The 144,179-nt window shown below is 38.7% G+C and overlaps 1 protein-coding gene across 1 annotated transcript; it reads right to left on the bottom strand.

The window, feature by feature from the left end:
- Positions 1-61,113: 61,113 nt before the first annotated feature.
- Positions 61,114-140,677, bottom strand: LOC127411418 (serine/threonine-protein kinase D1-like). Its single transcript, XM_051646962.1, has 19 exons — positions 140,139-140,677; positions 111,599-111,737; positions 86,702-86,833; positions 86,443-86,603; positions 85,810-85,833; positions 83,136-83,337; positions 75,518-75,595; positions 74,806-75,004; positions 74,001-74,124; positions 73,507-73,584; positions 72,969-73,254; positions 71,589-71,641; positions 71,087-71,159; positions 70,726-70,832; positions 70,403-70,564; positions 69,913-70,011; positions 68,972-69,239; positions 63,707-63,792; positions 61,114-63,139 (listed from the first exon to the last, which is right to left on the bottom strand). Exons 1-19 carry the CDS (start codon positions 140,301-140,303, stop codon positions 62,921-62,923), a joined length of 2,655 nt encoding a protein of 884 aa, XP_051502922.1. The 5' UTR covers positions 140,304-140,677; the 3' UTR covers positions 61,114-62,920.
- Between the last annotated feature and the right edge of the window lie 3,502 nt (positions 140,678-144,179).

Raw genomic sequence — 144,179 nt, 5'->3', positions numbered from 1 at the left:
TTGTATGTATATATTTTCAGGGAAATTTGATTGTCGGTATGGATTTTTCAATCGGTCAGCAGATCGGGTTTAGAAATATGTAAACTGTTGTGTTATTTCATCAGGCCAGGCAGAGGAACACACACCTAAGATACCGAACATCCAATATGGTGGAGGGATCTTTAAGCAAGACAAGTCGGACATAAGTAGATTAAAAAAGCCATAATGGGGAAACAAGTGCCCATTTCAAGTGCAGCTGAAGGAAATTTAAGACCTGGAAAGTTGCATTATAAATTTTTGATCAAATTGACGATATTTTCACACTGGCTGAAGCCTGAAACCTGAACTGATATTTTCTGTCTTTGGTTTCCTTTCTTGAAGAACCCTTAATGTGCCAAAGATGTACTACTTAAGCTCGGGTTACTGTTGTCGGTTTGTACGTTAATGTCTAAAAAGTTCAGATTGGATTTAAATCGACCAATATGCATTAAAACCACTGTTCTTTAATCAAAATCTTATATGATCTGAAAGGGAATGTAACAAAAGCTTCCCATTCTTTCAACATCCTGCTCTTTTTGGCCTGTCTAATCCAGTTGAGGTCTGAATGTGGTCTTTCTTCTCTTACAGCAGTGGAGGGTTACTGCAGGAGATGGACAAATTAGCCCACACCTCCATTCCTGAGCGGGGCTATTGTATATCGCTGCAGTCTGTTCATGTGGAGTGGACGAATATGCACAATGAGCCAAACTTTGTCGAGTCTCTTTCGCACCATTTTTAAAACAGCATTTTTATGTAATCAGCAGGTTTCAGGGTTTTAGATCAGCTATACACAGTATATAGATATATATAGATATATATAGATATATATCTATATATATATATATATATATATATATATATATATATATATATATATATATATATATATATAGTTATTTACTAAATTCCAGTCCTTTGTGTGCCACCCAAATACGATGCAACATGATCAAGGAAGGATATGTCTGGAATTTTTTCCACTGTCAGTGCATTAAAATTTGTAGCAATTAGTTAAAGGTCAAATACATGTTCCTAAAAATAACAAAATAGCCAAGTTCAAAGCATGACAATTGCATTATTATTTGTCCTGAACATTAACAGCTTATCTGTAAATTGGATTAAACAAATACAATTTTAGAAGCAACATTTAAAACAAAAAAGAATGTTGAGTGGCAAAAAACAGAACAGATTTACTAAAAATTGTAAACATCTATATCAGTACATTTTTCATGATCATTTAAAGTGAATTTGTGTAAATAACTACTGTAGTGATGGATCAATATTTTAAAATGTTCTACCTTGGATAACCTAAATAAAAAATAGATATACTGAGTAAATCCTCAGAACACATTTTTCATGATCTGGTAAAATGAATTCATGCAAATACCTCAATATAATATAGGGTTCTTTTAACAAATTGGTGGATCAATATTTTAAAATGTTCTCTCTCTCGGAATGATCAATTAAGATGCCTCTGAACAGCATTTAATTTTCATAATTTAGCTGCCCTGACTTGAACTGTAGTCAATGTTTTCATTGGTCCTCCAATGGAATAAATGTCTTGTCCTCCAACATATGCGACTGAAATCGTATTGGGAACACTTTGTACGTTAAGCCCTGAATTCTAAATGAACTTGGGCTTCAGGGATCCAACCCAAGCAGACACTTAAAAACTGACACACAGGAACCCAGAGAAATTACTTAAAGGATTGGTTACATCTAAAATGATGGAATCAATAACAATATTTTCCCTTGGACCCCATCGCACTGATAAGCAAAGTCCTTGCTTAAAAGCCACATTAAATTTTAATCGGTTGCAGTTTGCTCCGGCGACTGGTAATATCTGGACAGCTGTCTTCTGCCATGTTTAAAGCTTGTTTCCTTCGCCATTTCAGTGTCATCTACTAATTGCCTTTTCTTTGGGATACATGATCCTACTGAATTCAATCATAGAAGTATGAAACAGGGAAAGGCTTTTTAGGGGGTCGGGTCAGAAGAAAACAACGGAGTCGGAGACGCTCTCTGAGCCTTGGCTACATTTGTCGGTACCATCCCAAGTGACTTCATTTAGCATCTGATTTCAGGCCATCAAGGGATGGCTATTTGTTTATTGGCTTTTTCGGCATGTGTGAAATCTTAACACAACCCATCTTGGAGCAGGTCCTTGCTTTTCTTCTTGTCTACTTGCCAATTTTGCACCTACGCACGGAACATGCTTTATATGTTTTTTCCCCGTTTTTTCCCAATTTTTGCACGTGTAACTGATGGTGTAAAATACAGGAATTTATTTTTAATTAATACTCCACAATACTATATCGCATAAGGCATTCATTTTATTTTCAGTTCAGAAAGGCTTCATGTGTTTGTATTTTCATCACATGGTTGAGCTATGGAAAGCAACATAATCAGTCACCATACATTTGTATTTGAAGTACAATAAATTATTCCTATTGTTGTTTATGACAGATTTTATGTGAGAATCCCCCAGATGTCAGAAGAGAAGAAGGTGGTAGCTGGTTTATGGAGGCACCAATCAGTATTTACTTGAAAAGTGAAACTTAGAAGAGGTCGATTTTAGCATCTCCTTCAGGTCTGGGACCGATGCAGGCTTTGATTTCACAAGTGCAACCCAAGCAATCACTGCTATCCCCTGATTGCTTGGCCTGCGTCTCTGAGGATGCTAGCAGCGAAAGATTATCTTTCCCCCAAACTTACTCTGATTACCGACTTTGAGAGGCATACCTTCATCAGCCAACACACCGACAGAACCTCACCATCATAATGTAGTTTTTATTAAAGACAGGGCTGTTAAAGCCGATCAATATCTCTGTCTGTGCCTTTTTCTGTTGAAGGGTAGAATGGCTAACACCAAAGATTCTATTCTCGTTTATTTGTTTATGGTTAGTGGACACATTACGTGTCCATTCATTTTTATTTTTTTTGAATCAACATCAAGATTTCAGGTTAAAATTTATAAGAATGTACTATATAAGGGAAAGTGAATACAGTATCTTAGGTCCTCCTCTAAGTTCTTCAAGGGATAGCTCACCCAAAAATACAAATTCTGTAAATTTATTCACCCTAATGTTATTACAAACCCATGTGACTTTCTTTTTTCCATGGAATACAAAAGAAGATGTCAGACAAATGTTAGCCTCAGTCACCATTCATTTTCATTGTATGGGGGAAAAAAATATGCAATGAAAGTGAATGGTGACTGAGACCTAAATACTGCCATAAGGCAATAGCAAAAAGGGTTTGGATCAAAATGAGGGTCAGCAAATGTTGAAAGAACTATCCTTTAAGTTAATTTTTTTAATCACATTTTTGCCTTCACTAGTTCATTTTAAATTGTCCTGCGATGTGAAAAATGTATTAATTAAGGACAAATATTCCAGATAATCTCTCAATTAATATAAGGTCCTTACAGCTATTTTCATAATAATTATAACATAATTAGCTAAATGCAGTTTAAAATAGTTTTAGACGGGGTATATAACATTATACCGATGTACTTTCAAAACTATGTAAAATACTATTATTAACATTTATGAGAGAAAGCTTTTACTAAAATGTTAAATTAAAAGTATTTTTTTGTGTGAATTTCATTGTGTAAATCTGGATTATTAAAAATATACATACATTGCATAATACTGGGCTAGTCTTCAAATGTCACTGGAGCTCAAAATTTGGTTGACAGGAAAACATATTTTTAAGGCATGTGGGATGAGTATAGGACATCAAACAAAATAGACACCAGAAGAAGAAAAAGAAAAAAAGAAGAAGAAAAAACACACACCAGTAAATAGGTGCAAGTCTGTCTAATTGGGCTTCAAGAGGCACCCTGAGTACCTGTCTATTTATGCTTTTTTCTCAATGTGGAGCGAGGTTTGATGTATTGCATTCCCTGTCTATCTCTTCACTGCCTCTCCAGCTCTAGCCAAGTATGAAGATCTTATCAGCTCCTGGTTCCATTGCCCCTGCTTTTCAGACCAGCACGTCTAAGTTTACGGAAATCTCTTTTGATACACACCACTGTATCAGTGTACGATAGGAAAATGTTGTTCCGACAACCAGGTAAAGACATACATTTGAGACATCCAAATAATGCATGGTACTAGCAACAATTGTTAAACAGAATAAAAAGACTCTAATCGATGACACATAATCATTCTTTGTACATTACCAGCATTTTATTTTGACTTTGAAAATTAATTTCATTGAGCTAGGATATGTATGATTCAGTTTTGCCTATTGATGACCAGCAAGACATCTTTAACTGTTGTTAGATGACATACTTGCAAGTTAAAGACTACAAATAGCTCCACTATTGTGAAACAACTTTCTCTTTGACCATCATAGACCTGCTTACAAAAAGCATCTGCGTAGCTGCTCCCACCTGGTTTAACAGGAACTTATCAATTCATCTCTCTCAGAACAGCTCAAGTGGGGGTAATCCTCCCATTGAACTTTTTCAACTTCTCTGCCCATAGACAAAGGATGGGAAAGGGGCTTGTTGGAATTGTCTTGTTTGGGTAGAGGATCTTCAAGAGGCTTAGTGCCAGACTCTTTGTAGATATCATTTGTCTCTCTGCACATCCAATAATCCTGACTTTTGTCAGGTCATTAGAGCTCATGAGGACCAAACTCAAGCTTCTTGAGTGCTGGCCTCTCCTTACCTTCTTAATCACACTTACGGTGTGTCTTAACACAAGTGTTTGGAGGATGTTTCACTTTCTCCAGCTATCCACTAAGTGTAAGGGAGTAGTGGTATGACAACGCTAAGCAACATCAAATATCATCTGAGGTGATGCAATGATAGCTATGACCGAGATAACAAATTTATGTTCTTACAACATTTTTCCATATGTTACATTGTGGTTGTGGTAATGTGAAAATTGACGATTTCCTTAGTGCGGAAGAACTTTATTTATAGGTTAGCATATAATTCCTGAAAATGTGAAAAAATCCTTAAAACATAACGTGCCAACTCCTTTCTCATTCTCAGAAAAATACTGAATAAATCTAGTTAAAGGACATACGAACAATGTTGTGCTTGGAATATTAAAAACATCATAAGGATGTAACCATTAATGTCACATTTAACTTTTATTCCTAACCTTTACTTTACCTTAACCAAAATTGTTACAGCGTTCCCTGTGGGGAGTACCTCTTCTTACGTCACTGGTTGTAAATATTTGAAAATAACGCAAATAACATCAGTAGTGTAACAACAGTATGATTTAGATGTTCTCTTTAATTTCACAGCAAATTTAAAACAGCTTTTGGGCTGCTTGCAAATTAGCATTCATAGTGGTATTAATTTTCAACATTCTCAGATTGTATCACCCTTATAGCAAATGCACTATAGAAATCAGAAGCTCTCTGCATGCCAGCTGTGAGTTTTTTTTTTTTTTAGGATATATTCCAGTGTGTCATCCAGCCAAAGCATTTCAGAGTTAGAGCTGAGAGGCAATAAAGTAATTAAAGCACCAGGGGTTCCAACATTCAATATTATTTTCCAAAATGTGTTTAATTAAAATTAATCATTGGCTGCATTATATCGCAACCTGTGGTGAAAAGTGGTACAGTGGTTCTCACTATAGTCAAGCATTTCTTTGAAGGTTGGGATTGGAGCTTGCAACAATTTAAGACATTTGCCAAAGAGTCTGAATTACAGCAATCTAATGCAATCTCCTTCATTACACATTTTCCCTTAAGATGTGTCTTTTTGGAATCAAATAATTCCTCCCAGTGGGACAACATTAAATTCCCAGCCCTCTTAAAAAAATCATCAAATGTTTCCACAGTGCAAACTGAAGTAAAAAAAAAATATAAAAACTTAAAGCATAATGGTTTCTCCTGGAAAATTGTACAAAAAAATCTTTGAATAATTAATTGAACTAGACCTTGAATAAGAATTTCAAAACCTCTTCAGCTGATGCCCATAAGAATTTAGAACAGCAAGACAAGTTTACTGTATAGTTGCATACATACTGCTTTTATTACAGCAAACAATTGTATGGTAACAATGGTAAACAATATTTATGAAATCGGTGCATTTGGGAACTAAGTGCTAGACCCCATGACAGACAATACTGTAGTATGAGTTTCGTCAACTGAATCGTATTGAATGTGAATAAGCTTTGAGGAAAACAGTCCAAAGATTCCAGACAGAACTTGCTCGATTAAATAATTAAATCCCCCAAAGGCTTCATTTGAATTACACAAAATACCATAATTAAAATCCATATACAAGTCAGTTAATATTGGCCAAAAGCTGAAAACACTATACTTGCAACAAAAAAACAAAAACAAAAAATACAATAATAATAATAAAAAAAAATTTAAAATTCATGGTAGCCTCTTTCTACAGTAAAAGATTGATATGATTTTACAACGCACAGCACCAACCATTTCACTGCACTGTTATAAATAGTCTGTTTGACCTTCTAATTAGTAACAAAAGTAATGTACCACCATGGCGAAGCAAATTACTGAACACATAGTCATGATCTGTGACATATATAGAGCATTTATGCCTCTACAGTGCCAAAGACAAAGAAGCAAATGATGCATTCGATTTCATACACCCTCATCCATTTAGATATCCCGGTGTTATTGTTATAGCTTTCAATTCACATTTGTTTCAGAAAAGATAAAAAACGTGCAACAATGTCATTTTTTTCAGCTACACTTTTTGTGTCAGAATTCCAAAACACTTTCACTGTATAAAAAAAGCGTGCATTTATTTCCATGGTAGCAGGTTTAAGTGCAACCTCCTGACCTGTTCCCCCCTGCTTCCTGGCTAAGCACTGGCTGGAAATCCAGCAGACTGACACAGGAACTCAAGGACTGGAGGGGGCAGGATGGGTTCAGACTGGGCACAAATAGGCTGGACAAACTGACACCTGACCTATTAACAGTTCATTAAGGAGATTTAAATGATTTTGCCACTTTGCTACTGACCTCCTGGGAATGGGCTCAAAGTTGTTTCCTGCTTGTGGAGGTTGTAAGCATTGTGTGCTTCTGAGGAGCCCTGCCCATCCTAATGAGCAGCATTGTTTCCCTCCTGAGGAGGCCAGTGCTATGAGGCAGCTTAGGGCCTTAGATTAGAGACTGGATTCACAGGCTGGGTCCTCATGTGAGGTGCCAAGGTATATCATCTTTCTATAAAAAAGGAATAGTTCACCCAAAAATGAAAATTCTATCATTATTTACTTACCATTATGTCACTTTAAAGCTGTATAAAGGTGAATTTGTAAAAGTTTTCACAGGGTTTATTTACAAAGAGAGAAAATACTTGCACACAATGTCTATAGAAACATTATTCCGGGATAGGGGCCAAAAAAGTGCTAAAGTGCTCAGTACAAGAATAAAGCGTTTTTGATTAACATCGTCATCGGTGTCCTATGGACATTGTGTGTGAGCTTTCTTTTTCATTGTATTCAATTTTTTAAGCCTATGCACCAAAGCAATGTGGATATATATGCTTTTCAGTGTTTGGTGCAGACTTTTCAACAAATGTTTTGCCCACAGGGTTTATTTTCCATATAATACAAGAGAATAGTGACTCCAGTGTCTAGTCTGTCAAGCTCGAAAAAAGACCATAAACCACAGGATAAGTATTCGATACGACTAATATCCTCTATTCCAAGTCTTCTGTAGCCATACAATCCTTTTGTGCTCTGAACAGAACAACTCCTTTTGTGCTATGAATAAAACAGACTTTAAGTCGTTATTCGCTCTAAACAAATCATTAATAAACTTTGTAAATCAAACATGGCAGCTACATCAATAACATTAAACCTTATTGGTCATCATGTCTTGTGACCAAATGTCACAACGTCATGTCGTAACAACCAGTGAGGTTTGATTCACAGAGTTTATTAATTATTTAATTAGAGTTTATACTGTGGTTTTATGGTTATACATTTTATAGCTCTATACTTTCACTATACTGTATATCATCAATTTTCATATTTCCATTTCTCCTATGGCATTTTAGGTAAAACAACTGAGACAAAGTTAGATGAAAAACAACTCCAATCAGTCTTCTGTGCTATGAAAGAAATCAGCACGAAAAATATCTTATATCCCATATAAGTTTTATGATATGTAGTATGTACTAGAAGGATTAATTTAATCCATTGTGAAATACGTTTTATTTCTGTTAGGTCCTGTTGTAACAATATACTGTATTTCCATTCCATTAGCATGAACTTTTCGTTATCAAGTAAATCCAAGTTACAGTTTGTATTCCTCACCCTTGTCCTCTATGTCCACTCACTCTCAATTAAGTGTATTTAGTTGCTTCACATTCGAGAGGAAAGCCTGTCTTGTTGCCAAATGAGACTGTACACGTGTCCTGTTCTCTCTCATCTCTGCAGTTAGTCATGGTTTGCTCTACAGTCTAGCACTTAAGAGATTATTAGCATGTGTAACTTCCACCGATGAGGACACCAGCAAACACGCCTGGGTACATGATGCAGCCGAGTGCCTCATGAATAAAACTGAAACAGGCAATGAGCATCCATTCACCAAAACCACAAGGTCCTATAAGGTGTCGTGGAAAGGCAACGTCTGTGCAGATTTACTCTGAGTGCATATATGCAACATAAAACTCTTGATTCTCAATAAATTCAAATAATATATATACAAGGAATGCCCGGTAAAGGTAATATAACACTTGGACTTCTTTGTGCCAAGCTCTAAAGTGCCCAACCACAATAGATAAGCAAGAGAAATCAAAGCATATAAAAGTCTGATAATTCAAGCCTTCCTAAATGTATAAAGACATGAGTTGAATTTGTGTCTGGGGGCCTCAATCAAAGCAGAGACATACCACTGAGCATTCACTTGCCTAGCTGAATTCAGGTTGTTTCAGTCCTACAGAGTGCTGTTTTAAGCAATAAGGTTGTTGTCATTGTCATACTGAGCTTCGACACACAAAGATCATCCGGTAGAGGGACAAAATCAATGATTTCCCCAATCTAAGAACTGAATGCAAGAGAGTAGAAAATGATTGCTGGCCATTTGACCCTCTCTGTGTATTAAACAAACACCAGATGGTGGACATTCAGCGAGTCCATTATCTGAGGGCCTGGTGTGTTGTTCCTGCTGCTAAGTCCCACAGAGTCCCACTCCATGCCTGCGATTGAACTGCATGCATGGCAGCAACTCTATCCTAGACCACGAATACCTGAAGCTCCATTCAAATGCATCTCCCGAAGAAACATTCCCACAGGCGGATGACAGGCTACGCTAACTCTAAATTTCCAAAAAAAAAAAAAGAAAAGATGTCTATCAGTAATAGTATCCAAAGAGAGAACCTTTGATGTGTGCTCACATGGAGCTACAAGAGATCATTCAGGTAATTCAGCCAACATATGACAGTTCCTGATAGACCTCCATCAGATCCCTGAATATATGATTTCTTAAAAACTTGTAAATAACTAAAGATGATATGCAATGTCAAAGAAAATATGTAGGGACAGGAATGGGAGAGTCTGAAGAGGCTGAGATGAATTGAAACGAAAACATGCTGGGCCACCATTGTAATGGCCCCAATGTAGATGGAATGCCCAGTGTGGAAATAAGAATGCAGGCCACAATGGTACAGCAGGGTGCTGATGTGTGTGCTGAAGCAGACGCTTGACGAGGAAGTCATAGCTGGAATCAGACCCCGGAGCTCATTCAGCAAGCACTTGTGAAAAGGGTGCAGACGAAATGGCGAGCTATGCAGTCATACGAATGACTGAGGCTCAGCTTGCTTTTGGTGTCACAAAGCTTATGCCCACAGTGGTACAAAAAAATCTTTATGTTCTCACATAATATGAATCTAGTTTATAAAATTGAATATGTATTTCTGTTGCAAAAATACAATGGTTTCTACAGTGTAATAAAAAGTAGTTTCAACTTTAAAATGTGTCTGTACAACTTGAGAGGAAAGTTGTTTAAACTGAGCACACGTATGACTTAAATTAATTTAACTTGTTTAATGAGGGCTGAAATGATTAGCCAACGTTATCGACAATGTGGACAATAAAAAAATTATAGACAAAAATTTTCATTGTTGAATAGTCACTCTAACGATGACGCGCGAGAGCAGCACTGCAGTTCACGTCTGACTGAGGAGAGGAAGAAAACACAGCTCACAGTCCAGACACACTCTAAACCTTCCAAACAGCTGAAGGTGATGTAGATCGCTAAGTATGAGGGAATTATAATGCAAAAATACAAAATAAGTAAATACAGAAGCACTCTCGTTGTGGAGCTGGAGCTGCCATTCCACTGAAGCAAAACTTGCGTGTTGAGCATCTTTAAAAGGAAACACTCTGGCGTTACATCTTTAATGCAGTTATATTTAATGCGTTATAGTCCTATTAAAGTTCAAATAATACAGAAGCAGATCATGTAAATAACTACAAACTCAGAAACTGCCATTTCTCTGTGCGATCAGCGCCTCCTCTAAGAGTTGCGCGAAGTGTCCCGATCTAAAGGGGAGAAATTGAAACTGCACCCGGCTGTTGCACACTGTCGCGGGGACGCTCGTCCCTTTAGCGCGCACACTTAATGCAGCTAGATTATAACGTGATGGCTCGTGACTTATTGAATCGTAATATATGTGTCATTGTGCATTTTCTATTGTGAAGAAAATTGGCAATGCACAGCTTTATTAATAATAGAGAGATTGTTTTTTTGTGAGTTAAAGATGGATTGAAGTAAACAAAAACGTGAGAGAGGGTAGTCATCGCCCCATTATACACTGCAACTAAAAACGTTTTTGATTTATTTTTGTTTTGGCTTGTTTTCCAATATAAATATTAAAAATCCTTTAAAACAACACACATGGTCCCTGTACTTTTCCGTCCATTCTTTTTAAACCCAAAAATGAAAAACAAAAAATGTGGTTTCTTCTTTATAGGTTTTAACACTGATGAACAGAATAAGCAGATACAAACTAATTTTCAGCTCGATTTTCATATTCTTTCATTGTTTAAAAAATAAATATACAGCTTCAATATTTGATATGCACATGTGAGCGGCACTGAAACGGCCCTTTTATCTGATTGGTGAACCCGCCCCGTCTTCTGTACTGCCTTAATCCTATCAGCCAGAATTAGAAGTGGGGATTGCTCTGCAAATTTGTCTCAATTTCTGTTAAATATTGTCCCGAAACCACCACTAACTGTAAACTATGCATGCCATATGTATTAGAATATTGCTGCTTGTTGCATCATGGTGTGGTTGCAAGGTGTTGCTTCTAATGGACGATGCGTGAGAGATCGCAAGCCATATCACTTAGCCATATGCTGACTGGGATTTGGGTTATTATATATTATTTGTAATTTTAATGACATTGTATGATTTTGTAGTACTATGTATCCATGTCCCATTGATAAATGTAATAAAAAAAAAAGAGTTCTGTTGCTTTGGATAAAAGTGAATGATAAATTAATGTTTAGGCATCATGAACATGGATTGGAATGGACATAAAATTCTAATTTTATGACAAACAGTTGACGAGTGCCAGCCCGTCTGGCACCAACAATCATCCATGCAATTATCTAATCAGCCAATCGTCTGGCAGCAGTGCATACAATCATGCAGATATGGGTCAGGAGCTTCAGTTAATGTTCACATCAACCATCAGAATGGGGGAAAAAATGTGATCTCAGTGATTTGGACTGTGGCATGATTGTAGATGCCAGATGGGCTGGTTTGAGTATTTCTGTAACTGCTGATCTCCTGGGATTTTCACATATAACAGTATCTAGAATTTACTCCGAATGGTGCCAAAAACAAAAAACATCCAGTGAGCGGCAGTTCTGTGGACGGAAACGCCTTGTTGATGAGAGAGTTCAACAGAGAATGGCCAGACTGGTTCGAACTGACAAAGTCTATGGTAACTCAGATAACCACTCTGTACAACTATTGTGAGAATAATAGCATCTCAGAGATGTATTCTGAGATGTGGGTTGGCGCTGTTTTGGCAGCACAAGGGGGACCTACAAAATATTAGTTTAATGTTGTGGTTGATCGGTGTATATTTGTCTCTTAAAGCAAGTCTAAATATCTTATATGTTGCTTCTCATGTAAATGTATCTTGTTTTAAGGATTTTTAGACAATTTTAAATGGAAAACAAGACAAAAACACTTGATAACAATAGGATTTTTTTCAGTGAATTTCTTTACTGAATTAAACTTAATGAAAAATATATGTTTCCCCTTTAATTCAGTATATGTAATTTAGAGATATTTTTAAAAGATGATTTTGTTCTCTTTATTGTTAGTAAGCACGTTTAATACAACATTTTAAGTCAGGGCACAAGCTGTTTAATCGGTTAAGAGCTAATGATTAATCGTTACAATAATCGCCGAATAGTCGAATAATCGTTCTAATAATCGTTAGATTAATCGAATATCAAAATAATAGTTAGTTGCAGCCCTATTAATAAGCATAGTCCATTTTTAATTAAACTTGATTTTCTTTGTTCAATCAACTTGATCTTAATCTAGTTCAAACTGAATACCAGGGTCAAAAATTAAGGGGGTATGGGGCAAAAATGCCACCGAAATTCAAAACAGGCAAAAATCCCCCTGTATGGAATTCTTTTGTTTTTTATTCGTAACATCTGATATAAATCTTAATATTCTATTCTAGTCCTAGTTATACATTATCACATTAAAAATGAGTTGAATTTGTATTTAAGGGTAAGAGGTAATAAATTCTCAATCTTGATAAATTAAAGTGAAGTAATTGACATAAACGGATGAGACACATTTATATTTTATATGGTTTGAAAAAAATTGCCCTCATAAAGGTAGATTGCCCCTGACAAAATCATATCAAGGTGGCAAATTTAGCAGATTACTGGGAAAGTTAATTTCTGACACTGCTGAATACTGAAGTTTTAATTTTATCATTAATTATTCTCAATAAATATCATAGCTGTAGTCTGGCTCACCCAGTCCAAATGAAATAAGCTGCAGCCTATGAATAAATAGCCTGTGATTTAAAGAGGCCATCATTTGTTGCCTCTGTCATAAACAGACTAACGATTATCAAACAAACATGCATGGGCCTCAACACTATACAAAAAGCAGAAGAATGACAGCTATAAACAAACACATTCAACATAGTCTCTTGACAACTCCTAATACTTTGTATTAGATGGCAATATCATAAGATATTTTATTACGGTACCTGGCTCTTAGGAACAGGTACGACTTTTAGACCAAACTAATCGACAGACAGGATTTCAAATCGATATGATACAGGCATCAAATGTTATCAATGCTTCTTTCTAACACTTTAAGATAGGAAACGTCAGTGAACAAATTCTGTTACTCATTCCATTTATACAATACAAATGTTTGATGTCTGTCAATAACCTTGAATATGCTTCCCTCAACTCATTCCAAACCCTGATGTTTTCTTTCTTCCGTGGTACACAAAAGTTATTTTCCTATTAAAATCATGGCTAGGTTTAGGGTTTAGGTCAGGGGTTAGACTTTGGTTATGGTAAGGTTAATGTTTGGCTTAGGGGTTAAACTTAGGAAAAATCATCTTTAAATCATTCGTTGGTTCATTTATTTTTCTCTACGAGAGTAAAAATTCATTTTTGGTTTAGAACATCATTAAGTTCAAAGATTAGCTCTGAATAATCACTACATGATTAATAACTGAAAGAGACAACAAATATAACAATAACATAAAAACAGTAAATGGTAAATGGTAAAACAAAAAAGACAGTAATTTTCCAAATGTATTCATGCTGCATTGCATGCTAGAAATCAAATTACGTGAGCATGTGAGTAGTTCTACATTTATGCATTTGGCAGACGCTTTACATTTATGCAGTTCTCTTGATTTATAGTTTTGATTTCAGCTGAATCGTTTGATAACTTATCACAAGTTTAGCCAACAAAAAATTAGATAAGTGAGTTATCTCAATAAGTTTAATACTGGGCAGTTCTTCTAATGCTATAGTTATGGTAACAAAAAGGCAAAATAATTTTTTTACAGTGTTATAATGAAAATTATTAGAGAAAACAGATGCAATTAACTTTGAAGTTGTTGGTAATACTTACTGATGATCTTCTTGTAACCCACAATGCTAATTGGTTGGTTCTCCTCATTTATGTGTTCTAAGTTTTTTTAGTGGACGTGAAAAAAAAAAGACCATATGTCATGGAAATACTGCAGGTAAAAAGTGAAAATCAACTCAACTCATATTATAAGAGCATGTTGCAGTTATAATCTTGAGAGATTCTGACTAAAATGATAACACACTCTGGCCTTTTAGCTCTTTATGTCAGAATATAAGAGAATATAACATTATCTACTGCTCATTAATTTAGATCGTTCCACAGTTTCATTACAGGGATAGTTCCCCAAAATTAAAAATTTGGTCATCATTTACTCACAATCATGTTGTTCCAAACCCATATGACTTTCTTTCTTTCTTGCATGGAACACAAAAGGTGATGCTAAACAGAATGACCGCCTCAGTTAACATTCACTTCCATTTTAAGGAAAAAAGATGCAATGAAAGTGAATGGTGACTGAGGCTAACATTCTACCAGACATCATCTTTTGTGTTCCACGGAGGAGAAAAAGTCATTTGGTTGTGGAATAACATGAGGGTTAGCAAATCATGACAGAATTTTAAATTTTGGGAGACCTATGCCTTTAAAGTGTTTCAGGGAGGATTCATAACTGAGGCATACAGGATCACACTCATAGACTGATTTAGAGGTTGTTTAGCATCAAGTTGATCAGCTAAACTCAGGTTGGCTGGCCAAAATGTCTGACATACAGTAAAAGTCATAAAATTCTGTTCCCTCGCCATCATGCTGAGCAATAACAAGTATAACTAGTCAAAGCCTGGAAAACATTTCATTTGTCATTAGAAGTTCTTCCCTTTCTAGTAACTGTGCACTGACCTCTCCAGGTGGCTTTGGGTGTTTGTTGCAGTTTGATTATAATGCAGGAACGCTGGACATTTGAAATGGCATAGCAGTAATTACAGCAATCTAATTACACAGTGGCTGGTGCCTGCCTTCAAGAGGTTAGCGCAGAGTCCACTGACACGTCAACTGTTTGCAATTGCAGCTAGAACCAAAGCTACTTTTGAAATTTACTTAACTCCAGTGTTTGAAGGGGAATACAATTATTGTATAATTTTATAAGTTTCTGACAACTGTGTAGACCATATTTATTCCTAAAATTTCATATATGATGGAATTCTTTTTTGTCATTATGCAGAATGCAGCTATAGCTTTAGCAGCAAATTGTATGTGCCATTTGTGAGAAGCTATCTGATAATCTGTTTAACCAAAAATACAATAAGTTATTTTTGACAGGTTTTTACTGTAAAATTTCAAGTCTTGGAGAAAACAAGCCTCGACAAGTCTACACAAATGTAACAATAAGTAGCAAATCTAACACTTATTTGTCTCGCATAGGCTGTCGGTTTTGGAGAATTATGCCTGTATTTTTAACACGCCATGGTTTCATTACTAAGCTCATTTGAACAGTACAACTGCTTACTATGTTTAAGGGAGTGCACACAATATATCATTTAATTATGTGTTTAAAAAGCTGTCACTGCGGCCTCATTATGTTCTTATCAAAATAAAACGAAATGACATATGGATTTTGAACACAACTACAAATATATATATATATATATATATATATATTAAAACTTTATAAGTATTATCTATCATTCGGATGAAGAAACTTATCTCGACAATTAGACAAACATTTACAGTGTCTGAACACGAGGGGGGAGAAAATCCTCCACATGTCTCTCAGGTTTCTTCGTTTGGGGTTTGTCCATCAACAGTGGCCAATTAGACGGAGCCTGTCCAGTCTCTATTAAAACAGAAAGTGTTTACATCAGTTTGGCCAGTGTTTACACTTGAAGATGCTGAGAACCAAACATAACAGAAACATAGATACCCTTCTATTATGTCCACAAGGCAAGAGCGAGTCTGTCCAAAACATAAAGGCTGTGAAGTACCACACAGAGCATTCTGGAATTTTTTGTGTTGAGAAGCTAACAGAATATTAGCTTAATTAGGTTGGGAATTTCACCTTTATTTTTTTTATTTTTATTTTTTAGAACTTATAGCTTTTTGAGTCATTTCAGAGCACACTACAAGGCCCTATTCTTAGTTTGTTGAAAAAATAAGCTCATTCTTGAAATGTACAAAATTTCTCTGTTGGCATCTACCACAGCGAACACTTTTTTGCGCCATTTAAATGAAGAAAACCAGCACCTGTGGGATGTACATTTTTCTATTAATTACACATAACATTAGAACACACTGACATTACTGAGGTCTCCAAGCTTGGTGGGTGGCCAATATGAGAAATCATGGTCCTAAACTTCTCTGGTTCTGGTTTCCTTCTAGGTAGTCATGTGCATATATAATTGAGACCATTGAAGTACATAGCAGGTCCATCTGCTTGGCAGAGAAGTGAATACTAAACCATCTGGGCCTCTACATGCGCCAGAAAAGGGATATGGTTAGGTATTGTCTGAGATAGAGCACCTCGGGGGGTACGTTATTCCACAAGGAACACACACACAAGCACACGCACACATTCACAAAGATCCATACCACTCCATTCCTTAAAGATAGTACTACTAACATGCGGGCAGCAAAATCTGCTGTTGTAGAACTCCAGATGGAGTGCAATACTTCAGTCCCATCCCAATAATAAAGTCCCATCACCTTAAGTGATTAGTAAACTCTGATATGAAAGCAAATGATCATCAGTATCCCACAGTAGTACACACATCCATCGCATAGTGTAGCGCTTGCTCTCAGCCCTTACACTAACAGAATCAACCGTGAATACATAAACGATAACAGACATTCTGTCCCTGCCATCAGTTGGTAAAACGAAGTGCCATGTTGAATCCTTTCAGCTTGTAAGTCGCCCACCAGACGATCTCTAGGGAGGCACACATGCTCATGTTAAGGGCTTCAGTTGTGGTCAACACAGCAGCGACTATTTTAACAAACACTTTAGAGTTTTATTTTCTTAAGGATACGTGAGCCTGTGAGAAAGTGTAAGTTTTGACAAGGTAAGTGTAAGGCTGCAGCTCAGAAGGGGACACTCATTGAGGTTTGTTTATCCACAAGATTATCTGCATTAAGCATCACTCTTTTGGGTTACCCATGGTCTGTTTGGAAACGGATAGTTTTCTTAACCCCAGAGTAAATCTCTGTCCATCCAGCCAGTTCCAACTCTGAAAAACGACCATCGTTTTGACACGATGCTGAACTGCTCTCCTGTGGCCCAGTATACATCTGTAAACATTGGCTAAATGAAGCCAGTAGGGTTCTCACAATGAAACACCCCCCAAAAAGCCCTTCCATCCATTTCGGAGGGACTTCAGCTATCGAATGGATGTGCTAAAAACCCTGCTGTGTCTAGTCTTTTAGCAGCAGACCTGTCACAAAGCCTCACACCTCGTGGCCGGCTCAGCGGCCTCATCTCTGGCTCCCATCTCTGACATCTGCTCAGGGCTGGGGTTTCATTCAAGAGGGGGGCAGAGGGAGTCAATCTGGTCTTTTAAAGAGCCTCACAGTGCCCTGGGTGCTGATGGGGAGGAATGAGGAATCCGCATAATTTCTCTTGCTGGCACCACTGGTGTGCTATTCTCCATCCTTTCCCCATCAACGCCACCACAACTCGAAGCTGTCTTTCAAATCCTCCCACGGCTCCAGATTGACAAGCATCAGACAGTTCAGGTGATGAGGAGGAGAGGGTGTGAATGGAGACAGAGAGGTGCCATGTTTGAACACTTCCTAAAGAAGCATGCCCGTTACTCTGCGAAAAAGGGCCCCGTGCTTCAAGCACTTTTTTGGCAAGTCAACCACAATGACTATTTGAGGACTTGACAGATTGTGCTGATGTGTTTATTTAGTTGAGCAAATGTGGACTGGAACTGTTTTCAAGCTTTATTTATGTTGCGTATTAACTCGGTCGCCAACAGAAATTAAGTGACATCAGTCATCCACTTGACTATATAGGAAGAGCACTGAAAAAACGTATTTTGTCATCAGGTATATATCAGTATCCATATGTTTTTCCTAAGCTGATAGATAATAATAAATTAAAGGGATAGTTCACCCAAAAATGAAAATTTCTGTCATTTACTCACTCTCATATTGTTCCAAACCCATATGACTTAATTTTCTTATGTGGAACAAATAAAAAGGAGATATATTAAAGTATGTCCCGATCACATAATTTTCATTAAAATAATTTCATGTTATAATTGCCAGATTTAATTTAGGCTCTGTATACATGAGTTGATCAATGATTTTAAAGTAAATTACTTCTTAACTTTGTTTTGGTCTATTTATCATTCAAAGTTATTGTATGTCTTCAGAAGACTTAGAGTATGATGCACAAATCGTGTAATGGACTACATTTATGAAACTTTTGTGTGCTTTTTAAGATTTAAAGTGAGTCACCGCTATTGTATGGAGATCAGTGATCACTACATTCTTTAAAATATATCCTTTTGTGTTCTGCTGACAAAAGAAAGGCATATAGATTCGGAACAACATGAGGGTCAGTAAATGATGACAGAATTTTACGTTTTTAGGTGAACTTTAACTACTTCTTTACATATATATATATATATATATATATATATATATATATATATATATATATATATATATATAAATGTCCCACCCTTTCCAAGTGTGAAGGTTGAATAAAATCTTTTCTAATATTATGTTTGCTAATATCTTTTTTCAAGTCACACACACACATTTCTACAAATGTAGGTGTAACTTGTTCAAACATGTTCACAGAAAATGTATATGTTTGACTTACTGTGTAATAGCAATGACGTGCGATTTTAAGGCATTCCTCATTAAACATTTGAATGTATTTTTTTTTTTTTTTATTATTAAACAGCTACAGTCTCAGGCTTTTCTACAGTGTCACGGTGAGTGGAGAATCACAGACACAGAGCTGGTGATTGTTTCTCCCTGTAATTCCAGTCTCTGTAACTACTTTAGCAGCTGAACACAAGTGGCATTCTTCTCCTAGATAAAAATCACCTCAGCGCATTTGTAGGACATGTGCACTTACAGCTCGTAAAGATTAAGCCTTGAAGCATGACTTTAAAAAGGTGGCGGCTATTATCACCCTGTGTATCCGACTGGGAAAGAGATGAGCTGCAAATTAATATTGTCCAGGAGATCTTAACATGAATGAAAGTGTGTTTGTAATCTAAGTGCATGTGTATTCATTCGTTAGACTAACAGTGTAGGTTAGGCAATACTGCAGCCTGCCCAGAGCAGGTTTGATTGGGCAAGCTGTGATTTAGAGCAAGGTCCAGAGCTAAAGCATGGAGGGTTGGGGGTACATGCAAAAGTATGAAGAGCCCATGTAAAAAGAAAAAAATCCATTAAAGCTGTTTAATAGCCTGATTATTTTCTCGATTCAATTGTTTAAGTAATAATTGAGCAAGAGCTGATAACCACATCCATTTTTGTCCTGGTTTTACTGGTTAGAACAAAAGGGCATATTGAATTAAGGCATGAATTCACACAGATTAGTTGAGAGAATATGGCAGTGGGTAATTATTAGGACCTTCTATTACAGTTCTAAAATATGAGATTGAATAAATGGTTATTATGCAATCAATTTTCGATTGATTGGAGGTTATTAGAAAACATGGAGCTTCAACAAAGGGCTGTTATATTATTTTTTATTTTTTGTCAGTCATTGGACTGATCATGCTGGGATTTCCAATTGAACTGCCAATTCAGCTAGACTGGTACCACCAGCTTTACCACTCTGGAAGCAGCATGTCGTTCACGTAATCAAAATATACATTAATTGCTATGTGATTTTGCTAAAATGTGATTGATATTCCTCCTCAAAAAAAAACAAATAAACCAAAAAAAAAAAAAAATTAAAAAAAAATAAAAAATAAAAAAAAAACAGCATTGAATGATTGGTGCTAGCATAATAAATTCCTGGTGGTCACAAGATTTATACACTCACAACAGGAACCCATGTTTCAACTGTGGTGACATTGTTGCTTTTAAATACAAATACTATATAACTGTGTGCCCATCACTGTATAGCTATCAAATACATAACTACACCTAAAAATAATTTAAATTAAAGTAATAATTGAGAAAAAGAGCAAAATGAAGAAGTAAAAATGTACATGAAACGTGAAGTGAATTTAATGTTCCATGTATCCACAAATCTTCAGAGCAGCAGCAGATTTTGGAAATAAATATTTTAATTTAATTTTTTATTTTTGGGAACAAAAGTACAAAACAGTGCACTTTAATCTTGATTCTGAAAGACCATGAGGCTCTTTCAAAGTAATTTATTCAAATTCAAAACATAACTTCATCCAGATCTTATAGCTTAATAATATCTTAAGATAATAATTTTTTTTTTCTGTATATAAGATTTTTCAATTAAGATTGTAAAGTCTTTGCTATGCCAGCAGTATTTTAATGTGTGTTATATAAAACAATCTTTTTAATAAGGCAATTTTACATCAGTAGCTCTGTCTTATTCTATATTGCAAAATATTTTCATTTTTATTGGCTGATAACATCACAATTTTTGCCAAAAAGCTTTTGTTTTGAATTAAGAAATTCTCACAGTCACAGCAACAGCACTGCATTGAGACACTGAATGCTCCTCAGATTGTGTCCAAACTCGTGTTAGATCTCAGAACACAGAGCTGATTATAAACAAAGCCTAGCAGCATGTGTGATGGCAGAAGTATTGCAACTGAGAATTTTTGGCTTTGGTCTCCAGTTTTGTCAAGTACATTTTTTAAATAGTTTACGGAGACAGTTGGAAATGTTATCTATTTATGAATGTAAAAAACTAATACTTTGTTTATCATTGAGTTGTTAAATGCTATTATCCACATTTAATTCTTGATGCTTTCCTCTGAAAAAACAAACAAACAAAAAAAAAACCTATTTTTGTTTTTATTTTATTTTTTCCATATTAGCAGTTTTGTATTTCATCCTGCAACACCATCAACTGTTAAGGTGTGAGACAAATAACAATACCACCCTCTGGACTGTGATTTTTGAAGACAGAGGCAATATAATGAATCACTTCCCGTTAGCAAGGTTTCACACACATCAAGATTATTATAAAGGCTCACAGTTTTTCAATGAAAAAGAGAATGATTTATTTGCTCCAAATATCTATATGCTAATGTAGATCTGTATACACATATATATATACACTGGTGGCCAAAAGTTTGGAAAAATGTACAGATTTTGCTGTTTCGGAAGGAAATTGGTACTTTAATTCATGAAAATGGCATTCAACTGATCTGGAATTATAGTCAGGACATTACTGATGTAAAAAAACAGCACCATCACTATTTGAAAAAAGTCATTTTTGATCAAATCTAGACAGGCCCCATTTCCAGCAGCCATCACTCCAACACCTTATCCTTGAGAAATCATGCTAAATTGCTAATTTGATACTAGAAAATCACTTGCCATTATATCAAACACAGCTGAAAGCTATTTGGTTCGTTAAATGAAGCGTAACATTGTCTTTGTGTTTGTTTTTAAGTTGCCACAGTATGAAATAGAGGAGGAGGCCTGAAATGAAATCCTAAAAGTCTTAAATTCTGTTTTGATGAAGAAAAAAACTCAGATACATCTTGGATGGCCTGAGGGTGAGTAAATTATCAGCAAATTTTCATTTTTGGGTGAACTATTCCTTTAAGGTCAATATTAGGTCAAAAATGGCAAAAAAGAAACAGCTTTCTCTAGAAACTCGTCAGTCAATCATTGTTTTGAGGAATGAAGGCTATACAATGCTTGAAATTGCCAAAAAACTGAAGATTTCATACAAAGGTGTACACTACAGTCTTCAAAGACAAAAGACAAGGACAACAGGACAACTGGCTCTAATAGATAGAGATGTGGAAGGCCCAGATACAACTAAACAAGAGTATAAGTACATCATAGTCTCTAGTTTGAGAAATAGATGCCTCACATGTCCTCAGCTGACAGCTTCATTGAATTCTACCCACTCAACACCAGTTTCATGTACAACAGTAAAGAGAAGACTCAGGGGTGCAGGCCTTATGGGAAGAATTACAAAGAAAAAGCCACTTTTGAAACAGAAAAACAAAAAGAAGGTTAGAGTGGGCAAAGAAACACAGACATTGGACAACAGATAACTGGAAAAAAGTGTTATGGATTTTAACCCCATTGAGCTTTTGTGGGATCAGCTAGACTGTAAGGTGCGTGAGAAGTGCCCGACAAGACAGCCACATCTATGGCGAGTGCTACAGGAAGTGTGTGGTGAAATGTCACCTGAGTATCTGGAGAAACTGACAGCTAGAATGCCAAGGATCTGCAAAGCTGTCATTGCTGCACATGGAGGATTTTTTTTTATGAGAAATCTTTGAATTAGTTTAAGAAGTTCTGAACATTTTTTATTTTTTTTTTATTTTAATAGCAATTTTTCATGGTATTAATGTCCTGACTATACATTGATCAGTTGAATGCCACTTTGGTGAATAAAAGTACCAATTTCTTTCCATAAGAGCAAAATCTGTACATTATTCCAAACTTTTGGCCACCAGTATGTGTGTGTGTGTGTGTGTGTGTGTGTGTGTATGTATAATAAATATATATATATATATAATGTGGTGGTTAACACACCTTTCCATATTTAGACAGGATTTTTAAGGGTATGTCCAATTATAGATGCCAAATAGCATGATTTACATATTTAGCCCTTGTCACATTAGGGGCAGATACTATACATGTGTTGCCTGGTGTTGGTTGACTGAGTGGGCTATGGAACCATTGCCCTCTAGAGGCCAATTGCCACCTAATATCCCAGTCTCATTGATCATACGCCCACACCTGTTTCACAAGGTCCCAGCTTGTGTGTCCAAAATAAAAATATATTGTTTCAGTTTTCCAGATCAGTGATCGTGGTAATGAACATTTTTTTATTTTATAGTGCCAAAAAGTTATGGGCTGATCTATCAAAAGTGAATGTAATGTTAAACAGCACTAACTTGCTATAATGCAGTTGAAGGCTTTATGAACGCTTTAGGGACACAGAGTGCCAGTAGATTAAAATATTATAGCCAAGATTAGTGTTATGTGTACACTAATCATTTTTCCTTTAAGAACACTTTGTCGAAACGGTTCTTTATCAGAATTACATTTGTGTATACTCGCATTTCCATGATATTTATAATTCAATAAATGTGTTTGCTGGAATTTCTTTTCTGTTAGTTCTATCAAATCACAAATAAAAGGTTATGATTTGTGCCATGACATATAATTTGTACCTGCCTCGTAGATAATAGATAATAGGCAGCAGGACAGGAAGGGGACGAACAAAATGGGGTCTGTGTTTAATTAACTGTGTCTCCATCCTTTGCCATTGGCCAACGAGAATTTGCCTTGTTTTATAAAGAGAGATTCTGTTTTTCTAATTCTTCTCCTTTGTTTCTTAGACAGGGAACGGATCTGGCTCTTTGGGACATTAAATAGAGAGCTAATTCAAGTGGAGGGGCTCTTTCTCTGGTGCTCTGCTCACATAGCTGGGCTGGGCTCATTGGGCCCTTTTGTGTGCTGCCCCTCACCGCATGTGTCCTCGCTCTCCCGGCTGGTCAGATTTTTTGTCTCTGCTGGATAATCAGCTTGGAACATTCGAGTCAGATGTGGTGGGAACTGGGCCTGTTGAGGCTCCTCTCTGAAGGTGTTTGTTGTTAAATAGAACAATTCGTCTGTCTCTTTAGAAAGCCTGACAAAAGCAAATACTCCCTGCTGAAAATTTTCTTAGCCCGTCACACAAAGGCTCAAGTTTGTTTAAGAAATTGCTGCTAAAGAAAGCATCAACCCATTAAGGTAATTATATGGAACCTGTGTCCTATAAAGGCTTAATTGATGTTAATGTTTGTCTAATTGGGGATTCAGGGAGAGCAAAGGACTAAAGGTCTTCATAGCACTTTCAGTCGAGCCTCTGAAAAGGGTCCTTCTGGTTTTCACACTTCCCACAATGGCTGCCCGTCTTTCTCACATTACTGCCTGTTTTCAGCTTCTTCCAGCATTCTGCAGCACTACTTAGAGCACAAAATAAGGGTGAAGAGCCATTGTCTGGTGCAAGCACTTCTCAAAGAGTGTTCCTGACAGGGATTGTTAGAGGACTCATGTTGAAGACAAGGGGGTGTGAGGGTGAAAGCCACTGTCATGCACTCTTGTCATGTCTCCGGTGTGCGGCAATGGGGCTCCTAATTGCTGCATCTGTTTTTTCATAGCGCTTATTCATTTAAACAAATACTTCAGTCGGCACCTCCTGTTCCTTCACCGAGCCTGAGTTATCAATTGTGAGCCTTAATGCATTTGCATGTGTTTGTGTGTGCAATCGAGGGGAAGTATTTGTTTAAATAGTACATTTTTCCTTGTACATCTTCTAATACCGGACTCAGTCGCAGGCTCCCACACAATCTCCCATAACACAGTTTCATCATCTTGAAGACACCCACAGTCGCATCATTTTACTTTTGGGGAGACTTCATCGTCAGATTTGAAAACAATGCAGGGCCTCCATGTGATTGCACAGACAGGACTAACGATGGCTGAACACAAATACAGTGTTTGCCTGTCTTTTTAATACTTAACTGATCTGTCTTTAAAACACTCACAAGGCTCTATTTGAAACTCTTTGGCGATTTCAAATATTTCTCTTCGCTCTGATTGCCAAAGTCGGAGTTAACAATCAATGCCATTTCCACACATAAGTTAAAATAGGAGCAGTCGTGAATGACAAACTGATTGCAGCGCTGTCGGCCTCCTGCATTGGCTTTCTGCAGATGGGGAGTGAGCGGGATGGAGGGGAAGCGGCAAAGGCACTTAATTTAACTTGCACCAAGCTGATTGGAGTGAAGGCAATTCAAATCCTGAGTGTAGTTCCCCTTGCAGTGCCTTTCCCCCAATCTCAGCCCGTTTCCGCAGGCCTCCTGTCAGTCAAAAAACACACAAGGCGACCTTGACAGATCTCTCGACGGTGCCCTCCATCTCCACACAAAAGGACAGTGAAAAACATGGCCTCCTCAGCAATACAGTGTATTAAGTCTATAGGAAGTCAGCGCAATTAATGCCAAGCTCGCACGCTGTGTTGACGCCACTCGCAATATAGTAGGCTACCGGTACGCAACGAGGATAAACGGAGCTCCGAAGGAAAGTTCGAGAGGAGCATGTAGAATACCGTCAATAAAGTTTAACGGCTGCATACCACAGCCCTTTTAAATGGACACCTTTTCTGGCACTCCACATGTGTGGACAATTATCTTGTCCAAGAGCGGGAACTCGTAGGCCGTTCACACCGAACGCGTTTTTGCGTTAGAATTTTTTTTTTTTTTTTTCTCTGTCAACGCGCTGGACTAACGTTTTTATGGAGTTATCTTTGTGCCACAATTCTGCTCGCAAATAAATAAATAAATAAATAAAATAAAAAAAGGGCTTCTGTGTGCGCAAGAAGATATTTTGAGCACGCAAAATGGTATTTTGCACGCAGAGTAGGTAGGAGGAGAAAGCAAAATGTAAGAATTCTGAGCAAATTCACATTCAAATAAACTTTATTCAAGCGCAAAATTGATTTTCGTTTGCTCAGAATGAATTTATCTTTGCAAGAAGATACATTGCTTTACAAAACTGAGTTCAAGCGCGTGCAAAATATTTTTTTGTGCATTCAAAATATAATTATGCGCGTGCAGAATTGTGGCACATATATAACTCCATAGTTTTCGACCGTTGCGATGGCCTCGCTGTTATTAGCATCTGGCGCAGGAGGAGCGTCACGTTTTTAAGACAGCGTGGCAAATTAAAATGAGTTTTTAAAAACAGATAACTTGCTGTTTGTTGCGCTGCGTCTGGCTGTTTTTTAGCGTTCGATCTGAACGGCCTATTAGTCCCATATGGACTTTATTGAATATCGCCATATTTAATTTTTGACCAGAATGAAAACGTGACTGAGGGTTAGATTTAAAGTTGATGTACAGTTGTATTCTTGTTTTAATTGTTTTTAATCGTTCTGCTGACAAAACATTTGAAAACATTGAAAAAACATATTCCAGGAGACAGAAACTCGATACCTTTATACAGCTACAGAAGCTACTTAGTTTGTACATGTCATTTAAGAGACTTTTCATTGAAAAAAAAAATAAAATAATGATGTGTTAGATTTATTAAAATATACAGTATATGTAGAATTTTTGCATTAGGCTTCTTATGTAAATTCAATTAATGGTCATTTTACGTCATTACATTCAACTTTTGTTATATAGGCCTATAGCCTACACAAATGTATCAGTTCGTTCAACTTTATTTACTTAAAGTATATCACAAATAAGATTCATATTATTATATCATAATACTCAAATTTGCATTTATATATATTTTTTTACTTCAATTAGCTCATAAGAAAATAATGACTGAAGTCTTCAGCTGCACATTCACATGCGCATGAAAAAAATTATATGGATTGAACAGAATCCAATTTCACCAAAGGGAACACCATAATGGTGACTTTAAATAAAACTAATTACAGTAATAATAAGTTCCCCCAGTAAGTTCCTTTTGACCAAAGAGATATGCTTAAATTATTTAAGCGCAAGGGCTTCTGGGTATTCCCCACAACCTCAGTTCTGTGCTTGATTGAGTTAGTAGTACTTAAAATCTTAATTTTATGGATTTTTTAGCCAAAGAACTTCAAGGAACACACAATTAATCATTTACGTATCACTCTAAGTTCACCTTATAACTGATATTTTGTGCTGTACACATTGTAATGCACATAAAGTAAAGCTGCAAATGTTATAAAAATGTTAGTTTCTGAGTAGAAGTGATTTATTTTTATACATCATGGTTATTGAGCGAACAAATAATTTTTTCCAGCGTATCTCTCGCAGCCTCACTTTCATTCCTGTCAAAAATTAAATAAGGCACTCTGAATAAGGTGTTTGGGAGGCTAGTTAAACCCAATTGCCACTGACAATTATTCGCGCATATGAACTCCTCGGCTGCCCATAAATAGGCCTACATTACAATGTGGAAATGGACATATGTAAAATGACCTTAACAATTAAAATCCAGACAGACATTAAAAGTATTCGTCTTAAATACATGTCTCTATCAAAATGCTACACTGTCCGGGAGTAACTTAATCACAGTATTTTGTTGAGACAATTATCTAAAAACCTTGTCGACAAAGTGTCACATTACTCATCAAAGTACTTTATGGGTGAATAATGACCACAGGTTGCGACCTCTAACCCCACTAGACGACCTCTAGAGATATACGCGAGTCAATTTCACAAAGCTTTGCTGCTACGCTGCTCCCAAGCCCTGCTGCTTTGGAACAGAAATTTGACTCCACAGCCATAATCACTTTAGTACTGTTTTTGCTCTTGGTAAGTGGACAAAATATTTGGATGATCTTAAGCAAGCACAATAATTGAATATGTGATTTGGTGGTAGCAGGTGTTTGGAATCTTGAGCTTGTCCTTACATAATGAAGCATTCTGTAAACAAAAGCAAGTTGTTATGTTGCTTCAGCATGCTGGGGATATACTCAAATGAAACAACTAATTTTCTTGATAGCATACTGTAATCATGCTGTTCCTCTACCACGCACTGTGCCGAGTAGTGTGATGCCTATTAATTCATTCTTCCTCTCTCCAGTGGGAGAGAGAGAGCCCTCCCCTCCTCTGGTAAACTGCTATTATTCATTACACCTCTATAAGTACAAATAATCGCTGGGGTTGGACAGAGAGAAATAATTGTTATTTGCTTTGATATGGTTGAAGTGTGGCTCACACAACTTAAATGGCTTGAACATGCCTGTTTTAACATGCACTCATTCGTTTGTCTCACTGAAGGGGGACGGAGGCTTTGAAATCACCATTTGAGCAGGTAGGCAACACCTTGATTGAGCAGTGACAAATCATATGCAAAAGCAAGTTTTCCAAAGCCACCCACTACAACCCACCTACCAATCAGAAGAAATTTGTCTGACAATCACTGTAAATAAGTTCATCTGTCTCTTTAGAAAGCCTGAAAAAAGCAAATAGTTCCTGCTAAAAATGTTCTCAGCCCGTCACACAAAGGCTCAAGTTTATTTAAGAAATTGCTGCTAAAGAACAATCATCAAATGTGACATTTTCCAGTTTGCAAGTGTTACCAGCTGAAAGATGCAAAGAAATAGCCTAACCCCAAGAATTAATTACTGACTTGTCAGAACAAGGACCTGCACTATTACTAAGCTATCGACCTTGGAGTTGCCAAGCTACCTATTTCACCTGCGTCAACACGAGTAAAAAATAAATGTTGCGGATGTGAAACGACAGTCTACATTCTAGTGGTGACTGCGTTGTATATACTGTATGTTACATTCTTTCTCATCTGTCTGTATCTTTCCAAGGTCCACCACGGGGAGGGACTTTACGAATGAATAAACATAGCCTATTTGTGCGTGAGTTGGAAGTGAGTGACTGGAATGCAAGAGTCACATTCAGGAGGAAAATGGTTGCAGTCTTAAGACCTAAGAATATAGGCTACAGATAACTCATAAGCTATGTATTGGCAATCAAATTGGTAGTTTAGAAACAAGAGAAATCTGAGTCTAAGCATCTTGACTTGACTGTGTGAATGCATGCAAGCTTGAGTGAATGTGTAAGTGGGTGTGTGAGAGTAGGTGAATATGGTCTACGACAAAAAAAGTTAAGAACTGCAGAGAAAAGATCCCACTGATAATGGAGGAGAGTAATGAGTGCAGTAAAAAATGAAAGCAAACACATTAACTGAGAAGCCAACAATTTAAATGAAATCATCCCACACAATATAAAGTAAATGGGCAGTAATTATTTCCAATACAGAATTGCTGTAGAACAGTGTTTGTTTATTTCGCTTTCACCTTTGCTTTAGAGCGAGGGTAGTTTGCTTGGATGTTTGCTTGGGTTTGAAATATGTGGTTTCCTCTTTGTAGTCATTCAGTCTCATCATCCTTCTTGCTCACATGTGTCATGGAACAGGGACAAAGACCACGGGTCAGATCCCTGTTGCTCTTTGCTTGTTTGGGAGGGGCATCAATTGGTGGTCACTTGCTACTGACCTCTTGGTCCTGCACTTGTGGAGAATCCCCTCTGTGAGCTAAGAAAACGGAACAAGAGTCAGGTTAGAGGTCAAGGGGTCGTGAAGAAGTTTTTTTTTTTTTTTTTTCAAAACGGCAACGGCTAAGCACTTATCACTCTCATCTGATTTGACAGCCATCTGTCAGTCAAGGAATTAAGATACTTGTTTTGCCTGGATACATGTTTATCGCTGCCAACGTGATGCTATTTTAAAGAATTATCACTTGGCACTCTGTATTACTTTGTAAATGGATGGATAGGGAAAAAACAGCTTGTCTTACTCTTCACTGCAATTTATCAGCATATTAAGGATTTCAGAAAGGAATTTATGATACTGAAATATGGCAATATAGAAGACAGAAGTACATAGGCTAAGGTATGGAAAGACACATTTTTGAAGTTAAAGTTTAAGCAAGTACTTTTTTGTTTCCTTTGAAATGATTAATACAGTACATTTCAGGGTCAGCATCATTTTATACCTGCTTAATAACTCTACAACATTAAGTTGTCTTGTTATTTATAAGCGTAAGAAACCATGAAATTCACGTAATGTAAGCAGTTGGCTCATTCACATCAATAGACCACTCTGTGGTGGACAGGTCTCCTGAGACCTCTAGACCCTGAGAAGTGAGTGTTTAACAGTAGCATGAGTTCATCAGACAGCTTATCCACTCAAATTAATGGCATAGTAACCTGATGAGAGATTGTCATGGGTAAACTCTTAGATATCCTGTTAGATGTTGTTGATGTGAGCTGTATTCTTAATCTCATTTGTTGAGAATAACCGAACACGTAGGCTGGCCACTTGGTCAGACTTTATGGGGATGATCTGAAAAGTAATCACTTGTAATTTTAAGGATTTTTTTGCCCATCGGATGGCTGATGATGCTTTGGCTCTGCAGTTCACTCAATCATGTTTCTCAAATTCAAATCAGAACTTTCTCAGATTTTGTAAAATGGATATTTTATATTTAATGTTGGCTTGGTGTTAGACAGAAGAGCTTAAGTGAACTTTTATAAACAGCAATCAAGGGAGTGTTGGATTGGAGCAGTGAGGGCCTGGGAAAGTCAAGCATGCCTCCCTGTCAGGTGGTGACAAAGTATGTATAGAGGCTGTTGTAAACAATGAGTGGTGACCATGCAGGTAAACTCAGCTTTGGAACAGAAGACATTGGATTAGTGGCAGCTGCAAAACCCACGCATTTGCTCAGCTGGCACGTCGGTATTGAGTTTCACCTGAACAATGCCATGTGTTTGGAAACAAACATGACTCCCAAGCATCTCAAATGCATCTCTGCTATATTCTGTGGGGAACACATAGTATAGAATCAGTTCTACTGATTTGTATAAATTAAAGGAATAGTTCACCCAAAATGAAAATCCTGAATCCCCAAAATGTAATTTTAAAACAATATGACTTTCATTTTTTAAGGCCTATGGAAAGCAATTTCTCACATGACTACGCATGCCACTGTGAACAAGCTTCTCTCAGAATGCTCATGAACATGCAGCTGACATCAAGGTTTTCAGTGAAAAAATGACTTAAATTTCTGTGTACAGTATATCGTATATCTTCAGAAGACTTAGCATATGATGCACGAGTCACATGGACTGCATTTATGATACTTTTGGATCCTTTTTTAAGTTTTAAAATGAGTCACAATCAATATTGTTTTTAAAAGACAAACCAGGATATTAGTACTTTTCTTTGTGTTCAGTTTGGAACGACGTGAGGTTGAGTAAATTATGACAGAATTTTCATTTTCATTATTCCTTAAAGGTTGTGCTTATGACTGTGCATTGTGCTAACCATCTATTCTTATTGTTGATAATCAAAACTGAAAGTTTTCAATATTTATAATGCCAACATTGAACTGTTCATCACTAGAGGCATGTTTATTTATGTGCAAAAATGGATGATTATTAACAAGCACACATATAATCATTACTGACAGTTTTTAATTGTTTTGAAATCATGTTTATGAATGAATCAATCAATGAATCAATCAATTAATCAATCAATGAATCAATCAACGAATGAATCAATGCATGTTACATTTATATAGCGCTTTTCTGACACTACACTCAAAGCACTTTACATAGACTACATTTACTGTTTTTAAAACAGTTATATGATTAAAAAAAAGACATCTGTACATCTTTGCTTTTACCCAGTAATAAGCGGGTGTGTATGTTCTGAATAAAGCAAATAAAAGCAAAATAAGAAGCACATCCTGTGGCCCTCTGCCAGTTATTCTAACAAAATTATCCACTCAATCATTTGCTAAAAAAACAAACATGTTTAATTTATGCTTCTTAATAACAGATGAGGCTAGTTGCAAACTTTATCACTTAATTTGAATACAATAACAACAATAACAATATTAATAATAATAAACATGCTCTCTTATTTGACAGGAAAAGGCTTCATAATTTTATTTTAAAAGACCTTATATTTGGTTATACCATGACAGTCATCTCTGCCTTGGGAAACTTCCTTGGGGAAAAAAAGCTTAATTGGTAGAGTGCCATTTAGCCCAATCTCTCCCACCAATATCAGTATCTCGAAATTGTGGGAATATAAATTCTCATGAGGGAATATGTGCAAGCAAGGCAAACACTTACCGCACCATTATTCCAGTCTCTCCCTGCTCTCTATGTGTTGCCTGACAGCAAATGTAAAGGGAGGGGCTTTGCTGGTGGATTCTGAGATGGTGACACCTGCAGCGTCTTTGAAAGGCATGCTGTTTCTGTTCCCTCTTGAGTCTGTGGATGTTGTATGGAGGTGGAGAAAGGAACCAGGCCCCTTACCTGTGCAAGACCAGGGACTCTGGCCGAGCTGGGCCTCGGATGGCAGATTGATAATGAGCGGCTGTATGTGGTGAGGCTCAGGCACAGTACTGGCTCCCTGGGGGAAATGTGGTGCTGGATAATGAGAGGGCTGAGGCTCTTAATATGGCGGTGATTCATGGAGACCATCCGTCCGGATTACCTTTCTCACTGTGTGCACAATGTGGACAAGGATTCCCAGGGTTAGGAATAACACCACCAGATTGGCCCAGCAAGCCCTCAGGGAGATGGGCCTTTCCCAGGGTAAAAACACTGTGGTGCATGTCGGGTTAATATGAACCGTAAATACCTGTTTGTTCCAAAATGCACTTGCAGATAGGTGTGGAACACAAACACAAATAACTCTTCTGTGGGCCACTGCAAAAGGCCACATAGCAGCCCCTCAAACAAACCCAAGAGTTAAATAGAAATGCAATGAGTGCCATTTTGACACCTTAGTGCTGTTATGCATTCAGATTTATATTCTTTAAATTGGTTATTAGTAAGAAGTACTAAGAAATTGATAATCACAGAAGGTGTGTGAGCAAAAAAACGAAGTTTAAATTATTAATTTGACAAGACCAAAATGGCTAATACCTGCTATAATGGCTAATATCTACTTATAAGTTTTAGTAATTTGATTAGCAAAAATGTTTACAGATTTCTGCTTAGACGAGGCTTTGGAATTTGGAATCAATCCTGCCTTTCAATGAACCTACTAGTATAGGACAATATGTGATAATGGAGCCTAAAAGGAATGTGTAGGCCTCGTCTTCAAAATAAACTTTTCTGACATGTCACCCTCACATGTGCACACCTAACGTTGCGCTTCAGTGACTGAGGATCTGTTTCAGCTATTCGCCCGGGATTGTTTATTTTTGTTAAGGTGCTAAAAGGACAGGATTGATTTTATACTTGTTTTGTGTTTGCATTGTGGGTTTGTTTAAAAATCCAAACCATTCTCAAAAGGAATTTTATGACTATAGCACATAATTTAGTTAAATGTGATGAATTTATTAGTGTTCATCTACAGTATTATGGTACCAAGAGCCATAAGTGGTATAATTATTTATATATATATATGTATATAATATATATATAATATATTGCTTATGAGAGTGGTTGTAATTATTTGGCAAAAATTGGTGCAAATATAATTTGATCTATGTCATCTGTCAAAAAAAGGATAGTACATTTAAAAAAGACATAAGCAGTGGATTTTAAGAGAAATACATTTCACGGTTCTCTGTAAAAGGGGCAAAGATCTTAATAGTGAAGAGGGGTTGATGGTGGATATGCTCATGGAGCATGGAAATGTCTCAGAAGAAACCGTTAAATACCCTAGTAATTGGTTAGCATTTTTTTCATACGAGATAAGTTGAGGTCAGCTGAGGTGCAGTTGGTGATTGTGTCCTTTTACCTTATAGTATTTATGCTAAAAGATCTAATCTGTAAATTATGAAAGTAAAATGTCAAAGAATGATATAGGAATGGGGGTTGAAGAAGGCCAGACACACTACTTTGTGGTAGTCATAGTGTTTATGTTGTAGATCAGAAGTCCATCATAGATGTGTGGCTATTGTCTTTCATTCTGTATTTGAAGTTTGACTCTTAGATTGTTAGCTTGTGGAATGTAATTTGAAACATATGTGCTATCCACTTGAATTTTATTTGTTGCTAACCCTGACCTTAACCTTAGTCTTTCAAAATAACATCAAATAAGTAATGCACGGTCAAGGAAAACACCAAGCTAGTTCTCTCGCTTGTTAGATGACTGACATTTGACAAGTTAATGGGTATCCAATTGCTGCCTCCACTGAATAAAGAGTTAAAAAGGCATTTCAATTACAAAATATTATATAAACAATATATTATATAAACAGGCAATATCATTAGGGGAGAGTGGGGTAAAATGAAATGATTTTTACATATGTTGTCTCCTGTACAGGGAAAAATTAGACAGGTAAAATTAATAGAGCTACCTTTATTTTAAGGTATCTGATATCACTTGATATTATAAAAATTAGCATTTGACAGAAAGCCACAAACATATGGCCTTTTTTTTTAAAAATTATCCATTGGCTCAACTTGCCCTAGGTTAGGGGTAAGTTGCTACTGGTCAGTGGATAAGATAAGCCATCTGGGGGCAAGTTGATCAATTGATTTTTTTCTTTTCTTTTTTTTCTTTCTTTTTTTCTAGGAAAACACTGAATAAAATTCCACAAATTATTTTTTATCTATAATTTCTTATCCATAATCTATTTAATTATTAAAGATAATCCACTACTTTCCCCTTGTTTCCTTTAACACAGATGATTGTTATTGCATGTTAAGTATGGAACAATTTGGATCAATCACTTAGCATAGCCTACAGTATACCTGTATTTGCCAGAAAAAAACAAAATCCCACTCCTTATGTATTCTTTTTTTCAAACAGAACAATTATTAGAACAAATTAGTTTTGATAAAAATTATGGCTGGACTAAAATGTTTGGCAAAAAGAAAAAAAAAAAACTTTTATAGGTTCTCTTCTAATTGCAAACATTATAAACAGAACAGTTAGTTATTAGAACAAATTTGTTACAGTAAAAAACAGTGGCTCAACTTCCCCCCGACTGTTCCGTTCATTTTGCCCAATAGTGACAATTTTTGGTGGAAAAAACACAAAGATTGGAACTTCAAGGTTTGTATTGTGCTAATAAAATCATGGGTATTTATACACTAAAATCTCTTCAGAGACAGATAGAAATGATGGATACTTCCTGCTTAGGAGGTCACATGATAAAAAAAAAATTAAAAAAAGTGGGAGTGGATCAATTTACCCAGTGGCCCATCTTATCCCACTCTTCCCTAATTATAAAAATGCGCAGAATGTTGATAATGCTCAAGGAATACCAGTTCAGGGAATTAAAATGCTTTATAGTGTGGGCTATAAAGGTAATAATGAAGAAAGCATAAAAAGTTCAATCATGTCTTCGAATTGTAATTCAGTAAATACCTCTTCTTGTCATTCCAATTCAAATTAAATTGAACATTCTGTGGGGCATGGCCAGTTCTGTTCAAATTCTGTGAAAAAAAGAAAAAAACGAATGAATTGATATGGAGCCAATTCTTACATTCTGAAATCTAGTTATATTTCTATTATTTACATATCAGGACATATTTATATGGAAACTCTAACTGAGTTGAAATATATATATATTTATTTAAATGCATTTACATATTGAAATGGATGGATGAAAAGAATTAAAAAAGTTAGTTGTGCCCCCAGTACCCAACCACACATAGATAAAGAAGCATTCCATATTACGCATTGACACTCACACACACATGCACTTATCTTGGAAGAGTTTAATCACTGGTCAGTCTGTCTGAAGCACCACATTGATGAGCTATGATCGCTCCTGATTGGCTAAAACTTCAAGGACAAAGAGACAGTGAAATATTGAAAATGGCAGTTATCCAACTACAATCATTCCAAATGTCTATGTAGCTTATGAGAGACCAGAAATTCCTCGCTGTTTGCTTCTTTTGTGCTGTTAAAATAGAAAAAAAAAAAAAAGAGCAACTTAAGCCCTTTACCAAAAGTAGACAATTTCACAAATTTTATAATGTAATATGCTGTATTTCTGGGGATCATTTTGAGTTTAATTGTTTGATAATATTGTAGAGGTGTGTGGAAAAAAAAAAAAAAAAAAAAAAAAAAAACCAGTTAAGCAGAATAATTTTAGAATGCGAAATACCACTACTTGCTCATCACCGAAGTGACCTGTGATCCCAACATCTTTTTATAAAGTTTTCCAAATTTCACTTCATTATAATGTAACACAATGCAGTATGTTTGGGGAGACTGAGACTAGTTGTCACATGTTTTACTTAAGTGAATATTACTTAGGATAGATTCATTTTTGAAAGGCAATTTCTATGTACTTACCTTAAAGGTGCAATATGTAAAATTTATCATGTAATATTCACTTTTTTTTTTTTGCCAATGTGTGAATGGCTTGTAACGCAACTTCAAAAATGAGCCCTTCCGGGACTCCCTTGGTTGCCTATTAAAGCCTGTGGACTGATTTACATGCGAAAGGAGCGGGTCGCTTTTGCCGGGAAATTCCAAAGGATGTGACATTTATGCGCACTCCCGAGAGCCGTGCCTCAGACAGTAGCATCTCTTCTGCAATTCAACAGTGACAACAGTCTGCAGCACTAGGTAACATTATCTTAGAGATGGAATCCAGCAAACATCCGGCTCCTAGCTCAACACCGACTCCTACACAAACTCATAGTTAGCCAAAAAAAAAATAACCCTGTCTGGCTAACCGGAAACCTGATCGTGGTCGAGCGAAAACTAGAGTGAACATCGGCAGGGAATTTGATTCCTGGAGGGACCTACGTTCGGTTTTGGGGATCAAAACCGACCCTGAATTGGCGTTCTTCTTATTGGACTTATTGTTACATAACAGCAAAGCATGTGAAATATAGTGCCATAAGGATTAATCTGTGTAATTTTAGCTAACTTGATCTTGCCTGCTAACGCTGATGAACTGCAAGCTACCTTGCTTCGTAACTTTCAAATAATTTCAACGATCTTCTCTTTATACTAAAAGTCAGGTTAATGTCAATGTTAATCTGTAATTATTCAGCAAGTTAAATTACAATAATACATGAAATGAATGCTAGACAGTGTTCAAGATAATACAAAAAGCTCCATTCATTAGTGTAACATAACTTGGTTATACAGAAAATATATACAATCTATTATTATAAAACAATAGCGCATCGATATATCAAAATGACAGTTGTGATGGAATCACATCAATACTGAATTGTGTCTACATATTTATAATGTACAGTCTATTTTATAAACAGCTACTGTCATCATCCACCAAATTTAGCTAACAGCTATTGATAAATCTGGCTAGCTAGCTATCGCCGAAATAGGCTATCTTATAAATGCAGTCAGTGCAAAGAAAAGTGATTATTTCAAACTACAGTCTTGCATAGTCAGACCTATATCCACACTTTGTTTTAGCCCTGTTCCAGCACTGGAGAGTCAAATATAATATACAGTCTCAAAGTTTGTAGTAAAGCAATCATAACTGTGTAACTGAAATTATGCTAAATCATCTGTTAGCATGATGTCGGTGAATCACATTCAGCCTCTTTGTACATTACATCATTGTTTTGGTCGATGCTCGCTCGCGTCCCTATGGAGTGTGTGCGCGATCACGAGCAACAGGTAGCTGGCTGCAGTTCACTTAACGGCCACAAGTGTCATTAATAAGGTTTTCTGAGGGGCCGTTTACACGATAATGTTTTCAACTAAAAACGGAAAACTTTTTATGCATTTTGGCTGTTCGTTTACATGACAATGGCATTTTGGGGCCTGAAAACACAAACATTTGAAAACGGGTTTCAAAGTGCAAGTTTTTGAAAACAATGCCCTTATCGTCTCTGTGTAAACACACAAAAACGAATTTGTGAAAACGATGTATTACATGTTCAGTCTATAGGCATGCACGCGAGTACTTCAAAACAACGCGCGAGACATTCAAAACTACAATGGCGGACTACAGGACTGTGTTTGTGCTGCTCAAGATTTTGAGTTTATTGATGCTTCTCCAGCAAAGTGTAGATTTACTGCATCACTACTACGACCAGCAATCGCCATCTTCATTGTTTGTACTCAATGCTCTGTGGAGGAGTGCTTATGTCGCAGGCGCGTAGTGTTTCTTCGCAAAGTGACATCGCCAACTACTGGTCTGGCATGCATAATACAGCATTTTTAGTCGTTTTCGTGGATCCGTGTGAACAGGGATCGTTTTGACAACGTTGTCGTCTGTATGTGAAACTTTTCAAAAACGCAAAGGAAAAACTTTTCCATTTTTAGTACATCGTTGTCGTGTAAACATACCCTGAATCTTACATACTGCACCTTTAAAGAACTGGCAACAATTATTTTTATTTATTTATTTATTTATTTTTTAACCATTATTGCACAGGATAAAAGATACAGTTCATTGAAAACACATTGATCTATAGTGGGGTATATTGTTACTATATATGGGCTAAGCTGTCACAGTGGAACCTGCCATTAAACACCCTAAAGGTTTTTCAGCTAAATTTAAACAGTAAAACAATAATGAGAGAAAACAAATGTGAACAAACAAAATTAAACTGCAAAAAATGTAAAAGTAAACATACAAAAATATCAAACCATTGTTTTAGCCAACATTGATTGTAATTATTAAAGTGTAAAAACAACTTGCCCTGATTTTTTTGATTTTTTTTTTTTTAATCTTTTGGCTACAAAGAAAAACCTTTGTTATAAAGTTGACCCTTGAATTAATGTATGCCAGTGTATTTTTATTGTGTTTGCATGTAATGATATTGAATTTTTTTGGTGAAGCGAATTTATACACACACACGCACACGCACACACACACACACACACACACACACACACACACACGAAATCTAAATTCAGAATTTACTCAGAATTGACTTTTGACTCACATATTACTTCCCTGTGAGTCAACTAGCCCCAGTCTCCCCTATAACATGGATAGGTTAAGTTGTTGTGCACCATCTCCAAGACGCGAGCGGGGTCCGAGTTGGAGTGGCAAGTGAGGTGGCAAAGCTCATTTTTAAGGTGGCAGCTGCCATCCTGTGCCACCCTTCTGGCCCCGCCCCTGCGCTGACAAAAGCATGAGGCCACTGTATGTTTAAATGTTTTTTTCCCCATACAAGCTGTCTGTTCAGATTCCTTTTAGTTACCGGAGATGAATACTGTTGCCATTGATATATTTGTAAACAGGCAGTAACTGCTTAACAGGTCACATTATGTTTGATGCCAAATATTATACAAATTGTCAGGTAGGATTTGTTTCAGGCTCAAGGATGGTACAGACACACGTATAGACATTTTGAGATGCCTGTGAGTTTGCAAGCTATTAATACTCTTCAGTTAAGTACACTAAAGTGTGTGTACATGTTCACCATTCACGTATTTAACCACTAAAAGCTCAGCCAAATCTGATATTCCAAAACAACAACAACAAAAACTCTGAGTATGTATTGAGCCCACCACCCCCTCTCCTTCCCTCTTGCACTAGTAATATTCACACACTAAAAGAAGTCACATATTTATTCATTTGTTGTATTAACATATACCCGAAATACATTTCAAAGAAGTATATGACCGTAATAACACGGAAAAATAAAAATGTATAATAAAATATCTGCAATGTACAGTAAGTCACTACATTACCGCATTATTTACAATGCGCCTTGCAGGGAAACAAGTGAGTAAAAAGGAGCACCATAATACTTGATCAAAATAAAAGGTAGTAATTAAGAAAAAAAGGTCGATATGAGATACGCAAACAGTTAGGTAAAATAGAATATTTGTCACATATTCCCTATTGTTTGTTTTGACTTTTGTTGAAATTCTGGTTTAGTTCCCTGTTCCTGTTTCCTGTTAGTTTTGTAGACCTTTGTAGTTTCTTTTCATGATTGGTTTTCCCCTGATTGTTTCCCCAGGTGTTCCTCGTTCCCTTGTTTTCCCTTGTGTATTTAACCCCTTGTTTTCCCCTGGTTTTTTGTCAGTCTTCATCTGTATTATGCTGTGCTTTGTTCCCTGTGTTTTGTTTCATTATGTTCTGAGTTACCTGGTTTACTTTTGTTTTATTTAAAAAGGCTGCATTTAGATCCTCATTCCTCTCCTGTCTTGTCACAGAAAGACTGACCGAGAAATGGATCTAGCGGCCGTCAGGATTCTACTCCTTCAGCAAGGGGACCGTCCAGTTGAGGATTTAGAGCTGGCAAACGTAGTGCACTATCCAGACCGCTCTCTGGTGGTTTTCTTCCGGGCTGGTCTGAATAGTGCACTGAGGGAACTCATGCCTCTGGCTGATCTTCACTGGATGCTCGGCGATTATGTGGAGAAGGCTCTGGAACTTAGCGGTTCCCCTTATACAGTGGATTATGGCGGGAATCCAGGGCCAAAACCTGCATCTACGGCCCCTGTCTCGAAGCCTTCCACGGCCCCTGTCTCCAAGTTGTATGATCTGCCACTGATGTCATTGCGTAGGTCCATGAAGACCCTAGCTCAAAATTTGTCTGCACCCACGCCTGCCACAGTCAACGAGCCAGCGTCCATGCCTGCCATGGTCAATGAGCCTATGCCTGCCACGGCCAACGAGTGCCAGCCTCGCCCGTCCCAGAGCCAGCGTTGCCAACTTCGGCCATCCAGAGGAGGAGGAGGAAGAGAAGAAAAGTTTCCGTTCCCAAGTCTCTTCCCATGTTCACGACCACGGAGGTTGTTCCCAAGTCTCTGCCCATGTTCACGACCACAGAGGTCGTTCCCGAGTCTCTGCCCATGCCCACGACTACGGAGGTCGTTCCCGAGTCTCTGCCCATGCCCACGACTACGGAGGTCGTTCCCGAGTCTCTGCCCATGCCCACGACTACGGAGGTCGTTTCCGAGTCTCTGCCCATGCCCACGACTACGGAGGTCGTTTCCGAGTCTCTGCCCATGCCCACGACCACGGAGGTCGTTTCCGAGTCTCTGCCCATGCCCACGACCACGGAGGTCGTTCCCGAGTCTCATCCCATGCCCACGACCACGGAGGTCATTCCCGAGTCTCATCCCATGTTCTCGACCACGGAGGTCGTTCCCGAGTCTCATCCCATGTTCTCGACCACGGAGGTCGTTCCCGAGTCTCATCCCATGTTCTCGACCACGGAGGTCGTTCCCGAGTCTCATCCCATGTTCTCGACCACGGAGGTCGTTCCCGAGTCTCATCCCATGTTCTCGACCACGGAGGTCGTTCCCGAGTCTCTGCCCATGCCCACGACTATGGAGGTCGTTCCCGAGTCTCATCCCATGTTCTCAACCACGGAGGTCGTTCCCGAGTCTCATCCCATGTTCTCGACCACGGAGGTCTTTCCCGAGTCTCATCCCATGTTCTCGACCATGGAGGTTGTTCCCGAGTCTCATCCCATGTTCATGACCACGGAGGTCGTTTCCGAGTCTCTGCCCACGACCACGGAGGTTGTTCCCGAGTCTCATCCCATGTTCACAACCATGGAGGTCATTTCCGAGTCTCTGCCCATGCCCACAACCACGGAGGTCATTCCCGAGTCTCTTCCCGCCTGATCTGCTCTGGTCTACTTGGTCCTCCGAGCCTGCAGCATCGCCCCGGCACTCCATCCCTCCGGCTCTGCCTTGGTTTCAAGCCTCCCTGACTTTGCTTTTTTCCTCTGCTCCCCTTGCCCCTTGTGCCCCCCCCCCCCCAGAACTACCTGTTGTTTTTTTTCCCCCATGGACAATTTGTTTTTGTTTTGTTTTTTGGAGCGTCTGGAATCCGCTTCTTAAAAGGGGGGCTCTGTCACATATTCCCTGTTGTTTGTTTTGACTTTGGTGAAATTCTGGTTTAGTTCCCTGTTCCTGTTTCCTGTTAGATTTGTAGTCCTTTGTAGTTTCTTTTCATGATTGGTTTTCCCCTGATTGTTTCCCCAGGTGTTCCTCGTTCCCTTGTTTTCCCTCGTGTATTTAAGCCATTGTTTTCCCCTGGTTTTTTTGTCAGTCTTCATCTGTATTATGCTGTGCTTTGTTCCCTGTGTTGTTTCATTATGTTCCGAGTTATCTGGTTTACTTTTGTTTTATTAAAGGCTGCATTTAGATCCTCATTCCTCTCCTGTCTCGTCACAATAATAATTATTATTAGACCACTAAAATTATCAACTTCACCTCCGTGTTTGAATTGAGACAGGCTACAGTATTCAATAGAGCATGATACACCACACCGTAAAAATTATTTCCATGATTTGTTAACATTATATTTTTGCCAAATCAACTTAGATTCACTAATGTGTTCAGATAACATAAGAATTTGTTTTAGTAAACTAATGGCAATGCACTGATATAATGTAAAAATATATATAAATTCCACTAACTGTTATTTACTGTACCTTTTTATTCAAATTATTATTTATTTTATCATATCATCTTTTTAAATGAACTCAAAATTAAGGCAACCAGGTTACTTTAAGTTAAACCTACATTTCTTACAGTGCACAGTTCAGCACATTACTACATTCACCATGGTCAAAATACATAATCCGATTTGTCCCCTTTTCTAATACAGTTTTTCTTCAATCGATTTGGCACATTTACTGAAACAAACTTACAGTTGTCAAAACTCTAAGTACAATCCTCACATCACATGGTACATTCCGCACACCACTCTGTGACCTGCAAAAAGGGATTACTCAAAGAATTAACTCAGGTTTCAAATGTAAATAAATCCAATGAATAAATCATTGTCATCAAAACAAAAGGTTCCTTTATCATTGCTTAGACAAATGACAGTGTACTCTGAAAGTGTGATAGTTACCCACTATGTAATACTGTTCAATTGTTAACATTGTATATGTAGGAAGCTGAATAGTATTGATGTCAAAAAGTCATGGCACACACTATACTTTCAGCAAAACATGTATTCAAACATTTCTCATCATTGTATGTACACACTTTACAGCCAACCGAAAATGTAAAGAAAGCTTGTACAGAAAAAAATATATATACAACAGCAAAATTCAGGAACTACAATATGTGCGAGAAAAACAAATATGGTGCAATTTAAATCAACCTCATGGGTCTTCCGGTCTCTCTCTGTCTGGCCACAACATTTCATCTACATCACACCCAATATCCTCCCTTGCAGTGTGTTGAGGGAAAAATATTTTGGCATGAAGAAGCCACCACCTACAACAATCTGCTGTGATATCTTCACAACCAGCATCCATTGCACCCAGTACGGACAACTGGTCGTGAGGTAGGTGATCATAGAAAAGAAAAGAACTCCTCAATGGGATTTAAGAATGGGGAGTATGGTGGGAGAAACTCCATCAAAAAATGTGGGTGGGCATCAAACCATTCCCTGACTGTATTTGAACGATGGAAACTTAAGTTGTCCCAAACTATAACATACGTTGGCAAGTCATTCCTTATCTACCCCTTCTCATTCTCAGGAATGAGATCCCTGTAAAGAGTTTCCAGGAAATTGAGGAGACATTGTGTGTTATAGGGCCCAATGATGGGAATGTGGCTGAGTACACCATTCCCTCATATGGCAGCACACATTGTAATGTTCCCTCCACGCTGGCCAGGCACATCAACAGTGGCTCGGTGACCAATAATATTATGGCCACGTCTCCTAAATTTGGTCAAGTTGAATCCTGCCTCATCAACATACACAAAAATGTGCGGGGATTCATCAGCCTCCAGCTCCATCACTCTCTATAAAAGATAGTAAAGCAATTTAGGAAATAATTTACAGTAGATATTGTAAATCATACAGATACACATATCCCACATTGTGTAACATATTCTGCATATACAGGTTGTACTTGTCAATACTGAAAGACAAGGAGATTACAGCACTGTGTAGTTTACAATGATGAATTCTTACCTGTACATACTGGTACCTCAGCTCCTTCACTCTCTCACCATTCCTCTCAAAAGGTACCTTGTAGTGTTGCTTCATTGCAATCGGATTTCTTTTCAGCACTCTATCAATTGTGGAGAGGCTGACAGTGTTGACATTTTGAAAGATGCAGTCATCTTGTATGACTGCACTTTGAAATTTTTTTAGTCTAATAACATTGTTTGCTATGACCATATTACACATTTCAAATACTTGTTGAGCAGTGAAAACTGATCTTCTGCCACCACCATGGGGCAAGCGCTCAGTCCTAGACAGAAAATACAGCACAGTAAAGTCAATGTATTCAACATAAATTCTGTGACATGCATTGGCTAAGTTTACTGGAATACCAGTGAGAAGCAATATTACAGTACAATATTTGATTACACACCTATTTTCTCTCCTGAAGATCTGGACTATTGACGACACTGTGGACCGGCCCATATTAGGCGGCACTCTCCGACCAGCCTCTGTCATACTTAGGCCATGGTTGATGACATAGTCTATAATTGTTGCCCGTATCTCATTTGAGATTTCTCTGTGCCTTTCTCTGGCTTTTCCTCATCCTCTGTGCCCTCCTCTCCCTCGAAGTTTAATAGTCATTCGATGATTGTGCCAAAGTGATTGAGAAAAACTGTAAGTGAAATGAAATTTCAATGACCTATTGACCACTGAACTTGAAATGTCTCCGTTCATTTCAGAAATCTGGTCACCTTACACTTCATCCAAGGCAGCAGCCGAGGAACTTGTCAAAATAGCGGTTTGAAAAGGTGTTTAATATGCTGAAATACAGGTAAAATCCCCCCCCGCCCAGTCACACTGTGCAAACAGCAGCTATGTTTGAGCCATGTGATAGTGCTTAAAGCTGGAAACACAGTGGCTCACTTCATGTGACTTTCTAATTAGAGTCTTTATGCCAAGACTGATGTCAAGAAGGCAAACTATTTGTGACTCATGGTGGAAAAAGAATGTGTTTCATGAAAACACTAAGCACAGCTTTACCTACCTACGTACTTAGCAATGACAGACAGACAGACAGATAGACAGATAGATAGATAGATAGATAGATAGAGTAGAATGTAGATAGAAAGGTGCTTCCTAATACATTTATAGGCTGTCCATTATTTAAAGGAATAGCTCACCTATAAATGAAAATTCTGTAATAATTTATTCACCTTACCCTTCTGAAGGCATACAAAAGAAGATGTTTTAATGACTCTAGCATTCTATCTTTTCAAAACAGTGGCAGTTGATACTAACTTTAAAGCTTAAAAAACATTCAAAGCACCCATATGCATCACGAAAGTAATCAAGTCAAACCAGTTTGTGCGTCATATTATACAGTTGAAGTCAGAAATTTACATACACTTAGGCTGAAGTCATTAAAACTCATTTTTTAAACATTCCACAGATTTAATATTAGCAAACTATAGTTTTGACAAGTCGTTTAGGACATCTACACTATATTGCCAAAAGTATTCGCTCATCTGCCTTTAGACGCATATGAATTTAAGTGACATCCCATTCTTAATCCATAGGGTTTAATATGACGTTGGGAAGGCTTTCCACAAGGTTTAGGAGTGTGTTTATGAGAATTTTTGACCATTCTTCCAGAAGCGCATTTGTGAGGTCAGACACTGATGTTGGACGAGAAGGCCTGGCTCGCAGTCTTCGCTCTAATTCATCCCAAAGGTGCTCTATCGGGTTGAGGTCAGGACTCTGTGCAGGCCAGTCAAGTTCTTCCACACCAAACTCGCTCATCCATGTCTTTATGGACCTTGCTTTGTGCACTGGTGCGCAGTCATGTTGGAACAGGAAGGGGCCATCCCCAAACTGTTCCCACAAAGTTGGGAGCATGGAATTGTCCAAAATCTCTTGGTATGCTGAAGCATTCAGAGTTCCTTTCACTGGAACTAAGGGGCCAAGCCCAGCTCCTGAAAAACAACCCCACACCATAATCCCCCTCCACCAAACTTCACAGTTGGCGCAATGCAGTCAGACAAGTACCGTTCTCCTGGCAACCGCCAAACCCAGACTCGTCCATCAGATTGCCAGATGGAGAAGCGTGATTCGTCACTCCAGAGAACGCGTCTCCACTGCTCTAGAGTCCAGTGGCGGCGTGCTTTACACCACTGTATCCAACGCTTTGCATTGCACTTGGTGATGTATGGCTTGGATGCAGCTGCTCGGCCATGGAAACCCATTCCATGAAGCTCTCTACGCACTGTTCTTGAGCTAATCTGAAGGCCACATGAACTTTGGAGGTCTGTAGCGATTGACTCTGCAGAAAGTTGGCGACCTCTGCGCACTATGCGCCTCAGCATCCGCTGACCCCGCTCTGTCATTTTACGTGGCCTACCACTTCGTGGCTGAGTTGCTGTCATTCCCAATCGCTTCCACTTTGTTATAATACCACTGAGAGTTGACTGTGGAATATTTAGTAGCGAGGAAATTTCACGACTGGACTTGTTGCACAGGTGACATCCTATCACAGTACCACGCTGGAATTCACTGAGCTCCTGAGAGCGGCCCATTCTTTCACAAATGTTTGTAGAAGCAGTCTGCATGCCTAGGTGCTTCATTTTATACACCTGTGGCCATGGAAGTGATTGGAACACCTGAATTCAATTATTTGGATGGGTGAGCGAATACTTTTGGCAATATAGGGTACTTTGTGCATGACACGAGTAATTTTTCCAACAATTGTTTACAGACAGATTGTTTCACTTTTAATTGACTATATCACAATTCCAGTGGGTAAGGAGTTTACATACACTAAGTTAATTGTGCCTTTAAGCTGCTTAGAAAATTCCAGAACATGATGTCAAGCCTTAAGACAATTAGCCAATTAGCTTCTGACAGGAGGTGTACTGAATTGGAGGTGTACCTGTGGATGTATTTTAAAGCCTACCTTCAAATTCAGTGCCTCTTTGCTTGACATCATGGGAAAATCAAAATAATTCAGCCTAGACCTCAGAAAAAAATTTGTGGACCTCCACAAGTCTGGTTCATCCTTGGGAGCAATTTCCAAATGCCTGAAGGTACCACATTCATCTGTACAAACAATAGTACGCAAGTATAAACACCATGCCACCATGCAGCCATTATACCTCTCTGGATGGAGACACATTCTGTCTCCTAGAGATAAACATAGTTTGGTGCAAAAAGTGCAAAACAATCCCGGAACAACAGCAAAGGACCTTGTGAAGATGCTGGAGGAAACAGGTAGACAAGTATCTATATCCACAGTAAAACGAGTCCTATATTGACATAACCTGAAAAGCTGCTCAGCAAGGAAGAAGCCACTACTCCAAAACTGCCATAAAAAAGCCAGACTACTGTTTGCAAGTGCACATGGGGACAAAGATCTTACTTTTTGGAGAAATGTCCTCTGGTCTGATGAAACAAATATTGAACTGTTTGGCCATAATGACCATCGTTATGTTTGGAGGAAAAAGGGTGAGGCTTGCAAGCCGAAGAACACCATCCCAACCGTGAAGCATGGGGTGGCAGCAACATGTTGTGGGGGTGTTTTGCTGCAGGAGGGACTGGTGCACTTCACAAAATAGATGGCATCATGAGGAAGGAAAATTATGTGGATATATTGAAGCAACATCTCAAGACATCAGCCAGGAAGTTAAAGCTGGGTCGCAAATGGGTCTTCCTTGGGGACAATAACCCAAGCATACCTCTAAAATTGTGGCAAAATGGCTTAAGGACAACAAAATCAAGGTATTGGAGTGGCCATCACAAAGCCCTGACCTCAATCTGATAGAAAATTTGAGGGCAGAACTGAACAAGCATGTGCTAGCAAGGAGGCCTACAAACCTGACTCAGTTACACCAGTTCTGTCTGGAGGAATGAGCCAACATTCCAGCAACTTATTGTGAGAAGCTTGTGGAAGGCTACCCAAAACGTTTGACCCAAGTTAAACAATTTAAAGGCAATACTAACAAATACTAACAAATTGTTTGTAAACTTCTGACCCACTGGGTAAGTGATGAAATAAATAAAAGCTGAAATAAATCATTCTCTCTACTATTATTCTGACATTTCACATTCTTAAAATAAAGTAGTGATCCTAACTGACCTAAGACAGGGAATGTTTTATACGATTAAATGTCAGGAATTGTGAAAAACTGAGTTTAAATGTATTTGGCTAAGGTGTATGAAACTTCTGACGTCAATTCTAAGTCTTCTGAAGGCATATGATAAGTTTTGGTGAGTGTGTGTGTGTGTGTGTGTGTGTGTGTGTGTGTGTGTGTGTGTGTGTGTGTGTGTGTTTTGCTTTTGTGTGAAAATCCAGATGTCCATTGTGGATTCATGAGTGCGTAACTGTTTTATAAAGTATCCATTCATCATACTTAAGTAAAAGTTAAGATACTTCTTGGAAATTGACTCAAGTAAAAGTTAAAGTAGCAACTGAGCTAAAATACTTAAGCTTAAATACTTAAGAAAAAGTAATAAAGTAACTGATATTAAATTTACCTAAGGATCAAAAGTACAAGTAAATCGCATCAATTATGGCACAGCTAATTATACCCATGGCAACTTAGTTGAGTAGTGGTGCCATGCTGGAGTCTATATTATGGAGCAGTTAACTCAAAAACTGCTCCCAACAATTCAGTCAGCAAGTAAATGTACTACTCATCTGGCACAAAATAGCAAAGTAAACAATATGAATTACTGGTGCGTTCATCCCATAAATGATTGTATTTATTACATAAGTGCAAATGAACAGAATCCATAAAGTCATAATTACCAGTGGGATTTTCTTGGAGCCCCAGTTCTCAGTGTTGAGGGCATATTAATTTAAGAATAATGGTAAGAATCAAGAATCAAATATAATACATATTTAAAACGTAATTCTGTTTTACTTGTGGATATTGACTGTTTAGTTTAAATTGTATGCGTTTTTGTACCATTGATGACGAATAAAGCTTGCCAGAAGATAAGACTCATTTAGCTTGTTTATGAGGTGATAGGCTTGTGTAACAAAACAACATTTAACATCAGAATACGTGGCGGCACAAGAATGATCAAATAAGATAGATAAAGCATCAGTTAAAAGCATTAATCTATGTGAATAGTCTTGATTTTGTTGTAGTGGTGCTAAAAAGTGAAAAAGAAAAGTGAAAAAGAAAGAAAAAAATAGGAAATTGCAAAACAGACAAATTATTTCCTACTAAAATCGCTTGAACGCACATTACATCGCAATTATGAACATATAAATACAAACATTCCAGGAAGACTTGAACGCAGAATAAACCACAACATAACTAAAATAGTGTTTATACTGGTTATGTGTTTGAATATATGTAGATTTGACGTATGATTAATATGAAGAAAACAAACAGTCCATGACAAATTGGAACATTGAAGGAGGGACCTGAGCCATATTTAGTGACCAGAAAAGTGACTTGTTTTCATTTGGGCCAGTAAGCAACCACCCGGCAACCACCCACCCTAGTAACTGCATAGCAATGTTCTAAAAACACGAAGAACAACATAGCAACAACCTGGCAACCACGCAACCAAGATGGTTACTGAGATTAGGCAGGCAGTATTCAGATGATCATGTGATTTTTAAATGGCAGCCCTCATTAGGGCGCCCCTGCACCATGTATAATAAAACAGCTTTTATAAGGTTTCTAATATGAATAGAGTCCTCATCTCATGTGAGTTGTGATTTTATACATATATTTTAAAGTTACAATTCATTTCTTTTGGAGTAAAACTTTTTTAATGAGTGCACCTTTTAAACATACTTTATTTTTTTCAGTGTTCAGTTGCAAAAGTATGAAAGGGTCAGGAGTAAAAGTATTAATTTTCTCTTTAAAATGTAGTGAACTAAACGTGAAAGTCAACAGAAATATTTATACTCAAGTAAAGTACTCAAGTACAAAGTACTAAAGCACCCTAGGTGACAAAGTCAGGACAAAGGTGTTTATACTATGTATGGCATCGTTTTAAAATTAATTTGTTGCGAGTGCCATCACTGCATTTAACGCACTGTTCTAGACATGAAAGTAATGCCAATAATGCTGGCCTTTCTATCCGTGGATCGGTGCATTTAGCACTGCATCGCTTTTTTGCCTTTGTCACATTGCCCCTTCCACTTTTGCCGACAAGTTAGGCTATCTGATCTGACTTCATAAAAAATGCAATCTTTCTCCATGTGTGTGTCGTGGCCATGTTGTCTTTGTGGAGTTTGTGTTATGAATAATAAAGTATAGGCCTACTTCTTCATAATCTCTGAGAGACGGGTTTCAAAGTTATCAATTTTAAAGCATTAGTTCACCCAAAAATTATTTTGTCTACTAAGTATTTCTCAGCTTTTTCTCAGGTTGTTACAATGTTAGTCAATGGGTGCCAAAATTTTTAAGCTCCAAAATCCACATATGGGCAAAATAAAAGTACACCAGATGAGTCTTATGTATTACTTTTATGTGGATTTTGGAGTATCAAAATTCTGGCACCCATTCACTTGCATTGTATGGACCTACAGAGCTGAAATATTCTTCTAAATATCTTAATTTGTGTTCTGCAGAAGAAAGAAAGTCATACACATCTGGGATGGCATGAGGGTAAGTAAATCATGAGAGAATTACAATTTTTGGGTGAACTATCCCTTTAAGGACAGTAACCTAGGTAACAACTCCTCGGCTGGCACATATGATTGTAAATAAGAAACAGGTCCAAACCATGCCCATGATTAGTTTTAACCAATCATCAACACTCTTCAAGTTCTCCCAGGTCAAGAAGTTCAGAGATGTGTGCAAACAGGAGAAATATCACCAAACAAACACATTGGCAGAACAAAAACGTCACTGCATTTCATCATTATTTTTTGGGCGAACTAAGCAAAGCCTGTTCACCCAGTAAGTATAAATTAGCCTTAAGAAAGAAAGTCATACAGTTTGGAACGACATGAGGGTGAGTTAATTCTAACTTTTTTTTTCTTTTTTTTTCATTTTTGGGTGAACTATTCCTTTAAACTTGACATTTTTGGCCTACAGTGAAAATAATTTATTCTGTCTGCATGCTAAATTGAATCCAATACCTATGTACTTCTTATGTGAAAGACAACCATCCCATTAAGACAAGTGTATAGCTGTACAGAGGGCTATGAAGAGCTCTATTCATAGCAGAATCAGAGTTCAGTTTGTCCCTCTAACCAAATAGCACCTTTCATCTTCAGCTCTTTACAGAGCTACTGAAGTGGAAGGTAAACTTTGCTCTCTTCTCCCTCCTTTCACTCCTCACTCTTCTTTCCTGGTGAGCACTTGGCCCCACACTGTGTGGCTTGACCATAATGCCACAGAGAAGAATAAAGTGAGTGAATACATTGATTTGGAGACCATGATGGTTTTCAGGGGAGCTCTGGTCAAACTCATAACTGAGAGCCCAGTATGAAACCTGGATGACAGTTTAATCTACTGGAGACTGGTTGGAAAGACAATTAAAGTTAGAATGTATGGGTGCTAGTGGCGGGCCGTGCATTAAAAATCTAGGCCTTCAGTGTGATTCATGCCGTTAAGAAAACACAGTTTCACAATTAATAAGACACCCTATGCCTTTGGGCATCATACATTATGTCGCAGCTAACTAATAATACCAATTGACATTTTAATAACACGTCCACACCCGAACTTGAAACGACACTTAATGCTCAAGCAAGCCTAATTTTAACTGCAGCATGACTGTTTTGTGAAATGAACGTCTCTCGAACAGACATTCAAATTATCATAATTTTTCATATGAATCTACCAACGAGGTCTATAATACCCGGAAAAATCTATCTAATAATATTTGCGATTTAAATGTTGCTTGCAATAAATTTCGTTTCGTCAGGCTACATGGTTAAGTTGGATGTGGGATATTCCTACTTGATATCTCTGACCATAAATGCATTCCATTCCCCAATATTCAGAACTGTTACTACGCTCCCGTTAGCTTAGCAAAGGTTTGACTCTCATTAGAGATGTCTCCTAGCAACCCAACTGATAAACAATGCTGCAGTGCTAGCATTTGTGCTTCAGGTGTACAATTATCAAAAGAGATTATAATGTTTTATACACCTGTTTCTGCAGCAGGCATTTGTTAAACAAGCTTTAATATCATGTAATGTGGAAACGAACTCATTTATCGATATTACTTAATAAAGTGAATGTTCATCACTTACTTTGTATATCTCTCTGAGTGTCGACATGTTTGTGTGACATCATGCCCCTGCATCTCGGCGAAATCGGAGTTGAGAGATTTTCTGCACAAGCCTACAAGTTGTAATTCTGACTTCAAGATGCATTCCATTGCACTTTTCCTAGTAGGAAGTTGTAAAATCTGACTTTCCGATTTGAATGGAATGCAGCACTACTTTTCAAAACTTGATCCGACACTGAATGCTCCAGCAGCCTAATTTACACTTAGAAAACTCCTGATGTTACTATAACAATGCAAAAAGCACTTACCAATTTACTTGAAGTGAAAATCAGTCCTCCTTTCCTGTTTAATAAATTAAGCAATCACATGGTCAGGCAGATCATCTCGTGTTTTTAAATCCATAAGGATCTCTTTCTCAATGGTGATAGTGGCAGTAATGACAGTCAACTCATAAGCACGATCTCGCGCTCTTCGCTTTCAAATTACATCACTTAAAGCATGATTGCGTCACTCAAGGCCAGCTAGAAGGCCTCGACCGGGACATATCCTAAAGATCACACCCAACAAGATCAAATAAATCAATCTGATTGGCTGATGAATCTGACAATCTGACATTAGATGTGCATTAATTTGCACTGTTTAGGGATTCTGAAGAAATTCTGAAGGCCTGAGGGGGTGGAGCTCAAACTCACGCGCTGCTTTGGGCATGCAATTTGTGAAACAGTTGTCATGCTTCGTTTGTAAGCATCAAGGAATAAATTCTGACTGGATACATTTTTTGTTTTTATCTATTTGTTTATAGATTAATTAAGAGTGGAAAGCGATTAAAAATACATAGGCAAAAAGGTGATTGAGAATGAAAGGATGAAAAATATTTATTTATTTGGCATGTTAGGCCAGCGGAGAAGGCTTTGCTGGCCCCGAGAATTCGCCACTGATGGGTGCTGACAGCCATGATATTTAGTAACCAGAAATAATTTCTTCATTTCATTTAACATTTGCTGTCATTGCATGGCTCTGTATCTGTAGGCTGTTAACCTTTGGGAAATATCAAAATAAGACATTCATGCTGTATTACAGGAGTTGCTTAGGGCTGAGATGTGAAAAAAAGTCCTTAAAACACCTTTAAAGTCATAATAGAGATGATGCCATTTTCTCTTGAGGCACCTTCGGTTGGCGCGTTGTCATATAGAACTTCACAAGAGATCGTATGCATGTTAAGAGCACAGATGCAAAAAGTCTAATTTTCTCACCTTACGACAGAGAGCAAAGATTTCTTCGCCCAACACCACCAGCATTCCCTACTACTGCCAGAGTACTCTTCTCTGCTCGGCTGGGCAGGTGAAGTACAGAATGAAATCATGTTCTATTGAATTAAAATTTTACTTATAACTGTTTATAATGGAGATATGGACTATACTGCATATAGCAAAGGCTAAAACCAGAGAGAGGGAGGGAGAGAAAGGGGAAGTGAGAGAGAGAGAGAGAGAGAGAGAGAGAGAGAGAGAGAGAGAGAGAGAGAGAGAGAGAAACAATCAACAGACTTTATTATTTCATTTTCCTATTAAATTTGAGCTATCCTTGGATTTCACTAATGGACAGTTATTGCATTTCTCTCACTACCATGGAAATGATGTTCATATCTGCAATGAGAAAGGAAAAAAATGTCCTCTCGATTTATCCCCTTAGCACATTGGTTTATCATAAGACCCCTTATTAAAGCTTGGACTCTAATTTTCTCCTTCACACTTAGGGGGGCTTTTATGATTATGGTTACCAAGGTGATGTAAGGCACAGCCTCAGCTAAACAAAGCCAGTGTCACTGGAGTGAATAACCAAGAGCAAGGTGAGCACCACCACGAGAAATTTCGTGCCATTTCTGTTAATATTTACTCATTAAAGCAGCCAGTGGCTGGAGAGATGCTTGCACAATTACTAATTTTTCACATCAACCACTGCACATGCCCTTCATTATGACCTTCAGTTTCTTTGTCCTTTTGAGAAGATATGCTAAATAAAAGTGAGTGCAGTCATGTTGTTTGTAACAAAGAGTTTTATGTGTTGTACTGTACTACATGTTTGTAGGGATTAAGAGGCGGATTTGGTAACTGTTTACTGACTTTTATGCTATTTACTGTTTTCATGCAGCCACAATATCAAATAATTTGAGACAAGAGATTATATTGAAAGGACCTGAGTGTACATTAAATAGAAGAAAAGATTAGATTACATTGCACACCAAGCATTTATTAGTTGTGCCTGCTTTCTTTTTTATCAATATGTGCTAAATATGAACAAATGATTTGCTGTTAAAAATGTATGCAACTGGTGTAAATTATGTCATTACAGACATTTACACATGCATGCAAGTTTGTCTCCAACTTTGCTGGAGATGCTTCAGTTCTCCAACAACCCAAAATTATTTAATGAATGATTTTATGTTGCCTTAAAGCTTCTGCATTTGCATATTTATTTTGTCCCTGTACGGATAAACATTCTTATAAATGACCAAAATGCTGAGTGTTATGAAATGTAATAATTAGTGTCAAAATACTACAAGATTTAGAGATGTTGTTGATTTTGTATTACAAAGCCATGCCTCACTGCAATCTACACTGTAAAACATTTCAAGTTGGTTAAACTTAGAAACGAAAGTTCACTTGCTGCCTTAAAAACATGAATAAACTCAACTTTTGTTTCAACTCAAATAGTTACGTTTTACAAGTTGTTTAACTAATGATCATCTGTTGTTTCAACTTGATGCTCTGAGTTAAAACAACTTACTGTTACATTATCAATTCAAGAAAACTCACTTTTTCTTGTCAAATAAACATACAGTTCCTCACTATTTCAACTCACACTTTCAAGTTAAGATAACAACTATATTCATATCAATTGCCTTTTTAAGTTAAGAGCACTAATGTTTTTAAATTGTTTCTTAAATGTATTTCTCATCTTGACTAATAACGGCAAGTTTGCCAGTTTCCTTATTTACACTGAATGAACTTACAACTTATCTGCTCAAAAATATAAAATGTATTTTAACAAGAGCAATGTTACACAAGCTTTAACATTGGCTTGGGAATTAATTCCCAGTAGGACAACTTTTCACCACACAAGAAAGTGGCAACGTTATTAAATTTTATCAACACAAATTAAAAAATACAAACTCACCTCCTTGCTGCTTTGTGTTACTTAACAGAAATTCAGCTATTCCAGATCACTCAAAAAGGCGGCAACTTCTCTATTGTATTTCCCCCTCAGTATCACCCCTCCTCCTCCTCCTCCCCTTCCCCTTTTTCAACTTTTAACTTACAGACATGAGTTAAATGAACATTGAAAACCCAGACAAAACTCACAAGTAGTCAAGACAATTAATTACTTTAAGTTAGATTTTTTGAAAACTTATAAACTTGAGTTCAATATCCAAAACTTGTCATGACAATTGGAGTTAAAGATAAGAAATAAGTTAACATAATTTAATGGGGCTATCATGTTTTACAGTGTACTTTAAGTGTAATTAATTTACAAACTATGCATATTAGCTAACAAAGTTTTTTAAAAGATATTTCTCTCACTCTACTGTTTAAGAATAATTTTACCTGTTATCTGGTAGTTTGTGAATAAAATAACATTAATGTATCTTGTCAGGCAATTCAAATCTACAAACCATTATTGAAACTAGACCATTGATGCATAGCTGTGCTCTGATTTTTCTAGCAAGTGTCAATCTATACAAGGCGACAGGATTGGTTAATCTAAATGTCTGACTGTGTTAATGCAAGTTGTTTACATTGGTCAACTTTGTGTGAAAATGAATGTTAACTATTTGCAAACTTTTTGTTTTGTTGCTAAATTAATCATGGGTGTATAATCTATAAACTATATATGTATAGTTTATAGATTACAGTTGGCTGGCCAGAAACATCCAGTCAAAACTTTATTGGTGTTATTCTGTATTTGATAAAGTTATAGAGAACCCTTTTCAACACCAATTTTGTTTCCTCAAAATGCATCTATACATGTCAGATGTGAATGTTTGTTCATTCTTGTTAAACAAAAGAGAATAATAGCCTGAAAACTGCAGATGTGTTCAAACTTCATGTTCAGTTTACATGTTTATTGTGCAGAATTTGCAGACAGGAGAGTCATATACATTTTATGAGAGAGGGTAATATCATTTTAATATCATTATTTATTTTCATGGCTGGTGTCATAGTTGACCAAGATTAAGACCCAACAACATTACATAATTACATGCTCACAGCTGGTCTAAGAAACTTGTCACTAATAACGAAAATGTTTAAGCAAAGGAATACATTTAAATGCACTCAGTTGCAGCATTGCATTGTTACAGTTGGTTTAGTGAACTAACCTACCATTACATACAAGAAAAATGTCAAAGAATACATTTAAATTATATGGTAACCACCAATGATTGACCTATATTTATTTACATGCAGACTTGCAGAGATGCATAGTTAGGCCTTGCAAACGCTTTCTATACCATACAAATCAGTAGTCCAGTCTAGAGGAGCAGCGCAATCATCTGCACACAGGAGATATTTCATGCTGCAGTTAAGACGGACCAGCCTCGCCTGTTGAAGCTGTACTAAAACTGCCCTGCTGTGCAGAGGAAGGTTTCTAATCTCCCCACCACCACCCTCTGCCAAGCCTGTAATCCCACTAATCTCCACCACATAGCATAAAAACATGCTGAGAATCCCTGTGCATCCATTCGGCCCAATCCCAGCAGAGCATGCCCTGTCCAACAGCTTTTGCATCCTTTACTTCGAAGGAGTGGTAATTTGTTTGGGGGATGGGTTTCAGTGGGTGGAAATGGACCCGACCATCACTCCACTTCCGCTATAAGACCTTTGCGTGCAAGGCAAGAGTGTGCACGCCAGTGCCAACTATTGAATTCCCACCACAGAGGGACTTCAGTGGTCCAGCCAGCAGGATCTGTCAACCCAGAATAACCTAATTTAGCAACACGTTGGTTGGGGCGGAATAACAGGGGCTATTTTGGTTTCTTCGCTAAGATAGAGAAAACATTTTACACAGCCTGGTGACTGATCTGTGCAAAAATTTGCATGAGCCTCTTATCCGCACTGTTGCCTAAACAACTCTGTCTGAAATGACAAACAAAAACATGAAAGCATAAACAGGTTTTAAACTAAATCCTCACCATTTTCAAGTTTGCATAGGAGATCCCTAAATACACTGTCTGTACAGTTATTCATGGAGTGAAAATAGTAAAGGGTTGATGATGTGAGGAATTAAAAGAGTGGCACATTGGGATTTGTTGGACATGAAGACCTACCCTCAGCCCCCAAGCCCCCCTTCCAAAACCCCAACATCACTCTGAACCATGCACTTGAAATGTTGCAAAGTAATTGATGTTGATCCTAGCATGTGTGCAGGCTGCACTACAAATTAGGATGGAAAAGGTTATCATAATATTTAGCTTGTATAATTTGTCAGCTGAACAACTTCCCAATGGAGAAATTCAGTACAGGAGCATATATTTTAAGTGAAAATGAATGTTTTGAGGCAAAATGATACACTGAAGTAATGGGGCTTCAACAATCAGTCCATGAGAGAGCCATGTTGATGTGGTGAATTAGTTCCCTGACAAAAGTTTTAGAGGACTTCACCAATGGTGTGAAATAGGGTACAGGACTTAGGGTAGGGTACAGGACCTCCCTTTCTGTTGCCTTACAGGATTCATCCAGTGAAATATCAGAGTATTAAATTAATCCGTTTTGATAACTAGATGAATGATTGATGCAGTTATTTTTATTGTAATTATTATATGCTTATTTTATGTAATGTAAAATAATAATTATGATTACAACAAAAATATTTGCATCAATCATTCATTTAAGACATATGTCATATTACATATTATTTTGTGTCTAGTCAAAATGAGAATTAAAGAAATAGAATAGGCCTATTAAGGTAATGGGGAAAAAATATTTTTCTTCATTCATCTTTTACATTAATGTTCATATCTTATTTAAATATATAGACCTAGTCTTTCCATCTACTACTTGTCAGGCTTGTTAAATAGCCTCAGCCTGATTTGAATTATTTTCTGTTTTAGCGCCCCCTAGCGCCCCATTGTAAATATTGTTAAGACCTGCAAAAATCTGTATTAAAATATCTTGAAACTCAAATTTAACTGGCCACTAATATTTACTTCGTAATATTTTACATAAAGATAAAAAATAAGATAAAAATCAAACATTACATTTGTTAGACTAAGACTGTTTTTTATTTAGCTAAAATGCCATCATGTCAGCTATCATTTTGGCTTTTTATTTGTCATGTGCACCTTATTTGTGTTGATGTAAATTTAGTCTGTGTATTTAAGTAAAGGTTGAGTGAGGTGAAATTATATACTCCGAGTCCGATCCATTTATGAAAAAACAAAACAACTGATAGTTTTTTTTTTTTTTTTTTTTTTTGTCTGAACTATCAGACTTGTTTTTTTTCTTTTGTAAATTACAAGATTTGAGTGTTGATAGTACTATATATATACAGTATATAAATTCCTTACATGATTAGACCTTTAGTTTAATTTCACCAAGATTGTTGCAGGAGCTGAGGATGTTTGAGTGTTGATGTTTGTTATCGTGCGCGCAGCAGCACACAACTAACTGCACGTGCACGTTTTTCAGAGAGCTGCTGATTTCACCTGTCCTCGCGCCTCTTGATGGATCGTTTCAATCAGTCCTATAACGACACATATCTGATTCAAGGTGCAAGATATTTTATATAATACAAGCAATAATAATAATAATAGCTCACTAAATAAGTAAAAAAAGAAAAAAAAAAAGAAAAAAAAAGAGCAATAAATATTATACTGTTAAATAGGCTAGGCTACAAACATTGTGTCCAAGTAGCCTATAAATGAATTTATATTTAAATTCGTAAAGTTTTTTTTATTTTATTTATTTATTTATTTTTTTTAGATGAAATGTAAACAAAGAGTGGAAGCAATAGCTGTTTGACTCGTGAACTGAAAAGTCATTTATTCGGCTTATTTTTGCGCCGTCTGTTACTTATTTGCTGTTCAACACGGAATTGGGGAAATATTTGCGTGTTTTGTCTGATAGAACCAAATCATTCAAACCTGCGAAACTATTATATTTGTTTTCCTTTTGGAGAAATGGTCTGTGCCAACGCAGCCAGAATGAGTTACTACGGCAACAATCATTTCAGGATATATCCTTGTCTCCCTCCTTTTTTTTTCCTTTTTTTTTTTTTTTTTTTTTTTTTAATATGCAATTGCAGAACATATGGTTACTCACTGTCAAAGCTGTGATTCTTCATTTGCATACTAACTATTTTCCGAGTCCACATTCCCTCGAAAACATGTGCAGCTCCAGCAGTTACATCGTATATGGAGATAAAAAATAAACAGTGTTAATAAGAAATCTACTAGTACAATTGCTTTGATTTTAGATACTGACCTTTTGTACCAGGAAGCACAGAGATATTAAATATCTTACTGCTGTATTAATGAACGTGTTTCTCAGTTGCTTTTGTTTCTGAGAAGTGCATGCAATAAACAGCGCATAGACTATTTAACATTTGTTGATGAGAACATTTATTATTTCAGTTATTTTGAAAACAGTAACTGGATCTCCGACGACGGATCTGTCGTCCTAATCGAAATAAAGTTCTAGACACGATTAATTTTTATGTTCGTTTAACGTTTAATATAGTTTTAATGTGGCCTACTCACCTTCACTTCTCGTGAATAGGACTGTAGCTACATTTATTTTCATTTGCCTATTCAAGAAATAACTATGGCAAGCTCGAACGGCTGAACTGAAAACAGAATAAAACTTCACAACGACCAAATAATAATAGCCTAATAATAATAATAATAATAATAATAATAATAATAAAATGAACAATGGTACAAGTTTTAAAAAGAATCTTACCAATATCCTATTATTTCATTTTATATTTTATTATAAAGCATACTGTTGATTTTATTAATACTGTTGCAACTATTATTATTAATAATAACAATAATTATAATAATAATAATAATAATAATAATAATGTATTTGATATTAAAAATATTTTGTTCAGAATAGCCTAGTTGTTTCTATGCTGATAATACTTATTATTTAACAATGTATAGACCTAGAATTCAACCGAATTCAATTTCTTAAATCGGTTTAAATTAAACATGACTTTTTATTCATATAGAACTTTTCCTTTTTCTTTTTAGAATTAAAGTTCTAGTCGTGTAACACCTGCAGCATTGGCGCTATTGTCCATTTATTGTGGGGAGGGAGTTTGGAGGAGAGAAAAAAACAGACTCAAATCATGCGTAACTCGACAGACAGCCCATCTGTAAGATCCTTCCTTTCTTTCAGTATGAGCTCGTCATCTCCTCGGATCTGTCCAGGTCCAGGAATAGGCGGGTGGCGGGTGGCGGGGTTCAAAATATCATGAAACTTGTGTTGCCTGTACTGATTAACGCGTTAAGATATCAGCTAAAGTTAGGTTGAAAATTAAACAAAGAAACAAACAGTATAGGCAACAAATAAATTGCTAGCTAAATAAATAAATATATCTATGCAGGTTTCCAATTAGATCAGCAAGAAACTGAAAACGATTGCAATTAAAAATGGTTTGAAAGCTCCTTCAAGAATTAAAACTTCTCAAAGTTATACAGACATTTAGTAAATAAACCTTCTTCAGAGTAGCGCCATTTTTAATTTTTGACGGGAATGAAAACGAGGCTGTGAGGGATTGATTTATAGTCTCTTCAATGGGTTGTACTGAATAAATGTCCTAGCTCACAGCTTTTTTATTATTATTTATGTATATTAAATGTTTTTGAAAGATGAGTTTTCCATGTTTCTTCAGCTGAGTACACCAGTTTAAACAACTATCCCCTTCAGCCTCGTTTACATTCCTGTCAGAAATTAAATATGGCGTTTCTCTGAATAATACCAAATTCATTACATTACTTGCTTACGTTTCGTTTTTTCCGAAATGATTGTCACTATTTTGACGTCTGTCCATTTCCATTAGACGTCTATAAAACGTGTTTTAATTGAGAGGCATTTGGTCCTACTGAACCAACTTTCATGCATTAATGCTGCATAAGTATACAGCGCCATCTGTCGATTAGAAACCACTCTTAAGGGCACGCGTGACCACATGGTAGATAACGCCTACTGGATAAGATGACAAACCAGTAGCATGCCAGAGCCAGCCCTAAAGTCCACAATATATGTTTGTGCTGATTGTTGCTTCATCACTCACCTTTGAGCTTTTGCTTTCCAAAATGCCATCCAGTGACTTGCAATCATTCCAGCCCATAATTAAATTCCTAATTAACAAAATAGCCAGATAGTTGTGGTAAAAACATTTAATCAGCCTTTTTGAACAGAACTGCTGGTGAGCACATAGTTATATAGAGAGGTGTGTTACACTTCAGATCTTCACTTAAAGGGAACATTAAAGAAACACACTGAGATCTGTCATGAGAACACAATACTATATGCGTGCCAGCTGTACTTTTAGTCTGACATCTCTGAAGAAAGCAAAAGGAAAATGTCTTCAGTCCACAGGCATTGTTGCTTTGCTGTCTTGCAATTGCACTGCACACTAACATAACCAACCCCCAAAGTAACACACACACACCAGTGGCGTAGCCATGGATGTGCCATGGTGAGCAACTGCCAAAACTTAAGCTTGCACACCTAAATAATTTTTTTTTTTTTTTTTTTTGTATCTTGGGGTTTAAAATGCATCAATATTATTCTTAAACTTCAATGCATCGATTACAACATTTAATAATCAATTATAATTACTATAATTATACCTAATGTGTTATAGAGGCTGTCTAAGTTTACACACGCACTCTCGCAACAGATGCCGGGAGCATAACTGAGGAAACAAGCACACACTTTAAATTAAGAAAGTTTATGCTACTGAGTTCAGATTTATGCCTCATTATTCATAATGACATGTGTTCATAATTGTTGCTCTTTTCTTCCCCAAGTATGATATATTATGCATATTGTGGAATATTTGGAGGATACGCTTAAGAATCTTCTTACAGTTGTGCATTATTCTATTCAACACAATGCATTACTGATTTATTGCTTATCCACAGTTAAGTTTTTAAACCAATTAATGTAACTATAACCTGGTGTGTTTTTATAATGTTTTCTGTATTGTGCAAATTGTATTGTAACCATTTATATTTGTGTCTTTAGCATATTTTGGGAAATAATGATGAATCATTCCATCCACATTATTTTTTTTTAAATTTAAATTTTTTTTTGGACAAATTATTAAGCCTTATATTTTTATATATTAACAGGGCTTCTTACTCCACTGAATTTATTTTTCAGTCATTTAAACTACACAGTTTAAAAAAAAAAAAGCCACAAAGAAATTGATGCAGTGGTTGTTAATGGTCATTTTATTATATTTCACTTAATTGTGCTTTAGTTCTTGCACACCTAGTTTTCTCTTGGCACACCCAAAGTCTTGTTTCTGGCTACGCCTCTGACACACACTGCATTCATAAGCCAATAAACACAAAACCACAAAAGCTATAAATGTGCTCTACTTTATGGTTTTCAGGTTATTACCACTAATGCACTGATGTCATCGCAAAATTGTAGCGGTATTAACCAACTTGAGCAGAATAATTTTCCAAGACATTATAAGTTAATTTTATAACACATTTCTCATACATTTGACTTTTTAGTGAGTTATACAAACAATACTTCTACTACAGTGTATTTGCACTGCGTTATGCCCGGTAATGGCTAACGTTAAATAGAAGATAATACTGATTTTAATTCTCTGGTTAAGCTCCAAAGCCAGACAGATGCCTTAGAAACAAAAGGTGTCTGTAAATAAATTTGTTCAGAGGACAAAGTTTGAGTTGAGTTTTGTTATTTTTTTAAAAATGGTTTGTTATATATTTGGGTATGATGGTTTTGTCCACATCAGGTTTGGCTAGGTTGGCTTTTGTGGTATAGGCACTGTGTGTTTCGTGAAATTTGTGCTTGATCAGTAGTGTACTGTTTAATAAAATGTGTTAACCATGCATTGTGCAGTACATTTGACTATGCATTTACAGTTGAATGAAGTATTGATTTGGCAGTATACAGTTGGCTTGAGGTCCATTGTGCCCTTAAAGGAACAGGCAGCAATTTACAGCACACTGACTCTGTCGCTGAGCATGCTCATTAGAGCCTCCTCAGACTCCGCCTGTTCGCTTACATCAGCATGGGGGTTGATTAAGTGCTCTGGGTATTGAAGGCCATTTTGCTCTGCAAAATGCTCCCAGCGCAAATCATCGCTTTCGTGGGTGATATATCGCTCCTGCATTTTGTACTCCAGAGTCCGCAGGTCCAGCCACATCTGGTAGTCCTGTCATAACGAAATATCTTTAGTGCTCAAAAAAAGTCTTATTTTTCTTATTACAAAATTATTTAATGAAATTCTCTATTAGTTACCTATAGTGTGCGAGTACAGTATCTATTGCATATGCTAATGTATGCATGTGAAAACTGACTAATTAAAGGAATAAACACCCAAAAACGAAAATCCTTTCATCATCTACTCACCCTCGTGTTCTTTCAAACCTGCATGACTTTCTTTTTTTACATTAAACACAAAAAGAGATGTTGGACAGACTGCTATCTCAGTTCACTTTCATTTCTTTTTTCCAGAAAATGAAAATAAATCTTGACTGAGACAATCCCTAACATTCTGCCTAACTCCTTTTGTGTTCAATGAAGGACAGATGTCATGTACCTGTAGGTCTGGAATGACATGCGGGTGAGTAAATCATAAGATAATTTTTACTTATGGTTGAACTATCCCTCTAAGAAGACTTTACTCTTGCCTTATTATGATGTTAATAATCCCTAACACAGATTTCAGCCCTGTTTATCCACCACCTTCCAAGAGTTGCCTTATGATTATCATTCTAACCTGTAACCAGGGATGGCTGAGAGACTTGTCCACGCTGTAGCGCTTCCTCATCTTGACTTGCAGGAGGTTATTAATGAGGTCAATTGCTGGAACAACAAAACACATTGTCAGTGACCAGGCCATGGTGGAAACCTGAAGGATTTAGTGTCCAGAGGAATAATGAGCAAAACCAACATCATGTTAACATTATTTCAGGGGTCGCAGATTTCTGAGGCACTCCAAACTTTCTTAATCTTGAGGCCCCAACGCTTTAGTCCAATGGATCGTTAGGCATTACTCACATGAATGGGTCGCAACAAAAATTGAGCACGCTCTCACTAAATCTCTTTCTTTAACCCTTGCCCTTGCCTCTCTTTATCTTTTCTTTTCCCTCTTCCTTCTCTTTCACCTCTATCTCCCACATTAACACAGTTTACCATCAGCTTAGAAGCGGGGTAGTCATGCAAAGGTCACTATGTGTTTTTCTTTATTTCAATTTTGGGAGAAAAAAGAATCCTCTTGATATAGATTACACACTGTCAGAAGGGGACAATTGTTTTTTAAAATTTTTTTTCAATTATACTTAATTTGCCAAGTTAAAAAAAAATATTTAAGTTTAAAAAAATACAAAAACATTTACTATATATATATATACACACACATACGTATATAATATAATAATATATTATATTATGCTGATCAGCACAAGCAGTATTAAATAAATGCTTATTTTTAAATGTATACTGTATATATCATTGATGATATACAGCATATATCATTTGCAATGAAATGAAAAATAATAATGAAAACTTGATGTTGCCACTTCTATTTTATAAAGCACTTTCGAGGCAGGCTTACTCTTTGTTTATGGAACTTAATTATTTCCACTTCACAGTAAACAGGAACAAATTAAATTAAAACGGTTTTAAAAACAGACTGTAATTGTTAAAAATTGCTATACTGGATATCAACCAAATTATATAAATAAATAAAAGTGGATGTGATTAATTTGTTACAACTGCCTGTGTTCTTAAATAAGTAAAGTCTGCCTGGTTCTTCGGCTAGTTTAATGAGCAAGAAAGTGGGCATTAGTAAATAAACAGGGTCGAAGGTGAGGGCTTCAAAAATGTAGTTAAAGTAATAAGAATGAAGGTCAGTTCTATTCCTACAGACTGCATATATCTTAAACATAAATATAACCTATCCTACACCTCAATTCAAACCTTTAACTTAATGAGAGACAAGAGACATATTTTCCTAGATTCTCAAAGATAAGCCAAGTAGAAATGATTGTGGTGTGCTGAGGTCATCTGTGCATACAGTCACAGGAAGTAAGAGATAATTAGACCAACTGGATCTCAAATATGATCACCAAGACTAAAAGGTTTATATTACAAGAGTAGTGAGGTGCCTTCAAAATAAGCATGCTGAGGTTAACTTCACTTCAATGAACTACAAGGCTGGATATTAGCAGCTGGCTGACTAGAAAAAGCATTCTTGTGCAGTGAGTTTGTATTCAAGTATATTAGCAGTGGTAGGGACATGTACTAACAAAAGTTACATTCACATAACTAGCCTAATAAGGCTCGTTGTCAAACAGCTGGTGTGGGATTCACAAAAGAGCTCCGAGAGTGGATTAACACCTAATTTTTACAGATTAACACACACATGTTGGAGTCTAAATGGTTTCCGTTTTAGAGAGGTTAATGCAGTTAGTTTATGACCCTTGGTTCAAATAGTTAACTCACAGGGGCGAAATAGCACTCGCATTTGATTTGGAGAGATTATATTTTTGTAAACAAGTCAAGACAAACTTTGATGTTGGATTGACAAATCCTTAAAAGAAATATACATGTTTTAAAAAATGAGAAGTTTGAAGATTTTACAAGTTATTCAGTAAGAAAGACAGACAGACATCAGACAGACAGACAAACAGAAAGAAATTAAAGAACAAAAAGCAAAGTAGTTATGCAAGCAGATTAAAGGCCTTGTGTGGGTTTAAATTTGAACTGTTGAAAGTTGGAGTTTGAATAAACGAGTATTCCATTAGCCCATTTGAACATTCCGTCAATGTAAGGGTGTTTCCAGAGACTATTTATTTATGAGAGACAGGTCACTTCTATTAAAATGAATGGGAGAAATTGGGACACTCAACCAAGGTTAACCAACATTCAACAGATGTAGAAAGGAAGTCCCACCTTACAGGTAAAAGAGCCAATCACCTTTAAGCAGTGGCGGGCCGTGCATTTACAGTCTAGGCCTTCAGTGTGATTCATGCCGTTAAGAAAACACAGTTTCACAATTAATAAGACACCCTGTGCCTTTGAGCATCATACATTATGTCGCAGCTAACTAGTAATACCAATTGACATTTTTAAAACACGTCCACACCTGAACTTGAAACGACACTTAATGCTCAAGCAAGCCTAATTTTACAGCATGACTGTTTTGTGAAATGAACGTCTCCCGAACAGACATTCAAAAATCATAATTTTTCATATGAATCTACCAAGGAGGTCTACAATACCTGGAAAAATCTATCTAATAATATTTGCGATTTAAATGTTGCTTGCAATAAATTTCGTTTTGTCAGGGTACACAGTTATGCTGCGTTCCATTCAAGTTGAATGTGGGATATTCCTACTTGATATCTCCGACCATAAATGCATTCCATTCCCCGATATTCAGAAGATGACGTTTAAGGAAACAAAACTGCAACGCTCCTGTTAGCTTAGCAGAGGTTTGACTCTCATTAGAGATGTCTCCTAGCAACCCAACTGATAAACAATGCTGCAGTGCTAGCATTTGTGCTTCAGGTGTACAATTATCAAAAGAAATTATAATGTTTTATACACCTGTTTCTGCAGCAGGCATTTGTTAAACAAGCTTTAATATCATGTAATGTGGAAATGAACTCCTTTATCGGCGAAATCGGAGTTGAGAATTTCTGCACGAGCCTACAAGTTGTAATTCTGACTTAAAGATGCATTCCATTGCAATTTTCCTAGTAGGAAGTTGTAAAATCTGACTTTTTGAGTTGAATGGAACGCAGCACTACCTTTCAAAACTTGATCCGACAATGAATGCTCCAGCAGCCTAATTTACACTTAGAAAACTCCTGATGTTGCTATAACAATGCAAAAAGCACTTACCAATTTGCTTGAAGTGAAAATCAGTCCTCCTTTCCTGTTTAATAAATTAAGCAATCACACGGTCATGCAGAACATCTCGTGTTTTTAAATCCATAAGGATCTCTTTCTCAAAGGCAATACCAGCAGTGATGACAGCCAACTCATCAGACAGCTTGATCTTATGCTTTTCACTCTTGAATTACGTACATCACTTAAAGCGTGATTGTGTCACTCAAGGCCAGATAGAAGGCCTCGACCGGGACATATCCTAAAGATCACACCCACCAAGAACAAATAAATCGATCTGATTGGCTGATGAATCTGACAATCTGACATTAGATGCGCATTAATTTGCACTGTTGAGGGATTCTGTGGAAATTCTGAAGGCCTGAAGGGGTGGAGCTCAGACTCACGCGCTGCTTCGGGCATGCAATATGTGAAACAGTTGTCACACTTTGCTTGTAAGCGTCAAGGAATAAATTCTGACTGGATAAACTCGTTTTTCTCTATTTGTTTTTTAGATTAAGAGTGGAAAGCGATTAAAAATACATAGGCAAAAAGGTGATTGAGAATTAAATGATGAAAAATATGTATTTATTTGGCATGTTACGCCAGCAGAGAAGGCTTTGCTGGCCCTGAGAATTCACCACTGCCTTAAAGATACAGACATCGCCTGTCAGTCAACTTGAGAGCTATACAAGCCGGGGAAAATTTGGCTTTTTAGTGTAAAATGAGGTAAAGAAGCACAATTTATGATAGCAGTGTTGTCATATTTTACTGCTGATATGTAAGCTTGGGAGGCAGTTTTTGAGTTTTCGGTTTTCCCCCATTCAAGTAGATAGGAGCTGCACTGTCATGACTGGAAATAGCCTCCCGGAAGCGTTCCAAAGATGGCCGACAGTGGACTGACTTGCTAGAAAGACTTTGGTGTTTCACAATGCTAAGAATGCATTCTCATTCTTGCGAAAATGAGTGTTTGCTGGACGTGAGGACATAAAACACATCTATGCAAGTTTTGAAATGTGCTTCGTTATGTAGATTCAACAACCTCAACTATTTCCTTTTTTTGGAGGTGGTCGATGACGTCAAACAAGTCCACAAGAACAGAAGAACACAATAAGAACGGGCACTGAGAAACAGCCTAAATACACAGGACAAAGTTTTTAATCATCCGCTTTGTAAAAACCATAAATCCAATCAGTTTGAAAAGTCATAGCACTCTATTTCAGGACAGCCTAAAGGCCTGTACTGAGTTTAGTTGATGTGGCTTGAAAGCTCTTGGAGAAGTTAATGTTAGAATTTTGGTTTCGGTTTAGGGACTGATGGTGGTTGTTGGTGTAGAAAGCAGAAGCGTGTGGATACCAAAACGGAGGGATACAGTGACACCCGGGACAGAGAAGTGCGGCGACCTTGGTGTGTGCACATGTTAAGTCTCCTGTGTGTTGCGGTTGTACAGAGATGGTTCCAACTCTAAAAAACGAAATTGTGCCCAAGACAAAAAAATGACCAAAACGGCAATTGTGAATGGGGTGGCCAATGAGGTGGCCAGGCTTTGGGCCCCTAGCTCTGCCACTGGAAAAAACCCTAAACCAAGTTCAGAATAACAGTATTATGGATTTTTCAAGCTAACATGTTAAAAAGATAACCATAATTTTACATTTATTGACCATTATGCCACATGTGATGCACAGTACACAGCCCTAAAGCAGTGGTTCTTTACTGGTTTTGCTACAGGACCCAGATTTTACACTGGATACAATGAACCAGTGCAGTACCAAAATTGTCTATTATGCAAAAGTAAACAAAAATGTCCTTATTATCAAACATTAAAATGTATTAATATAACCATGAACTGCATAGCCCAATCTTTAAGTAAAATAATTAACATGACTGAATAAGTAAATTCAAAATTTGGTCAACAATGGTAGAAGCTAACATAATAGGCATCAAATCAATTGGACACTTGTGGATGTGACTTTGGTTTGCTAAGTGTGTCAAAGTGGTCTTATTCATTTTATTTTATTTTTTATATTCTTTATTTTATTGTTTGCATTATTATTTTCCCTGCTATCCACAACCCCATTAGAACAGACCCACCAGTTGAGAACCAATGTACTAAAGCTCACACAAGATCCCGGTTCACCCCAAAACGTACCTTCTGGGGTCACTGTTTTCCAGGGGTTGGGTGGGTACATGAAAGCAGCATTCTGGATTTGGTCATGGATGTCTTCATCCTCATTAAAGGGGAAAGTTCCACTGAGACTAACATAGACGATGACACCCACTGACCACATGTCCAGCGAGCGGTTGTAGCCTTTGTTACGAAGCACCTCTGGGGCAAGGTACGCCGGTGTGCCTACAACCGAACGCCTGAAAGACTTCTCACCAATAATACGTGCAAAACCAAAATCACACAGCTTCACCTGCAAGACAAACCAATGAATAATGAGTGCTGCAATAAGTAGACACTCAGGAGGAACTGGCTATTTTATTCTAGGCTAGGACTGAGATGCACAAAAGACCAAAAAATAACATCCTTTTTTCTCTTGCTAGCTTTGATGCTGTAATGATCAGTTGTCACAAAATTCAAGTGAAATTATAACCCGGTTGGATACAGTTACAATGTATCTCCTGTGGATCTACACTTTCCACTTTAAAACTTTTGCTTAAGCAGAGCAACAAGCACCTGAGTGCATAAGAACCAAGCTCATACATTGACAGCTCTAGTTCTCCACCTTTGCATCTTTTTTGGAAAATATTTGTAAATGACACAAAGTGATTTGTTTAGTATTCTTCCCAAATGTTTGCCTGTGCTCAAACAGTGAGTCATCTTTCTGCTTGAGAGCTTCCAGAGACAGCTCGAGCAGTAGACAGAAGAAACAATGGAAGGATAATTGAGAAATCCTTCATTAGAATGTAGAAACACACACAACACCCTTATGCCTCGAAAACACCACGAGAACTGTAATTATCATCTTTTATTCTTGTACATTTACAAAAACAGATCCATTTATGTTAATTTTGGTGTGACTTTACTTCATTCAAATATTTCCTTTCTTTTGTTGTGGCTTTGTGTTCTGTAAGGATTTTACTCACTTGTGGAAAAGAGTCGGCTGAGGCTAACAAAACATTCTCAGGCTTAAGGTCACAGTGAACAATGTTTTTGAAGTGAAGGTGACGAAGAGCGACAAGAATCTGAGAAAGGAATGGGACATTATAATTACAATACAAAAAAAATAAAAAATATAAAAAACAACATTCAGTTAGAAATATTGATATGTGTTTTTAGAGTTAAATTTGCCATTGTTAGGGGCCATTCACACTGAACGCATTTTTGCATCTGTCTGTGATGTAAACGTGCTATATGGATGTATTTCACTGTAGAGCTGCATCTCCATGTTTTTCAGTGTCTCCTTTGGAACTGCCGCATTCTTCAGATGCTGTGTCAAGTTAAAACGATTTTCAACTTTTAAAAACGCATCTGGAGACACCTGCTTTTTTTTAGCGCCAGAACGCGTTTGGACTGAACAGTCCCTTACACTGGAGTCAAGATTGAATGGCAAGATACAGTGCCAGTGAGACGTACCTGCGTAACGAGAAACTTGGTGATGCGTTCTGGCAGTCTCCCCTTCTCACTTGACAGTATCATCTCCAGCATGTCGCCATGGAGCTTTTCCATGACAACAAAGACACGATCTGGTGTCTCAAACATGCACTCAAGGTTGACAATTCCAGGATGGTGGAGGTTCTGCATAAGATGACATCTATATTTAATATGCATTTTTAATCAATTTTTGTCCATTTAAAATATATATTTACATTTTTATCACCTCTCTTGAGGACCATAATAATATATTATACAATATTAAAAATACAACAGTCTTTGTATTGTGTGTTATTTGTGTTTACCTGCAGAATGGCAACCTCATTGCGCAGCTGGCTCTCCTGCTTGGTGGGAAAGCGCAGCTTATCTATGATCTTGATGGCGACATCCCTGCCTGTTTTCCTGTGTTTTCCTGCATTACGCCAAAAACGGTTATCTACACTGTAGTGTGCATTCTATTCGTTCATTTATTGGATGTGAATAGGGGGAAAGCATACATATGGATCTCTTATAAATATGTTAATGTGCTATATAATGTAAATATAGCAAAATACATATTATATCAGATTCATCAACACCAGTGCATATCCTAGTATTGACTCCAACATAAAGCATTTCCTTGCCAGGACCCAGTGTCAGAAAGCTGCCTGAAAATAGTTACTTTACCTCCATAGACAATGCCAAATTGCCCAGAGCCAAGTACTTCATCAGGGAAAATCTGATACACTGTGCTAATATCCTGTAAGGAAAACAGATAAAAATATAAGAGTATGCGCCAAAATGGGTTGCTCCCAAATCTCAGAAGAACTGCTTGAAACATCAGATTTCGCCTGATCTAGTCTTTTCATTTTGTACTGTAACAAAGCCTGAATTCAGACCAGTAGCCTAAAGAGCCATTTTCACATCTCACTAGGACTGTGTCAGAAAGACTCAAGTAACCATGGCAACCTCATGTCCGAGCAAGTAATCAAAATAATCTCCAATAGAGGCATTGTGTATTTATATCACACTGGAACTCAAGGTTGCAGGTATACTGCAGGCAAGCTGGCTAGAACAGTGAACTCTTAAACACAGAAACAAAGCTTGATATATGAAGACTAAAGATTATGATATATTCATCTTCAAATATGAGAAAAAAAAATCTCTATAAAACTGCATTAATATTTACCACGTTCTCCTGGATCTGGCAGTTGGATACAGAGATACTAATGGAGACCTCTTCTGTTTGAAAAAAAATAAAATAAATGAAAACAAAAAGAAGTGTGACTCATTAAGTCTCCCTCATATTGCATGCTATATCCTCAGATTTACACCTTTACTCATTTAATCTACCTGAATAAATTTGGAATAAATCTACATGAGGAATAAAGTATATTGAACACAATATCATCCTAAAGAAAACTCATAATCTGTTTGGATGAAACCACCAAGGATACTATTTATACTTATTATATGTACTGTAATGATTTATTTTTTCTTATAAATAATCATAAAATAAATGCATTAAAACTTAACATTTCTGAAATAGTTAGTTGCCGTGCAGTTTCCTGGCAGATACAAACAATAAAACTTCACAAAGCCTTGAAATAAAACTAGAAACAGCAATATTACCAATGCACTTTAGTTGCTGTATCTGTTTATGTGATTTCTCTCTAGGTTCAGTCTAAGGGGCGAATTCACCAAACCGTTGCGCCACTTTGTACGCTTTTCAGTGCAAAACTACTTTTTATTAACAAACCATTCACAATCCAGTTTGAGCAGGTGCTAAATGTGCTGAAATAGCACTGTACTGTGAGTATATATATGATTAAAAAAAAATATCTATTGCTTTATATATAATGTTTATGTACATTCTTTATTGATCATGGCAGTAGTAATTCATCAAATGATAATGAAAAATTGGATATGTGCATTATAACCAGTCCGGGCATAAATCCTGGTGTGTGGTGCAGTCGAGCACACTTTCATCATTTTAAAGGTGCACGCAGTAATTTTATTGCAAATTACTCAACTTCTAAACAGAAAGAAATAATAAAAGTATATTTTTAAATTATGTTTAAAATTATGTACACTCACATGAGACGAGAACTCCTATCATATCAGTCTTAAGGATTAGTCACATTTACCTTTGCACTGCAAAATTCCACTGGTGAAATACAGTCATCTCAATAGGAACGTGCCTGATCTCAATAGTTGCTTTCACTCACGGAATAAATTAAATATGGCTCACTGCGAATAGCGCATTTTTACAATGAAATTGGTTACTGAGAACTTCTTTTTACTTTTGACTTAGTGTACCTTTAAAGAGCCAATTTAGGTACTTGAAACACTACACTAGATCATGGTAGTCTGCTGCCTCCACAACCTTGCACTCAGAACCGTCCTGCAAAATGAGGAATTGCGTAATGCATATTTCCTTTAGTGAATAAACGCAAAGCCCTAAAACAATGCAAACAGCACGTGCAAATAAATGGCGGTATCAGCAAAGTGAATTCCTTGCTTAGAGTCTTAGCATGAGCCCCTAAATGTTTCACCATGAAATTCATACTGTGGTGGCTGTGATGGCTGCCGTGAGATATGCCCTTGCCGATGACAGGCATAAGTGCATGCTGAATGGCCATCTCCCACATGCGGGCCACGTCCTGTCCCACACCGCTAACAAGCACACTGCTTCCATAGCCCAATGTTCCCCCGTCAGCTCGAGACAGATTCTCTCCCACATAGTACACCAGAGATGCTGTGGCAATCTCAAAGCAATGCGGGTTGGCACCCTCAGGGAGAAGGTTGAATGTTTTAGCCGGTTCCAAAGACAGCACCTCAGATAAGGGAATTTCCTGTGTTGGAGAGGGTTAAAATGGCTTATCTGCAAACTGAAACCTGAATTATATTGCAAAGACATGCATCTGAATATAATGTGTGCAGTGATCCATAAAACCTATCAAGATGAACTATCAACATTATCAAAAATATTATAAGAACCTTCTAAATATTTCCTAGATTAATTTGTTGATATGAGTTTCCGTTGTGTGTCATGTAGAGTATACAATATGAACTCACCTTTTGACTCATGGATCACTCAAACTTACCTTATAGTATTTGCTTCCAGTGTCATTCTGAAAGAGGGTAATACACTTGCTGTCCAGTCGCCAGTAATGTCTCTTACGCTAGTGTGAAAAAAACAACAGAAATTATTGCTTATCTGTCCAAAGTTTTTTCTCAACATAATTCACATGTTAAAAGGAAAGTTCACTCAAAAAAATTATGAATTTTGTCATCACTTACCTTCTTGTCATACTTGCATAAGATGTTAGGTAGAATGATAGTATATGACAGCCTCAGTGTTCATGTTTAATTATATGTTAAAAAAAGATGCAATGAAAGTGAATTGTGACTGAGGTTAACATTCTGCCTAACATCTCCTTTTGTGTTCGATGGAAGATGAAAAAAATAGCCATACGTGTTTGGAATGACATAAGACTGAGTAAATGATGAAAGAATTTTAATTTTTGGGTGAACTGTCCCTTTTATTAATACTGTATGTTATTGTACGGTTTCTCTGGTAGAATCTCAGACCACTTACCAATGTGTCTTTGCTGTTGAAGTGCACAAGCCAGCCTTCTTTCACAACATTGCTGCTTTTCCTCTTAGTGTGCTTGACAGACTGAACCACCCGCATAAGTGGGATGTTGTTGCTGGTGGAAGGGCTTAAACACATTGACATGTCAAAACCTTCTTGGAAAATGGAAATTGCAGGTCAAATACTTGTTCAGAGCATTAGAATACTCATACTATTTATTTTCACCTAAAATGGAAAATCCTGTCATAATATTCAGACCCTCATGTTGGTCCATACCCATTTGACTTTCTTTCTTCAGTGGAACACAAAAAAGATGTTAGGCAGAATATTAGTCTCAGTCACCATTCACTGCCATTGCATCCTTTTTCCATACAGTGACAGTGAATGGTGACTGAGTCATTCTGCCTAGCACCTCCCTTTGTGTTTGGGTTTGGAACAACATAAGGGAGAATGACATAATTTTCTGTTTTTGGTGAACTATCCCTCTACCCTAACTGGGACATAGAATATGTTTAATCCAAATTCTTACCAGTAACACTAAAAGACTAATAATAAATACATTTGTTTAACTGCTATTTTAGTGCTCACTACTTTCTGTTTGAAATGCACTTAATGAATTTCGTCTAAATGTCCATGTTGCCTATTAAGAATAAACCAGTCAAACTGTAGTAGTTATTTTTGTGGCTTTTAAAAATCATTAACTGAGTCAACAAGTAAGTGAGCTCTGATAATTTTTTGGACTAATGTGAACAATTTGTGGTGTTTGTTGGTTTTGTTTCTTGTGCTTCTAGAAGTGATGAGGAGCTACCTGATGATTCTGTTGGATTCATCTGGGTCTTGGTCCTGGAAATCTCCAAGCTCACCATGTCCAGCTTCCAAAAGTGCAGCAGAGTCGCCCACCAGGGATTCTTCCATATCATCGATCAGTGGACTATGTCTCTCCCCGTCATGGTCATCGCAGCCCTCCTCCATGACCACATCTGATTCAGCACCAGGACTCAACAAATCTTTTTTGGTTCAGAGAGAAGAATGAATGAAAAAAGCAAAGCAAGTCCCCATTTGGACTATTTTATACTCGCTTATATTAGCATCAGATTTTATCCTACATTATTATACAGAAAGTATATTTCCAAATCTCTAGTATGATGACAAAATATTATAATTAAAGAGTTTAACTATATGAATAGTGGTTACAATAATACATTCTTCCATCAGGCAATATAGTTCATTATCCTAATGGTAGGTTATTTACGGTTGCCAAGCAATAGCTACTTTGAGCATTAAACTATCCGTTTTATAATAAACATTGGGCTTAACTAATTTTGCATGATATAAACAAACAGGTTCAATCTTCCAACATTAGCCTAGTGTTTTCATCTGAGCGCACATCATTGATGGTACGTAGGGTGTACGATATTCAGGTGGCATTTCAATGCTCATTGGGATAAATATTGTTGTTTTTGTTGTGAAAATGCAGTGTTGATCATTGATTCACAGAGAGACGCTAAAGTTAGACTTGCCTCCATTTCTTGACACCTCTCCAAGGCAGTTGTTTGGCACTTTTGGTGCACATCGTTTATGGCAGTTGAATTTGCAATCTGAGATGATGTGAGGGGAAAGAGAGTGGAGAAAAGGGAGAAAGAGTTAAGGGGGGGGGGGGAGGTGAGAGAGAGAGTTTACTACCAATCTGGCACATAAACATATGAGTTCCTGTTGTGCTGGTGGCTGACAGGCTTAGACCTTGCACATTGAACACATGAACATTAAAGCTGTTTGTGACAGCACAGCCAGCTGCACTCTTTACTGCTTGGCACATGGCATACATTTCTCTTCCACTACACTGATACATCGTATACAGTATATAAAGAAAAAAAATGTCCTGGTTACTTTCGTAACCTCTGTTCCCTGATGGAGGGAACGAGACGTTGTGTTGATGTAGTGACACTAGGGGTCACTCTTGGGAGTCCCAAACACCTCTGATCTTTGAAAAATACGTCACATGGTCTTACCGAGTCTTGTCGGAAGTATGTCATGTGGAGAAGTCCCATGGTAGGTCCTACCCGAGAGGGGAGGAACTCTACAAACCACAGAGGAACCACTGCCCAAGGAAGACACAGTTTACCAACAGGGAAATGATTTAGCGGCAGATATACATCACATGGGGCCACCTAGGGGGGACCAGCACATGTGGAGCACCTACCCCAGTACAGGGCTTAGTTAGCACATGTACTGGGCCGGCAGCGAGTTTCTCCGTAAACTCGTCTGCCACAGGGCTAAGGAGGAAAGTCATCCAGGGATCACCACATTGTGAACACTACTGGGAGTCAACAGCTCACGTCTTCACCTCAAAGGAGGGAAAGGCACTATGCCGGCCAGCTGTCCCGGAACTTACCTGTTTGTACCTGACAAAACACGGGATGAAACCAGCTCAACCCGGAGATTGTAGAACCTCGCAAATGTGTTGGGTGTTGCCCAGCCCGCTGCTCTGCAGATGTCTGCTAGAGAGGCGCCACTGGTCAGGGCCCAGGAGGCCACCACACTCCTGGTAGAATGGGCTCATAGCCCCACGGGGGGCGGCACGTGTTGGGCATGATATGCCATCACGATGGCGTCAATGACCCAATGGGCGATCCTCTGTTTGGAGACAGCGCTTCCTTTCCGCTATCCACCAAAGCAGACAAAGAGCTGCTCGGAGTTTCTAACGCCCTGCGTGCGATCCAAATAGATGCAAAAAGCGTGCACCAGACACAGCAATGCCAAGGCTGAGTCTGCCTCCTCCTGGGGCAGCGCTTGTAGGTTCACCACCTGATCCCTAAATGGGGTCGTGGGAACCTTGGGCATATAGCCCGGTCAGGGTCTCAGGATCACGTGAGAGTAGCCCGGACCGAAATCCAGGCCCGTTTCGCTGACAGAGAATGCCTGCAGATCCCCTACCCTCTTGATGGAAGTGAGCGCAGTCAGGAGGGCAGTCTTCAGAGAGAGTGCCTTTAGCTCGGCTGACTCCGATGGCTCGAAGGGAGCTCCCCGTAATCCCCAAAGGACTACAGAGAGATCCCATGAGGGAATGAGGTGCAGTCTGGGGGGTTCAACCTCCTAGCGCCTCTCAGGAACCTGATGATCAAGTCGTGCTTCCCCAAATACTTACCATCCATTGCAACGTGATGTGCCGAAATGGCGGCTACATACACCTTCAAGGTGGAGGGGGACAGCCGCCCCTCCAACCTCTCCTGCAGGAAGGAAAGCACCAATCTGACTACACATCTCTGGGGGTCTTCGCATCGGGAAGAACACCACTTAGCGAACAGACACCACTTCAAGGCATACAGGCGCCTCATAGAGGGAGCCCTAGCCTGAGTGATTGTGTCTACCACCATGGGTGGAAGACCACTTAGGTCTTCCGCATCCCGTCCAGAGGCCAGACATGGAGGTTCCAGAGGTCTGGTCGCGGGTGCCAGATGGTGCCCCGTCCCTGAGAAAGAAGGTCCTTCCTCAGGGGAATTCGCCAGGGGGGCTGTCGTGAGGAGCGTGAGGTCCGAGAACCACGTCTGGGTGGGCCAGTAGGGTGCTACCAGGACGACCTGCTCCTCTTCCTCCCTGACCTTGCACAGGGTCTGTGCAAGTAGGCTCGCTGGGGGAAATGCATATTTGCATAGTCATGGGGGCCAGCTGTGTGCCAGCACATCTATACTGAGGGGTGCCTCGGTCAGGGCGTACCAAAGTGGGCAGTGGGAGGATTCCCGGGAAGCAAACAGGTCTACCTGTGCTCGAACGAATTGACTCCAAATCAGCTGGACCACCTGTAGGTGGAGTCTCCACTCTCCCCTGAGCGTAACCTGTCATGACAGCGCGTCCACTGCGGTATTTCGCCCGGGATATGAGTGGCTCGCAGCGACACGAGGTGCTGCTGATTCCGCAGAAAGGAGGAGACGGCGGGCGAGTTGTGACATGCAACGCGAGTGTAAGCCACCTTGGCGGTTAATGTATGCCACCATTGCCGTGTTGTCTCTCCGAACCAACACATACTTGCCCTGGATCAACAGCTGAAGCCTCCGCAGGGCGAGCAGTACGGCCAACAACTCGAGGCAGTTGATGTGCCAACGTAGCCGCGGGCCAGTCTAGGAGCCGGCGGCTGCGTGCTCGTTGCATACGGCACCCCAGCCCAACTTGGAGGCATCCGTCGTAACCACGACACTCCTGGAGACCTGCTCTAGGTGAACCCCTGCCCGTAGAAATGCTAGGTCATGCCAAGGGATGAAGAGGCGGCGACAGATCGGCGTGGCAACTACGCAATGTGTCCCTTGGTGCCATGCCCATCTCGGGCCTCGAGTCTGAAGCCAGTGATGAAGTGGTTTCATATGCATCAACCCGAGTGGTGTGGCCACCGCTGAGGATGCCATATGCCCCAGGAGCCTCTGAAAGAGTTTCAGTGGAACCGCTGTCTTCCGCCTGAATGCCTTCAGACAGTAAAGCACCGACTGTGCGCACTCGTTCATGAGGGGCGTCGTCATCAAGACTGAGTCCAATTCCAAGCCAAGAAAAGGGATGCTCTGAACCGGGGAGAGCTTGCTCTTTTCCCAGTTGACCCGAAGCCCCAGAAGGCTGAGGTGCCTGAGCATCAGGTCCCTGTGTGTGCATAGTAACTCTTGAGAGTGAGCTAGGATCAGCCAGTCATCGAGGTAGTTGAGTATGCAAATGCCCACTTCCCTTAGCGGGGCAAGGGCTGCCTCTGCGACCTTCGTGAAGCAAATCACAGGAAGGGTCTGTGTCGAGGTAAAACCGAGACGTGGAAGTACACATCCTTCAGGTCTACCACCGCGAATCAATCTTGATGCCGGACGCTCGCTAGAATGCATTTTTGTGTCAGCATCTTGAACGGGAGTCTGTGCAAAGCCCGGTTCAGTACTCGCAGGTCATGCGGCGAAATTAAATGAAAATTAAACAAAAGATTCTCCTCCCAGCCCTTCACCGGGGGATGGAGTGGTCTGTTCACCAGCTCCAGAGCAGCGGGTCTCCTCGTCCCTGGGTTGCCCATCTCAGGGGCACTTCGAAGCCTTTCTCGGGTTCTTTGCGGCTGGCCGTGAGACAGGTGGCATCTGCTTCCTGCGGTGGACTCCACAGCGGGGCCGGGCTGTGGGGGTGCCGGTGCTGTTGCTGCAGGAGGATGCCCTTGGCGACAAGCAGACGGGATGTGTGGTCTTGAGCCACGCCGGGGCAGGATATGTTGAATGGCCTCCATCTGCTGCTTCACCACCGAGAACTGCTGGGCAAAGCCCTCGACGGTGTTGCCGAACAGGCCAACCTGGGAGATGGGGGCGTCAAGGAACTGCACCTTGTCAGTCTCTCTCATCTTGACCAGGATGAGCCAGAGGTGGAGTTCCTGGACCACCAGGGTGGACATCACCCGCCCGAGAGACCGCGCCGTGATCTTCGTCACCTGGAGAGCGAGGTCGGTCGCAGAGCGCAGTTCCTGCATCAATCTTATGCAGTTCTTTCAGTGCCTTGGCTTAGTGTACCTGCAGGAGAGCCATGTCATGCAGGGTGGAGGCAGCTTGTCCAGCGGCACCATAGGCCTTAGCCGTCAGAGACGACGTGAACCTACAGGCCCTGGACAGAAGCTTCGGGCACCCATGCCAGGTGGTGGCGCTTTGCAGGCACAAGTGCACCGCGAGCACCTTATCCACCTGGGGGATACCCAAATAGCCCTTGGCCGCCCCACCATCGAGGGTAGTGAGGGCGGGGGAGCTGAGAGACCAGGATCGGGTCGTGAAAGGTACCCTCCACGATCTTGTCAGCTCCTCATGCACCTCCGGGAAGAAAGGAACCGGGGCCGGGCGTGGCTGTGAGTGGCGCTCTGAGCCGAGGAACCAATCATCGAGCCAGCATGTCGGCCAGCTCCGCGTCGGCCTGCGACTGGGCGACCGTACCCAAAGGGAGGAAGCCCAGCCAAAGCCTCCGCGTCGGACTGAACGAGCCCGCTCTCTGATGCTGCGCTCGAGAGCTCATCGTCTTCCCTGAGACAAGCCGGCAGTCTCATCCGAGAGCCCGACCGAGGCAAGCGAGCGTGCTAAGGAATGGGAGGTCCGTGGGGGGATACTCGGCAGAGGTGCTCCCATTGAGGTCCCCAAATATCCCCCAGTGCTAACCGCCGTGGCCTCATACCCATAGGTAGAAGAACCGAGGCGGGGAGCCGCTGGGGTGGCATGCTTTCTTACGAAGGCAAGCCGCGACCGCAATGTTGCCATGGTCATGTTCTCGCAATGAGGACAAGACCCATCCACGAACGATGTCTCCGCGTTGGCAGCGCCCAAACATGTAAGACAACGATCGTGGCTGTCAGAAGCTGAGAGATAATGACCGCAACCATGAATAACACACAAATGGAAAGGCATCTTTAAAAAGACGTTCCGTGTGTGCTGCTCTTTTAGTGAAGAAAATATACTCTTTTAGAATATACTCTTTTTGTTGTTTGTTTGTTTCTGCCGAAGCACCCAGGGATGAATCCAGCTGAAATGCGCCGTAAGAATCCAGCAGAGGAGGTGAATGAAAATCGTGGAGAATTCAGCTCAATGAATAGAACCGCTTGGCTCTGATGAGAAAATCTGAATGAGTGGTTGCATACCGGCTCCTTTTATACCCCTATGTCCGGGGGAGTGGCATGCAAATTCCACTTGCCAATTCCCATTGGCCTTTTTTCAAAGATCAGAGGTGTTTGGGGCTCCCAAGTGTGACCCCTAGTGTCACTACATCGACATAACATCGAGTGAGTGACAGATAGGAAACAGCTGTTGTGTTACTTTATATCTGTGCTCTAGTTAACAAATGATACGATCTGTTAGACTGATAGTTGTGGTATTATCAGAGTGCAGGCTTAGCAAACCTAGCCCTAATAGGCTTACATTAAATATGTAGGATAATTAATTAAGGGATAGGTCACCCAAAAATTTAAATTCGGTCAACATTCACTTACCTTCATGTTATTCCAAAATTGTATGACTTACTGTCATAATGTAATTGTATTACTTCTGTAGAATACAAAAGGAGATGATAAGCAGAATATCAGTCTAAGACACCATTCACTTTAATCGCATCTTTTTCCCATACAATGAAAGTGAATGGTGACTGAGACTAACATTCTGCCTTTTTGTATTCCACAGATGAAAAGAAAGTCATACTGGTTTGGAATAACATAAAGTTGAGTGATTGTTGACAGAATTTACATTTTTGGGTGAAATATCCCTTTAGATTTGCAGTATGCAGTATGTATACTATGCACAGTACACACATTTTCTGTATGTAATGTTCTGGCATGTAACAACCTAGCATGCTACTTTTTAAATAACTGAGCACTGCATAGTTTACACTGTTTCACATACTGCTTTTTCAAAATAGTAGGCAGTGTATAGCATACAGTATCTATATGCAGTGAGCAGTATTCTAACCTTCCATTTCAAATGTAGTCATTCTCTCAGCATCATTCTCTGTCTAACACATTACATTATGCAGATAATAGCAAATCAGCCTATATGCCGGATATGTTCTAGTAAATATTATAGTATATTATACACATTTGTGTACTTATTGTAATGTGTATAATTAGCTTTATGGATTATAATATTAAAAAACTGCAAAGATTATTAGAGAAAGTAATTAGTAATCACTGTTCAACAGGGGCTGATTTGTCTCAGTACCAGTTAAGATGAGTTAATAAACATGTTTTACACAGAAACAACAGGATCAGGGGAGATTTGGAGGGGGCTCTTTTTAATGAGAAGCATTAAAGGAATAGTTCACCCAAAAATTAAGATTTTGTCATCATTTATTCACACTCATTTCATTCCAAACCTGTAATATTTTCTTTTTTCCATGGAACAGAAAAGGAAATCATAGGCAGAATGTCTGAGCTTCATTTGGCAAAATGTGATTTGTTGTTTACTGATAATATTCCCCTCTGGTCGTGTATATTTAAAATTTATGTCATGATTGATCATGTGAAATATGAGAGCCAAAGGCACTTGCCATCAAATTACACCAAACCTGATCTCATGAACATTGCGTGACCATGGCAACGTTTTTGCAAAACAAAATAATGAGACAAAAGTGAGTAAAATGGTGTCGTAATCAGACAATGTTTTTAAGGTGAATATTAGATGGAGATTTTAATGAGTAAAACGTACCTCCCTAACCTAAAACTTTAACCTAAACCTAACCAATAGTGTGCTAAAAGCAAATACGACAATGAAAAGCACAATTTCTGAAGCAACACGTCATAATGAATCACTTCTATTACACTTTTGTCTCAAGAGTCCACTTACGTGCTTGGATGGGCTCAAACCGTGGCCCTTCACTCAGTTTAACACTCTATCAGGTTAGCAGTCTTACCATGAAAGGTAATCATGTTGGAATAAGTGTATCAGTGTAGGTGGGTCTTTAATATAAGCCTTAATATGTACAGTTTTCAAATGATGCGTTACAGTAAAATTGTTTAGATATCATAACATAGCAGTGTGTGAGTAATAGAGCAAAAAATAAGTGTTTATAAAGTCATAATCTGCCGTTGTACTCGTGATTTGTGTGAAGTGAATAATAAGTGAATAAAACGCACAGTTGTTGTAGCGCCTCTACTGTAAGTTTCACCAGGAAACTGCTGCGAAATGTAAAATACGGCACTTAAAACTCAGTTTGCAAAAATGTTGTTTTAGTAACGTTCATTCTATGAGACTAAGTTGGCATTGTATGAGGAGCAGACCGAAATTAAAGCTTTCATTTGGCATCAGAAGACTTGGAATATACATTTATAATACTTATACCATGCTTTTTTGTTTTTGCAGCCATTTTTGGCATCACCATCAACTTTCGCTCTATGGAAAAGTGCAGCTTGGACATTATGTCTAACATCTACTTTTGTGTTTCACTGACAAGAGAAAATAATACAGGGTTATGAAAATTCACTACCATTGCATCTTGGATGAGGCAACACGACACGAGGTTCTCTAAATGGTGAGAGAGTTCTTTTCTTTTTTTTTTTTTTTTTTTGAGGTGTACTATTCCTTTCAGATGTGCATATTAAAACAATTTCTGCAGGGGAAAAAATCAATCATTATGCAACCATAGCTGTAAATATTAAGTATAAGCTCCTACCTTTGCACTGTAGTCCCTGACGGAACAGGCCCTTGAGGAGCTTCTTGCAGTGCTGGCAAACTGTGGGGCGCGTGTAGGAATGGATGACAAATGTGTGTGGCACCTTCACTTTTGAGAGCAGGATCTTGTCTAACTCTATTGGCCGACCTATGTAGGAGTTGGAGCGCCCTCTCCCAGGAAAGATGTCTGACGGTGTTTTTTGCTGTGGACAATTAATGTAAAGAAAACTGTGATACACAGCTGTGGAACCCTAAACAACTGATCTAGACTTCCTTGTAAGACATGGCAAAATAACCAACACAAAACATTCCCAAGTTTATGCGGGAAAGAGCCCAAGCCAAAGTCACTACCACAACGCTCTCGATTAGGTGAAAGAGGTCTCTACGAGGTTCATGCTGAGGGAGATTGTTGTATATGCTGAGCTTTGACGAATTTGCATCATCTCAGAACAACAACTTTTTCATCAAGCTGATCTTTAATGTGCTGCTGATTGGCAAAGATGCAGATGTCTTACCACCTGTTGTGAATAGATCTGACACCATGCAGGTGTGCATAATCAACTATTCAATGTGCTCTAAAGAAAGACAACGATCAATAGTTTCCTGTTGTCATGTTGTACACTACACCAGTGGCCTTAAGCAGATTTGTGTGGAAGGTAAGGTAATCTTATAGTTCATATCTCCTTGCTCATGTTCAGTTAAAATACAGATGTGGTAACACTTTATTTTGATATACCCATGTAGATATTTAACTGACTATAAGTGACTTATCAACTGGCTTGCTATAGCTAATAAACAGTGTTTCAACAAACATTCAGTAGACTTTCAGTAGCCTGAATATAGATCTTTATTAATGACCTACTTACATTTATCAACTGACTTGCTCTAGCTAGTAAACAGTGTTTCAACAAACATTCAGTAGACTTTCAGTAGCCTGTATATAGATCTCTATTAATGACCTACTTACGTTATTGTTGAGAACATCAGTTCATTAAAAGGTCATTAATTAATATCTATATACAGGCTACTGAAAGTCTACTGAATGTTTGTTGAAACACTGTTTACTAGCTAGAGCAAGTCAGTTGATAAGTCACTTATAGTCAGTTAAATATCTATTTGGGACCATCAAAATAAAGTGTTACCACAGAGGCAGTTAATTTGCTGTAAACTGTCTTAGATGTAGGAAACAGATTAGAGAGCAGTTATGTTTGATTCTGCAGTCAACAGTCGATTAACAGTTTTCTTCAAACAAACTCCAGAGTGTACCACAACATCTCTGTTAAAATGTCTCAAACTTTGGGAGAAAATAAATGTACGCCTGGCTTAATATAATTTAAAAGGGCAACGTGCATCAAAGGATAATAATATAATAATCTATATAGAAGACCTGGGGTAGTTGTCACACTTTTTACACCAGTGAATATTTCTCAGGGTAGGTTAAGTTTTGAAAGTTAATTTCTGTATTGGCAAATAACTTGTGGGTACAAAAAAGGTACTGAAAATTTCCACTGTTATTGGCCACACTGATTATTTTATTTATTTATTTATTTTGTCTTAATTTTCCAGTAATAATATCCAAACTTCCTTTTATTAAGAAAAAAGTTAATATTTTTAACATAAGATATTAAGTCTTTTTCTAAGAGCAAGATCTAATTTGGTGGGTTTTATGCTTAAAACAAGAAAATACGATTTGCCAATGAGGTAAGAAAAATAAAGTTGTTTTCCTTTTTCTCAAGTTTTTTTTCTTTTATTTTTTTTTCTTAACCAATTGGCAAATCATTTTTTCCTGTCATAAACATAAACCGTTCCAAATTTAGTTAGATTTCTCTGAATACAAGACAAAACATCTTGTGTCATTTTGCTTCTCAAGTAAAAGTATCGTGTTTTAAGAATGTTTCGATATTTTTATTGGAAAAGAAGACAAAATACTTGTAATGAAATAAATTATTTTTTGCAGTGCAGGAAAAAAGCTACAGTTCATTAAAATCAAACTTACCTTTTGTGAGAACATTACAACATCAGCTAAAGTTAAACAGTAATAGAATTTAAGAACATGAATAAAAAAAAAAAATAAATAAAAAGGTAACATGGCCTACAAATATATCATGTAATTGTTTTGGCCAATAAATATATTAAATAATGAATTGGAGGTTGCCCTAATAAATACCTGACAACCTGATCTTACATTTATGAAACATACTCAGTTTCAGTTTAAATCTACCTTCATTATATAGTTGGCCATTGACTGAATGTAAACCAAACAGCTATGATGATATTGAAAATTTAGTTTGAAGCATATCATTCACAAAATGATTCTAATTTAACAGGGTTTTGAAGTATTTGAATCTAACATTTAAACCACTGCTTGAGAAAAAAAGCATTTGTGTAATTTCACTTTTAACTCAAAATTAAGAGATATAGCCCTTAACGACTCCCAGTGTGACAACCTGCCCCAGCTCCCCAATATCTACACATCTCTAATGTCCCAGAGCCATATTTTGGCTAATGAACCAGAATAAAATCCTCAAGATAATCAGAATTCATTCACGTCCATTACCACTAAATCGAAAGGATTTTTTTCTGTTTCATTTTCTACCCACTGTGATAACTGTTTGTACAACGTGATCAAACAGGTGGTCTATTTGAGGGAAAGAATTTAATTAGTTGGTGCCTACCTCCATGCTAGGACTGACAGGAGACTGGGCAGGAATGAAAGGGTGGGGGGTGGGAGAGTTAGGGTCAGAGAGAGAAAGACATACAGACAATATTTTTAATAAGTCGTCATTTTTATTTGTATAGCGCTTTTCACAACACATCGTTTCAAAGCAGCTTCACAGAAAATCATGCATTAACAAAAAAATCAAACTGTAATATCTATAAAGTCTTAGAGTGATCAATGTGTAGTTTGATTAAATATGATTGTAAATTGTGTATAAAAATAAACAATAAAATAATGAACTGCAACATATTAGGTGAACAAGAAGGGGTATAAACCAAATCTATGATCAGTATCAATAACATATGAAATCATTAAGGCTCTGCAGTAACCTTAGGATTCCAGTGGTCTGTGTTTTATAAGTTTAGTTTTATGTTTCAAGTTTTACATTTGCATAAAAAATGGACACCTGAAACTCACCAGTAAATCTAGAGTAAAGAATTAGGGACTTGTTACAACAGTTGAATGGCTTTCTGAATAAGAGTGTTACGACTGAAGGAGGGAGCTTCTGCCAAAATATAGTGTGAAACTGTTCCCCGTTTTGAAGCAGAGTCATTTTTGCCAGCTTTCCTCCACGTATAATCAAACTCACCAGTAAAGCCTCATCAGAGGTGCTGGGAGATGGCTCAGCAGATACAGAGCGAGTGTTGGTCAGCCCAGTGAGGGACACATTAGACAGTCGTCGTTTACGGATGCCACTGCAGTTGTTTGGGATTTTAAATGCACAGCGTTTGTGGTAGTTCAGCCCACAGCCTAACACAAAGACAGCAACAACACAATCACATGGTGGTGTTTTATTGCCTCTAATGTAATTTTGGCAGAAGTATCGAATGTTGTGTAAAAACCTTTACCTTCACATTTCAGACCCTGCCTCACTAAACCCCACAGCATCTCTCCACAGTGATCGCAGAACGTCGGAGCTCGATATGAGTGAACGAACAAAGAATGAGGTCTGATCTGAAAATCCTCCACAGTTGCTGAGGCTGCAGGTTTAAAATAGAAAACACAAAATCAAAATGCAAAGTTTATCTTCTTAAAAGCAACTTACAGCACACAAAAAGAAGTCACTCTCCAAGTTAGAGCCACAATAAGTTTCATAATGAGATTCATAATATTTTCTGCATATTTTAGACTTTAGCCCTTTTATATTTTTCTTAAATGTTTAAGATTTCACACAATAGAATGTACACATTTTAAATATTGTGAACCTCTTGAGACCCAGCAAAAAATTATTTTTTTGTAAACTTCTGTGTAAAGTTATAGCCAATTTTACAACTTCATTGCCATGACAATGTAATGTCAAAAAACAACTGTAAAAATTACAATTTAAACAACTTTACAGCTCAAATAATACACGAGTTTTGACAGAAGAATTAATGCAAGTGCTTTTATAAAATTATAAGCTTCACATTTCTGTGTTTAAACCCTCCAAAAATTGGCCACATTCACTTTCATTTTAAGTGCCTCTCTGTAACCTCGATTTGTGTTTTTTTGTTTTTATTTAAGAAATACATTTTTGTGGTAATCAGCATTATGCCACAAATGCTGTCGACTGAGCTTAACTTGTATTGAACCTAGAATATTCCTTAAACACATTCTCTGCAACATTACTTTAAAGAAAATGTAAATATATATATATATATATATATATATCTATGAAAGATGCTTATATGTGAGGCAGTCTAGTATACATATGAATTAGCAGTGCCTGCATTTAATCAGTGACTGTAAAAAATAAAAAGTTGAGTACACTTAAAAGCAAATCAACCAGCTGTAAAGCTTTTTTGAGTTTACTTCACACAAATTAGTTGCTCCAACTAAACAATTTAAAGGAATATTCCGGGTACAATACAAGTTAAGCTCAGTCAACGGCATTTGTGGCATAATATTGATTACCACAAAACTTTATGTATTTTTCTTAAAAAAAAAATAAAAAAGGTGTTAGCTCCACCATAGTACTTAACAGTTGGTCCAATTTAAAAGGTGGAGTAAGTAACAAGTACTTCAAACATTTAGAAGTTAAGTCAACTTAATATCTTCAGAAACTTCATCAAAGTGAACGCTAATCAACCTGATGGTGCAAGGAAGGGATTGTGGGTATTGCCAGTATGCATGCTCAGTAGCAGATTCAACAATACGAAGATCATAGTGCGTAGCCTTAAGGTTCCCACTGAACAATCCTATGCAGTTATTTTGCAAAATGTTTGAGATTATTCTGCCTCAGGACTGAGCATCAATGATCATGCTGAGCATGCTCAAAAGGTTCTACCTTCACTACCAAACTTGACATTGTATGTGCTCACTGTTAAAAAATTAAGTTGGTCTGACTTAAAAGGCATAAAATTTGACTTTATTGATTGTTTTAATTAATCTTAACTTTTTCTACATTAGATTCACATTGACAGATTGACATTTTAAAATTGAGTTTATCTGACAAAATTGAAGTTGAATTATTTACAGTGTTAAGATAAAATTGTCAGCACTCTGGAATTAAAATCTCATTTCATAGGAATATCTCATGTTTCAAAGGAATGTGATTATTTTTTGTTTTACCCTATGAACCTGCAGTGTCATCCAAAAGAAAACACACTGAGCCCTGATGTTCCCTTCCAAAGGACATCAAAGGCATCAGTGTCTTTTTTGTAAAAGAAAATTATACACTTCTTTAAAAACTCAAGTATTTTCAAAAATGTTTATTTACAAGTAAAAAAAGAATCAATCAAATATTAATAATAAATGAAAAATTGTACACCTAATGTTCATCTTTCCATAAAATGTGCTGGATTAAAAAAAGATTAACATGGCCAAACCCCAAAACATTTGGTATATCTGAAAAGCCCATGGTGTCCTCTGTATAGTTGAGGCATGTGTTGTCTCAGATAAAAATAAAAAACAAAATGTTTGAGTTAGACATTAATGAATGGCTGGGGCTCATGAGGATGAACTAAATATTGTATATAAATAAAATTCTAAATATAAATTATTATTTGATTTTTTTTATTTGTTATTATTATTTATATGAGGTATTATTTTACAGAACATGTCCCAGTAGTAGTTAGGAAGAATGGCTTTGACCGCCATGAATACATTGTGAATGTGCCTTGCAAGAACACAATAATATTAAAGCAAGATTGGACTTCAGATAACCATAAACCTTCAAATGTTCTGTTGTTTTGCCAGTGCAAGAATTATCACCACAATATTCCTGTAGAAAACAAATAATATCTTTGGTGTATTTTTTTAGCTACCTGTCCTGGTACTTGTAATTAACACGATTTGTGCACTTTAACGTAAGTTGCTTATCTGCTAAAAACATAAATGTAAATCCTTAGTATTTCATTTGACAATTTTGGCAACCTCAAACTCTGAGACATCTGTTATTTGTGTGTAATTGTGGTTGCTAAATTGAAGTGAGTCATAGAAGTACTTAATGTCCAATTTACAACTTGAAATAATAATTAAGCTTGTTTTCCCATAACAACCCACATAGATAAGCACATTTTTCATATGCATTATTTGGACTTTCACATTCATGAGGGAATTAACTTCTCTCTTAAACCCAGCAGCAATGAGTAAACATGTCATGATTAAAAAGGAAAACAAATGTTGCAGCGGGAGTTATCTTTTGATTTTATCAACCATCTTCTTCTGAGCTCCCACAAGTCATTTGAATGTTTGGGGCTGCAGATGGATGAGAGTGTGGGCCAAATCCGATCTATCAATGGCCAGTCTGGCACCCTGTCTCCACAGAACTGCCACAAGGCCTGGGCAGCAGGCTCTCTGGCCTTGCTTACTTTTAATCAGATGGGCAGACCGTGTGTCTGTCAGGGTTAATGGATTAGAAATAGTAGCCCCTCTTGAGTAGCTGGTGGCCAGCACTGATCAATTACCCATTCATTTTGGGTGTCTGAGAGCTCTGAAATATGACAAAAAGTCTTTTGGTCTGATGACTTTAAGTCTGATGCCTTTTGGTCTGATGCCTTTTAGTCTGATGTCTTTTGGTCTGAGGCTGTTTGGTCTGATGCCTTATTGTACGAACCTTTAGACATGACAATCTTTTTCCTGAGACATGAACCCTTTTATTCTGAGGAACAGTGCCGTTCTGCCTGATGTCTGAGAACTGACATTGCGGTCTGAGTGTGTCCTAAAATGAACACCGTACTACGAATCCCCATTTGAAATTGCACACTCAGATTTGAATTTGGAAGCCCACCAGACATGTCAGAGATGCCATGCAGGAGCCGATGCCTCAACATGTTTCTGTGGAGTCAATATTAGTCATCGTTCTTAATTCTGTGGTTGCTGCGGTTTGGATAGCGACTGTAATCTGGTGAGTACCAATCTTTAAATAATAACTTGTCATTTGGAGCAGAATATGTAACTATTTTCTTGTTGCTAATATGCCTAATAAAAGTAATTTATCTGGAACACTTTACATGGTATGATATTTTTTTCGGTGTGTGCAACATTTGAACTATAAATGCAAACAATTTAGGCGTAGAGTTGTAGTTGGTTATTGCAGTTACCTTGTCTCGAAGCTTTTCCGTTATAAAACATAAATTAAAACAGGAAAATGTTTTTATACGAATTTCATTCAATGTTGCATGGTTGTTTTTAGCGATGTTTACAATTAACTTAGCTATAATGTTGTCAACTGTGCCCCGTTTTGAAATTATTTGATCTCACTGATGTGTCTCTGCCTCACTATTAATTTGTGTTTTTATTTTCTTTATACAGGTTCAAATTTGTGAACAGAGAGCATACCTAGATGTGAGTGAAATTAAAATGTGATTTTCTTTCTCTATGCATGTATGTGTGAGGGGAAATTTACAGACAAATCTGTAATGAATTAGGACTAAAAGCACATTTTAAAACAGTGTAACTCCCCATTCCAATTCATTTCTGAGGTTGGCATAACATGAACTTATGTTCACATGTCTGATCATTTTCATGCACTTTGGAACGATGACTCGTTGTCAAGGCATCTGCTGAGAGAAGCTATTAATGACGTATTACAGAGACATTGCAGTACTGTAAGTGAAGCTGCCCTTGATTAAATGGATTGTGCTCATATGGACAGTAATGTTTTTGTCAGAGCAACTGCTAAAGGAGCAGAATTATCCTCAGATAAACAGAAAAAAACTTTTATTGAGAGAAATTACCCCATGATTATGCCATTTCAGTTTGTTCTAGAGCCTGGGCACACAGCTGTATATGTCCCTATACTTCCTATGATTCAGCTGCTGTTTAAACATACTGATATACTTGACCGAATTCAGGAAGCACATTCACCATGATCCAGTCAATACACATCATCGAGATGGTTTGAATTTTCAAGAAAATGAGCTGTTGTCAGCATCAGGGGAGTTAAAATTGCCACTGCTGTTGTACATTGATGAGATAGAGGTTGCAAATCCTTTAGGAACTTCAAGGAAAATACACAAACTCTGTTCAGTGTACTGGGTTCTTTTTGATCTACCTAGCAAATACTGATCAGCTTTGCATGTGATACAGCTGGCAATGCTATGTAAAGTTCCTGATATCCAGAAATGTGGCTATGAAAGTGTGCTTGGTCCTTTATTGTAAGACATAAGTACACCAGAACAAGATGGTGTGTTCATTGAGTCTCTTGGTCAATCTGTCAAAGGCACTGTTCTTTTTGTTGCAGCAGATAATCTTGCAGCTCACGGATTGGCAGGCTTTGTACAGTCATTTAGATCAGAATATGTGTGCAGATTCTGTCTGGCAACTCAAGACCAGTTTCAGTCCCATGATGTTACTGAGGGTGAATTTAGTCTAATAACTAAGGTAAATCATGATCTGCATATCCAGAACGTCTTAAGTGGAAATGGTTAAAGTCAATGCGGTGTGAAAAGAGACTGTATCTTAAAACAAAAGTAGCAGCATTTTCATGCCCATAACAGTTTCCCTCCTGATATTCTTCATGACCTCCTTGAAGGTATTGTGCCAATAGAGTTGGCTTAATGCATTCAGGAAATGATTCGTCTGAAGCACTTTACACTTGATTATTTGAACAGGAAAATAGAATCATATCAATATAAAGATAAGGTTGATAAACCAAAGTCAATTTCCAAAACATATACCACAAAAATGACAATCCGTGGGGTTAAAACTTTATTTTGGTGGTCCCAAATAGATATTTTACTGACTATAAGTGACTTATCAACTGGCTTGCTATAGCTAATAAACAGTGTTTCAACAAACATTCAGTAGACTTTCAGTAGCCTGTATATAGATCTTTATTAATGACCTTTTAATGAACTGATGTTCTCAACAATAATGTAAGTAGGTCATTAATAGAGATCTATATACAGGCTACTGAAAGTCTACTGAATGTTTGTTGAAACACTGTTTACTAGCTATAGCAAGCCAATTGATAAGTCACTTATAGTCAGTTAAATATTTATTTGGGACCATCAAAATAAAGTCTTACCTCGGTGGGAATTGGCACGAAAACGCTGCATTACTTTGACTGCTTCTCATTATGGTTGGCAATGTAGTACCAGAGGGAGGGCATGGGCAGTGTGTAACAGTTAAAGGATGGGCAAGGAGGAGGTGGGAACCAGCTGAACAGTCAACATAAACTTTAATGATATAAATTAACTTAAAACAACATAAAACATAAGGGCACAGACACACATGCAGCGTGGCCGCGTGCGTCTCTCTCTCTCTCAACTGGAGCCTCCGGCTCCCCTTTATCTCGCTCTCCTGCTGATGAGCTGATTCAGCGCTGGCCATGCACCATCACGGCCCGGCCACACCCTCCTCCTCGTCACACAGTGTTAATGGAAATGAAAGACATTGTGGAGTTAGTGCTGTCCTCAACATTTACTGAAGAGATAATTCAGTATCTACAGAGAAAAATCAGGGACCATAGGCAAATGTCTTCTTGAAGTCTTTCCAGGCTTTAAGCTTCGGCCAAAGCATCATTATATCGAACATTACCCAGAGCTGATCAGATGTTTTGGGCCCCTTGTACACTTATGGACCATGCGTTTTGAAGGCAACCACCAATTCTTCAAACGGGTTGTGCACAACACAACACAATGTGCTAAAGACACTGACCAGCAGACACCAGCATATGATGGCTTACCATCTAAGTGCTCCAGCATTCTTCAAACCACATTTGCAGGCATCAACTGTCACCTCTGTTTTAGTTTCAACACTACATGAAGTGGCAAAACAGTACATTAAACAGAAGACTGAAACACTATATACTGCACATCTAAAATTACCATTGATGGGACAGATATTTGTTCTGAGGCATATTTTCCTGCTGGTTTGGAAGATGGGTTACCTCTGTTTTGTACAATTTAGTCAATACTTCTTGTGAATGATCATGTGGCATTATTATGCAGGGAGCACAAATCCCATTATATTGAACACCTAAGAGCCTTTAACCTGTGTTTTGGTGATGTATCTGTTAAAACAATAGAAGATTTGAATGACACGCTCCTCCTTTCTGCCTATAGCATACAAGGCCAGTTGCTGTTGACACCAAAGCGATTTCTATTAGAATAAGGTATAGTTTTCTACATTACCTGGAAATCCATGTCCATTTCATCTTGTTGAAAAACATTTTTTAACCTCACCTTTTACTCTGTTGTCTTGGTCTCCTAGATGGCGGAGTGTCAGAAATTGTTACTCAGAGTTTACATTGCCACTGACACAGCCCACAAGATGACCCTTTCTACACGCCCCAGAACAGTAGAGGAGTTGATTACAATGATTAGACAGAAATTAAGACCTCGTCTTGATTCTGATTTCAGCCTGCAATATGAAGATCCAGACTTTGGGGGGCAACTCTGCTTTCTAAAATACATTTTGGAACTGCCGGAGAAGGGTTGAAAGTACACAGATCTGAGAGTGATCCCAGCTCAGCTGCAACTTCGTTCACAGAAATACTACCTTATGCCCTGGAACGCTTGCAGAGTTGGCCTGACATGTTCCTAGTTCCTTTATTTTCTTACGATGTTGAGTACAGCCTAGAAGCTGGAAATGCAGTTTATGCAAATAGTGGAAAAGTCTTAAAATTAACAAAAGCCCAAAAACATGACAATCTGGAAAATATGGCCAAGACAATGCATAGTTTTAAGGCTTACCCAAGTGGCAAAGAGGTAGCTAAAGCAGCTGAGGCTCTTATTAATAAGCACCCCTGCCTCACAGAACCAGGAAGTCAGTGCGAATGGTATGGCTGGAAGACAAGTTTAAAGTTTAAGATGGGTAACTACCACACAAAACTTAGCCGATCTGGTTGTGAAAAGGTAGCTGTAAACTCAGGGAAGAGAAGCCGAAATAATCCAGAGAGAGAGAGAGAGAGTCTCCCCACTCCAACATCAAAAGAGCCCGTCAAGCTGAGGTGAACTTCCTACCAAACTTTCCAAAAAGGAGAGAATGCCGAAAGCCTGGAACGACTGAGATTGCAAATAGTTGAGGAAGTTTCTAAGACAGAAAGAAGTCTGCTTATACTCATGAAATTCTGTCATGTTTTTCAGACTGAAGAGATGGATGAGCCAGACATTGCTGATTTAGCCATATCTCTTGTAAGCATGGTGAATGGAGACCAGATGTCCATTGTTCAGTTTGACCCTGCTAGGATTGTTATTGTGATGGAAGGTGACATTGTTCTGAGTGACCTCCCCAGCTTTGCTAATGCTTTTCTTTTGATGTTTGGTTTGATATATGCATTACATCTCGACTATCCTAAAAAGCTGACACACACCTTCAACTTCATCCAAAAAGTCTTGCTGGGCTTGGATGACTCGAAGCCACTAGCACCCAGATTGCTGAGTCTAAAAATGTATCTACTGATTAAGGAGTATGAGATTTTCTGCATCTCTGGATGCACAAGCTCTGTACACATTATTTTCTTTTCTTTTAGTTTGTTGTTACTAATACAGTTATTTATTCTATTGTTATACAGAGCTAAGTTCTGAAATTTTCCAGGACACAGAATTTAGTGTTTGTTTACCTTTCATATTTAATGTTACTGTTGCATATTTGTAATTGAACCATGCCCTGTATTGATAAATATTGACCAAACAGCACTTTAGCACTGTTCTGTAAGGGCAGAAAACTGTTCTGTTTGTGCATTGACTTTGATTTGTTACAAAAAGACTTCAACAGTGTAAACACTTCTGAAATACAGTTTTTTACATTTACAGTGTTTACAAATTCTACAATATACTGTATGCAAATATATGGAACATAACTTGGCCTGGTTGTGTTCTGTCTGGTGAATATGCAATGACACTATAATTTTTTTCACAAAAGGTAATAGAAATCAGAAGTAGTGATATGAACATGCCATGTACTAAAATGTCTGTATTGAATGGTTGCTCCATTTGCAAAATGTTTGCTTTTGCATATGACGTTTCAAAATTCTTTCTTACTATTTAAGGAATGAGTTTTGCTTTTGAATGCTAATTCAATAATTCTGAGGTAATTGGCTTTTTTTTAAATGGGAACTTTTTTTTAACTTTTAAATAATGGATGTAGTTGAATTTAGTTTATTTAAAAATGTTAAGTATTGCATACTTAAAAATAAAAAACAAAAATTTAATATTTCTTCTTATAAATAAAATTAATTCAGTTAGAAAATACCAAAATATATTATGCTGATTCAAATTAATAATTTTGAGTTAATCTTTTGTAATGTTTAAGTGTATTTGATTTAAAATAATAATAATAATAATAATAATAAGTTTATTAACTTAAAAGTTTTGAGGTAATCAGTTTCCTCAAATTTTTGATTAACTTATATTAACTTATCGGGGTTACAGTGGTGCTGTAACTGGACACCATTTATTTTTCACCATTTGTAGTAATTTTTTTGCCTTTACTAGTTCATTTTAAATGGTTATGTGATACAAAGGAATTTTTTTTTTTTTTTTTTGTTTTTTTTTACCTCATCCAATTGGAATAAAATTCCTTGACTGTATTCTCTTATGGTATCTGAAAACACACACACACAGTTTTCTTCAAAATGTCTGGGTTTTATTTCACTTTGTTACACTTGTTGTGCTCCCTGTCAAAAATGACTGGCCATTGGAAATGAATGGATTAGACCAGTGTTTCCCAACCTTTTTTCTGCCACAGCACACTTTTTACAATTAAACAAATCCCATGGCCCACCTCTATCCCACTGTCCCACATAACCATCGTTGATAATTTTCCTTTTCAAGAACTTCCATGTTTACTGTCCATTTTAGTTGGGTTTACTCGTAATGTTTGAAATTCGGCTATGCAAAAAACACGAGTCATGTAGGTACGGTAATGAGATCACAGGTGGCAAGAGTGCTAATTGGGTAATGAATAAAACAACAAATTTGCATCTTTTCTTATTTTTACATTTGTTCTTCCAAATTAATTCTTTCAATGCCACAGCAAATAATTTTTTATTTATCTATCTATTTACATGGCTCCAGACTAACATTTAAGAGTGGTAGGACCAGTGTGAAATTCTACAAATGGTCACACCAGCATCTGAGTTGGTCGCACCGGTCCAACTGAAAGAAAATGTGTTTTCTTTCACGGTTTCTTTCTTTTTATCAGGATCTTGATTATTAAAATACAGTCATCTGAAGACAAACAAAGCCTTTTTCTACAATCAGAGGACATAAGAAAAGATTTTACACAGAAGGAAAGTTCCATTGTATCCATAGTTTTAACTGTGGCATTCGCAATAAGATCATAGTAACCAAAAGTATAAGTAAAACCATGATTAGCAGTAACCATAAAACAAATTATGGCATTTTTTGTAAGAAAAACACATCCAGAAATTAAATTGTATTCTCTCACTACTATATTGATATAAGTTCAGGGTAAATATTTGTTTAATATCTGTGATGTGTGGATCGAAACCTTACAATTTTGCAGATTTCTCCTTTATTCCTTTTCAATGCTGTTTAGAATATTGGGGCCATTTAATAAAATTTTAAACTGGTTTAATCATCGACACATTATGGGCTTTCATTGAGGTTTTAAACAAATAATCAATGCTGAATTCGCGACCCAGCCAGTGCTTCTCGCAGCTCTGTTTATGATGATCTGCGCGGCTGAGCGCTTGAGACCGGTCCACGTGTAAATGCACGTCAGCTGATCTGCCCATTGAGCAGCGCTGACTGATCCGGGTAAAACTGTTTCCTTTCACATTTGGAACATTTGCCATTTGATATTTCTCATACGGAACAAAAAAACGACACAATCAGAGAGTCAGCCAACTTTGTAGTCGCACCAATGCGACCTCTTGCAATGTTTAATTGAACTGTTAGGAAAAATGATTGAAAAATTTGTCTCAGTCCGGAGCCCTTATTTATTTTGTGGAATTTCCACGGCACACCTTTCACGGCACACTAGTGTGCCATGGCACAGTGGTTGGGAAACACTGGATTAGACTACAAAATACAGAAATATTGGTAACACTTTACAATAAGGTTTCATTTGTTAACAGTAGTTAACAACATTAGTTAACATGATCTAACAATGAACAATAATTATTAAGCATTTATTAATCTTAATTAATGTTAATTTCAACATATACTAATACATTTTTAAAGTCAAAAGTTGTATTAGTTAACATTAGTTAATGCACCATGAACTAACATGAACTAACAATGAACAATTGTATTTTTATTAACTAACATTAACAAAGATTAACAAATGCTGTAATAAATATATTGTTAATTGTTTATTCATGATAACTTATGTATTTACTAATGTTAACAAATGGAACTTTATTGTAAAATGTTACCGAAATATTAAGTGTTCAGGAGCATCTCAATCCTTTAGACAAGCACATATGTGGATGTGTGTTTGCACACAAAACGTCCTCGGACATGTGCACACACAGAACACACACACACACACACACACACACACACACACACACACAAACACACACACACAATGTGTGTTGAGCTCTACTTATCATATAATGTTGTTTGGGCTCGTCTGAATCGGGATACTCTGCTGTAAGGTACGTTATGTCATTGTATATGTTACAGTATATGTAGGTTTCTCCTGTAAGCCACTCCTGTTTATTATATTTATGTGTGTCAGTTAGAATTGCATACACTAATATTCACTGCAGTTTGGCCTCTGAGTGAAACAAATTTTCTCAATGCATTCTACTAATTGAGACCTCTCCAACGATATATAACACATGGCTATCTCATCTTTTTTATGGTTTTACCAACTCTAAATATTATTGTTGTGATAACAAATTTGCAAATGATGAGAACAAAAGTTGTTTTTTGTCAGCAAAATAAAAAGCACTATTTAAGAATTGGTAGGATCAGCTATATGCATTGTAAAGTCCAGATTTTAAGCTTTAAAATGACACCTGTTTTGCTGTTTTTATATATATATATATATATCTTCAAAAAAGAAGCACAAAACCTGTTGTAATTACTAAAAAAAGAAGTTGATAAAAAGATCTAATGCAGCATCTTGTGGTAATATGTTCAATATGAGAGATTTATAAATAATCTTAGTGGGACAGTCATTTTGACCTGGGAACACAAAATGTGTTCACACAAAACGAACACAGCACAAGGGTTAAATTAGTTGATTCAACAAAAACATTTATTGTCAGCTTAACTCATTTGCATGGGACAAAATGAATATGTTTTGTTTGGTTAACTGAAACTTGGTAGATTATTTCTAGTTCCCAGCATGCTTTGCATGAGACTTGACAGGGAGAGTAAATGTTTAAATTAAGTGTTATTTTATATGTCTTTGTGAAAAATGTATATAAAGGGGAAGATGTGTTAGAGTGTAATGTTATGTTCTGTTGTAGTGTTGGGGGTTACTGTCATGATAAAAAGTGGAGCTTGAGATGTTGAGGACCAAATATTTAGAGTATTCTACATATTGCTTTAAACATTGAACAACTGTTGTTATAACCACAGTATAGTGACTAACTTGCACTCAGTAGCGCTTTCCACCAGCATGTGTTTAGTATGCTAACACTCCTGTCACTAGCTAACATATCACTAAAAGAGTTTCATTTGAGCTATTATGACATGTTACATTTTGTTGGGTTTACTTGATTATGTTAGGCTCCCTCTACTTGAAATATTTAAGTTGAATTTGCATGTTCTTTTTAATTTAAGAAAACTAATTTCAAGCATGTGGAGCCACTGTCCATGATTGAATCAAGTTCAGCCAAAGAGTTTTTTTATTTATTTATTTTTATTTTTTGAGTGAATGTATTCAGATTGATTCAGTGATGTTAAATTATATTTTTGACTTTGAAATTACCACATGAAGCAGTTTTTAAGCTTGACTTTTTTTGTTTTTGTTTTTTGTGATTGCCACATGTCAGCAACTATTGCATGTCAACTACCCAAATGCATAAATAAATAACCTGTGCAGCAAAACATAATCTAATAGAACAAAACCAATCCAGAGATATGGAGTAATTTAATTGGTATCTAAAATCTTACAAACAAACTCACCTTTATTTATATTTACAAATTTTACTATGAATAGGAAGGCTTTTGGGGTGGTTGGAGTGTTTTGATTGGCTCTTGTTGGCTGCATGTTGACAGGACCAATAGCGGCTGAGTGGCGAGCACAGCGGGAGAACTGCCTGCCTCAACACACGCATGTTGCCTGCACTCCAACATGGCTTCCCCTAGCACGCTCAAGTAGAATACATTCTGATTAGCCATTCTGCAGCTAAATTACCTCAATTCATTCAAATTATTGTTTTGCCTTTTGTTTAAAGGCTAAGATATGTTTGCAAGTTGAACTACCTGTAAACTGTCATTAAATGCTTCAGAGAAATGAGTATGATGCTGAAAAGGCATCCTGAGTTGACTTGTTTCTCCCGTTGTTGTTGTTGTTTGTTTTTTTTCTCACTGCTATTGAAAATTGGAATTTCTCTGGCCCTACACTTTCTGGCATGTGATTAATTTTTAAAACAATAAAGGCAACAAAAAATTTTTTTTTCTGTTATTCTGTTATCATTTACTCACCCTCTTGTTGTTCCAAACCCGTCTTCTACAGAACACAAAAGGAGATATTTTAAAGGATGTTCCATTTGCTGATTTGAATTAAATAGCAGTTGATAGTGACTCACTTAAAGCTTTGAAAAACACCCTAAAGTGTCATAAAAGTAGTCCATGCAACTATAGTGTGTGATTTTTTTAAGTCTTCTGAAGGCAAATGCTTCACTCTCAAATCAAAGCAAACTATTATAAACAGAGCTCAAATCCAATAACCACAAACTTCCTTGGTTCTTGCATGTCTTGTGACCAAATGTCATGATGTCATGACACAAGAACTAATGAGGTTTGAAGTTACTGAAGTGTCGTCATATTAGATTTGTGCTCTGTTTACGTGAGTTGATCAACAATTTGATTTGAAAGGGAATAACAACTTAAAGAGGCCCTATTGTATTTTGGGGGATTTTACCTTTCCATTAGTGTGTAATTTAGCTGTCTGTACATGTAAAAGGTCTGCAAAGTTACAAAGCACAAAGTCCACATCAGAGGGAGTTATCCTCTCCCACAGAAAACACTGCTCCTGAACTGCCTGAAACGCGTGGTTTGCAGTCCAGCCATTACTTCCGAGACATAGCTACGTCACTATGTAACATATTTGCATAATGCCCGCCTCAGGAATGCGCTGCTCAGGAAGCCTCGGGAGCTGAAACTCAGTTATGGTAAGGGCCGTTACATTTCCGACACACGCTCTAAGCAATTGACCAATCACATAACAGACTGGGCCAGCTGACCAATTAGAGCAGACTGGGCTTTTCGGAAAGGGGGGCTTTAAAGAGACAGGAGCTACAACAGAGCGTTTCAGACAGAGGGTGAAAAGAGGTGCTGCAACAATGTACAGTATGAGAAAAATAACATTTTTTTTTAACATTAAAGCATATAAACCTATTCTAGTAGACCCCCAAAATAAAATTATGAACCTGTAAATGAGCATAATATGGGCTCTTTAAATTTCAGTCTGTTCATCATACAAAGTGATTGTATGGCTTGGACTGCTAACATGGCATGGAATGGAATAGTCGCATGGACTAATTCATTACACATTTTGACTGCTATTGCATTCAAATCAGCGACCAGAACATCCTTTAAAATATCTCCTGTTGTGTTCCTCGAAAGAAGTCATACAGGTTAAGAATAACGTGAGGGTGACTTATGATGACAGAATTTTCATTTTTGGGCGAACTATTTCTTTTATGTATAGTAGACTTATTAGACAGTGATAAGAAACATACAGTACAATGAGATAATCAGACAATTTTAAGCTGGCATGAGAGAATTAAATTAATAGTCAATGATAAGCAATGTATAGCAGAATGAGATTTTCAAACAACGACAAGTATAGTAAAATAAGATTATCAGATAGCCCCTCCCTCCAGATTGGGACCATAAAGAGAGGAAGTAATCACTTTCATGTTGGCACACAAATGTTTGTGCATTGTACTTAATATTCACGTACGGTTAATAATACCACACTTCTTACCTCTTCTGTACACTGTTTGCATTTTCATGTACTTTCTCTTTTGCAGTTATGTAGAGCTCGGCACAGCAAAACATCCAGTCAGTGCACTTCACTGGAGCCAACCTGTGGTACCTCTAAATTTATCCAGCAGAAAATAGACTTCGAGCAGACTTTAAAGATGCAACAGAATGAGTAGAGCATAGGTCATACTTTTACAAAATGCTGCTCTTTTTAATTACTGTACAGACATTGTCAGTGTTAACCTGAGAGATCAACATTCATTGGCCCGCTTATGGCATCTTTTTCACATACTCCAATACCAATCAGCTACCTGTGCATTAACAACCCTATAGCAAGGAATATCCATCTTTAAGTTGTCATTTAATGGTCCGCTAATACTCAGAAGTTAAGAGAGAACTAGATTTACATTTTCTGAATAAAATGTGTGACGCGTGCAAAAGTCGCCACCACAATGCTTGTTGTGGGTGGCTGCTTGGTATTGCTGCAGCAGTTGCTAGGGTGTTCTAGTTGGTTACTATGGCCTTGCTAAGTGGTTGCTATGTTGTTCTGGGTTGTTCCTATGGTGTTGCTAGGGTGTTCTGGGTAGATGCTAGAGCTTTGCTAGTTGACTGAGAAAGTGTTTTGGGTGGATTCTATGGCATATCTTTGTGGTTACTAGGGTGTTTTGGGTGGTTGCTATGGCATGTGGTTTCTGGGGTGCTCTGGGTGGATGCTTATTAGACCTTTTTCACAGACTGCGATGATACGTTTCTGTTTTATTTAGCAGCGTAAAACTAGCAAACTTTTTTTATACATTCAATATAATTAAATACTGACATAATATTTACATAATGTTTACATACTGTTTTAATGTTGTGGCTGATCGGTGTGTGTGTGTGTGTGTGTGTGTGTGTGTGTGTGTGTGTGTGTGTGTGTATATATATATATATATATATATATATATATATATATATATATATATATATATATATATATATTGTATATATATATATATTGTATATATATTTGTACATTTATGTATACACTTTGTGTTATATAACTCTGGAATCAGTTTCAAAAACTATTTATAACAGCTTCTGAGGGAGTGACAGTAAATTTGGCATCTTCACTCTTCTGACTGTCATAATCCAGCGCTCTCTATTTTTTTTCCTCAAGTGGAATGTCTTGAACATAACAGTGGATTTTTTATTTTGCTGTTGGAGCAAATGGGTAGGCAAAAATAAAATTTGCTGTGGTCTTCCATTCACCACTATAGAAGTTTACCCTGCAATAGTTTACTTCTGATTCCAAAACCTGGAAATGTGAAAAAGGTCATGTGAAATGTGAAATAACCCACCCCCAATATCTGTGATATTCTGGTCCCTAAATAAGTCTCAGGTCCCTCTTTCACTGGTCTAATGGATTCTTCCATTTGTTTGAAAGTCTGATCATTCAGAAAAGTAATAGAGGGGCCTGGGTAGCTCAGTGTGCAAAGACGCTGACTACCAGAGTCATGAGTTCAAATCCAGGGTGTGTTGAGCAACTTCAGCCAGGCTTTCTTAGCAACCAATTGGCCTAGATTCACATGGGTTATCTTCCTTGTGGTCACAATAAGGTGGTTCTCTCTCGTGGTAGGGCACATGGTGAGTTGTGCATTGATGTTGCGGTGATTAGCGTGAGCCTCCACAAGCGCTAAGTCTCCGCGGTAACCATGTGGAATGATGCACTGTCTCAGAAGCGGAGGCAAATGAGATTCATCCTCCGCCACACGGATTGAGAGCACTGAAAATTGGGCACACCAAACTGGGGAGAAAAGGGGATAAAATCCCCCCAAAAAAGTAATAGCACATTCTCCTCAACAAGCCGAATGATTTGAGGTATCCTGTCCACAGCACAAATGATGTAGAACGAATTAGCGCTTGTGGAGGCTCACACAAGTCACCGCAGCGCAGGGTTGCAATGGTATGAGATTTTCACGGCACAATAACTGTCTCATAAAATATCACGGTTTCACGGTATCACAGTATACGGTATTACACAATTATTATTATCAGTTGCAATGTAAAAGTATGTGTAAAAAAATCTCCCTTTTGAAAATAAAATAAAATAAATAGAATAAATAAAAATGAAAACAGAATTATAATAATAAACCGAATTATAAACATGATAAAAAAATTGCATGTAACTATAACATGTTATATAACTAAAGCATGTTAGTTTACATGTTAGAATAGCATGTTAAATTAACTACTAAATGAAAAATAGCATCAGCTGTGTTAGCTTTTAAAGTAATGTCCTATGAATATTAATAATTAATATATACTGTAGGTGCGCGACAGCGCAGCCAGACTGCTTTTGTCTATACCTTTAACTCAGTGGTTCTCAACTGGTTTTGCTTCAGGACCCAGATTTTACATTGGAAATCAAGTGGCGACCCACCATAGTAACACGTTACCTGTATTTAATGTATCCTGGGTCGCATTTCCTTTTATGTTGCATAGTTTTGTTCATGGTTTTCAAGTACAAGGACATGCATCAAGTGACATTATTTTTGTTGTTGATGTCAACAATCAAAATCTACAGGAAGATTTCTCTCCCCGCTTTTAAAAATTGAAGAGCATATTTACTTATATGAGCCCATTATTATCCCATTTGTTTCCTAATTTCAAACATAATTCAAACAGAACCTACATATTACACAGGAGGAAAGGCTCCTCATTACCATGGTTAGGTCAGTGTAGCTAGTCTTAAATAATAGCAATAATAATAACAAATTATAGTATTTATGAAAAACAAATGCTAGCTGAAACACATCTTGAAACTTGAAACTACAACTGCCACTTGATATAAAATTAGGTCTAATAGATTCTACCTTTAGATTATTTCATATGAAACTATAAAATTTTGTCAAAATATAACAGTTACTTTTACTCATGTAAAATCGTTAAACAATTTTGTAAAGGTGACGTGTAATGAAAAACAAATTAGCGCATAGCAGAGTGTATTTGGCATGTCAGGGCTGCCTACTGTTTGAGAGGTTTGACTTCCTCCTTAATGCTTTAAACTAGAAAAGTCTCACTAGAATTGAAATCGGTCACATCAGTTTTAAGGTCTGCGCTCCGCAATATCAAGGGAAGCCCGGTTGTTGCACGCGCGTGTCAGAGAGCAGAGCAGATCATTAGCGTGAGCTGGTTCCATTACACTTGTGCGAAAGTGCAGATGAGAAGCCTTTAGCTGATTGTGAGGTTATCATTAAATCTGCCTCGGCAGTCCTAAATAGGCTATCACTTGGGCGGCCGCCGAAATATCTTCAATGGGAGAACCATGGCATTGTTCTTTCCCTGCTGTCCGCGACCCAGTCCGAATAGACCTGCGACCCACCAGTTGAGAATCACAGCTTTAACTCACACACACACTCACTTTTGTCAGACCCCCTCGCCTCGCTTCTCTCTGACATTTTCTCCACTGCATGTGTGTGTGTGGCGCAAGTTGATGAGTCTGACAGGCAGACGAGGAGGAAAGGAGATGCGCACATGCAGGTGAGATTCTCCGTCCGGTTGAATTTTTTTCTCAGTATTGTAGATAAGCAAATGTACATGGTATGATAATCGTCAATTTTCATACCGTGGTATAACGTGAAACCGGTATACCACCGCAACCCTACCACAGCGTCCATGCACAATTCACCATGTGCCCCACCGAGAGCGAGAACCACTATATAACGACCACGAGGAAGATAACCCATGTGACTCTAGGCCAATTGCTTACATTCCATTGTATAATAATAAGAGGTTAGGGGTTTGTTCAAATCTCTAAACCTAAGTATAAGCATTAGTTATTCCATTGATTGCCTTAACAAGCACCACTAATTATTTTGAGCTTTAAAAGTTCACTTCATCAGTTTTTAATTGTTGGAAGAGCCTTTACATGTACTCAGATGCACAGGTAAATGACTAAACCTGCTGGGCATTACTGCCTGCCACACCTCCGCCAGTGCCTTCAGTTGTCCAGCTACGGGGTCATCAGCCGGGAGCCACCTGTAACGAATGTTTTGCCCCATTAATCCCGGAACATCTCCTGGTGGTGGGGCAGTGGTCAGGGATGTCGCCCTGCAACCCCATGCAAATGGACACCAGATCCTTTCGATTGCCTCACATTGCTTTCCCATCAAGACATTCCTCCTTTCCCATCAAGACATACCATACAACCAGGGTTCTCACAGGCTGCCTCTAGTCCCCCTTCCCATGGGATAGTACGTTCAATCATTATGACTTTCCTAGCTGATGCCGACTATAACACTAAGCCGGCCTCAAGGAAGTAATGCGATCTCAGAAGGGAATTTTAGCTGATGGTCAAGGTCAACCACCACTGACCACTCACTTCCATGTGCCAGGAATTACCTTTCCTCCCTCCGTGCTGTGCCTTGTGCAGCACCACCCTTTTTAACAAACTCAATGTACTTCTTCTGAGGAGCATGATGGCCTTTGTTGGCTTTTAATCTACAAACATCAAGGATCTCTGCAAGCTTTTGCAGAACCTGATCAGGCCACTACCTATACCGTCTTTGTGCCAAGGCAGTCTTGTGCCCAGCCAACATGTGCTGCAGATTTGCTCTTGGGGCCTCGCAGAGGGGACACCTCTCCTCTTTACCATACCACAGAGACAAATTTCCAGAGCTTAGAAGAGTGTCATAAGTGGATATTATTAGACAACTTAGCCTGCCCTGGGGTATCTTCCACAGGTCAGCCCATCCTAAAACCCTATTAAATGCACCTTCACATATTGTCCAGCGCCCTTGCTGCTGCTGGCTGACTGCTCGAATCATATACCCATCCTCTTCCATCTTAGTTACTTCTGTCACTACCATCGCTTTCCTCTGTTTTTTTAAAGGCTGCTGACCATATTTTGGGACCCATCCCCCATCCAAGGCCTGCTCTTCCTGATTGGGTTCTTTCAACAATCTCTTGTTGCTTCAGTCTTGAAACTGCCCTGTTTATAACCTCCTCTGCCTTCTAGGCATGGCCTGTTCAGACCTGGGCTTGACAAGCTCTCACTGACTGGTCTGTTAATTCCCTTAATTCTAAGAACAGCCTGGTCTTCTCCTGCTTGTAACTAAGGGTGATGGACTTTAATGTCAGTTGTAAGGTATTTCTTTCAAACAATGCTACATCTGAAAGGCAATGCGGAAAGCCCAGCCATTTCCTGATGTAACTGTTGGCCTTGGTGTGCAACCTTGCCACTGCCGCTGCAGTGATCTCACACATCTTTAGCGGCCACATCAAGCGATGATACAATGTAAATTGGTAACACCAAACCTTGTATTTACCTGGGAGATGACATCTGCCTATCTTATCCAAGCCCTCTTTCAGCTGCCTCAGAACCAACCCTGCCATGTGTTTATCTGACAGATCTGCTGTGTATTCTCTCCCTAAACTTCACATGGGCTGCTCTGCCAGCATCGGGATTCTTTCACCATCTACCTCAAATGATATGTTGTCGCTTCTAATCCCCTTATGACTAGAAAGGCAAAGTGACTTTGCTGGCTTGATCTTCATCCTGGCCCATGCCAAAAGCTCTTTCAGCCTTTTTAAGAGTAAACCATGAGCTGGGCCACTTATTTGCAACACAATTCTAAGACCCTTATTTTAAGCTAAATTTACTTTTGTGCCACTAACTGTTTAACTTATTCCCTCAGAGAAAAATAATTGATAACCACTGACCTTGCTTTTGTGACAACTCTTCTGTGTTAGTTTACAGTGAAATCAGCTGTCGAGTGTATCATTGTAAAGTGTTACTCTGGGCTCCCAAAGGCTTGTCTATGAGAAAGTGTGCATCTGGGTGTGCTAATCACCTTATTCATCGTGTCACACCCCAGGGAAGAGAGGGAGAGGAAGGCCTGTTAAGTGTTTGGAGAAACACTTTAGCAGTGTCAAATGCGATACCTCCATCGCTTCCTCAGCAAAGCAACTCCTGTTTTCACACCGGGTGCAGCATCAAAACTTGGATATGCATCAACTTTTCCAGAGTGGGAAATGTAAGGACTAAGAGACAGAAAAACAGTCAAATATGGCTCAGGAATCGCACTCTGGTGTGTTGCAGACTGCAAAAACTTCACAATGCATTACAACAAAGTCACAGAGTGTTATCTAATTCAAGCGTTTCTCAATTTTTATTAGGCAGGACCCCAGAACTGCACATTTTGGATGTTTTCCGTATCTGACACCCATTTCTTGTCTTTGAATGAGAATCATAATATCTCACCAGTACATGTGAGGTACCAGAATTTACCTTGGTAACATTTGACATCTGGTCAACATGCAACAATAGACACAGTTATAATATGTAGCCGGTGGGTTGAAAATAATCACCACAGGATACAAATATATATTTTTGGGGATTTACTCTGACGGCTATTTGACAAAAGAGAAAAAACAGCGGTCGTTTTGGCCGTATTGTATTTAAAAAATAATAATAAAGAAAATACAGAAACTGAAATATGGTTCAACAAAATACAACTAATGAAATATGGTAGAGGCCAGTCCTGCATGTGCAAAAACATGGTCAAACTCCACACATGCAATCCATATGCATCCCAAAGAATTATCAACTGATGAACAAAACCGGGAGCTCTCTTGCACAATGCATATTCTCACGTCTCCAACAACACTTTGTGTAGAATTTTATATTTACCCAAAGAATTCTCAAATGATGAACAAACAGGGAGCTCTCCTGTACCATGTATGCTCTTCCATCTCTAACAGGAGAGAGTGCCGAAAAGCAGGTGTCCCAAAACTCTGGTGTCGCAAAAACTCTGGTCTTAAAGGGGCCACATCCAATTTATGACTAGAGTTAAATTACATGAAATTTCTTCAATTGGCTACAAATAAATAAAAAGATATGATTTCAACATACAGTACATACAGGGTCTTCTATATTTTTCAGGCCAAGGACCCCTTGGTGGACAGAGAAATGGAGCAGGGACCCCTTGTAACATATTGTATAAAACTAATGGCTTATGCTAAAATGCAGATAATGCCATATTATTGCATTTACATACTTTCTTATGATGATTACATTGCAATTAAAATAATCATTATTGATGTCTTATACCACTTTACTTACAGTAATAACATTTTGATGTGGGAAGGAACACATTAGCAATTATATATTACGGTACAATAAGGCTAAAGGCACCCCTTAAGGAAAGTGTGCTTTTTTTCTGGTCGCAAAGAGTTTTAAAATTGAAAAAAATAAATGTTTTTTTTTTAATACTGATGAAGAAACATTATAACAGATTTTTTGTTCTTATTAATGTGAAAATGACAAAGATTAGAAATTAAATATGACATGTTATGACATGTTCTTAGGAGTACCATCCCTGCTGGCAAGTGACCATGGTATAAGCAGGATAATCCACGGCTAGGTGTGCTTTAATTGATTTTAATGTACTTCCGCTTCACGTCGGGTGGGTCTTTGCCTCCACATCTTGCATTAAAATCGTTACACGCACACCTAGTCGTGGATTATCCCTTACTTATGAGTTAAAGTGTCCGATAAAAGAGCGGTTAATGAGAAGTAGTATTCGGCTGTTCTTGTTCATTACTGGCAGCCCCCAAGAGGGGACCCTCTCCATGTAAAATAAAACAGCTTTTGTAAGGTTACTGATATGATGGAAGTCTTTATCTCATGTGATTGCTCATGATTTTCTACATATGTTTAAAAATTACAATTGATTTCTTTAGAAGTAAAACTTTTGCAATGAGCAACAAATTACCGAGTGTACATTTAAGAAAAACATTGTGTTTTGGGGGGCTTTCAGCACCTGCAACAAGGGTTGTTATTTTACCCCAAGTAGTATCCTTTCGTTTATTAGACAGCTATTGAAAAACTTTTAATTTATCACCTTAAACAAATCTAAAATGACAAAAAAGCATTTTGTCTCAAAATATATGACAAATGTTCTGCCATGCAACTCTGTGTGGCACAAGCTGATATGTTCTTTGAACTTGTTATCTGTTAGCCAATTGGCTAACTCATTTGTGACATGTTAAGCAAATCGGTTCACATGGTGTAAGATGATTGGTTCTTAGACATGTAATTGGGTAGCCAATCAACTTGCGTCTCTCTCTTAGTCTGACATTTAAATGGCTCAGTTTTGCGGATAAGCTGGATTCTTTGCAACGCATTGCGAGAGTATTTTGTCTGAAAATGCTATTTGCTCAAGTGGTTTGCTGGAGCTTTGCTCCTATCAGCTTGCACAGTAAGGTCTGCTTTTGACCATGTCTCATAGAAGCATGTCTTTAACAAGGTAAGCCTTGGCCAAATCTGGCTGGCACACATCGCTATTTTAGGTTATTAGATTAAATAAATCCACACATAGTTGGATCACTAGTTAACCCTTTCGCACATATGATCGCACTGGTTTGATTACACTAGGCTGGGCTCAGACATGTACCATCAAAGTGGTGCAATCTGCATTCGTACTGCTGTTTAGCACAGAGAGGGACTGAGGCGGTTGTCATAATAAATCAGCTGCTCAAATAGTCTTTTCAACATCACAATATCTTTATTTTTTATGCTACAAACATTCAAATAATCAGCAATTAAAAGTATAAAGTCATTACCGATGTTTTATGATGTCAAACCAAGAATATATAAACTAGTCAATCCACTTGAGCCTTCTCCCACTCCATCACTCATTCTCACCACTTCTGGGGCTGGGAAAGTGGAAGGGCTAGGTTTTTAGAACCTTCTATGCTTCTATCACGAACTCAGAATTGCATGCTGCATTGCAATATAAACAATATGGAGCACGCATACCTGGCAAAAGCATTCACAATCACATCTTATCTATCATAATCAATCATTCATTATAAACATCCAAAAACCACATTATAGGTTTGATAATATATAATCTGACCTGCAGTGCATCTGCTTTGAAGCGAACGATGGCATTATTTTTAATTACTGCGCGCATTAAAGAACTCACGCTGGGGGATCCATCTGTACAGGAGAAACTCATGTGTGAAAGGATTAAATAAGCTCTGGGCCCTCCTTGTTTAGGTATACTTTATGAGTCAGGTCACAAGCCACTTTAGATTTGGCCAATAGGCCGAGGCACACTTTTAAATTTAGTTCATTAGCGTTGCACCCCGTTCACACTGCCAGTGACACAGAGCAAAAAAGAGACACGTTCCCATTCATTTTCAATGAGGGCAGAATGACTTCCGGCGACAGTGACCATTAGCACAAGATGTGGGCATGGCGAGGGACCTGACAAAGTTGAGAAAACATAATTTTTAACTTTTTGCAAATGAAGAGCAACATTTGGGAGCGACTACCAATGAGAGAGAAGGCAGTGAAGCTCACATCACCCATCTCCTATGAGTGTGAGATACTGGAGACAAATGCAGGCAAGAAGGAAGAGAGGTTAAAAGTTTCTGTAAGCGATTTCAATGTTCTATATCATTTGTCTGTAACCACATTTACATTACATTTATGCATTTGGCAGATGCTTTTATCCAAAGCGATTTACAGTGTACTTATTACAGGGACAATTCCCCTGGAGCAACCTGGAGTTAAGTGTCTTGCTCAAGGACACAATGGTGGTGGATGTGGGGATCGAACCAGCAACCTTCTGATTACCAGTTATGTGCTTTAGCCAACTACACCACCACCACTCACTTCACTCCACATACATAGATATGGGCTAATAAAAAGTATGTGTGGAAAACCGTGTAGGTATTCTGAGTGAGTTTGATTCTCATTTTAATAGATCGTTCCTCTTGTTCATGAAATGATGCACTGAGCACTGCTGCAGGTTATATAAAACGCTCTTCCCTGCAGAATGTTAATTTTTAGAGGCAAGAGAATGGATTCCTTGTCAAAATATAATGATATCTTAATTTTACTGGCAGTATCATCTGTAATCAACATTTCAAAAGCTACTATTGCTATTTAGTGTCTTGGGAGAAAAAATCAAAAGAGTATTTTACACTGGGGGACCTTTAGACTTAAGTGCCCTAAAATCTACAATGCTGTTTAATGATTCAATGAGTTAAATCATGTGTGTTAAATCAGGGAGACATCTAAAATGTCCAGCACTAATGGTTCCTCCAGAACCAAGATTAGAAACCCTCTAACTGACATATAAAACAATTTGTTACACCACAAATAAAAGGATGATGGGTATGGGGCATGGTTACATACATATAAGCATGACTGCACATTGAGCAAGACATATTGGGTGCAACACTTACCTGACAGGACAACTTCCACCAGGTCCCCCTCCATAATGTCTGCTGCGCACCTCACCAACTGCAGAATGTTCTCAGAGTTTGGATCATGGCGGAAAAGCAGAATCTTGTCATACATCCCATAGAAGCCACATTCTGGGAACTGTGACGAATAAAAAAAAAAATGTCTGTCAGGTGTTAGTGAATGTAAGAAAGACTATACTGGGTGTGTGCTGTTTAGTTCACAATGTTATCTTCCATGAAGGGACTGCTTGTCTAGTCATGCCAGACATATAATACTTCTAAAAGCCCTGCCCACATATTCATCTGACAGCAAACATCTCTTATCTAAAGCATATTAAAGCTTATATTATAGCAGCTTCCATTAAAGTAACTCGCAAACAGCCTTATAATCGCTCTTGGTGACAAACCTTACTGATAAAAATATTTATAGTATTAAATACTTTTATTTTTTCCCTTTTTTTGACTGCTCTTAAACAGTTTTATGAACAGCAGCCTCACAATCAATTCAATGTCAAAAGAGGAGAGCAACATATTGACTGACCCGTGTAGACCGCTGGGGAAATGGCTCACTAGCCTCATTCCCTATTGATCCCTGCTGGGTTGAGTTGCAGCAACACTGCAGAAAAGGCCTGCATGTAATGGCAATTCAAACCTACACAATTCACAAAGGGAACTCATATCTAAGCTATTTGGACTTTATTACACCACAAATAAAAGAGAAGGCAAATAAAAGCTACTCTGTCTGCCACAATGAACTTGTATTTGAACTTTTATTTGCATTGAAATGATTATGTAAGTATATACTCTCACATATGAAGATCCAGAATTTGCTCTTTTAAACCTTGGAAGAAATATTGGAGATCTCAGTTATGTTTCATTTAAGTCAACTTTGTCTCTGATGTTTTCTTCTCAGATTCCTTAAAACATTTTTTAATTAATTGTGACAATTGTCGATGTGCAGTAATTGATATTAGTTCAGCTATATAAAAAAAAATCAATGTTGACAGCATACTGTAGCTCAGATAATTTGGTCTTGGAAGTAGTAGATGATGAGAAATATTTGAGTTCAGACAGAAATCATCAAAACTAACTTTTGATTGCACACGTTAGTATCTCGGCAAATCTGAGCATAGTTTGAGACTTTTTGAGATGAGAAAAATCTAAAAAGCAGGGGACGTAAGCAGAAGTCTCTATTTATTTAATCTCTTGGCTGTCTATGAGAAACTAATGAGGTAATATTAATGAGATCTCATTTGTTGGGGGAACACCACAGCTTTTTAGGTTAGTAATATAATTAAATGAATGCATGACTTGTTATAATATGATCTGCCACTAAAAAGCATTCACTTAATTTAAGTTATAATTTTGAATGGGCATGCTCCCTCTGCATTCAAACATATTGGTGCACACATAAATCTGTTCTCTGAGACATCTTTTATGTTCCTGAATGAATTTTCTTCACATTTCATAAATGTTCTGCTCTGGTTTTGCAACCATGCAGCTGACAGCATGTACTGTATGAAGCATTCTGATATTTCTTTATGCATTGAAAATGACAAAGATTCACGAAGCCTCTGCGAATTATATTTCTAAAGAGGCAGTCACGGAGAAGAAAGTATGGCACAAATCTCAATAGGAAATGAAAGAATATGGAGAGAATCCAGTTTCTAAATAGAGACACTGAACAGCACTGACTAACAAAAGAACTGTGTGTTTAGAAAGCAATTGTGGGATTATAAAATGTATCCATCCAAGATATCTGGATGCTAACAGACTGTGAAAGCATTTGATGATTATAAGGCTACAGGTTAACAGATTGAACGCTCATCATTTGCTTTGTTCCCAATCCAGTCGTCCTATATAGCCATGTCACATTTATTCACAAGTCTGAGCTTCTCAATGAAAAATTTGCAATTTCAAGTCTGAACCTCTGAAGAGCAGCTGATCTGTGGTAATGTTTTAAGCTTGCTTCTAACCAGAGCACTGGTTTGGTGAAAATAAAGATGACTGTTATTGTTAAGCAACCCAGCAGAAGCGCTCACCTCCAAACGCCCACACAAGTTATACACTGCACCAAAATGTGTTGTTGCCGTATCATTCAGTTACTGACTATTCACCAAGGCGATACACTCGGGTTTTAAAAGCATGCCACTGCAAGCACAGATTCATGGTCAATTCACACCTAAAATGCAGGGTTATTTTAGTAAACGAAAACCAAGACGAAAACTACTAGGTTGAAATGTTATTGTGAACTGAAATAAAATAATTAAAGGGATAGATCACCCAAATGAAAATTCTGTCTTTATTTACTTACTGTACCTTAATTTCAACTAATGTTAGACAGAATGTTAGTCTCAGTCACCATTCACTTTCATTGCATCTTTTTTCCATACAATTAAAGTCAATGGTGACTGATGGTAACATTCTGCCTAATATCTCCTATTGTGTTCCAAGTAAGAAAGAAAGTCATACAGGTTTGGAACAACATGAGGGTGAGTAAATGACATAACTTTAATTTTTGGTTAACTATCCCTTTACCATAAGGTAAACAAAAAACTAGAATAATTCAAAACAAAAAACTGTGGTTAAATAATTAACATAAAATATCATTTTAGTTATCAACAAGCACTCAAAATTACAATGGCTTGTGAATGACAGAGCACTCGTCATTCTGTTATAAACGAACAGTAACCTTCATGTAACTTTTGTGCAATGATTTCATAGGTCCTTTGTACATAGGGCCTTCTCATTTCAGACCATTTTAAACGTTGCTATGAATGCACAGCCATGCAAATTCCAAGTAAATTGTGCCTTAATCTTAACCATTGTCATGACAATCAACATGTATCTTATCTTTCTGCTGTGCAAGAGAAACAAAAAGTAGCAGGTACAGTATTAAGCAAATATGTTGTTTCCTACAGTTCCTGTGTGAATACAGATGCAGCATCTTTCCTAATAAGCCTTGCTTAGTTAAGATGTAAATCCAAACTCTGGAAATATTCTATTGGTTCCTCAAACGATTCCTTAAGTAAACTTACTAAAACTAAAATATATAAAAACTAAATAGAAATATGTTTATCGGGGAAAACCACTAAACTGTAACTGTCAAAACCTTTGCTGAAACTAAGACTAAATTGAAATGTAAAGTCAATTTGAAAATAGCTATTAAAACAAAAACAAAAACAAAAAAATGCTAAATGATACTAACCTTGGTCATATCAAACCAATGCATTGAAATTAGATTTAAGTACTGAGCACATATACAGATTTCCTCCCAATAATCAAATTCCATTGTGGCTGATCAGCAATGCTAACAATTTTATCAGATTCAAATCGAACATTTGCGGGATAAAGTATGTTTTTGCTTTTTCTTTCACCCCGTCTTGCTGTTTAATTGTACAGATTCTTTCCTCTCTTGTCTAGCTCTAATAATTTCTACACAATGAAGATACACAGAGGCAAGTGTGCTTTTGAGGTCACCATGACAGCAGCCTCACTGTAACAGTGTGGGTTGTCATGGCAGCGGACACCCAAGGCTCTTTCCTGATTGAGCACTATTCATTTGTTTGGCACAAATGGATGCACATATATCTGCTGCATGTCTGAGACATCAAAGCTGGAGACACACCGATCCTTGTCATCAACCCCTTGGGAGATGTCTGGCTCTGATCGGTGGAATCCTCTGACAATAACTCCACGTTATTGCCTCTGAGAGAGCTGCCCGTACCACCTCGCTTGATGGTCTTTCATGACTGTCATTTTCTGCCATCTCTCTGTATGTGTTTTATAGATGACAGGGTAGCTAGTAATAAGAACATCAATTTGGTTGTCGTCTTCCCTTTAAACAACTGGTTGCTGAAGCTGGTTGTCAGGGTGGAGCGAGCATTTGTGTTTGTGGAAAGAGGCAGGTATGTTGGGAGAAAAGGGAAGGAGGCAGATAGATAGGCAGAGAGACAGAGAACGAGAGAGCACTCTGAAAGCTCGTAAGGAGTGAATCATCTGTTCTGTCAACCCCCTCTCGCCTACGCCATACCAGGCTCAATGCTCTGCTCTTAACGTTATGCCATGGTTCCTTCCTCCCAGCACCATTTTGACATGCTAAAGAACCTTGGCCCTTTAATTACTCAAACTAATGATATCAACCTGTTGTCATATTGTTATACATGCATTATATTAGTTCTATGCATAATTTATATTGTATTACATATCGTTCCTTACTACAAATATTACAATTAAAACTTTAGCACATACAAATACATTTTTATATTACTCTGGATATGCAATGTAGAATCATTTTTAATCATTTAATCAGGATATTTTTGTCCTCCCATACAGAAATCTGGCAATTATATGTAAAACATATACAGCTCTTGCCTGGTTGCCCACTAAAGCTAAGCAGGATTGAGCCTGGCCAGTACCTGGATGGGAGACCACCTGGGGAAAACGTCATGGTTACTGGTGTAACCTCCGTTCCCTGATGGAGGGAACGATATGTTGTGTCGATGTAGTGACACTAGGGGTCACCCTTGGGAGCCGGAGACACCTCTGGTCTTTGATAAAAGGCCAATGAAAACTGGCGAGTGGTATTTGCATGCCATATGGGTATAATAGGAGCTGGTATGCAACCACTCATTCAGGTTTTATGCTGAGGAGCCGATATAAGGTCCGGCCATTTCAGCGGGTAGTTCAGCGTTGTGGCAGGAGGGACACAACGTCTCGTTCCCTCCATCAGGGAACGGAGGTTACACCAGTAACCATGACATTCCCTATCTGTCACTCACTCGACGTTGTGTCGATGTAGTGACACTAGGGGTCCCTATATGAAACGCCACAACTGGCTGAACTGTGTTACGTGAACTGGCGGTGTGTGGTGGGCAGACGGCTGTGTGCCTCATAGCCAGCGCACAAGGTCGACATGTAACCTCCCCCAACATAGTTATGAGTGTCGAACGGTCCTTTTTGGGGACAAGTCGACTACCCAAAGATAGAGACAGGCTTAACCCAGTCGTGGCCTCTTTTCCCCTTATCTGACTGGGCCGCCAGGTCTAGTCGGGGGGAGTCCCTCCCAAGAGGAAGACCACACAACGACCAAAGAGAGGGGGGGATATTTAAGTGGAAGAATACGTCACATGGTCTTTCCAACCATGTGGAGAGCCTTCAAGGTAGATTCTGCCCAATGGGGGAGGAGTTACTACAAACATGGAGACTGGGGCAGAGGGGCTCTGCCCAAGGAAGACGCAGTTTGCCAGCAGGGAAACGAACTAGCGGAAGATATATATCGCATGAGGTTAGCCTTACAAGGAACCGCCACATGCGGAGCACCTACCCCAGAACAGGGCTCTTAGTTAGTGCGTGTACTGGGCCAGCAGCGAGTCTCTCCGAAAACTCGACTGCCACAGGGCTCGGAGGAAGTCAACCAGGGAACAAAGTTTGTGAACACTACTGGGAATTAATGGCACACGTCTTCAGCTCCAAGGGAGGTGGAAGGCGCTATGTGCAAGTGATAAACCCGGCCAGCTATCCCGGGCTTATCCGCTTGTGTTGCGTGCCACTACCTGGGATGAAACCGGTTCCACCCGGAGGTTGTAGAACCTTGCACAGGTGTTGGGTGTTGCCCAGCATGCTGCTCTGCAAATGTCTGTTAGAGAGGCACCCCTGGCCAGGGCCCAGAGAGCCGCTACACCCCTGGTAGAATGGGCTGGTAGCCCTACCAGGGCCGGCATGTCCTAGGCGACATATGCAATAGTTATGGCGTCAATGAGCCAGTGGGCGATCCTCTGCTTGGAGACAGCGCTTCCTTTCCACAGTGCACCAAAGCAGACAAAGAGCTGCTCAGAGATTCTAAAGCTCTGCATGCGATCCAAATAGATGCGTAAAGCATGCACCGGACAAAGCGACAACAGGGCTGGGTCTGCCTCCTCCTGGGGCAGCGCTTGCAGGTTCACCACCTGGTCCCTAAAGGGGTGGTGGGAACCTTGGGCACATACCCGGTCAGGCTCTCAGGATCATGTGAGAGTAACCTGGACCGAACTCCAGGCACGTTTCGCTGACAGAGAACACTTGCAGGTCACCTACCCTCTTGATGGAAGTGAGTGCAGTCAGGAGGGTAGTCTTCAAGGAGAGTGCCTTAAGCTCGGCTGACTGCAAAGGCTCAAAGGGGGCTCTCTGTAGACCCTGAAAAACTACAGAGGTCCGATGAGGGAACAAGGCGCGGTCTGGAGGGATTCAGCCTCCTGGCGCCTCTTAGGAACCTGATGATCAGGTCGTGCTTCCCTAAGGACTTACCGTCGACTGCGCCATGGTGTGCTGCTATGGCGGCAATGTACACCTTCAAGGTGGAAGGGGACAGCCTCCCTTCCAACCTCTCCTGCAGGAAGGAAAGCACTGATCCGACTGCGCATCTCTGGGGGTCTTCCTGATGGGAAGAACACCACTTAGCGAACAGACGCCACTTAAAGGCATACAGGCACCTCGTAGATTGGGTCCTAGCCTGAGTGATCGTGTCTACCACCACAGATGGTAGACCGCTTAGGTCTTCCGCATCCCGTCCAGGGGCCAGACATGGAGATTCCAGACGTCTGGGCGCGGGTGCCAGAAAGAAGGTCCTTCCTCAGGGGAATTCACCAGGGGGGAGCTGTTGCGAGCAGCGTGAGGTCCGAGCACCACGTCTGGGCGGGCCAGTAGGGTGCTACCAGGACGACCTGCTCCTCGTCCTCCCTGACCTTGCATAGGGTCTGTGCAAGCAGGCTCACTGGGGGAAACGCATATTTCCACATGCCAGGGGGCCAGCTGCGTGCCAGCGCATCTATGCTGAGGGGGGCCTCGGTCAGGGCGTACCAGAGAGGGCAGTGGGGAGGATTCTTGGGAGGCAAACAGGTGCACCTGTGCCTGTCGAATCGACTCCAAATCAGCTGGACCACCTGAGGGTGGAGTCTCCACTCTCCCCTGAGGGTAACCTGTCATGACAGCGCATCCGACTTGAAGTGCTGCTGACTCCAGAGGAGGAGACGGCGGGCGGGTTGTGACATATGAGAGTGCAAACCGCCTTGGCGGTTGACATATGCTACCGTTGTCATGTTGTCTGTCAGAACTAACACGTGCTTGCCCTGGATCAACAGCTGAAACCTCCACAGGGTGAGCAGAATTGCCAACAACTCGAGGCAGTTGATGTGCCAATGCAGTCGCGGACCCGTCCAAAGGCTGGCGGCTGCGTGCCCGTTGCAAACAGTGCCCCAGCCCATTTTGGAGGCGTCTGTCTGACCACGACGTGCCTGGAGACCAGTTCTAGAGGAACACCTGCCCGTAGAAACGAGAGGTCGGTCCAAGGGCTGAAAAGACTATGACAGACCAGCGTGATGACCACGCGACGTGTCCCATGGCGCCATGCCCATCTCGGGACTCGAGTCTGGAGCCAGTGCTGAAGCGGCCTCATATGCATCAACCCGAGCGGGGTGGCCACCACCGAGCATGCCATATGCCCCAGGAGCCTCTGAAAAAGTTTCAGTGGAACCGCTGTTTTCTGTTTGAATGCCTTCAAACAGGCCAGCACTGACTGGGCATGCTCGTTCGTAAGGTGCACCGTCAAGGAGACTGAGTCCAACTCCAAACCGAGAAAAGAGATGCTCTGAACTGGGAGGAGCTTGCTCTTTTCCTAGTTGACCCGAAGCCCTAGTCGGCTGAGGTGTGAGAGCACCAGGTCCCTGTGTGCGTATGACATGTCATGAGAATGAGCTAGGATTAGCCAGTCATCGAGATAGTGGAGAATGCGAATGTCCACCTCCCTTAACGGGGCAAGGGCAGCCTCTGCAACCTTCGTAAAGACGCGAGGAGACAGGGACAGGCCGAAAGGGAGGACCTTGTACTGATACGCCTGACTCTCGGACGCAAACCGCAGGAAGGGTCTGTGTCGAGGAAGGATCGAGACGTGGAAGTATGCATCTTTCAGGTCTACCGCCGTGAAACAATCTTGATGCCGGACGCTTGCCAGAATGCATTTTTGCATCAGCATCTTGAACGGGAGTCTGTGTAAAGCCTAGTTCAGAACTCACAGGTCCAAGATTGGCCGCAACACACCGCCTTTTTTCGGTATGATGAAGTAGGGGCTGAAAAACCCCTTCTTCATCTCGGCTGGAGGGACAGGTTCTATCGCGCCCTTCCGTAGGAGGGTAGTGATCTCCGCGCAAGGCAGCAGCGTTTTCGTCTTTCACCAAGGAGAAGTGGACACCGCTGAACCTGGGCGGACACCCGGTGAAGTGAATCGCGCAGCCGAGTCGGACAGTCCTGACCAGCCATCGCGACGGATTGGAAAGCGCAAGCCATGCGTCCAAGTTCCGCGCAAGGGGGACCAAAGGGACAACATCATCGGACGTACCGGCAGGTGGGGCCTCGCGGCGGGGCGGAGCTCGAGGTGCCACACCACGTCATGGCCGTGCTGAGTCTAAGGACTTCGAAGCACTTACCTGGCTGCTTGTGACCACCCCCAGAACAGCCTGGGACTTACCGTCGGAGGAAGAGGCCTGTCCTCGTGACCCGTGGAGACCACATCGGAGGCGGATTTGTGCCACAGCTGAGTGCTGAGGGGTGGGAGACCACCGCTGGAGCGCCAAACCTGCCAAATAGAGTGGTGGACGGTGGTCGTGATGACGGTCGTGCACACCGGATACGTGACCCAGGGAACAAGTTAACCGCTCTTGCTGAGCTCTTGAGTACTGCAGCCACTTGGGCATGCAGCGCAATTAAATGCAAAAGGTAACAAAAAGATGGAGATCTGCTTACCAGCTCCAGAGCAGCTGGTTTCGTTGTCCCTGGGCTGCCCGTCTCAAGGACACTTTGAAGCCTTTCACGGGTTCTGGGCGACCACGAGACGGGTGGTGTCTGCTTCCCACGCCGGGGCTGGGCCGAAGGGGTGGGCTGCGGCAGAGCCGGTGCAGTCACCGCAGGGGGACGCCCTTGGCGATGAGTAGACGGGGTGCGGAATCTTGAGCCGCGCCGGGGCAGGATATGCCGGCTAGCATCCATCTACTGCTCTACCATCGAAAACTGCTGGGCAAAGTCCTCAACGGTGTCGCCAAATAGGCCCACCTGGGAAATGGGGGCAGCAAGGAATCGTGTCTTGTCAGCCTCACCCATCTCGACCAGGTTGAGCCAAAGATGGCACTCCTGGACCACTAGTGTGGCCATCGTCCGCCATGACCTCCGTCGCTCGGAGAGCGAGGTCGGTCGCCAAGCGCAGTTCCTACATCAATCCCGGAACGGAACTATCCTCGTGCAGTTCCTTTAGCGCCTTGGCGGACTTGCAGGAGAGCCATGGCATGCAGGGCAGAGGCGGCTTGTCCAGCGGAACCGTAGGCCTAGGTCGTCAGAGACGATGTAAACCTACAGGCCTTGGACGGGGGGTTTGGGCGCCCGCGCCAGGTGGCGGTGCTCTGCGGGCATAGGTGCACCGCGAGTGCCTTTATCCACCAGGGGATTGCCGAATAGCTCTTGGCCGCCCCACCATTGAGGGTAGTGAGGGTGGGGAAGCTGAAAAGATCAGGACCGGGCAGTAAAACTGGCCTCCCGTGACCTTGTCAGCTCTTCATGCACTTCCGGGAAGAAAGGAACGGGGGCAGGGCATGGCTTTGAGCGGCGCCGCGAGCCCAGGAACCTGCCCTGGAAAGCATATCGTCATCTCCGCATCAGCCTATGACTGGGCAATCGACCCCGAAGGGAGGAGCCCAGCTGAGGCTTCCGACTGGACGAGCCCACTCTCCGATGCTGCGCTCGAGAGCTCATCACTTTCACGGGCTCCGAATAAGAGGTCGAACTCGCCGTGAGACGAGCTGGCGGACTCATCCGGAAGCCCGATCGGGGCAGACGAGCGTGCTGGGGAATGGGAGGTCCGCGGGGGGACACCCGGCGGAGGCGGTCCCATTGGGGTCCCCAAATCGCCCCCAGTGCTAGCCGCGCTGGCCTCATACCCGTGGGTAAAAGGACCAAGGCGGGAGCCTCTGGGGTGGCTTGCTTTCTTACCAAGGCGAGCCGCGACCGCAACGTTGCCATGGACATATTCTTGAAATGAGAACATGACCATCCACAAATGCTGTCTCCGCGTGAGCAGTGCCCAGACACGAAAGACAGTGATCGTAACCGTCAGAAGGCGAGAGATAACAAGCGCAACCAGGAATAACACACAATCGGAAAAGCATCTTTAAAAAGACGTGTCTTTAAAACACGTTCCGTGTGTGCCGCTCTTTTAGAGAAATATACTCTTTTAGAGAAATATACTCTTTCAGAGAAATATACTCTTTTATCTCTGCCGAAGTGCCCAGGGGCATTCTCTGCAGTGCACCAGTGCAGAGGGGGGAGAAGCCGCTGAAATGCACCGTCAGATCCAGCAGAGGTGAATGAACAGTAGTATTCAGCTCAGTGAGCATGACCATTCGGCTCCGAAGAGAAAATCTGAATGAGTGGTTGCATACCAGCTCTTTTTATACCCGTATGTCCGGGGGAGTGGCATGCAAATACTACTCGCCAATTTTCATTGGCCTTTTATCAAAGACCAGAGGTGTCTCGGGCTCCCAAGAGTGACCCCTAGTGTCACTACATTGACACAACATCGAGTGAGTGACAGATAGGGAACTGTGGTTGCTGCAGGAAGAGGTATTAGGGAGGCCAACAGGGTGTGCTCACCCTGTGGTCTGTGTGGGTCCTAATGCCCCAGTATAGTGAAGGGGACACTATACTGTACAAAAGCACCGTCTTTCGGATGAGACGTTAAACAGAGGTCCTGACTCTCTGTGGTCATTAAAAATCCCAGGGCATTTCTCATAAAGAGTAGGGGTGTAACCCCGATGTCCTGGCCAAATTCCCCCCATTGGCCCTGATCTATCATGGCTTGAATTGGCTACATCACTCTACTCTCTCCTCTCCACCAACAGCTGGTGTGTGGTGAGCGTACTGGCGCACTATGGCTGCCGTCGCATCATCCAGGTGGATGCTGCACACTGGTGGTGGTTGAGGAGAGTCCCCCTATACTATGTAAAGCGCTTTGAGTGTCTAGAAAAGCGATATATAAATGTAAGGAATTAATTAATTAATTAATTTTAAAAAGTCACATTCTTGTACATACAATAAATGCAACATATATTTCAAAATTCCACAAAAATGGCTGTATGGCCGTACATACATTTATATGTAACATATTTTCCCAAGTCAGTGGAATTTTAATATATACAAACAGTACATGTCCAAATATATAAATTATAATTTTATATATTTTCATTTACATGCATATATCAGATTTTTTGATGGGCTGGAGGCTTTGTAATAATGCTAATGAGAATGATCAAAAATAAATCTCTGCAATGTGATTATAGTGCAACTATTATATGCACCAAACAAGAACATTGGAACATATTTACTAACCATGTGTAATCCAGATTTTTGTGTAAAAATGTTTGCACATGGGTTTTATGTATTTGTTTTCACAAAAAAATCTTGATTCATCAATAAGCTTGCACTTTTTTTCTAAATGGGATAAAATATATAACCAACTAGAACTTATACCAACTATAATTATTGTTATATAGAATTATTATTATATATAATCATTATTATAAAAATATTGTTATGTTCATTGCAGCTTGATCTGAGAGCATAAGCCTATATGCCATATGCACAGGTAGCTAATAAAATTTTATGTGCGACAATTTTATGTGCATATGCATACAAAAAAGAACACTTGTACTCAATTACTAGTGAACGCTTCACACTCTGCACACACTGTAATGCGTAGGAGGGCTGCCCTTTGGCATCAAAGCCATGCATCACACATGTTTCCTCATACATAGCTGATTTAAGGGAGGTGATTTGGAAACAACAGACAATACGTAACGTTACACCACACAAACCAAAAGCTGTTTTCCACTTTTTCATCAACTCACAAATGTATTTGACACTTTGGAATTCCCCTGAGTGGCAGGGAGAAATGCAGTCAAATTCAGGGGGTTATTTTGTGACATTGTAGAATGTGACAACAATAACAGACAACAACGACAACAGTAGAAAATATGTGACAATCTCTGTATTAGGCAACAAAATCCATGCCAGGAGAAGAATAAATAAGAGCGTATGTACAAAAGAGAAATAGCTGTTCACATGGTACCAAAGTTTGCAGAGCTGGGTGGTTTATTTCTTCACAATGTAAGAAGCCATTCAGTGCGGAACATGAGTGAAATGTTGCACCTCAAGGAAAACAGATTTTGTCCAAACTGAATCCATCAGCATTCTCGCATAATAATCCATTATTTCAAAACAAAAGCATTTTTTTCTTTTTTGGAATACAAGACATCTCACAGCCCAAAATAATGTGTGAGTGGAAATGCATTCTGTTATTATGCACAGCGGTCTTAAAAGTAGCAGTAACTATATACTGTGCCTGGATTTGCACACCTACCAATACACACTACATTTCAGTGTGAGCCAGTCAATGTCCCTAGACAGCATGAACCATAACCACCATCAGTCAATCAGTCTGTTCAAGCGATGTGTAGTCTGCAGGTTAGTAGTCACTGGCTGTGCTGTAACAACCACTGATCAATACTATTGGACCATTGCTCCTCCATTTATAAACCCCATCCACACACAAGAGAAAACAACAGCCAGCATGCTTTCATGATGATATGGTTTTCTATTTTTTCTTAGTTTTGGTCATAAAATTGTATGGGTAGGGATGAAAGTTTTAAAATCAGGAAAAAAAGAAACCTTTAAAGAAACCTTTATCTGGAACAACACATCATATTGAGATCTGAAAACAGGTTCCTCTATTAGTAACATTAAGCTGTGATTAGGGTTGCCAACCGTCCCGAATAATATGGAATCGTCCCATATTTAAGGGAACAAAATTGAGTTCCGTATGAAATTCATACTGGATGCCATTTGTCTCATATTTTAGCATCTCACACCCAAACTGCTGAGAATGTTTCACAAACCGAGAGAAATGTACCTGAAACACACACCTTTCACGTGAGATGAGTGAGATATCGGCTGTTGCTACGTTCCAAGGATGTCACACTTGACAGAAGCGGCTGGGGGAAAGATCAATAACAATCAGTGCACGTTTTTGTCATGTTTTCTGTCAAAAGCAGGAGAATTTTGTCGAGCATATACAGTTGTAGCATTCAAGTGCATGATAATTGTTTCTCACCATTATGATTCCAAAACACCAGTAAACGTACCTATTCATGACATTACATTAAATTGCACTGCATATATCAGTGCTCGTTCTGGAAGAGGGACTCAATAAAGGTGAGAAAAAATTTTACTGCCAAAAAAATGACATTGTAATCCAAGAAGAAATATGAGACTTGTGTCTCTGCAGAACAAAAATGGGCGTTTCCCAATCAGTGGGTGTTTTCAAACCAGGATGGGTGTTTTTCAACCGCTTTACATGACTTGCTTACTACATTAAGATTCCCTATTTTTATTGGATAGTTGAGAAACGCCCATCCTGTTTGGAAACCCCACTGATTACTACATTGAGATTCCCTACTTTCATTGGATATTTTATTTTTATTTTTTTGGTGATACATAGGCCTACTTTTTAACACATTACCTGTAGTCATATACAGTCTACAAACTGATAAGCCCAATTTTATACGGAAAGCCAGTTCATTGGGTTTTAAAAATGGACAAGGCTTAAGCTTAATTATGGGGAAGAAAACGCTTGACTGAAAAATATTGTTTTTCTCTATTTTTGAAAAAAGTAGTGTTTATTAAAAATAAAAATTGATAGAAATTTGGTTCCTCCTTGACATCGGATTAAACTTTGTCATTTTATGTGTAAAGTCTTAGGGATGGTTCACATTGAATGCGTTTTTAAGCCCGTCAGCACTGTTTTTCAATTGTTTTCTGATGTAAACATGCTCTTTGTGGACATTTTAATCCTTTGCGCAGCATCTCGTACAGGAGCCCTTCTAAAAAAATGTTTAGAGCTGCAATGTCCCGTATTTGGCTGGTAGAAAGTTGGCAACCCTAGCAGTGATGTTCCTTCAGAAACTCAAGAGTTGTGCTCCTGTTGCTCAACTGGTAGAGCATCGTGCAAGCAAAGGTCATGGGTTCAATTCCCAGGAAATGCATATTCTGATCAAATGTATAGTTGTATGCACTGTAAGTTGCTTTGGATAAAAGTGTCTGTCAAATGCTTTTGCTGGTAGAGCATGGTGCAATCAACATCATGGGTCTCTAGATCATGGTTTAAACTCCCAGGAAATGTGCATACTGAGCACATACTGTAGCTTGTATGCAATGTAAGTCGCTTTGGATACAAGTGTAGTGTTCCTGTAGCTCATGGTACAAGCAACATAAAGGTCATGGGTTCAATTCCCAGGAAATGTGCATACTAATAAAAAAGTTATAAGTTGTATGCACTGTTAGCCACTCTGGATAAAAGTGTCTGTCAAATGCTTATATGTAAAATCCATACTCATTATTTGTAATACAATAATAATAAATGTAATCAAATTTACCAGATTTTGTATTGGAATGCTAAGGAATGTGCCAAAAAGAATCAGAGAATATCCTGCCATCTATACAAATAACCCCGCTAATCTTAGAGATAGTAAAGGCCTTTATGTTCCAGTTCAGAGCTATACATAAAACTCTCACTCACATTCATTTAAATATGCTTAATCTTGTGGAGGATCATCTGCGTAAGCGACACTATAAGACAAGACTGCACACTGTATCTAATTACAACTCCCTTTTAGTACTGCTAAGATTCTCGTTGTCACCTTAATAGCTGTATGTTCACACTTTATTAGTGAGTATTTTACAGCTCTCTTTCTCAGTGCCGGCATGCCCACTAACTAACCCTTGGCAAAGTGCACTCGGCTGGAGGCAGCGTAAGTTCTGTTGGGCTTTGAGGTGCTACAGCAGATCATTAAAATAACATGACAGGCTTAGCAGGTGGTAGCCCTCTAAACTGACTTGATAATTTCGATATTTTGCCTAAGATAAGGTGAACTGGACTCCCTCGCACAGCATGCAGTGCAACAATCACGAAACAATGTGTAAGCAATGCTTTTGTGTGCCTCTGTATTCGCTGTACCGCTTTCAGTTGTTTAATACAAGATTAAAGAACACAGAAATATTTACAATTCATTAGCCTGTTAAAGAGTGACTTCAAGGTGTTTATTTTGTGGTTGGTTTATTAAATATGCATGTTTAGTTTCACAAAGGGATTTAACAACTAATAACTTAATTATTAGTTAATAACTTGATTATGTCAAAGACTGTTTAGTCTGTATGTATCAGTGAGACAAAGTGCTACAAGTGATAAATTCTTTATCATGAAGCGGATAGTTCTGACCCTAAATTCTGATTGGATGAGCTGTGTTTGAATTCATTGTAAAACTTTTCTTTCTCTATTAATGCATTGCTTGGAAACTGTAAACAGTTTACAGTTCGGGTAATTAACTATATTGCTTAACAGAAGAATTGTTTAATTCGATAATAATTATTAATATTAATATTAATACATGTAATTGTCTTTAATCCTATTGCACATTGTGAGACACTTGATCTGTAAAATATTGGATGATATTTTGTGGTTCAAATTCAATGACTCCTGAATGACACAAATGAAGTCGACTAGAATTGTCCTTTGGTAAACTGGACATCTACTGTGTTTACTCATGCACGTGCACAAAAGGCATTTTCATGGAAAGCTATGGTTTGTACCTGGAGAGACCTTGGCAAAGTTTTCCTGAGAAGATAACTGCGTGAACACTAATGAAAATGATGTAACCTCCCAGCAAATGGCATTGACATTGAAACAAACACTACATATTTTTAGCCATTTCAATTACTGCAACATGCAGTGTTTACTTCATTACCGAAAGCAATTAACAAGCTTCTTTGTTAACTTTCCCAGTCCTATTTCCACACTGAGTCCATTTCTCAAGCCCCATTATGCCTAGTTACTGACAAGCAACATCTCCCATTAGACATGTTTGCATCGATTCAAGTGTGTTTAGCTTCTCCTGTCGCACTACCGGAAGTGCGCTGTCTCAGCTGCGTGGGAGGCGTGGGTTCTCATCCTGTGTTGAAAACAGGAAGTAATTGTGTTCGCATAAATGGTAAAGAGCACGATTCTGAGGTTACATTTTCCCTCGAAGACAACATTTTTTCTTCACTGGAGGTTTGATTTAGAGTTGGGGTTTGGCCATTTTACCCAGAAACTGGAGTTCACACGTGCCCTTCCATTCAAAAACACTTCCCAATTCAGCCACTGGGGGCAGTGTTTCAAATTTCGGGAAGCACAGGAGTTCAGCTAAAAAAAATACATAAAAATAAAAGTCAACCCACTGTTTCCAAATTCATTGTGAGATCATAAATTTGCACAATTCACATTTAGCCACCTTGCAAGCTGATTGGATGATATACCATAGGGTGCTTAGTGGTGCCGTTTCAAAGCTTCTATATCTTCATAGACTTTCATTCATCAAAAATTTTCAACAATGTGTGATTGTTGTAATATTGAGATGAATGAAAGTCTATGAAGCTGTAGTCCTCAAAAGAAGACAGACACGTGCACAAACACGCATGCACACCATCATGTCTCTCATGATAATGAAAGCAGCTCTTTGAATACTCTCCAGAACAGCTGCTCGACAATGGACTATGTGCAGCTCTCATTTCTTACCCCAGTGTGGGAGTGTCTGTGTATGTGTGTGTGTGTGTGTGTGTGTGTGTGTGTTTGTGTGTGTGTGTGTGTGTGTGTGTGTGAGTGCGTGACCCCACCACACATGGCTCTCGTCATCATAATAGCACTCAGATAAGTACTTCACAGGCAATCATAATCAGTTGCCAAGTAACTAGAAAGACTCAAACAGAAAGACCAGTACTGGGGAGATGACCATATAAGCTAATATCAATAATTCACATATAATATCTTGGCCAGTGTGAATGTATAATTGTGTTAAAATCTACATCTTTCAGAGTACTGTACAAATTAGGGCCCACTTCATCTTAACACCATGAATACAGCTGTCTTTTATGTTAGTTTACAGGGAGACTCCATTGTAAACCAAGCAAAAGCAAACCTGTGTCATTAAGCCCAGCTCTACAACAACGAGAATCATTATTAACTTGTTTCAAACCTGTGATGGATGATTTAGGCTGACAGGCAATCACTCGTCAAGCTCCAGTAGCTGTTCCACACAGCCATCATCAGCTATGCTCATCTGACAGTCATGTCTATATATGCTATGGACTGAGCAATGGATTGGTTAGCACTTAGCATGAAGACTGGCGGTAGCCCCGCTGATTAATATGAACACTTTGAGGAGCGGTAATGCAAAAAGGTGCAAACTTCAAAACAAAGGCGCTATCACTTTAATTAAGCCTGATAATCTAGAGCTCTAATGGATTCACAGTCTATTAGGCAGCCCCTTGATAGCACTAAGGACTTTTGTCAATGTGAGAAATAAGATGTGGTAAAGAGAGTTTTCTTTTCTTTTTTCACCTTTTAAGATCAGGTCAAAATGTTGTCCTTTTGTTGCTGGTTTTGTTTTATGTGTCTTACAGTAAACTTGTGGATTGATTAAGTCGTCTGTTGAAATATACAATGCATTTGCTTTCGACATGTGTCAAGGTCTGTCTCTGGGATCTTAATACAGTTCATCTTAGAATTATATATTTAATAATTCATATGAAATAGCTGAGAAATTCATCCCTCACTGCAATGAAAGTGATGGTTGACTGAGATTAACATACTGCCTAAAGCCTGTTCACACCACCAGCATCGTGCGACAAAACGACACGATCCCATTCATCTTCAATGAGAGCAGAGCGACTTCCGGTGAGACAATCTGCAGTGACCATTGGCGACGGAGTTCACTGTGTCGAGTGACAACACAAAGTTGAGAAAATTTCAACTTTATGCAAATGACGAGCAACATTTGCGAGAGACTACCAATGAGAGTCATTCATAATATTTGATTCAGAAGCATCAGTGCATGTTTTCATGTATTGAAGACATTCTTGAATCTATCCCTTACTCGAGTAGGCTAATACTAGGGTCTCTGTAACCACTTTCTCCAAATTGAGAAACCTGCTTACATCAAAAAAATTCCTGTTCTGCCATAAAAAGTCCAAATAAGCACTTCTTCAAATATAAATACCGACAGACTAATAATCATCACACTGGCCTGTTAGAGAACTGTGAACTCTTTATTATGACCACCACACCTTTAACAAGTGAGTCCTGAGTGAGCTTGGTCCTTGATCCTTGAGGCTGAAGAGACATTTGATGTCCTCCTCTGCTGTATTTCAGCCAGTACTCTCTGGCTCAGACCTTAACTTATCAAACCACAGTAGCAACGCAAAGTGGCAAAATGCATTGCCAACCTAAGGGTAGGAACAGCTACAGGCCATTTTAAAGACCCCATCAAAATGCTTCATTTGAAGTTTTCTTTCATGTATTGACATTGACAAAAAACAAAACAAAAACAAAAAACAGGAAGTTTGGGCGGGACATATCGAAGGGATTGTCAGTTTTTTTGAAAACAGAAAAATAGGCTTTAGGTCATCCAAGCTATGAACTGTTTTTTTTTTTTTGCTACTTGCTAGTTGGTTGTAGGTAGCATTATGTGGGATATTCTCATTCTACAGAGCATATTATTGGGGGCGAATGTGTAGTGCAAGATGAGCCATCATTATTTTAGTCAATTCTATTTTCCCATTAGAGAAAGACTGTAATTTTAAAATGTGTATATCCAGCAAACTCTTATGACAGGACGTAGCTGGAAGCATTTTTTTGCCTGCACCACTAAAATGTTGTCCTTGGTCTGTATATTAAAGGAATAGTTCACCAAATGAAAATTCTCTCATTTATTCACTTTCAGGTCATCCCAGATGTGTATGACTTTCTTTCTTCTGCTGAATACAAACAAAGATTTTTAGAAGAAAATCTCAGTTCTGTAGGTCCATGCAATGCAAGTGAATGGTGACCAGAACTTTGAAACTCCAAAAAGCATGTAAAGGCAGCTTAAAAGAAATTCATATGACTCCAGTGGTTAAATCCATGTCTTCAAAAGCGATATAATAGTTGTGAGTGAGAAACAGATCAATATTTAATTCCTTTTTTACTATAAATCTCCACTTTCACATTCTTCTTTTGTTTTGTTTTTTCGTATTCTTCATGCACATTGCCAACTAATGGTCGGAGCTGGTCAAAGGTGGAGATTTATAGTAAAAAAGGAATTAAATATTGATCTGTTTCTCTGTGCTTTTTGGTGCTTTAAAGTTCTGGCCACCATTCAATTGCATTGTATGGACCTACAGAGCTGAAATGTTCTAAAAATCTTTGTTTGTGTTCTGCAGAAGAAAGAAAGTCATACACATCTGGGATGGCAAAAGGGTGAGTAAATGATGAGAATTTTCATTTTTGGTTGAACTATACCTTTAAATGTCACACTGGGCCATATTCAACTCATTTCTGACCATTCCATTGCTTTACCAACACTAAATTGTAATATTACATTATTTTAAAATTATGCAATCATTAACACATTTTTTTATTTATTAATTGCTTATCTGCAAATTGTTTTGTTTGCCGTGGGACACAAAGAGAGTTTCACAATGTCTGAATTGCAGCTCAACAAATGAGAATAGCACCATAAAAATGATAAAATAACATCAAATATAATCCATGCTATTTCTGCGCTGTATTCCAGATCTTCCAATGCTGTGATCGTTTTGTGTGAAGAACAGATCCAACTTTCAGTGTTTCAGCATTCCCAACCACTGTAACTGTTATATCCTGAGCAGCGCTCATTTAGACATTCAAAATTGGTGCCTCAACAAGGGTTACAACAGTTTTTACATCAGTGAGGTCAAATGCCATTGGTTTTCGTGTGTCATGTGACCGATTGCGACATTCTAATGTTTGGATGTATATTTTTGAACAAGATGTGACTGCTTTCACGGACAGGAAGAAACCTTCAGTTTCACTCTGTTCCTCACACGGATCTTTTGTGTGCTGTGGAAGATTTTGAATGCAACATGAATCATTAGGAATACTTTTATAGTGCATTAATGTAATTTGTTGGAATAAATTTTCATGACTACTTGTATTTGCTTGCTATGTTTGTTTTGTTGTTGGTTGGTTATATTGTTGTTACTGTACATTATTGGTTTTGGTGTTGGGGAAGGGGGTTACGTGTTCAAATATATATATATATATATATATATATATATATATATATATATATATATATATATATACACACAACAGTTAGTTCCGGTCCTCGAATCTGATTGGACGAGAGACATTCCATGAATACTGATGGTCTCACACCATCAGCAATTCCAGTTGCTTCACTGTGTGTATCGCTCCACTTGTGTTCGTGCTGTTCTTTTTTTTTTTCTCCCAATTTGGAATGCCCAGTTCCCAATGTGCTTTTTAAATCCTCGTGGTCGCGTAGTGATTCGCCTCAGTGCGGGTGGCGGAGGACGAATCCCAGTTGCCTCCGCATCTGAGACCATGTCAACCCGCGCATCTTATCACATGGCTTGTTGAGCGCGTTGCCACGGAGACATAGTGCATGTGGAGACTTCACGCCATCCACAGCGGCAACCACGCTCAACTCACCACGCGCCCCACCGAGAACGAACCACATTATAGCGACCACGAGGAGGTTACCCCATGTGACTCTACCCTCCCTAGCAACCGGGCCAATTTGGTTGCTTAGGAGACCTGGCTGGAGTCACTCAGCACACCCTGGGATTCGAACTAGCAAACTCCAGGGGTGGTAGCCAGCGTATGTGTTCGTGCTGTTCTAAACTAAAGTGTAAGAGTAGTGCAAATGTGTTAAGAGCCATCTGTCTCTTTACATTTAATTTTGTGACATTACATGTTTTAGCCAGCAGGTGGAGGAAAAAGACCATATTTGTGTGTAATATGAGCCAGTTGGTGACATGAAGTGAGTCAGTGTCACTCAGTGTTTACATTCAACAACGCTCCATGAACACTCATGTTACGTCTACTAAAGCTAGGAAATAGCTTTAAACAGCTTTAAACTAACAACTTCAGCATTAAGGCTCATCACAGCTAAGAGAAACAAAAGACTGATTAATTATCCAAACCCAAGGTGCTTATCTCTTACCGGAGTTTCCACATTGGAGAGGAAAAAATGGCGGAGGACATTGCGGTTTCTATAGTGAAAGACTCTTGCGCACCAGCTACCACGAATTAAAGAGGAATACCCCTGTAAGAAAGTAGTTCCATGCACAAATGCGTTTTTTTGTGACCGTACTCAGTTTTTCCTAATTTTTTTAAATGTACTTGTTCATTGAACTGTTGTATATAAGCAATATTATCAGCAGTAAACAGCACTGCTGTGATTACCTACGGCACTCGGCCTGCGGCCGAATCACAGCAGCGCTGATGTAGGGCCATATCACACTCTTGCTCTTGTGATATTGCTTATATATTATAGTGTAATTTTAAAAAATGATTATCACTACATTTACCTGCCTGTTCCATGTTTTATTGTTTATAAATGGTTAGGTATAGGGATGGGGCTGGGTTAGGGATCTAAAATGTCGATGTGGAAATATGATGTCACAAAAGTCATATTTATAAGTATATGTCATGTGTATTCTGTTGATTCATGTCTTTTATTTTGAAATTCTAGTTCCTGTTTCATGTCATGTGTTCCTGTTTCCCTTGTCATGTGATTTCTGTTTTCCCTCCATGTTCATGTGTCATGTTTTCATTGGTTTATTGTTTAATTAGCTTGTTATGAGTTCTGTTTGTTCATTGGTTTATGTTCTCCCATGTCTTGTATGTAAGCCCTCATGTTTTCATTGTCTAGTGGTCAAGTATTGGATGTGAATGTTGTTTTGTTGTCAAGTCAAGTCAAGTCAAGTCAAGTCAAGTCAAGTCAAGTCAAGTCAAGTCAAGTCAAGTCAAGTTTATGTCAAGTTCATGTTTTTGTTAAATCACGTCTGTAGTTAGGGTTACTGGTTATCACGTTTATAAATAAACTGCACTTGGGTTCTTCATCTTCACGTCTTCGTCATTGCCATCATTGTCAGCAGCCAACAACGTTACAGAATACTTGACCCCCCATGAACCCAGCAGTTTTCGTCAGGGCAATCGTCCCCTGGAGGAGTATGTTGAGGACTTCTGCGGTCTAGCCTGCCAGGTGGACTTTAATGAGGTTGCCCTCAAAGACTGTTTCAGGTTTGGATTGAATGAGTCCATTTCTTTTTTGATGCCTGGCAGTCGCAGTTCCCTCAGCCTGGTTCAATATATCGACCTCGCCCTACGGATCATTGGTTCCACGTTCACTGTGGGGGAGGCGGATGCTGAGCCAGAGTTCCACATCATGGCCACCGCCGAGCCAGAGTTCCATGTCATGGCCGCCGCCGAGCCAGAGTTCCACGTCACAGCAACGCCTCAGCCTGCTCCATGCCACGTCACAGCAACGCCTCAGCCTGCTCCATGCCACGTCACAGCAACGCCTCAGCCTGATCCATGCCACATCACCGCAACGCCTCAGCCTGCTCCATGCCATGTCACAGCCACATCTGAGCAGTGGGACCTGGAGATGGTTCCCACCCTTATACCCACCCTTAGTTCTCCTGAGCAGGCAAGGGGAACTTTCGGCCCTCCGATCCCGCCTGGACCCTCCAAGCCCTGGACTTCGCCTTGGCCTGTCGGTCCCTCGACATTGCCTCAGCTCGGCATTCCCTCGGCTCCACTACAGTCCTTCAGCCTGTCGGCTGTGCCGGGGTCCCTCGTCCCTCCGGCTCCTCCTTGGTCTGTCGGTCACCTGGCTCCGCTTTGGCTCTCCGATCCTCTGGCTGCGCCTCGTCCCTCCGATCTGACAGCTTCACCGGGGACCTCCTTCCCTACGGCTCCACCTTGGTCCTCAGTCCCACCGGCTCCACCTCAGTCTTCCGATCCCTCAGCTCCGCCTTGCTCCTCCAAGCCTCCAGCACCGCCTTGGTCCTCCCTGCCATCAGCTCCACCCTGGCCCTTCGAGTCTTCGGCTACTCTCCGGGCACCACGTTCCCTGGCTCCGCCCCTCAAGCCTCTCACGGCTCCACCTTCCATGGCTCCGCCCATCGAGCCTCTCATGGCTTCACCCCCCACGGACTTTGCCCTGGTCCCATGCCCCTCGCCCTTTCTTGCCACGCCACGCCCCACGCCTCAAGACACCCCCCCCCCCCCCCGCATCTCCCTAAAAACTTTGAATTTATGTCATGTTTTACGTGTTTTGTTTGTGTTGGGGTGTCGGGAGCCACCCTTAGTGGGGGGGATATGTCATGTGTATTCTTGTCTTTTATTTTGAAATTCTAGTTCCTATTTCATGTCATGTGTTCCTGTTTCCCTTGTCATGTGATTTCTGTTTTCCCTCCATGTTCATGTGTCATGTTTTCATTGGTTTATTGTTTAATTAGCTTGTTATGAGTTCTGTTTGTTCATTGGTTTATGTTCTCCCATGTCTTGTATTTAAGCCCTCATGTTTTCATTGTCTAGTGGTCAAGTATTGGATGTGAATGTTGTTTTGTTGTCAAGCCAAGCCATAGTCAAGTCTAGTTTATGTCAAGTTCATGTTTTTGTTAAATCACGTTTGTAGTTAGGGTTACTGGTTATCACGTTTATAAATAAACTGCACTTGGGTTCTTCATCTTCACGTCTTCGTCATTGCCATCATTGTCAGCAGCCAACAACGTTACAGTATAATAAAACATGTTGTAGATAAACATGCATGATAAATCTGTAGATTGCCAAGCCTGTGACAAACTGAGGAGAAGATGGCATGATAATGACATTTTGATGATGCAGACAAAAAGTTCCAACAGGGATGTCTTCCTCATGAGACTGACCTGGTATATTTGCAAAAGGTTAATGTTGGCAAAGTACTCTAGCATTCCAATGGCTTCAAAGCTAATTGACATGGACTAAAAGCCATAAATTTGCTAACATACAATTGATTTCATAGGGTATTTAACTGCCCATGCTTTAGTGTTGCTTTCTAAAGCTGCCAAATAAGATGAAGCCTGCTTGCAGTTAGATGGGGAATTCGAAAGTTGACACAAAACTGAACAAGTTCTATTGTTAGTAGTATATTCATTAATTTGTTCTCAAACGGTTGTTGTCACACATCAAATTTGCCCTACCCCGCTGAGATTTAACAATAAAGTGGAAATGAAAGGAAGTGTAATGTAACCTCAAGTGACATCTCTGGGTCGTCCACATTTTATGTTGCATGTTTTTTTTGTTTTTTTTTCCATCTATTTTGTCTACAGTGTGTGTATAGCATCTTTGAATACCTGTCCAACAACACCACTAACACATTCCAGCACATGCAACCAAACAATATAAGCAGAGCATTGTTTGAAACTGTCTGCACAGTAATGTCATGTCACCTTCATCTCATATACACTTATTCAACTTTTCACATCTGACTATTTAAAGTGATAAATGCTCTCAGTGCTTATGCTCAAGAGAGCCACTCTATCTGAGAACATGTATACAAGGCGCTGAAGGTGCTCAGATTTGATCTGTTGTTCTCGTTCTCATTTTTTCCTTCTAAATTTATTTAAACACATACTTCTATTTTACAAAACACATACTGACAACCTCATGCCTATATAAAAGGTGTTTCTGGTTAAGCATCACATGAAATACTGCTTTGTATTTTAACACCTATATCTCTTAAAACATTACAGAGTGCAACCTCTGCACTTTGTGTCACTTTGTGTAAACTAGGAAGCTGCAAAGGAAAGAATTGGAAAGGGAGAAAAAAACATATGATAATGGTGGGAAATGATTTTGTTGTCAACACCTCGTGGCTCGTCACAAACTTTGTAAGGTACACATGTAATATTTATGGAAAATAACTACTATCATTCTGGTGATGTGTCACAGCACAGGTGCTTACAAAACAAAAACTGCATTTGGCAAAAATATATTTATAACCATGTGCGGATGTCATCTTATGTGCATTTTAAAGGGTGATGACAGTGTGTCTGTTGTGTTATCACGGAATTTGAATCTTCAAAGAACTTGTTAAACTTGTAAGACTTTATTACGTACTTGTGACACATGCTCACTTATTGCATTAGAGGTAGATATGGAAAGGTAGTCATGTACACTGTAAAAAAGTTGTAACATGCAATTGTTAGTATAAGGATCTATTTCTACTTGATTTAATCATAAAATGACTTTTGTTGGTGTAATCTAATGTAGTTAAGTTGATTTAGCCATGTAGAATTATAATTTTGATTTGAATAAAATCAATTAACAAGGTGATTTTTTTTTTACCTAAAGCAATATGATTAGATTACTGTATGCAGTGTTTCCCATTAATTACCTAGACTGTGTACACTTTAATAAGTATATAACAATATACATTATAATAATATTAATACTATAACATTAATAAATTACACACAATGAAAACATATTATCTATCTTTAATATGCATATCTGTTTTGAATATACAACATAACTGATTTAGCAGCAAGGTTCTCTCATTTTCAATGCATTTTGTCAATATTAAACAGCCATTTTTAATGCAACTGGTGAGAATTAACTTGTACTCTCAAAGAGATGATATACCCAAAAATGAAAATTGGGTAACACTTTACAAAAATGTTCCATTTGTTAACGTTAGTTAAATACACCAGTTAACATGAACTAAAAATAAACACCACTTTTATATAATTTATTAATCTTGGTTAATGTTAATTCCAACATACAGTATATTAATACATTTTCATACATTAAAATAAAAAGTTGTACATGTTAACATTAGTTCATGCACTATGAACTAACAATGACCAATTGTATATATATATATATATATATATATATTAGTAACAAACATTAAGATTGATAAATGCTGTAAAATATTGTTAATGAATGGAACCTAATTGTTAGTGTTACTAACAATTCTGTCATAATTACTCACCTTCATGTTGTTCTTAACCTGTCTGACTTTCTATCTTCTGTGGAACTCAAAAGGAGATGTTAGGGAGAATGTTAAGATGCTGTGACAGTGAACAGTGGCTGTGACTAACATTCTGCCAAAAATCTAATTTTATTTTCCTCAGAAGAGAGAAATTCACACAGGCTTGAGGGTGAGTAATGATTTACTGTGTTCTTAATCCCTGTTAGGTATAAATGATGACATTGGAGGCTTTTCTTTTCTTTTTTTTTCTTACATCCTGTCTTTTGTTTTTGTCTCCGGACAAGTAACTTTTTTACTCGGAGAAGTGAATGACAATGCTTAATGTCAAGCCCTACATATCTATACAACCAATGTGTTTATAATTAAATTACTGCTAGAGCACAAAATTGTTTACAAGAGTACAAAGTTCTTCATAGATCTAGCCTCTTAATTTTGCTCTCAAAGTGCACCAGATTGATGCATTAACTTTCAAATGTACCAAATTTTCTTACGGTGGGGGGGGGGCATGCCCCTAGATGGTCATAGGTCCACCCACCACAGTCTCACAAAATCCTGAGGAAACACTGCTATGTGAACATGTTTCTCCTAAACTTCTGTAGAGAACTCCATTTAAATTTTGATGGCATCTTGCATGGCTAAATGGTTGATCACTGGTAGAACATTCTGTCAAAACAGTAGAAGCCATCAAAAATCTTAAAAGATCTTATATCTTAAATTAAAAAGAAAAATAATTGTGGAAATGTTGATGCAGCTTTAAATATTCAGAATATTTTCTTACAAGTATTTTATTTTTAATTTGTGGTACCCAATATAATCCTTAATACCTTAAAGGAATAGTTAATCTAAAAATGAAAAGTCTCTCATCATTTACTCACTCTCATGCCATCCTAGATGTGTATGACGTTCTTTCTTCTGCAGAACACAAACAAAGATTTTTAGAAGTATATTTCAGCTCTGTAGATCCACTCAATGGAAGTGAATCATGACCAGAACTTTGGATCTCCAAAAAAACATATAAACGCAGCATAAAAGTAATCCATTTGACCACAGTGGTTTAATCCATGTCTTCTGAAGTGATCTGATCAGTGTTGAGTGGGAACAAAACAAAAATATAACTTCACTATAAATCTTGACATTCTACAGACAGTCTACTTGGCGATCATGATTGCAAGCTCGATTATACTTCCTAGCACCATCTAGCGCTTTGTGTCAAGCACTAGGTTTATAGTGAAAAAGGAGTTATATTTTGGGCTGTTCTCATCCAAAAACCGAAGTATCGCTTAAAAAGACATAGATTAAACCACTACAGTCATATGGATTACTTTTATGCTGCCTTTATCTGTTCTTTTGGAACTTCAGTGATTTGATTACCTACTATTCACTTGCATTGTATGGACCAAAATTGCTAAGATATTCATCTAAAAATCTTCATTTCTGTTCAGTACAAAAAAGAAAGCGATACACATCTGGGATGGCATGAGGATGATTAAATGAGAATTTTCATTTTGGGTGAAGTATTCCTTTAAAGGATGTATTTTAAAATGTCTGAATTTGTTTATTATTTGTATTATTATGCAAATCCTATACAATTAATCAATTTATTCAAACTGTTCTTAGGATGTCAATAATCAAAATTACATGTCGTTTATTATGATGTCTTCAATCAAGGCCACTTTAACCAACCATGTGACATTTTTTATCAAGTGGGGGTGCCAAATGATTCTGTGCTTGATAGCATGTGAACTTGTACTGTGATATGATATTCTTATTATGCATGATCCACTGGGTATTCTTTTGAAAAATACTGTTGAGTAAGAGAGACAGGCCTTCAGTAGACTAACTGTGCTAATGCTAATGTGTGCTGGTACAAGCCCTTCCTGGGTTCAATAAGTATCCAACGTCACCATGTGTCATCATCACTGTCAATGGAAAATACAATGCAGAACGCTTAATGCCAGTACACATCCAGTGTGTTTCTATTGCTTGAGGTTATTGAGTAAATTCATAGTCTTGACAATGATTCAGTTTTACTACAAATGAAATTAAATCATTATTTGCTCTCAATGCAAATGTCTCTTGAAAGTTTAAGGATCATTTCAGAATATTTCAAAGCCTAAATACTTTGTGATCACGTCAGCCAAACAGACTTTCTTGAGTCTATTGTTGGATAATCCGGTAAATGGAATATCCAACAATAGCATTAAACAAAACAGATAATGTTTGGGATTATATCAGTAATTTCATATACACCTATTTAAATAAATCTTCATGATAAAAGTTATAAACGGATATAAGGAACAGTTCATGCAAAAATGAAAAGTTTGTGTTCAATGGAAGAAAAAGTAATATGGGTTTGAATCAACATGAAGGTGACTGAATGATGACAGAATTTTAATTTTGGGGTGAGCTATCCCTTTAAGTGTTTCATCATCACCCTATTGATGAAGAAGTAATAAGTCAAACTTGCTCGTAACTCCGAATATTTACTTGTTGCATTATTTAAGATCATTACAACCACGGCGTTTGGATGGTAATGAATAAAACATGAGGAATATTGAAACTGTTACCTTTTGGTCCACGATGGAGCATGCCATCTCTCGGACCTGCGCCAGGCTGAACTCGCCGGAGTCCAGCAGGACGGGTTCCCGGCTTAACCCGATCTGGATTTGGAAGGAAATGCCTTGCGACCCCGGGATGGGGCTCGGCGGTCGGATCACCGGAGGCAGGCTCATATGAATCCCCTGGTGTTAACACAATCACACCGGTTGCGCAAACTGAGCCAAACTTCAGATCCCTAAAGACGCTAAGCGGGTTAACTGACGAAAAACGCGGATTGAAGGGGAAAAATACGAAAGCACAAAGAGGCACAGAAATGCAAAGAGTTATTAGGACATTGAGAGGCGATGATGGAGATACAGACGTCAGATATGTTTAATGTTGTGCTCTGATTAGACACCGCCTCCTGGTTGTTTTCTTCATCACCGAAGCACAGATGATGCCGCAATGGCGAACAGGGATGTGGATGTGAAACTTTCAATGCTATGGTTAAAGTGTATCCACTCTGAAACAAAGCTAAATTCATTATATTTATGGAATATTGTCCGTACCCTCACAAAAATGTACCATAATCTAAGTTTCTGCAGGAATACCATTATGTACAGTACCACTGCAAAACCATATGATACGTTGAAAGGAAATCTCCATCAAACAGTGTAAGGGGCCGTTCACACCGAATGCGTCCTTGAACTAAACCTAGCAATAGAAAACCTATACGTAGGCTACATTCGCGAACAGGCCCAGCTTCTGACAGCTACGCTAGGGTGGGTTGGGGGATATCATAGGTGGGCATTTGGGATGGGGGAGGGGTTACTCAGACTACTACTTTAATGTCTTTAATTGGCGTAATATGGCGTAATTGCCAAGATCATAAGACCCAATATAACTATATTTTACACTTTTTCCCCATATAAAAAAATATATTGAAATAAATAAACTGATAAACACTGTATATAATCATACGCACTTACATTATTTTAACCACTAATGGTTCGAAATATAACTAATATTAGCATTATATTCATTCATTTTCTGTTATAGCATCATTTTATGTAAAGCACTATACAAATAAATTTGACTCATAAAATTGAAGTAATGGAGGTAGTATACTACCTCAATTACTAAGAAACAAAATAAAGCAATACACTTTTAGATAAATTAGAATTGCAGCCTTAAAGCAAATTACAAATACAAATCAGAATCCCCACGTATGCAAGGATGGAGTGTAGAGAAATAGACAAATATCAAGGAGGAAAATAAGGATGGAGTGAAAGGAAATATATTAGATGGAGGAATCAATAACATATAAGATTAAGAACCTAAAATTTGACACAGATGGGAACTGCTTAAAGAAGTAATTATATAATATTAAATCATGACAATTCTTTCTGTTTGACAGAAATGTAATAAGCAATGATACTGCCCTACAAAGGCAAAATGCAAAATTAAGTTCTGACTGAAACAGGTCATTTATGATTTGTCCGGTGACAGACAAGTTTGTCTCATATGCTGAAATTCAGAGAAACCATTGTGTGAAAATGCACTATCAACAAAATCCACATCAAAATAATTCATTTTTCTCAGTTTCAGTGTTTGTTAATGAGTATGGCCTTTGCAGGGTAGCAAAGGGTATTGATATTTTTACCAGTGAAACTATATGTGTAAAGTAATTTAGGGAACACAGGAATTTGGATGGATGGATGGATGGATGGAAAGTAATGCCATCTAAGCACCAAGGTTATTTTGCCAAAAATAGAGTAGTTTAAAAATCAATGACAAACAATAAACAAAAAACTATTACAGCACTGTAAAAATTTTGTATAAAAGATGTAAGACACGTGGACACAGACAGAATCTCTCATCGACACCGAAGTAACAACAGGGAAAACAGAAGCACGTGTCCCACAACAGTGCGATGCGGGACAAATTTTGATTGCTTAGTGCAGGTGCAGGCGGAATGATGTGTGCGCGGGAACGGGAGAAAAAAATGACCCGCTGAGACAGCACCAGGCTTCTATATGGGCACTAAAAACCTACAGACCTACATTACACAAAAATATCTCTTATTACCGTTCTCGCTCGCGTAACGTCTCGGACTCTATGGATTGCAGCAGCCGCTTCTTGAGTGTGTTGTTGCTTTCGCCCAATGACAAAAACAGAAAAACACTACACATTTCCTGTGCTGTTTTGATTAGTTGGGCAGTCTACAGCCCACCCTCAATGTTTGCAACACACAGCCCACCCCCATATTGCTTTTAACCAATGTACAAATTGGAAAAAAATATATATATTTAATTTAAAACCGTGTATCCCAAATGTTTGATTGGGTGGGCAATACTCACATTTGGGTGGGCTCAGCCCACCCCTGCCCATGCATACATCCAGCCCCGTTCTCAAATAGACGCCAGCGCCATCTTTGATTTTTAATAGGAATGACAACAATGCTGTGAGGGATAGACTTACAGTCTCGTCAATGGCACGAACAGTATAAAGCTGGAAAAAGCTTCTAGATCACATTTGATTTTCTACAACTCGTTGTTCTTGACCAGATATTTTATCAATGTTTTGTCCACAGAACGATCCAAAAACACTTTAAACTGCAGTACAGCCCATTGAAGAGTCTGTAAGTCTCACTCACAACCTCGTTGTCATTCCCATTAAAAATCAAAGATGACGCCAGCGTGAATAAGGTCTATATATCCATATTCTGAGAACACAGGTGTCTCAAAACACGCTTTTAAAAGTTGAAGTTCTTTTTAACCTGACTCGCCGTCAAAAAAATGCAGTGCTCTATCGTGTAATGCTGAAAAACAGCGAACTGCAGCACAACTTTTAAAATAATTTTAAAAGAAAAAACAACGGGAAAGAGTGCAAATGGACTCTGTCTGTCATATTTTTTAAAGACAATGGTGGCTAATACCAAGCAACCAGGGTTGGGGAGTAACGAAATACAAGTAACGGGAATACGTATTTAAAATACAAAATATAAGTAACTGTATTCCACTACAGTTACAATTTAAATCAATGGTATTTAGAATACAGTTACATTCAAAAAGTATTTTGATTACTGAAGAGATTACTTTGCATTTTATTGTCATTTGTTTCATTTAATATTTAGTCCTTTCAGATGGAAAACATTTATACATATAAATGATGCGATCCAAAGTGCATTTGAACAGCAGTGAAACACTTTCTTATGATGTGTACGAGCAGACAGAGAAGTAAGTTTGAAGTAAGTTTGGAGCACAAGAAATAGAAATAAACTTTGTGTAAATTGTCAGCTTTACTTTAAGCTAAAATGCATTTCTAGCCATTTTCCATGCACATGTTACCAGGCACGATCATATTTTTATCAAGAAAATTCATGTTGGATCATAATTTCTAGTAAGACCTTTGATATTAGGGCAAAAATCTTATTCTTGATAATAATTTTTGTATTGTTTTCCTGTAAAAATATCTAATAATCCTTAAAACAAGATCAATTTGTTTTATCTTGTTTTAGAAACAACACTGCAAGATATTTAGGTTTTTCAGAGAATGTATTTTTAACGTGTATTTTGTCTTACTGTACTGAGTTTTTATAGTCAAAACGTGAAAAAATCTACCAGTGTTGAAGAAGTAATCCAAAGTATTTAGAATACGTTACTGACCTTGAGTAATCTAACGAAATACGTTACAAATTACATTTTACAGCATGTATTCTGTAATCTGTAGTGGAATACATTTCAAAAGTAACCCTCCCAGCCCTGCAAGCAACACATATAATAACAACTGTTTTCCTTTTTTTTTTTTTTTTTACATTTCATTGTAATAATAATTTGAGTGGCAGTGGCATAACTACTGGGAGGGTGTAATGAACCCATAGCTGGAGGTGGATTAGAATCCATGTTGCAGAGGTTCTTTATTGTCAAAGACAATCAACGGTCAAACAATACAAGGCGACAGGCAAAAGACATAACCAAGCAAGGCAGGCAAACAGCAAACAAAATCCAAACGAATAGACAAAGGGGTAAATCTAACAAACAGGCTAAAGGGTCAATATACTAGTAACA

The sequence above is a fragment of the Myxocyprinus asiaticus genome, chromosome 20, assembly GCF_019703515.2.
Source record: "Myxocyprinus asiaticus isolate MX2 ecotype Aquarium Trade chromosome 20, UBuf_Myxa_2, whole genome shotgun sequence".
Lineage (NCBI taxonomy): Eukaryota > Metazoa > Chordata > Actinopteri > Cypriniformes > Catostomidae > Myxocyprinus > Myxocyprinus asiaticus.
Note: the sequence above shows the minus strand (reverse complement) of the source record. Positions and strands in the feature narration are given on the sequence as shown.

Bases quoted from the DNA above. Each gene is read 5' to 3' on its own strand.
- LOC127411418 (XM_051646962.1), bottom strand. From the start codon at position 140,303: ATGAGCCTGCCTCCGGTGATCCGACCGCCGAGCCCCATCCCGGGGTCG. The intron at 86,604-86,701 runs GTAAAGGTTTTT...TCTTTGTGTTAG, and splicing joins GCAGGGTCTGAAATGTGAAG to GCTGTGGGCTGAACTACCAC. The intron at 83,338-85,809 runs GTAGGCACCAAC...AATTGTCCACAG, and splicing joins CTGTCAGTCCTAGCATGGAG to CAAAAAACACCGTCAGACAT.